Source organism: Pholis gunnellus (assembly GCF_910591455.1).
Source record: "Pholis gunnellus genome assembly, chromosome: 7".
Taxonomy (NCBI): domain Eukaryota; kingdom Metazoa; phylum Chordata; class Actinopteri; order Perciformes; family Pholidae; genus Pholis; species Pholis gunnellus.
Genome location: NC_136533.1, coordinates 27,332,565 through 27,476,743, shown reverse-complemented (window position 1 = coordinate 27,476,743; position 144,179 = coordinate 27,332,565). Strand labels below are relative to the sequence as shown.

Below are 144,179 nucleotides of genomic sequence, written 5' to 3'. Positions count from 1 at the left end.
TGACTCACTGGACTTCATTGTCGGTCTCTTTGGTGGTTGCCAGCGCTGCAGTGGCTTGTGTGTTACACCAATCATCGTACACTTACGTCACTCATGGTTCCTCTTGTGATGGGAGAGTACCTACTCTGAAATAAGGGCGAAAAAAGTCCCTCAAAACTGTGTTCTAAGAACTACAGTTTTCTTTGTTTGCGGTGCGGCCACAATAAAAATGCCTATTGTCATATTTGAAACAATAGTGGAATATTACGTATAAATTATACAAAGTAAATCAGCGTATTTCACCAACAAATGACCGTTTTGTTGCCTTGATTCTTAAAAAAATCTTTGTTTATTAATTAAAAACACTTTCGCCACTACTGTACCAAAATGAGAAGGATGTGGCGTAAGTGTTTCAAATAGTAAAATTATGGCAAAGTAGTGAGTATACGACTGGATCATTTCAAGGTAACACGCGGTGAGTTAAGAGTATTCCTTTAAGCAGAATGAAACGTGAAGGTTTCTGAAAATGGCTTGTGATCATTGCGAAGGATGCGAGGGTGTCAGTAAGGGGTTGCACAACAAAATCACAGTTTGTCTTTTAGCAGTAGATAAAGGAAGATCCCTCTGTGTGTGAGACACAGACCTGTTCTGAAGTCCTCCTCCTGGCCCATGTCCCTCTTGCCAGCCAGACCCGCCTTGTCTCCTAGTGTCCTGTGTCCATCTATTCCATCTGGACAATGAGGAGTGATCACAATCGATACAGACAAACAAACAGTTGCACTGAGCTCAATTCACTTGAAATGAGGTAAAGTTAAACTGCAGTTCAACTTGATTAAAGTAGTACAGCTATTCAGTTGAAGCTTTCATTTCCAGCTGCTCTTGAAAGAAGATCTAAAGACAATTGTTGTACACTTGGTTATTTCAGCATGGTATTTGGTTTGTAATTGTTTGGTTCAATTTCCAAACCGGCAGGGCTTGGCTCATGGAATTGCGGTAAAAAAAAAGAAATAAAAAGAAGCACACGTCTGAAATGGGATGGATGCAAAGAAATGCATTTGAATAATGATGATGATGAAAATAAACAATGGAGATGCCATGGTGATGTGTCGTTAGCTCTCAGTGTATTCCTACAGATCTCAGAGAGGTGTCTTCAAAGTCCTCATCCCAACATTTACAAATTTAGCAAACACCACATTTTTAAAAGAAGCGCATTAGTTTAGAAGGCTTGCTTCCAGTCATCTCTGTATGTCCAGTAGAGGTCATACAGAGATACCAGCGCCTTCTTGTTCTCTCGTGGCTGGGTTGTTCTGGATCGCCGGTCACGTAGCATAAAATGAATCGGAGAACTGTCAGTTTAGCCGAAGCAACACCGGATTTGTTGTGAACGCAGCCTCAGTTCTCTCGTAAAAGCGAATCTTCACAGCGGATGAGACAGTCCCAATTGGGCTACCTGTAGCCTAGCTTAGTACTAGCTTTTCCCTGTGAAAAGGGGAAAACATGCTAGAAAGAAACTTCAATGTCCACAAGTTGTATCGTCTTAGTTAGCATGCTACACACCAAATACAAGAGTTCCGAGTTGTGCTGGAGCCTGGCACCCCCTCCATGAGCACAGAAGCACTGCACCCGGAGGAGCTGCTCAAGGCTAACGGCTTCTACGACCACAGCCTATCATTTGTGCCTTCATGTTTTACCATCATGTTCGGATCACAGAGCTAAGCTATCTAGAGGTCAACACTTACTGCTGTTCTGAAGGTCTGTTTAGAATCCTTAAAGACTCTTCTTACCATGTGGGTGGAAAAAAAGCTCTGTTTAATAATAGTACAAACTGGACCTCATATAGAACCTTGAGGTGTGTCTGTTTGCTGATGATTAAGTTAATGAAAATGTATATTCACTAAACTAGAGAAAATATCTACCTTTATCTATTCTCTTTGACTTTGCGGCATTACTCACCAGTCTTTTTCAACTATGTGTCTTTATCACATTTTAAGTTTACATTAAGAGTGTGGGGTTGAAGAGGAGGGACGTTAAGTGGCTGGAGGTGTTTGCCTCAACTTAGCTTCCTCATTAGCTCAAGTAGTGCTCGAGCTGCTACGCCCTGTGCTGTTTGTGTGCGCGTTAAACTACAGGTCCAATTAAAATACGTGACATCAGAGTGACCAGAACGAGGGGAAATTATGTACTTTAATGGTTTTGTGTTTCAAGTACAAACTGCTCCTCCTGTCTCTGTGGGTGTTTTGGTCATCATTACATTTAATATTATATATCCTGCAATGTTAGCCGTGTGTTTTTATATAGAAAATGTATTATGTAGTGCATTTACCTTAAAAATGTAAAGTTTCTTCTTATTTCAATTGTAGTAATTTAAAGGTTTTAAAAACAATACTCGTCAATGTCAATTATCAAATTACTGTAAAGATTCATAGTGAAAAACTGGACCGGCAAATGCTTTTGTGAGTTAATGTGATCGAATTGGACTTATATGATTGAAGCAGTGCACTATGTACACATTGTGTAGAGAATTGAGGTGAGCCCTGTTAACTGTTACACCACCAAACTGCTGGGTACGACTCGCTTTCCATGTGTTAAGGCCTTTACACACTGATTGCGTGATGAATAATCAACACGAAAATGCGGAATACTCGCAAGCGAATAATTCGCATCAGAACTATTCATAACAGCAGCGATGTGAATTTAGAACAGGATCCTGTTGACCCAGAGCAGCATCTGTCAGTCTGTCTGATGTAAATTGTTGTACAGCCTAAGCTACTGTAAGCTGAGCTATTTGAGTTCCCTCTGGTAAACAGTTACTGGTAACAGTTATTGTTTATGTCTAGGGCTTTTATTGTGAAAGGAAAGAAAGGATCTGGTCCATGCTAACTTTATCAAGGTCTAGAGAAGCAATGCAATATTCTTGTTCAGGACTAGGGAGCCTCCCTGTTGTTGCACACTACTGTCATATTGAATATCACTAGTCCGCCTGTGATTGGTTGATGCCTTTATTCGCGGTACGAAAGCTCAGAAAATTTTTTGTTGCTTTTTCACCCACGTCATATTAGCGTTCTGTGTGAAAGTAGTTCTAAAGTATATAGACGTGCGAATTAGGACTGCAACTAACGATTATTTTAATAATCGATTAATCTGTCGATTATTTGTTCGATTAATCGATGAATCGGATACAAAAAAGCATTCATTTCTAACCCTTTTTTTCAAAAACAGAGCTGACAGTGTAAATTCACAGTGCAAAACATCTTCAGAAAGTGCACAAACAGGTTGCTTGAACATCCCTGAGCTGTTAAAGTAATAATTTAAAAAAAGAAATGGACTAATATCAGGAGTGGGGTTCAGTGGGTTACCCAAAATACTCTGTCTCTCATCACCTACAAGTATAACAGTACTTTAATGAGTTAACTGAATAAACTTTACCGTGTTCGCCTGGTAGACCAGCAGTAGAATAACAGAATGGGAAGAAAAAATTTGCTGTTTTCACCCGCCATTTCTCATCTTTCTGAGCTCCGCTTAACTTCCGGTTTAATGGTCATGTTACAAAAACAAAAGCTCGTCTATCATAAGTAAAACAACGGCGAAGCAGTTACGAGTTTAACACAAGGTACCCAAAATGGCAATAAATGTAATGTATTATAATTGCAGAAATAAACTAAAAATAATACAAATCGCGTAAATCAACTTCCGGTGTTGTCATGGCAACGTTTATACGCCGGTCAGCGTCAGCTACAGAACCGGAGTCCTGTTCCATTATTCCTAGCTGCGGTGTTCAGGCGACCGGCCTGCTGTGAACACTCAAACATCTCCACGACTTATTGAGTGGCGTAATAATCGTGCGACACAACGAATCGATAATGAAATTCGTTGACAACTCTTTTGATAATCGATTTTTATCGATTTTATCGATTCGTTGTTGCAACCCTAGTGCGAATAAAGGGCTTTGCACTGCCAAACGGCATGCTGGGAGCAGCTTGCTCTCCTTCGATGTTCATGTGAGCTTTTAAACCCAAAGGACACGTTTACTCTAGCATATAACTTTTGGGGTAGCCATTTTGAAATAGCTAAATCCAGCATTAAGTTGTCTTCCCTTCCAAGATGAGTGGTTCCTAACAACAAAATTAACCAACAGAAGTTGCCGTACACACTATGCTATGCTAGCATATACTACGCACTTGTGAGCGCAGGTAAAAAAGGTCCAAAGCAGTATTTAGCTCTGCACAAAGACAAACCGCTAGCCTAGATCCATCTAAAATAGAATTTTTTTTTTTTTTCATGTTAAACCTTATTTAACGCAGCTAAAATTAAAAAAAGTAAAATCATGATATTAAGATTTATGTTGCTCAAATACTAGCTGACATGACATAATATAACAGCTTTGGGGTTGGTGGAAGGCTTCTTTTTTTCAATGGAACTAAGCTAGTAGTTTGTGCTAAGCTACGCTATCCTGGACTGACAGTATCTCTGTGCTGGATACACACTATTGACAGTTATATTACTCATCTAATCTTACACTTGGTATAACAGTAGACAAGCATATTTACAAAAAATAACTTTGTACTTTTAATAGGAGTTCTTTGAAGTAACGTCCAGGTCAATTTCTGGCATCTTTTCCGAGACATTTTGAAAACACAGCAAGATCTGATGTATCTGTGTTGATGTCATATCTCACAGTACATAACATTACAAGCAACCCAATGGTCGTAAACCGCTCACGTTTGCCGGAGATATCAGAATTCTGTAGTTCTTTTGCGACTTGGCAGAAAGAACTACAGAAGTGTTGACAATCTGTGGAAAATGGCTGCAAAGTGACCTGCACTGGCAGTTTCATTAAAATGAAATCCATAACATATATGTACATAACATATGAGTAACATTGACACAATCGCCTCAGCTAACAACAGTTTGTTCATATTTAGTAACTAACCTCTACAACTAATAAAGGCCGTTTGATCTCGTCTTGGCTGGTAATGGGTGGGACCGCTTTAGAATAATGCTCACAAGAGGTTTTTCTGTTCCTCCCATTCTTACAGTACATAAACTCAACATGAATTCCTTTGCTTCTAGCACAGAGAGAAATGCGATGTTTGGATGCGTAAGCACAGACAACAGCGGGGGGACGGACGTCCTCCCCAGATGAGTGACAACGGCAGCTAGGGAGGCGGGATGTTTGGACGGAGCAATTCCCGGGCCGACACCAAAGCCCTGCAGCGGCCGTATGTTTCTATCTTACATTGAGTGACCACCTCGTCTCTGCCTCGGACACTGGGAGAATCCTTTATCTGAATTAGGTGATCAATACGACCTGAAACACAGGATAAGGCAGGAGCAACCTTTACCTGGGCTTCACACACTCACACACACACACACAAACAAAGGGACAACATTTTCCAGATTTCCTGTCATAGAGTTATTTGGACAAATTGGTAAGAACACACATACACACACACACACACACACACACACACATATCTGGATATAGCCAGTGTTCACAGTAATGAGGCCATCTTTGAATTATGCTAAATTAGCTGACACGGTGGAGACAATGGACAGGGACAAAGACACAGAACAGCATTGATTCACAGAAGATGGGCTCGACCTTTTTAGTGTTGCGAGTCGTGTTACATAGGCAACATTTTCAAACAATACCAGTGAGCTCAGGAGCTCATGTTGACTGTTTATGGATGGTTTATGTCATTTAAAGGTGCAATGTGTAAGATCTGCCAACATGCTCCCAACACGTAGGGGGCAGCATTTCACCACTACTACTGGGTTCATACAATCTCAATTTACAGTCATCAGTTATAAAACAATTTTAAAAAGACAATTCGACCAAACTCCTGAAACTCTGCGAGACATATATACCAGCTCTATTTCTACTTCCTCTCATGTTTGACTGAGGACAGACAGGACGCTATAGTGACTCACTATCGCCTCTCCAGGTACAAGTGGTATTACAAGACAGGACGGGCCGAGGCTAGCTGGTTGGCATGCTAATTTCGGTAGATATCTCTGCAACACAATAACATAGATGCTTTTGACGTAACGTCAACACTGTAAACTCTTCCTGTTCGTTTGATAAAGTTTGTTAATTTTTTTGAATACTTTAATCTAAAATTATGACCAGATTTTACACATTGCACCTTTAACAATGAACAGTTTCAGTCACGATCTGGAACCTAGCCTATATATAAAACATTTTGAGAAATAGGCTTATTCACTTTCTTGCCTAGAGATATGGCTAGATGAGAAGATTGATACCACCCCATTAGATATGAAGCTACAGCCAGTGGTCGGTTTGCTTAGCTTAGCATAAAGAGTGGAAACAGGGGAAACAGCTTGCAATGGGTTTGTCCAAAGGTAAGTAAATCCACCTACCGGCACCTCTGAAGCTTAACACGTTCACTTACATCTAAGTTGTTTAATCGTGTCGTTTTTTACACTTTACTTATATGTTAATATTGTGTTTTCATTTTATTCTGCTACCCCCCTAGTGATCAGAAAATATCAACTAATGCAGCGTGTCATTAATTAATGTTGTAAAAAGAGTGTTCTGTTGTCCACGTGTGTTGGCTTGCCTCAAAATGTTGCCAATGCATCACTTTTATAGAGTTTCTACATTTTTCAACCTAAAAACATTTTATTATATTTTACTTTATTATATTTGGCAGGTGCATCCCTCTTGGTTCAGCCTTTGGTAAGGATGTTCATTATTTCAACCCAGAAATCTGGTGAAATCGTTGGATCATTTGATTCATTGTAAAACCATTTTTCCATCCACTGATAAACTAAACAGGTTTAGATATTTAGCTGCCAAATGCTGTTAGCTTTTGACACTTAACCACGGCCTGGATTTTAATTCATGTGATTGATTTTGTGTTTGAAAAAAATCTAAAAGCCTCGACAAGACAAACCAGATGCCGTCTAAGCACACAGAGGCAGGATGAAGCAGAGATACAAAGATTACAGTCTGACAGCAGCATAGGCATGGAAGTGAGTGTTGAAAAACAGGTGATTTTTTTTTGCAAGGACACGTAGTTAAAATGTTCACATTTCAGCAGTTCTGGAAGTGTAATTTAGTACAAAACACTGTTCAAGCAACACGTTCTCACTCCTAACTCATCAAGTCTGACGCTTGGTCAGTGGCCCCACGCGTCAAACTATTACGCTCTAGGTAACCCTCTCATGTCAGTTTTAGATGACATGTTAAGTTTTCCGCTCGATAAATGCATTGCGACTTTTCAAAATAAACTTCTGTGTTCACAGGAAACTCACAGATTCCACGCGTTACATGCACACAGTCTCTTCTCCAAATCAATTTCCATCGTATAACTCGTTTTTTAGATGTACTTACACAACAAGTGTACTTGGTAAGGATTAAAAGATCTTAATTGTGGTTAAAATAATTCAACTTGTTATGCAACTGCGTTAATAAAGTAGCGAAGTTAGCAAACAGTAAAATAATTCAACGTTTTAGGCGACAAAAGTACTTTGTTAGGTTTAGGAAAAAGTTGTGGTTTGGATTAAAATTAGTATGTTATGTAAAATAATTCCGCTTGTTAAGTACGGAAGTTACGCAGCAAAACTACAGTAAAATTATTTAATGCAACAAAAGTACTTGGTTAGCTTTAGGAAAACATTGTGGTTTGGGTTTAAATAAGTACGTTTGTTACGTAAAATAACTGCATTTGTTACATAACTGGCGTTAGCAAAGTACGAAAGTTGTTAACTAAACTACGGTTAAATAAGTCAACGTTGATTTCCCACAGGACAGAAACAGCGGTCTCCTGGGTGAAAGTCCACATTTGTTTGACCCATCCAACCTCAAAGATTTCCTCACTCTTTTGACTATGTCACTTTCTCTGCCCATCAAATAATGATGTGGATGGATTTACATTGGCGTTAGTTGAAAGACTGGTGAGTCTCATACAGACTCTTAGGATATGACAGAGAAATGTTTCCCACAATGTTAGAAGCACATGGTGGTTGCTGTGAGAACGCATTCTCCCAAACTATGTCTCCAGACGTGTTGAAAGTGAGTTTTTGGATAACAGCCTGTTACTGATGCAGTGTAACAGCAGGCTGTGTGTGTGTGTGTGTGTGTGTGTGTGTGTGTGTGTGTGTGTGTGTGTGTGTGTGTGTGTGCAGTTGGTACTTACGGGGACCTAACAGGTAGCCAGCACTGTTCAGTGTCCAGCCCCGTTTCTCCTTCGCCTGCAGGGTCACCAGAATCACAATAATCAGATCCTCAAATATGTCTTAAAATATAAAATATGTTCATATTCATGTAATGCATTTGAAGATGAATTATTAAATTAACCCCATACCTCTTTCCCATGTTTTGTTTATTATCATATCAATTCAAACTCCCATATTAACTATACTCACTGACAAATACATTTACATTGGAGCTGCTGATATTGTCTTAGGCTTCGGTGTATTCTTTTGTCTATTTCTGACACATCTCTGCACCAGTGAACCTAAATAAAAGAAATACTCAAAAAGCTCTGGTGTCATGGTGAATACACAATTATGTCGCATAAATTGATAATAACAAGCACACGCTAACTCAAATTTCTCCAAAACATCTGATCAAAACTTAATTATCTATTACAAAAAATATGTATTTAATGTTTGATGTGATTGCTCTGTATTTATGTGCATGTAAACATAGTAAGTGTATAGCTGTAAATATATATATATATATATATATATATATATATATATATATATATACTTTTTTTATGTTCATTTTGCATTAAAGTTCTTGTTTGAATGAGAAAACGTTTCATTTATCAAGTATTTAATTCAAACAGGAGTATAAACAAAAATAGGCTTCATGTGGTTATTTTAAATAGCCTTGTCATTTATTGTACCACTAGAAAACGTGCTATATATCGTTATATATTGTTATTATACATTAAAGGGCCCAAAGGTGGTGTAACAAACTGACTGACACTTCCGTATATATTGAGACACCCCAACAGTTTACTGTACAACCCCCTATATAACCAACCCATACAGCATTTTCATATGGATATATATCTCATGGTATTTCTCTCTGTCTCCCTTGTCAAATTCCTTATTATAAACTGCCAAACTTTTACATTATTTCATATTATATATTTATGTGTTACATTGTTATACTATAGCGAGCATTTGTTTCCTTTATGCTGATATTTTGAATTATACTTTTGCATCTCCGAATAATTAGGCATCTGACTGGAAATGCAACACACACACACCACACGCACACACACACACGCACACACACACACACACACACACACACACACACACACACACACACACACACACACACACACACACGATAACAACAAAGCCGTGCTAAAATTTGGAATCTGAGCTCACTTACCGCAATGACCAACCCAATGGACTCAGAGAGAGTTGCGCAAAAGATGAGCGACACGCACAAAATCCCAAAGCACCTCTGCATCTGAGAAAGAGACAGAAATATATATGTCATCATCAACAGAACAGTATTTATAAAGGTTTACTGCCGAGGAGGAACGTCACCGCGGAACATTCAGGGCAACTTTCTCCCTCTCGAGCGCACGTTTGTGGTCGACGCTAGCAAACTTTTCGGGAGATCAGAAAGAAGAAAGTAAAGGAGCCGCTTACCTTTGATGTCACTTTCCCGCCTGTTCCGCTTAGAAGTCTGCGGCAGAAGTTGCTCGGCGCGTGCTGACACTCTGTGGTTCGGATGAGACTGGGGACTCCGTCCACCTTTTATGTCCGCTGCTTGTCAGCTCGCGTCAGCAGCCCCCCCCCCCCCCCCCCCCCCCCCCCCCCCCCCCCCCCCGCAGACCGGATGGGCAGGTCACGAACACAACGCATAATACAATTCAATAATATTATATAATGCCATCATCAGATTTCTTTCGATGTCACCCTCGGAGACATGGGATCGGATTTTTTTTAAAAGCGGGGGAAATACGTGTGCACCATTCTTCTGTCCTAATCTGATGTGACTTCTTTTAACAGTCCTCTGAAACTAGCAGATGGTAAATGAAAAATGTTCTTCAATGTTTTATGAATGTCAATGATCATCGCAGATTTTAATACTTGTCATTTTTCTTAATGATAGCCTTCATTTCTTGCATATATTTCTGTGTTGGTTTTCATTGTCTTTGGTGCAGAATTTATTGAACATTCTATATCAAATTTGGTAAATTCTAATTTTTGTGGCAGAACAGTACTACTGATTTGCAATAATGGTGGAAAATAAAACCTATACATACAAATATAGATTAAACACCATTTTAAATTGATATACACTCAGTTGCCAGTTTATAAAGTCCATCTAGCTAAACACTAATGCATTGCAATACAAAAGCACTGCGATAAATCTATAATGTTTCCATTTGTGTGAGAACTGTTTTAGATGTTGATTCAAGTGTTTGGTTATCTTGGAGGCTGCAGTTTGTGGTGCTGTTGATTTGTATTGCGTTGTACTGACAGGTGTGTCTATTATTTTGTCCACCCCAATGAGTGTGGGTTCAAATAACGGAATGTGAATGTGTCTGCAAGCATTGCAGTAGAAGCTGTGAAGATGGTGAACCCCGGGAATTGCAATAAAACTAAGGAAAAGGAACACCAAACAAAAGAAAGCTGCCGACTCCTCTTTCTTCTCTTACTCAGGTGAAAGGGATTTGACCTTCTCACACTCACCTAACCTGAATGTACCACCTGCCCATGAGAGTACAGAGCAGGCATCCAAATCATACAAAATTATTAGATTACCAGTAATACATGTCTACTTAGATGAGCAGCAACTTGCATTCTCTTTAATGGCCATCAGGGGGCAACTCCTCCGTTTGCAAAAAGAAGTCTGATTGTATAGAAGTCTATGAAAAAATAACCCTCCTTCTCACTTGATTTATTCCCTCAGTAAACATTGTAAATATGAGTTTATGGTCTCAATCTCTGTAACAAATTGCTGTAAAAATACAAGAAAATCTGAACAGCAATGTACTGTTCTTTGTAAATACAGTTGAATACAGTTAAATCCAGCAAAAGTTGAGGCCTTGGAAGAAAAAAAAAATTAACAGCAGCTACTGTCCAATCTTGCAGTATACTACAGTATTTTTCCTTTTTCAGTTGACTAAGCCCGCCCATTACTCTTCAAAAGCACATGGCATCAAGTATCTACTGCTTAGTTAGCACATAGTCAACCTAAAGAAAATGAACAGAAAGCTTTAGATATCATAGATCGGTGATTTTATTCAGGATGGAAGAATTATAGTAAGAGGGAATTTGAGAAGACGATTTTCAATGGACTCTGACCGAAGCACCGAAGCAGACCGAGCACCACCTGCTGCTTCAGCTCGCCTACAAACACCGCAGCGGACACTGTCCATCCTGCCCCTGTGGCTCACTGAACAAGGTAATTTAGATGTTATCAAAGTTAGCATGACCGTGTTCAGTCAGTTTGTGTTGAATCTACATTGTATTGTACTGATTTTTTGCCGATAACGTGACTTGTTAACTGCATGCTAACGTGTCGAGCTGCCTTTAGTTAGCATACCTTAATGTTACTCTCTTGATTGACAACATATCGTTATTTTTTTGTCGTACCACGTTACCAGCGAGAGTTATTTCATTTTCATAGATACCTGATTGAATTTCTCAGCAATTGAATCAACAAGCTGAGTTAATATATATTTGATATGGTTTCAGAACATTAACTATAATTGTTGTCTGCATTAGTTGCTGGTGACGCTGGATGTTAAGCATTGAAGCCACGTCGTCTGTGAAGGCATCCAGCCAAGCTTCATCACAGGGCTTGCTGTGGTTTTCTCCAGCTACGATGTGTTCAACTTGCAATACCAAGAGGAAGCTGCAAGGACACTGGAGTTTGTTCAAAGGTAAATCTTCTGCAGTCTTAAATATTGTTTGGATATTTTTCTGAAGGTTAATATGTTGCAACATGATTGAGCTTGTAGCCTTGATGTGAGAACGTGTAGAACAAAAATCAGACCTTGTATGTTCACATTTTTTACTTGTATGAAATATTCACACATATGTTAGATGAAAATAAGATTATTCTCTCATTATTAGTAGACACAGAGGTCAGAATACTTGTAATTTGTATTTGTTTATTCCAATGGGGTTCAGTATTAAGTGTGAATACTCTTTACATACCACACCTAATATATATATATATGCTTTCTCTGTTATTTAGGCGCTTCATTGGTCTCAACCTGGAAAGGGGGACAAAGGCCAACCAGGGGAAGGTGGTGTCCAGAAAGACAGGGAAGCTGGTCCAGAAGAAGGCAGGAGCTGTCAATCCCCATGTGGCCACCCTCATAAAAAACCTCCTGGACTTTGAGTGTGGCTTTATGTAGTCCACAGCACATCTCCCCATAGGAGGAAGGAGAGGTAGCCTACACTGCTGGTGTTCTTTTTTCCTTTTAAGGTAACAAGTTTCAAAATTGCGTTCTGTTCAGTTCTATCGAGTTGTCTCAAACTTGCAGTTCCATATTTGTTCTTTTACTCGCTTTCTATTACACTAATGACCATAACTAAATAAAAAAGTGATACTGAAGGCGGGGTACATTTAGTAAACTATAAGAGTTGTATATAGATTGTTGAGAATCTGTTTAACATGATGCAGTGTTCTGGTCTGATTGTATTGTACAATAACGTAATTACTGACAATGTTTTTTGTTCTAATTTACTTTAATGAATACAATTTTATATGGTGCTTTTAATATTTGTATTTTGCAAAAATGTGATCACTGTAAAATTGTCAGTTATTGAATGTGTTTGACACTGCATTGGCTTTAATAAAAGCTTTTTAATGTAAGGCCATCTCTTGTTTGAGTCGTTTCTATGCTAGCAATTTTCAGGGGTTTTATTTTGAAATGTAACATTTTAAATCATTAGCTTCTAGCAGTGTCATACTGTAAATATATATTCTACAGTACTGTAATACATTTTACGGTAATTAACTGTTCATGCACATTGCAGTAGAACACTAAAATAACAGTATAATGCATTTTATATACAGCACTGTACTGTAATAATATTTACAGTATGAATCCGTTGTTGTAAACTACAGTAGGTACACTGTAGAATTACAGTAAAGAGCTGGAAGCTGTAGCTGCCAGTGTAGTTTCAAGTCTTCTTCAATACAGCATGATGTTCATTTAGTAAATTACGCTCTAGTTTAGAGTAAAAAGCAGGGTATGCTTTTGGCCGTGGCTACCTTGTGATTGTCAAGACGCTACCACGGCGTTGCTACCACAGAATTGTTCAGCGTTTGATGAAACTAAAAGACACTTTAAGGAGTTGGCTGTTCATTTTGGTCATCTGGTCACCTCAATGTACATAAAATTAATAATTATGCAATGAAACCATCAAGAATAATAGTGTTATTTGAAATAAATGTACATGGGTTCACAGCCCTTGTGACTGCTATTTGATTAGTTTGTCCGTACCTGTAAGACGATTTCTGTCAGGATTTTAATTTGGCACGATTTAATACAGCCTTATATCTGCTGTGTGAGTGAACAACAGCTTACTCTTCCTTTTAACGGGACTGCAGAACATCATCATGATTACAGTGTGGCACATGTTACAGACTAAAATTAAACAATGTTTCATCTCAGAGAGGCTCCAGTGGAACTTAATGGTTAGTGTGGCTTTAAGATTCCCTGGACACAAAGCTGGGAGCTAATGATGCTAATAATCAATTCTAATAACATTCTGCTATTTTGGTCTTCTGGCACATCTCTACAAAGCGAACACATGAAACATCTTCACACGCAAATACCAAGCTCCTGAAATGAGGCAAAATCACATGATGCTTCATTGGATCCTAGCAGAGGGCCAAACAGCACAATCAACAGGATAAACAGGAAGACGATCCAGGGACTCCAAAATCTCGCTAACAACATGGAAATAAATATTAAAAAGCCTTTATTATAGTGGTTAAATCCTAAAAAATATTTATGATAATATTATGGCTCTGGAGCCGCGGGTTGCCGACCCCTGCCCTACACGCTTGTAAAGGGAGGGGTGATTTGAGAGGTGTTCAGTTGGTTGCAATCTCACCACTAGACGCCACTAAATCTTACACACTGCTCCGTTAAGTACACAAAGCAACCAGTCATCCCTCTCTTCTGAGCACAATCAACTGTTTGACGCTGTTCTCATACACTGTTCGTAGCTATATGCTATTATAGTGCATTACGTTTGGTAGTTATAGATAATAACTATAGTTCGTATATAACCCAGCGTATATAACCCAGACAGCCCTCCTTGCGGTGACGCAGTCGCTTCACGCCGCGAGAGCTAACTCTCTCCTCTGTCCTGATTCTCCTGGACCTGTCTGCAGCGTTCGACACTGTGAACCACCAGATCCTCCTCTCCACCCTCCAGGGGATGGGCGTCTCAGGCTCTGCACTCTCCCTGTTTGAAACCTACCTGACAGGTCGATCCTACCAGGTGACATGGAGGGGGGCCGTGTCGGAACCACGCATGCTGACTACGGGGGTTCCACAAGGTTCAGTCCTGGGCCCCCTTCTCTTCTCGCTCTACACAACATCTCTGGGTTCTGTTATTCGCTCGCATTACTTCTCTTACCATTGTTATGCCAATGACACCCAGCTGGTTTTGTCATTTCCCCCCGGTGACACTCAAGTGGAGCCACGCATCGCTGCGTGCTTGGCTGACATCTCGAAGTGGATGACGACACACCACCTCAAGCTCAACCTGGACAAAACCGAGCTACTGTTCTTCCCGGGAAAGGGCTGCCCGCACCGAGACCTGTCCATCACCATGGACGATACCGTGGTGAGGCCAACTCAGACTGCGAGGAACCTGGGTGTGACCCTGGATGACCAACTGTCGTTCTCAGCAAACATTGCATCGGTTGCACGCTCCTGCAGATTCCTGCTCTACAACATCAGGAGGATTCGCCCCTTCCTCACTGAGGAGACGGCGCAGGTGCTAATACAGGCTCTTGTCATCTCCCGCCTGGACTACTGCAATTCTCTACTTGCCGGAGCCCCGGCGTCGGCCATCAGACCTCTGGAGCTTGTCCAGAAAGCTGCAGCTCGCCTGGTGTTCGATCGCCCCAAGTTCTCCCACACAACTTCCCTTCTCTGTTCTCTACACTGGCTCCCTGTAAGAGCTCGCATCCAGTTTAAGACTCTGGTGCTAGCCTACAGGGCAGTGAAAGGAACAGCTCCTTCCTATCTCCAGGCCATGGTCAAGCCCTACACCCCCGCCCGACCACTTCGCTCTGCTGCCTCGGGGCGATTGGTTGCCCCGTTGCTCAGAGGTCCCTGCGGCCGATCGACCCGGTTACGGCTTTTCTCTGTCCTGGCCCCACAGTGGTGGAATGAACTCCTCACTGACGTTAGGACAGCGGAGTCGCTGCCCATCTTTCGGTGCAGGCTGAAAACCCACCTCTTTAAGAAGTGCTACCCTGAGCCTTCCTCTCAGCACTTATTGTATTCATACTAGTTTGTTGCACTTATTGTATTTGTATTAGTTTGTTGCACTTATTGTATTCCTTTGTTTCTGCACTGTACGGTTGCTCTGGTTTATACTCTTAGATGCTTGTTTAACAAAGGAGATGCACTTATGACTTCTGGTGACTAGTAGTTCTCTTGAATGTTGAATACACTTATTGTAAGTCGCTTTGGTTAAAAGCGTCTGCTAAATGACTGTAATGTAATGTAATGTAACCCACATAATTAATTTGTATGTAATCCACTTTGAGTCAGAGTAGATGATGTAGTGTAAAGAGTGACAATGTCTGCACGGTAGGACGGATGCGTCTCAAAACAAAGGACTTTCACCCAGGAGATTACTATTTGTGTCCTGTGTGAAACCAGAAATGAACTTTGACCTATTTGACACGTAACTGCCGTACTTCAATGATGCCGCTCCCATAGTTATTTCAACCCAAACCACGTTTTTTTCCTAAACCGCTAGACCAGTGGTTCTCAAACTGTGGGGCACGCCCCTCTAGTGGGGCGCGGTGGTATTGCAGGTGGGGCGTGAGGGGAAATGCTGAATTTTATTCATACCTGCAAACTTGTCGCTTTTCGGGTAAATTCGCCGTTTTTAATCAAAATATATCATCCACGTGAATCGTGTAGATCCGTAGTTTTTTTATTTTTTAGGGGGGGGGGTCAACTGGCCAGCCAGCGTTTCTCAGATTGGAGTGAGACGAGGAGAAAAGGTGACATTGTGATCTTCACAATAAAACATCTTTGATGTGACGTGTTGAGTCTTGGCCAATCAGCGTTAAGATGTCTACTACAGCGTCTTTCCCTCCGTTAAAGTTTTAAGTTACGTTAAGTACCGTTACAGTTCAGACTTGCTGGGTTAAGTTAACGTCCACTGCATGCGGAACTCTGTGGACTGTTAACGTTCGTCATTATCGTGATATAGGAGGAAAAAACGTAGCCTGATGAAACATGCCCCCATCCCCGTGTTCCGGTTCAGTTCACGCGGTCACTCGTTAACGTTAAACCCGAACACCGGCGGATCTGTTTGCAGGTTGTTTGTTTTAACTCAAAGTAGAATGAAAGGCCCAGATACTGATGAGATGATGAGGTCAAAGAGCTTCAGGAAGAGGACGCTGTTTGTGTAGCGCAGCTTTACACAGGGCTGAGATGTGAAGGAGCTGGGCCTGGATAAAGGTGGAGGTGGGCCTGGATAAAGGTGGAGCTGGGTCTGGATAAAGGTGGAGCTGGGCCTGGATAAAGGTGGAGCTGGGCCTGGATAAAGGTGGAGCTGGGTCTGGATAAAGGTGGAGCTGGGTCTGGATAAAGGTGGAGCTGGGTCTGGATAAAGGTGGAGGTGGGTCTGGATAAAGGTGGAGCTGGGTCTGGATAAAGGTGGAGCTGGGTCTGGATAAAGGTGGAGCTGGGTCTGGATAAAGGTGGAGGTGGGTCTGGATAAAGGTGGAGCTGGGTCTGGATAAAGGTGGAGCTGGGCCTGGATAAAGGTGGAGCTGGGTCTGGATAAAGGTGGAGGTCTAAACAGACGTGAGTACAGCTTCCTGCTGTCACAGTGTTTGAAACACATTGATGAGACAGGGTATGCTGAATGCAGCCTCTGCTCCAAGGAGATGAAGTACAGCAACAAGGGCTCACGTGTCCTCATCACACTGCAGACACTGTTCACTGTGATGACCACAGACAGAGGACCAACAGTCCCACGTGCAGTTAAATCACAGCTATTATTTTACTCTTGATAAGCTACTTTAGCCAGAGTAGATTATCATTTTCATTTCAATAATTGAACTGGATTGAATGCATATTAATTGCAAATAGAAGATAGGCCACAATCCTAACAGCTGTACAGTAACTGTAGAAGTTAATATGAAGCCATACAGTAATGAAAACTAATCACTTTATTTGTACAGGCGATGGTTCTCGCTACTCTTGCTATCTTTGTTTTTATATGACAAACTTTTAAAGGTTAATAATAATAGAGCTGAAATACTGATTAATAACTGAATAATAAATTAGTTTTTTTCTTAAAGTAAATGTTTTATCACTTAATTTTCTTCTCAGAGTACAGCAGAATGCTACATTTTAAAGCTCATATTTAACATAAAATTCTCCTGGTATGTGTGAGCATATGGCGTCACAAAATGTTATTTCAATAATAGTTCAACATGGACCATTTTGTTACAATTTTGTTGGGGCGGTCGTGCATGAACATTTTTCTTCCACCGTGACAGAAAAAGTTTGAGAACCACTGTGCTAGACAGTCGTAGGAAAACGTCGGCCTGGGAGTTGACCGTGTTTTCGTCTTACAACTTTAACCCTTTCACAGTGTGCTTTGAGTTAATTGTAGCATTTTGGTTGCCTAAATATGTGTTATTCAGCGTTTGGTCAAGCAAACACAGGACTTTTACCCAGGAGACTGCTGTTCGTGTCCCATGTTAAACGGAGTCCATATTAACATATTTTACCTTAGTTTTACTACGTAACTTGTGTAGCCTTAACTAATGTCGCAGAAGTAAACCTAAAAATTAAGTAAACCTATTGTTTATTTTGAAAAGAGACTGTTTGCATATAACTGGCCAGCCAACGTTTCTCAGATTGGAGTGAGACGAGGAGAAAAGGTGACATTGTGATCTTCACAATAAAACATCTTTGATGTGACGTGTCGAGTCTTGGCCAATCAGCGTTAAGATGTCTACACCGTCTTTCCCTCCGTTACAGTTTAAGTTCCGTTATGTTCCGTTACAGTTCAGACTTGCTGGGTGAAGTTAACGTCCACTGCATGCGGAACTCTGTGGACTGTTTGTTTTGCACAGGTTGCACGCTATTGTTGTTTTGAAAAGATATGCAGTGTAAAACTCAGTAAAACTCTTTATTGCCAAATATTTGAACTTGTTTAGTTTTTCACAGGTTGCACTTTATTGTTGATATCTTATATCTATCTAAAGGTCTTCAGTGCAAAACAGGTTAATTGCAGCCTCAATAAGCTATTTTCTGCCAAATATTAGTTATTTCTTTGCACAGATAGAACTTTATTTGCATTGTTCTAACAAAGGGAGTGCACATTGTATTTGTATTTGTCTGATGGAGCAATCTGGTTTACTTGAAAGTGATTGCAATTTTCTTTATTCTATTATTTGAAAAAGCACAGATGGAGGAATCACAAAATGTTGTTATTTCAATAATAGTTCAACATGAACCATTTTGTTACCATTTTATTGGGGCGGTGGGGCATGAACATTTTTCTTCCTCCAAAGTGGGGCGTGACAGAAAAAGTTTGAGAACCACTGCCTTAACCTAACCAGGTAAAGCTAAAAAATAAGTAAAACTTTGTTGGAAGATTATTTTGAAAAGACACTGTAGCATGTAATGAGCGGGAACTGACACGCCTTCCCTGATGTGTTGCGACATATATCACTGCGTCAAATGATGCTGCTCTAACTGTCCAGGCTTTTCCTTGTCTTGTGCAGAGGGATGTTATGCAGGGTGGGTGGATTAAAGCCTCTGAGACATAACAGCCTTCAGTAACGGTAATATTGATTTGTTTTAATATTATCAGACTTATAGTTGAAGGTCATTAGACTCCATTCAGAAGCCCAGAGCAAGAAAAACATGCCAATGAAATTCATCTAAAATGTTTGTGAGGTGAAGACCTACAAATTATATCGGATGTATTTTACATCTTCCCTGCGGTTGTCCAAATAAACGTGGTGATAGTTTAACAGCCGGGTGCAAAGAACAGCAGAGAGGTGGGAAGCCATTTCATGCTCTCTCTCTTCAACTCTCCACCTTCCCTCCGTGATAACACACATCACACACTGACCTGTGGAGGGAACCTAACCCGCATGAGAATTTACTGTTACTCACTGTAATGATGGTCACTGGCATCAGACATGATGGTGGGCATTACCACGGAGTCAGGGCACCTGACGATGATGATGATGATGATGGAGGAGCAGAGACACAGTGAGACATGATACAAGGTGAAATAGGAGGAAATGTAACATGACAAATACAAAAAGGAGAATGAAATGAGAACAAAGAGAGGGCTGTGTAGGTGAAAGACAGGGGAGAGGCAAAAAGAGACAAAAGAAAGAGGATAAGAGGAAACAGGACAATGAGCTTGCCAAGCACTCAATAAGGAATGAATGTTTCCCTATTTGTCTAGCCTACCTGTGGCCTTCCCCCGTCCTTAACCATGCTCATGTCCAGACTCCCAAGGACGGGAGGACACAAGTACAGTCATTCTGCAATAGGAACAGCAGCGTACTTGATGACCTCACCACCTCAGCTGGTCTTCCTAATGAGTGTATTCCGGTTTTTCACTGTAAAGTATTTTTACAATCAAACTAAATATGACAACCCTGCTTTTTTCGTTTTCATTTAGAATAAAAAAATTATATATATATATGAGTGCTGAGCCCCCGGTGCTGGTTTACTGCCGGTCCCGCTAGCAACACCTCACATCTCCGAAATCGTCGGCGCTGATTTTTAAGTAGGCTGAATATTGACAAACCGACCACAGATTTGATGCTTAAACAACTAACTTCTCGCCTAAACTAAACTGAAAACTATGTTTATTTTTAAAAGACACTATATGTATGTAAAGCGGAAACTGACACGCCACACTTAGTCATTTGATCCATTTGTGTAGCTTTAGAAATTGAAGCAATGCTGGTGCACTTTATATTTCTTCTTCTTATGCTTTGGTGGTGACTGCAAGAGACCATGATGTTCTATAGGGCGGGGCAGGCCTCCAGATCTGTTTCCGTTGGTTATCTCGGCCTAACCAGTCAGTGGTGAGTGAACCAACTTCTCCGTTGATGTCATGTGCAGTTGACACAAAAACTCTGGTAGCTAAAGCTGCCAAGGGCAGGAAATATTTTTCACATCAATTAAAGGAATATGACGATTTCTAACTTTTTAATTGGCTTACAACAACCAGTCCTGCATTTATCCAATTCATGCCTGCTATGGTAATTTTTCTGTATCTACCCTTCTGGCTCTGGCGCAGGAAGATAACATCCCTATTCTTAATCAAGATTGAAAATTAAAACTCTCGGAGGAAGAGGTAATTGGTTGTTGTTGCAATATGTTCAATATGCATCAATAGAAAAAAAGCATTAGCTGTATTTGATTACGAACATGCTTTACATCTATTGTGGCGGGGAAAAAACAAGGCATTAGGCTCTCTATTGCTTCTGGTCCAGTTTATTTCCATGAGACTGTCTGTCATTAAATAGCAAGCAACCAAAAAATAACAGAAATGGGATGAATTGTAATAATTATGAAATGACCAAACTCTGCTTTTGGTTTTTAATTTAAGATATTCTTAGTTTTTGGTTTAAAAAATATTTCCTGTCTAATAATTAGAGGTACTTTTACATTTTCCCCCACATCTGGCACCGACCATCCCAGCAAACCTCACATCACTCACACCATGTGTCGTGCCAGCTCTAATGTTAAGTCAAACACTTAAGTGAACCTCTTGGCTCTGTCTGCATGATTGATAATGTTGAGCCTGGCCCCGCATGATTCACAGTTTGGAGGAGCTGCCTGTTAAGTGGCTAATGAGTGCACATTGTAGCTGCGTTAGGAAATGTCAAAATACAAGGTCCGTAGTCTTGCTTTAAAGTTGTGCTATGTAGTATTGTGCGCTGTCATTGGCTGCCGGTTACACACTAGTGTGGGGCCCAAAGGCTCTTTGCTGACATCCAGAAGAGTCCCGAACACAGCAAAATAAGAAGAAAAGAGAAAATACAGGCACCGGCACACACTTCTAGTGGGTCGTAAGTGATGATTGAGAGGGACTATTTTTCATCAGTCCATCTTTTGTTTTTTAAGGAAAATCCTGCATCTAATATTAACTAACTTATAATGTAGCGCCTCATTTTGCAGCGGATGTGAGGTTGGTAGATTCGACAGAGGGGATGCTGTTGGTCTGTCCGCCTGGATGCCACATCATTGCGGAGCTGGATGGATTGAGTTACAATCGGTCGGAGTGTTGCGTCCGCGCTCTGAACCCGATCATCCTGCTCTGCTTTGCCTCAATATCCTTCTACTGCGGTCAGTGCAGACCACCGTGGAAGTCTGAATTGGATTACAGTGACAGTTATGAATAGATCTTCTGTACTGCAAACTATTGACCTGTATGGATCCATGTCTTCAAATAAGGTTTGGTGTTACTTAGTGTGTGAGGAATGAATCTTCCACATGAGGAAGAGTTTCCTCCAATGGATCATGACATCCAGGTCCTGGTAACATCTGTTCAAGCTTTCTGAAAACCAGTAGTAGTTGTCCTGTAGGCTCTTTAACTTCTTTTTTTTGTTTAAATATATGTTTAATGATTTTGTACATCTAACACGCCATGCATACATAGAAGAACTCTCCCCGATTAGGACATATTGCAATATATAAAATACAAAAATCAATCCTCAAAATAACATAAACATCCACATAAAGGAAAAGTAGATAAATATTGGATCAAAAAAAGGTGCGCTCAGTAGAGTGCAGATCACCGGTAGTTGTGTTTGCAACGACCGCTGCTGAATTGTGTCACAGGACATACAATCTTGCCAAAAATCTAATTAAACTCACCAAGCTGTCTGGTCATTAGCAGCCGCGAGATACAACAATTATACACAAAAACAAATAAGAAACATGAAAATAAAATACAATAAAAAATACAGTCACACCCACAAAGTACATGTGTACTATATGTATTGAACAAATTGCTCACATAGTAGTTAGTATGTCCTTTACCGGAGTGTCACACTTCCAAAGACTCACCAAAGGTGCAAAGTTGGTTATTCAGAGCAAGCATCCACATGGCAACGGCTGAGCCGGCAGCTTGCAGTTTACAGTGCACACAACGGCAACAGTGCTGACAGACCTAACAGTGTTTAACCTGAGGGTGAACTGAAGGGTGGGCACTACACTTCAGAGACAACGCAGTGGGTCAGGATGGCGCTATCAGCGGAAACGATTACCGGTAGCACTATAAGCCTGCTGCCTTTGTCAAGGGTGAGCTGAGTAATAAAGTTTGCCGTCTTGGGTCAGAATATCAAACCTCTGTGATGTTGTTTCATAAATATAGGTGCAACTCAACGGGTTCGGCACAACGTGATGGTTGATGCTTTTATTTGTTGTACAAAAGCTCAGATGAATCAACTTCGTTCCCAAAAAAACTCCACAAAACGTTACTTTTTTGCCACGTAATATTTGCGTTCTGTGTGCAAGCATTCATGACAAAAACAACAGTTCTAAAAAATATATCGATGGGCATATAAATCCCCCAAAATCCTGGCCCCATATATAAATGACAGAGCGAGACAAATCACCCGACAAGTTTGGGGAGAAGGAAACAGAGGAAAAGCCTATATTTTTTATTTTTCTTCCCCAAATTCCAAATTACCAAGTTGTGAGTGCTTGGGGGTGGGGGGACACCAGGGCCTCAGTTTCATCTGCTTTCATATCTGTTTGTGCTGTCCTCAGCATCAAAGGAGACCCAGCAGTAGCGAAGCACAACAGACCTCTGTTCTTTCAGAAGGAACAGGGGTCTTGCTGAGCAGAAAGAGAAAAGGATGCGACCAGTGAGCTATCTCAGCATAATTGACAGATCCAGGAAAAGGTAGCTGGAGAGACGGCCACAATAGGACAGCCTCAGCAGGACACAAAGACATACAGCCCAGTGTCCTTCTTGAAATGGGCTCTCATCCTGCATTCGAATTTCTCAAGTTATTCAAAGGGAAATGACACTACAGCACTGACAGCGAGGTATACGCTAGAATGAGAAAAATCTCTTTTACAAGGATTCCAAATGTTGTTAATGTCTTAAAGCAGTTTAAAGGTGCATCGTGTCAGATCTGGCCAGAATTTTAGTTTAAACACTACATTCAAAAAATGTGAATTAACATTATCTAGACAGGCCAGGAAGAGAGCTTTTGTTCCAGTAGTCCAAAGGTAGGCTACGGTGAGTTCTTATACAACGCCATTTCATCATTAAATTCACTTTTGAGAATTCATGAATTACTTTTTGGCATGAAAATTTCAACAACAACGTTGCCAAAGAATCAAAATACCATTTGTCCAAATATCTGGAAAGTACACAGTAACAAAACAGTGATAAGAACATTAACACAACTATGATTAATATATATATATTAATTGTATACATGAAGTAAATCCAATGCATGTATTTGTTTAGGGAAGGAGAGAGAGGAAATGATTTTCTCTCTTTAAACTCCGGCTTCTCTGAGCTGGGTGTGTCTATAAAATGTATCTTGAGTGAAATAAATGACACATAAGGCTCACAGGGAAGGTCTCCTTAGGTAATACACCTAAAATACAACCCCTTGCTCGGTCATTGTGATTATTTTTTGCAGTAAATAAGGCAGCCTGAGGAGCCGTGGGTTGATTATATTCCCCGTGCTCCCCTGCTGGTCCGAAGCAGGGCTCTCTCGATCGCTCACCTGCAAACATCATTAGCATTTAGAGAGGCTGGGATCATCCTGGGATCCGAACCAACACACACACACACTTGAAATCTATCAGAGGTCTTTAGACTCTCACAGTCACACACAAAAGTAGAAAAAGGAAACAGCAGAAATTTCGGATTACAATTCTATTTCTGTTGGGTGACGAGCATCCGTCACTGTGCGGCTTCGTCCTCAGTGTGAGGCGAGGCCAGATCAGGACGGGGTGATCGTATAAGTTCTTTATTCACCTTCAACTCTAAACTAAACTTCTCTTCCTTCCATCGCACTTGATGTGGAAATGCAGAGTCGCAACAACAGCAAAAAGGTGTCCTGCTACAGTAATAAAGTCATAAAAATATATGTTGTCTCTACAAAAACAATTCTATTTCCTCTTTGCTTATGGAAGGTCTGGATTGGAGGAAATCCAGCTTGCGCGATCTACGGTGTACGTTTTGATCTGTACTGGAACGTTGTGATTTCACCTGTTGATATCACCATTGTAACGATTGACAAATTGTACAAGATCAGGCCACATCATATTTGAATTACATTTCCAACAGTGGGGGCTGTTGTTTCATGATGAGTCCTATTTTGTTAAACCAGGCTCTATTTTCACTTCTCTACCGTGATAGCAAGCCATACAGCTTTTTCCAAGTTACGCATGACGATATTCGTCATTGTCCTAATAATGGAAATTCACCACGTTCCGACTTATTTTGAGTGTTTTTTAATCAAAATGATAAAATCCTATACCGTACCATCCCTAGTGCAGATTTACAACAGCTATATACATTTGAGACAATAGAATGCCTAAAAATCTGTTACAGACATGATAGTTTCAAAGGAAAGAAATCATGCAGAGCCTCCACCCTATGGTGACAGAAGTCACTTTACAAGGACAAACATGAACATCTCTCAAGTGGCGTAAACAGCATTACTAATCTTGAAACCTATTGTTGTTCCACTGTTCTGGACCAGAGTTCACATAATGAATGTTTAGCTGACAAATCTGCTACATTTGAATCCATACCATAATAATCTAGCCTGCCCCCAATGCAGGATCCTCAACAATCCGAGTAAATGTGGTTTTCAATAGTCTGAATTGAATTTTAAGCCAACAGAAGACCATTTACTTAATTACATTTCTTAGAGGAATAGCATAGTAGTAGCAGTAGTAATATTAGTAGTAGTAGTAGTAGTAGGAGTGGTGGTAGGAATGGTAATGTTAGGGCAGACCTATAGATATTGTAATAAAACCTTTGCGCCATTGATTTGTTGGTCCAGTCAGAGAGACATTTAAAAACCTAAAAGATTCTGGGATTTTGAGAAAAAGTTCGGAGCCCCAGAAGCGTTTACCTTGTGTGAAGGATTACAAATCACACGAAAAAATCTGTCTTGTTAGGCCTCAAGTAATGCGTTTGTGTCAGGTAGGCCGGTAGTGAGGAGCTACTGGCTGCTGTGGGCGTGGCCTAGGTCTGTGTGACGCAACTCGGTAGAGACTGTTTGGTTCCAAACAACAATGGCGGCTCCTGAAGAGGTTAGCTTAGCTGCTGCACTTGCATTCAATCTATCAGAACTGGAGTGTTTCTTCAATGAAACAAGAAAGAAAGAACGACACTGAAGGCTTTTCTCCATGGAAAAGACGTTTTTGCTTTTCTCCTGGCCGACTTCGGCAAGAATTTGATTGACAGATAGTTCAAGTCTTTTTTTAAAGAGTCCGCCTTTTTCCAAACAGTTGCTGGAAAAATGGCAGCTTCTCAGATGGCGGTTGCTAGGACGAACAAATATGGTGAATCAGTGTAAAATTATCCTGGTTATAACTAGTTCTTAAATGAATTAAAAGTTGTAACTGAACATTCACATTGACACACACTGTGTAGCTGACTGAACTCAAATTCTCAAAATTCACAAAGTGTAACTTCTTGAAAGAACGGGACGCCAAAAAGATTTCAATCCTAACATTGAATACTGTTTTCTCTATTTATTTTTGAACACATACATTTCAAATATGTACAAAAACCTTTCCATGCTATTATTCTAGTATTGTTTTTACTCCCCTCCTGTAAAAACACCTCTTTAAAGTTTTAGAATTTGCTCAACTCTTTTGTCATTACTCTGAATGCAAAGCCCCTTGAGCTGCATTCGTTTTTATGAAAGGTGCTAAATAAATCAAGTGTATTCATATTTTTGTTTCAATTGTAAAAAGAAAATCTCAGCATCTGTAATAGTAACATTGTTGTATCAGATTATTGGGAGAGGAGGAAAACACTCCGGGGTTTTGATCATGGAGCTCCCTTTCAGCTAATGGTCGCCGCAATCAAAAACTAAACTAAGCATGCTTTCAGTTTACTTGCTTTGTACACTATTTGATCACGGAGCTAATCGGCCGTCCTTGTTACTCAAACCCGGCAGGATGACGAGCACCACTTTGTCACCCCCTCCCCCCTCCCCCCGCTAATAATAATATGTGCAAATTACACTTAATCACTCGTCATTCAGGTCATCTTCAAATGGAGCCGCACGCCAGCCACCTAAACACATTATATTGTGACACGGTAATTATGGGTTATTTAGGAATAATGGCCGTCTCTCTTTGTGCGTCTCTCTGCGCTTCTTTATGGTCTTTACTGTCTAATCATACTCCGTCTCTGTTCTTCCTTCAAAAACCAAAATGGGCGACTTTGATTTCCAAAGATTTTTGTTTGGGAGATAAATTCAAACTTAGTTACTAACCCATGTGATATTTAATTTTGCGACAGTATGTAATCTCACTGGTGTGGGATATTTTGGAGGTTTGAAGAATTCTTTAGCGGTATTCCCTTTTTAACCTCCTCTATCTTTTTTTCCCCATAATTCTTTTTTCCCTGGACTGATCAGCATGAGTCACGACCAGTAATTTAGTCCTGTATAACAACGAACAACATTCATTAGATGACTCATATGCATACATACACACAAGCGCACACACACACACACTGAAAAGAAGGTGCTGTTCTGTATCAGTCACCTTGTCTCATTCAAGGTGTCCTTGATTTATTCTAGTTTAACAGACACATTATCCCATCATTTATCTAATCCTCATCCCTTTTCCTTTTGTAAAAGTTACGTGTCCGCTGCTTGCACGTATCCTTACATCAACATCTTACAGTTTTTCTGCCGGTCTGGAGCTTTAATAAAAAAGGCTGGCTTTCGTCTTTCATGGTAAAGGTTACAACGGCATTCATTCCCAAGACAAATGACTCTGTAGTAGTCATGGGTGTTTATCCAGCGTGACGCTGTTTGACACCAGTTGATGTTAAATCAGTATAAATCAAATCAGGGATTTATTAAAGTACAAAACATTCAATTTAAATGCAACTTCACCCACCAGGTCTGAGCCCAAATCCACTGCATAGTTTTGAAAAATGCAAAAAGAAAAAAAAAAGTTTAGAGAGATTCATAACAGGGAATTGACCGGGAAGTATGTAAAAGTGACAGCCATGATAAGAGCTCCTCTAAATGTTACCCTCTAGCACACACTACACTGGACCGAATACATAATCTCATGGCGTAGAAACCAGGCGGAAGTGACTTACAACTTGCATTCTCTCTACTGACCAGCAGGGGCCGACTCAAAAAGAAGTCAGATTGTATGGATGTCTATGAGAAAATTCTTCTCACTTGATTTATTACCTCAGTAAACATTGTAAACATGAGTTTATGGTCTCAATCTCTAGTTTCAAGTCTTCTTCAATACAACATGATGTTCATTTAGTAAATGATGGTCCATTTAGAGTCAAATAGACCATAAAGGACCATTAGGCCGAGCCTAATCCCGTCTCTTACGCTCTTTGCTACTCCTCCGCATTCCAAATATGGTGACTTCCGTTCACATCGGTTGCAAAAAAGCCAATATGGCGACGGTCGTATTCCACGATGCCGACGGCAAAATCGCTTCAAAACGGCAGTCCACAAACCAATGTGTGATGTCACGATGACTACATCCACTTTGTATATATAGTCTATGGTAGATACTAATAGTAAATGTGAGCTTGACTTTGTGGACCCACAGATTGTTTGTTTTCTTTTTTTATAAAAGTAATAATTTACTTATTCTATTGAAAATGTTTCCAGATATTCAGAGCATTCCCCTGAATGCTCTCAGTGTCATCTCCCAATTCATTGTCGATGGAGCAGATCTGTTATACTCGATGACATCACAAATTAAGAGAGATGCTCATGTTCATCAACATTTTTTGGAATGTCTTAGACAATAGGATTAAAATGTATGAATTTTGTAAACAGGCGTAGTTCCCCTTTAAGTGTGCGTCTGTCTGTGTGTGTGTGTGTGTGTGTGTGTGTGCGCAACTTTTGATGATCAGTAACTAACTTAACTCCTTCTTTAAATTTTTTCGTTTTGAACATTCTCTTGTTTAAGTTTCTCGATTGTGAAAAAGTCTGTTACGTTTACTTGTCTTAAGTTTAGAGTAAATTAAAGATACCTGGTACAATGTGATGGTCATCTTTTAAACTGAGTTTTGATGTCATATAGGTAAAAATTGAATAATATAGAAAAGAGTCAGCCAAACTATTGATTATGAAAGTAATGGTTAGTTGCAGGCTTGCAGCTCTAGCATAGACATGTGTGTGAGAGACAGTGGCGGGCCGTGCATTTCATACCTGGGCCTTCACTGCTGTCCTGCAGCTGAATCACCTCATTATGACGCCACAGCTATGGTTATTATTTGTTTTGTGTAAAAATGAAGCTCAACACTTATAAATACTAACTGCAGAGTGCAGATACATGAATACACCGAGAGTGTGTCTCCTCTCTTCTGTGACTGCAGCTGGGACTGCTGCGCCAGGCTGATGTGAGAGTAACCGCCTGTGAGTGCTTTGGGGAGGCTCACGGCAGCACCCGCTGCTCGTTCACGACAGTACAGAACGGTACGTGCTAGTGATGTGACGAAATGGCTCTGAGAGCCGGCTCGTTGACGTGAACGACGGGAGCCGGCTCCTGATTGGGAGCCGCTTTGTTTTTCTGTTTTTTTTGTTTCTCTCTCTCTCTCAAGCCGCATTTGATAGTCAATATGTGTGGCGTCGTCTCTGTGCCTGCGCTGAGCAGAGGGGGGAGGGGCGGGAGTTACACACACAGCACACAGCAAGCACACGAACAGGAGGGAGGGAGACGAGTCACGAGAGAGAAAGAGAGCAACGGACTGGACTTTTTGTTTTACACATTTTAATTTATATTTTGTTGTGTGATCTGTAAGCTTCTGTATGTTGTTTCACTTTAAATTTGTTAAGTATTAAAAAGCTAAAAGTTTAAAATAGTTAAACGTTAGTTAAGTTCATTTGTAAATAGTTAAACGTTTGTTTTTGCACTTTCTAATTTATTTTTTTTATCACTCTGTAGAGTGTATAAATAAAAGTGTATTTATATAATAAACATTTGATATAGTGCATGTTTTTTTTACATTAGTAATTCATATTGCGCATAATTCTATTGTTGGTAATAAATTAATTTAAGCACCAAAAAATCTGAAGAGCCATTTGGGAGCCGAAAGAGCCGGCTCTTTTTAGTGAGCCGAGCCAAAAGAGCCGGCTCTCTAAAAAGAGCCGGAATTCCCATCACTAGTACGTGCTTTCACGTCAGAGTCAAAACACCAGAAAAGTCTCCAATAACACCAGAAAAAGTCGCTAGATTTGTAGCTAGTAGCTTTTGACAAAAAAAGTCGCCAAGAGGGTTTGGAAAGTAGCCAGATTTAGCGAGAAAGTCGCCAAGTATAAAAGGTATAAAACCAAACAAAAATCCATGTTCATAAAAACAAGTTGTACAAATTAAAGCTACTGCAGATGTAAAAACAAAAGCAGTTGACTTACCAAAGCTGCTGTTCACTATTTAAAGACAAAGTCCATCCTCCTTTCTTTGTCAATAAAGAGTCTAATCCCACGGTTGTTCAGTACATCCGCGTTTTAGTTCCAGTAAGAAGTCCTTCTCGATTCATGGACGCCAGTGAAGACAGTCGAGCCTCCCCGGTTGTATTTCTTGTATACGTTTTAATGCGTTTGAGGCTGAACATGTCCGCTCCACAGAGGCAGCAGATATTGGGATTGTCACCGCCCAACATGTCACGCTAGCCCACTGACCAATCACGTATGGCTAGGCCAGCTAGCAGGCTCTGGCATGTCAAAGAATACGCCCAACATGTCAAACTAAAGATCTGATTGGTTGAAGACTATGACAATCAACAATATCGTCCCCATTCACTTCAACTGCAAAGGGATTCACTTGTGAGTCTGCAGGCCTGGGGCCTCTCTTCTTACCTAGAGACACAGAGGTGAAATCTGATTGGATAAAAGCTCTACTTAAAACAAGCTGCACTGGAAGCAGAGCAACTGAGGAGCACAGTAGCTGTGCAATGAGAAAATAAGATAATGGGAAAAATATTTTTATAAATTATAATACATGTATTTAAGATAAATTATAAAATAGCTCTAACTTTGTGATTCTGTTTAGGCCAGCAGAGAAGGCTTTGCAGGCCCTGACGGCCCACCACTGATATATATATATACACACATATACACACATATACATGATCAAAGTGCTGTACAAAATGGTGAGCAGTCAATATCCCTGTGAAGCAAGCAAACTAATGAACACACATTACAGTAACTCATTAAAACCCGAGAAATGAAGCCACAAACCTTTTATAAAATTTATATATAAATTTATAAATTATGATACATGTAGTGTATTTAAGAAAAATTATTAAATTATAAAATATCTATAACTTTGTGATTCTGTCTCGGCCAGCAGAGAAGGCTTTGCTGGCCCTGACGGACCACCACTGGTGAGAGATAAAATCAATGGAAGCAGATATGTAGACGAAAGTGTCTGTCTGTTGGTCTCCAGATGCTCCTCCAAGGTCTCAGAGCCTATTTTAACCAAACAGCATCCCCTGCTGGTCGTAGACCATTTCTAAAGTCCTCTAATGCAGAATAGTTCTCTCTCTCTCTCTCTCTCTCTGTCTCTCTCTCTCTCATATATATATATATATATATATATATATATATATATATATATATATAATGCACTTAGTATTGTATTTGAAATAACTTTGTTCCATCAGGAGCTGCGACAAATTTGTGCACAATACAAACAACTTCTTTGTGGAAGCACTATTTCCGCCACTATATTACCCTTCAGCTTTTTTTGTTCACAATATTACCGGGTCATGCATTAAACACATACTCAGGTAAAAGTATTATCAGTTAAATGTAGTTAAAGTATGAAAAGTAAAAGCACTGGAGCCGATCCCAGCTGACATTGGGCGACAGCAGGGTACACCCTGGACAGGTCGCCAGTTTATTGCAGGGCACATATAGACAGACAAACATTCACACTCACATCCACACCTACGGGCAATTTTGAGTCTCCAAATAACCTAAGCTGCATGTCTTTGGACTGTGGAAGGAAGCCGGAGAACCCGGGGGGAACCCACGCTGCTACGGGGAGAACGTGCAAACTCCACACAGAAGGACCACCTGGGATCGGTGCTCGAACTTGGGTCCTTCCCTATATATTTATATATATATTACTGCTACATTATGTTTATGTTGCATTCTACAGATACTCCAAAAGGTGTCCTGTGTGAACCACGTATCGCTTTTTAAAAATAGTTTATTTAGCTTAAGAAGTAGGAGGGTTTTCTCGACACATAAAGGAACGCTTCACCCCACAGGTTTATCACAAGCAGTCAGCATCAACCGTATCAGCATCAATCTGCAGATACGGAGTCTTCACTGGACGGGAAGGTGATCAATGAATCTGAAAAGTAAGTAAAGCTGCCAGACATGGAAGAAAGGAAAAAAGAAGAATCATATTCAGATACTGGCATACGTTTTGCTTTTGCCAGATATCCTGAGACAGTTATTTATTTGGTACTGCCCTTTCGTCATCATAAAAAATACACAACATATAACAAGTAACTGGATTGTTTATCAGGACTTGTATTTTTATATACAATCTTATATGAAATGGGTTTCCTTCTATCCCATATATCCTATAAAGAAAAGTTTTGGACAAGTTTAAACATATATGTATATATATATATATACACACACACACACACACACACACACACACACACACACACACACACACACACACACACACATTACATTACACTACTTTAGAGTCAGTTAGCAGACGCTTTTATCAACAAGTGTATTCAACATAGGTATTCAAGGGAACTACTAGTCACCAGAAGTCATAAGTGCATCTCCTTTGTTAAACAAGTATCTAAGAGCATAAACCAGAGCAAACGTACAGTGCAGAAACAAACAAATACAAATACAGTAAGTGCAACAAACTAATACAATACAATAAGTGCTAAGTGGAAGGCTCTGGGTAGTACTTCTTGAAGGACTACCCCCATACACAGATACACACATATATATATATATATATATATATATATATATATATATATATATATATATATATATATATATAATTTTATATTACATACGAGTATTATATTAACTTAAATGAGTACACTTGCTGGCTCAGTTCTTAGAATCATTGCTTTAAATTATATTTAATTCACGATGCGGAATGCAGGTTGTAAATACCCAGACTTACCCTCCAGTCATATAGGTGGCGCTAATGCGTCTTAACATTGCCTGGTCGTCGCCACAAAGTGAGTCATGCGCAATAGTCGATCTGTTTGAACCTTGGAGCTTGCTGTCGTTTCCACAGGACGTCACATTGTATTCCTCGTTTCCAGAAACGCTGCTAAGGAAGCGTCCCTGTTTCATACAGTTTGCCCATTGAAGTCATTTGTGTCCTGTACAGAATTGAAAGAGCAACAATTTAACGGTATTCTTGTTTTATAAGGAGGAATTTGAAGCCAGTTAGGTTTACGTTTGCAATGTTGTGAAAGCAGCAAATAAGCTAATAGAAAACGCACTGACTCCTTGTAACGTACGCCTTTTTTCATTTAACGCTAACGTTACTGCACTTGTAGTCCGAAGCCTTTCCTCCAAAATGATGAACTATTCTGACTACGACTCTGACGGATATTCGTCTGATGAAGATGCAGACTACGTCCCATCAGGTGAGAGCGGTAAACACCTTGCGTTGTCCAAATGCAGTGCTTAAGTAGGCTACTGAAGGAAAACACCTTATGGAAGGTTCTAGTGGGTTTAAATGCTCAAAGTTGAGCTAATTAATGTAACACATAAGATGACTAACGTTAACATAAAGTTATGCATTAAGCACGATAAACTAGCTACAGTGTCAAATATCCAGCAGCTGTGGTAGCCTACTAACCCCTTAACGTGACGCTCTTCCGTTAGAGATTGTCTATCATTTGTTCGTGCACACACCTTTATGGTGAAGCTGCTGGAAGTCAAGGTTGCTCGCGTCATATCGTGTCGTTTGTTATCAGGCCGTCTATGACCGTTATTGGACTCTTTTGACACATTGTTTAATATGTATACAAACAGATGTGCCAGCTGGTGTACCAAGGCGGAGTTGTAATGCATTGAGAGGTGTTTCTATTTTTGTGTCCTCCTTATTTACGAACGTCATGGGGCTGAATATTAGAAACACCTCTGAATAGAATGCTGTCCAGTACATCACATCACCAACTATGGCCTCCATGCTTACAATATAGAATTGAATTCAGCACTGTTGATAGTATGTTAAACACATGCACAATCTCAAGAGATCCATCTGAAAGGAAATGAGCTGCTTTACATGAGATCCAACTCTTGAAATGTCTCAAACTAAAAAAATCTAATTGTATATTTGTTAGCTTTTGATCACAGGTTGCTCAGAAGACAACAGACATTTGTAGAACAATAACATGTTAAATTAATACAGTCACAACACGACTTTGCTGAAGTTCAGTAAATTGTTATATATCTGTTTATCTATATATCTGTTAATCAGTTGGTCTGTGCGTGTTCACATCCTCTTTCTACTCATTCCCTCCTCAGACGACAACCTCAGCGAGGACGACATTAATGAGTGTGTAAGAGAAGAGCCTCTGCACGAGGGCGACAGTGTGCCGCATCCGCACGATGTCAGCAAGAAGAAGAGGAAGAAAACAGACATCGGTGTGAGGTGAGAGGCTTGAGAGAATACTATTTAAATATGATTACATCTATACGAGCACTTTGAAGCTCTCTGCATACTCCTTGAAAGTCGTCTACAAAGCGATGTCATAGTCAAATTCCCATGACAACCCAACGACTCTGCTGGGGGTCACAGCAACTTTGCGGACTACAAATGAGCTGAAACCCCGATGTTGATGCACGAAACATCAAACCTTTCCTCTGGAACGCCGTGTAATTACAAGCATAAAACATGTAAATGCAAAGTTGTCTGCGATACAGCCAGAAGAGCACATTGAAGTTGAGCCTAAATACATGTTAGGCTCCACTTTTCCTATTTTGTTCTGATGTAGACCTGAAACAAAACTTTACTCCAACATCTTGGATGAAATAGCATTTTATCAGCAGGCATGTTTAGTGGCTTTTCCTGAATTGTTGAGCAGAGACGTCCACCATTTTTAACCAGTTAACACAATTCCGTTGCGTTTAGTACAGTGTGTTTTATTTTAAACCCTTTGATCCCCAAAACCCACTAGCAGGTTTGAAAAGCAACTTTTCTTTTGTTGTTGTTTTTTTTATTGCCAAAAAACACACCGTTTATCATATTCAGAAGCGACATTATTGCCGGATTTTTTTACTTTCCTCAAACACATCGTGTGTGATGAACGCTTCTGTCGGAAAAAAGCAACAGAATCAAAGCTTAACATTGTTCTATTTGATCTGAAACACTTTCTACATTGTCTCATTTTAAATTCCAGCCCAAATAAACTGTATGGCAGACCCTGTAAACAAAACTATTGAATTCTGCACTCTCATTCAGCCATGATCGGCCTGCTGAGACGAGCAATGACGTGACAAACACTCTGAAACTCCGACTGAGCTGCAGGCTGCTGAACACAAGTGAGGAGAGGACCAGAGAGGTTGTACACATTTAAATCGTACAATACGGATAGCACTTGGAATTACAAATTCCGAATTCAAAGGCTATCCTGGATCAAGGGATTAGCTTCACGTTGCTCTCAACGTGGTGGCGACTAAGCCGGCGGCTAGCAGCTAACAGTGCTAAAATTGCAAACAACGACAACAGTGCCGACAGAGCTAGCTTTGTAACAGCACCGACAGAGCTCGCTTCTGCAACGACACCGTGGGTCGGGATGGGGGATATCAGCGGTAAACTGCCGTATGAGCGCAGTGCAGAGCGTCAGCGATTAGCTTGACAGTTGGGGAACGCTGTGATAACAACACACATTCAGAAGGGGGAGCGACTTAATCCTCTGCTTGGGTACACATCTCTCCACTATGTCTTTATGTAAATAGTTGTTTTGATGCTCTGAATTTAGCAGCTTTTAATTAATGAAGATGATTACCTTTTATTCACTGGTATCCTCGGACAAATCTACAGAAAGAGGAAGAAAGGAGTGCTGAAAGTAGACGAGGAAGAGATAGACGGAGGCGGAGCAGAAGAGTCGCGGCCACCGCAGGAAGAGGTGGGAAGAGTCACGATGGTACGGGACGACGACGAGCGACAGAAGAAAAAGTCTGACGACCTCTGGGCCAGTTTCCTGTCCGATGTCGGATCCAGACCCAAAGACCCCACACCCGCCTCACAGTCTAGTATGTCACAGAAGGTGAATGTGTTCTCAACCTAAATGTACAGCTATGGTGGGGCCATGTTTTAAAACACTTGGAGGGAACCAAATTCTTAACCAAACTTTGAAATGAATCATTCACAGGGCACTAGGTTCCACACCCAGATAGATAGAGAGGCTTGTTTGTTTTGTTGGACTTAAATTCTTCCACTTCCAATATATCAGGTGGATTTAACAATATGAAGCATTCATTATCAAACCTACCATATTTTCTCTGTGTGTCTGATGTCCTTGTCTCTCCCTTAAACTGAATCTTTTGTTTTTGTCCTCAGGAGGATTCCGCAGTATTGACGGTTGCTCCATTGAGCACAGAAACAAAAGCATCAGAACCTGCTACGGTCACCATCACTAAAGTCTTTGACTTTGCTGGAGAAGAAGTTAGGTGAGTCCTCTGAACATCAACACACAAAACAGTTTTTGGAAGATGGGAAACACAAGTAGATGTTATCAATTAATTTGATTTGGTAAAGATGAAATGAGTACAGAAGCCCTGAGATACAAGTGAGAAAAATAAATTCTGGTGATCCATTTTCTAAGTCTGATCTAAATAGTTTCTCTCCTGACTTAAGAACAGGTGTAAAAACGCTTTTGCCAGGATAGTCTTTCCAAGTTCCGGAGATATGTGAAACAGGTGGGGGAAAACGTTTTGCCAGATAAACAAACACATATTTTATCAGAATCATTTTTCTGAGTAACCTTTTTTTGTATTCATCTGTGAATACAGGTGAGAAAAAAGTGACTGTTTATTGTTGTGATACTCATTTTGGCCACAAGAGACTGAAGTGCGCCCCTAGCCCTTTGTTCTTAATGGGACTAAAAGCATCATGTTTTATTTTACTCTTAATAAAAAAAAAGAGAAAACTATTTCAAAAATTGAAAACTTTTTTTTCACACCTGCATCACAGGACTTCCTTAAATCAAAACTTTTGAAACTCAGTTAAGTTGAAAGTTTCCTGAACTAAATAATAATAATACCTTTCAGTGAATAAGAGCTCCTGGCATCCTCTTTATGTTATGTTCCTACATTCAGTGTAATCAACATACCCCCAAACAATGTTTTCACTTTGGCCAGTAGGTGGTGCCAATAACTCACGCATACGCAGGCTGGATGAGTAAACATCATAAAGTACGTACTTTAGATAGTAGTAATTAGAATAGTAACTTTATTCATACAGCACCTTTTAAAGACAGTTAACAAAGTGCTTTGACAGACAAAAGCAAGGCAAACAAAGGTTCAGTTTAAACTGATAAAACTGTACTATAGATGAAACAAACAATACAATAAATACAAATGGAGAAAATTAAAAAATAGATTAATAAATATAATGAAAAAACCCAAATAAAAGCAGCTCTAGTCATGCTCTGTCGCTTTGCTTTAGTCAGATATGAGTTCAGTTTTATGTGGCTCTTTTACCTCTAGTTCAACTTTCTTGTCATGTATTTGAAATAGAAGGAAATACTGATTCTCGGTAGCATTCTCTGCCTTGCATAATTTGGCACACATCCACAGACTACACCTACAAAAGTCACACAATAAACAGTGATGCATCAGAGCAACAATGTGTGGCACGTATAGACGTGTCAACTGTTGCAGCAACCCAACAATCATCAGCAAGTTCCGTCTGTTTATATAGGGTGTAATGAACATTTTCAGATTTACGCCAGGCGAGAAAACATGTTTGAGCCAGACACTTAACAGCTGACCCTTCAGTGTAAGCAGTAATAACTTTAGAACCGTTAAATTAGCCCCCTGAAACATACACTCAGTTTCAGCCATGACAGTTGATCAATGGCAGCCACACGAGAGTTTCCCATACAACCAGTATAATTATCACTGTGTCATATACTGTATATCACACAGCCTGGATGGATGCTAGTTATGTGGAGCAAGTAATGTTATTGTCTGAGTGGTCTTTATTCAGAAACCAGAAATGATCTCGGTTATAATTCATCTGATTGATTATGCATGAAGCTGTGCACTCTGTAATTACACAAGCATAAGATTAGCACACGGATGACGGTTGTAACTTATCCAACAGAGCCACGATAAACGCTGCTGGCTCTAATGTGTGCTGTGCACGTTGTAGACCAACAGTGGTGTTTAGGTGAACTCTGCTATTGGCTCCAAATATTTTAAAGAGTGCCGAGGTGCCCTCGTGTCTTTTTGCTTTATTCTCCATGGGACTCCGATGCCTTCCCCTCGCCCCACCGAGTGCTCCGTGTATTTATGCCTGCATATAATCAGCATACATAACAGGGAAAAGCATTTTCAGTGTCGCCATGATGGATGCAAGTGGTCGGGGAGTCTGTGCAGTGCTGGCATTCCCAGAGGACACAGCGGTTGTTCCTCATATAGCCTCCCTGTCTCATCCCCCATGGTGGGACACGGACAGATGTGTCTCTCTTACCGTGTGTGTGTGTGTGTGTGTGTGTGTGTGTGTGTGTGTGTGTGTGTGTGTGTGTGTGTGTGTGTGTGTGTGTGTGTGTGTGTGTGTGTGTGTGTGTGTGTGTGTGTGTGTGTGTGTGTGTGTGTAATTTATACAGTGTAGCGTGTGTGTAGCGGGAGAGGCTGGCCTGCATCCTGTTTTATTCTTTACTTTTCAACACAGAGGTTGACATGCAGCTCAGCAGCTGTGTAGATGAGATATGTGTTGATGGATCTTGGTTTTTTGTCACAGCTTACAAAGTATGTTATTCCTGTTAATTTGTTAAGGAAAGTGCGCATTAATCAACATTTGTTTTGATATGCTTTGTGTGTGTGTGTGTGTGTGTGTGTGTGTGTGTGTGTGTGTACATATACATCAGTGCCGTGCATTTTATACCTGGGCCTTCTGTGCTGTCCTACTACAGTTGAATTACCTCCTAATAACCTCATTATGATTCATCAATCCAGCAAACCTGCAGCGGATCCACGCATTCCACCACATAAGAGCACGAGCCATTCAAATACTATTCATAAAAACAACACGATAGACAAATGAACAGTAGTAACCTTACTATATAAAAAAACAAACGCAGTTTGTGACTTACCGAGACTTAAAGAGTTTTATCCCAGTACATCGTTTCAGTTCCAGTAAGAAGTCCTTCTCGATTCATGGACGCCAGTGATGACAGTCGAGCCTCCCCAGTTGTATTTCGCCGGTTTGCTGCGGCAGGTTCGCAGCGGGGCCGGGATCCCACCTCCGCCGGGGCGCCCACCGGCCAGCGCAAACCGCAGGTCAGGGTGCGGTTGTGGAGCTGTTTCCCTGCGAAAATGTTCGTTGAGTTGTAGATCCACTCGAGTCTCTCCAAAAGTTTTCAAATGCTATGGTGTCCTCAGGTTAGCGTAGCATAGCTCCAAACCCAGCCCTAAAATGTGCAACGCTTCTCCGACGCTGTTAGCAAGAAATACCGTTCATACAAATCCTTTTCCTGCTGAGTCAGGGCTGCCAGCTGTTGACTGACCATTTCTTACGATGTCCAGCTTTTCCTGAAATGTCCTTCTTTCTTGAGAAAGGCGTTGTCAGTAACTCCGCCACTAAATCAGTTTCTCCTCCTTATTCAGCCATTGAGTGTTGAAAAAACAAAGCTAGGTAAAAAAATAAATAAACTACACCAAGCAAAACCCTAAAATTTGTATAATTTCTTCCATATCTTTCAATTTGAACTCTTACTCACCCAACTAAGCTCTGCTGGCAAGTTAAGTTTTGTTTCACAATAGTCACGTGCTCGCCCACTGACCAATCACAGCACACACTGCACCTCACTGCAGAGCTGCTCCTGCAAACTGAGCTGTGTGTTAATCCTGACGTAGTTGTAGGCCAGCTAGAAGGCTCTGACACGTCAAAGAATACGCCCAACATGTCAAACTAAAGATCTGATTGGTTGAAGACTATGTCAATCAACAATATCGTCCCCATTCACTTAAACTGCAAAGGGATTCACTTGTGAGTCTGCAGGCCTGGGGCCTCTCTTCTACCTAGAGACACAGAGGTGAAATCTGATTGGATAAAAGCTCTACTTAAAACAAGCTGCACTGGAAGCAGAGCAACTGAGGAGCACAGTAGCTGTGCAATGAGAAAATAAGATAATGGGAAAAATATTTTTATAAATTATAATACATGTATTTAAGATAAATTATAAAATAGCTCTAACTTTGTGATTCTGTTTAGGCCAGCAGAGAAGGCTTTGCAGGCCCTGACGGCCCACCACTGATATATATATATACACACATATACACACATATACATGATCAAAGTGCTGCACAAAATGGTGAGCAGTCAATATCCCTGTGAAGCAAGCAAACTAATGAACACACATTACAGTAACTCATTAAAACCCGAGAAATGAAGCCACAAACCTGTTTTTATTTCAAGAGGTTTTCAGTGATTCCTGGTGGTGAAGGGCCAGTATCATCACCACCATGTACTAACTGTAGCAACTCTTGTCCTTCTGCTGTCATTTTAAATCCAGAGTTTAACACGTTACGTGTCTGTCTCACACTGTCAGGGTGAATAAAGTGGTATCGGCAGACTCCAAGGAAGCTAAGAGTTATCTGATGAGCCAGAACACCGAACAGGAGGAGAGTGGAGACGAGGAGGAGGACCCATCACTCGGCCAGCCGGCTCTTCCTGGCACCAGGTATGCACACACCTGTACACATAACGACCCCCCCCCCCCCCCCACAGTACGGCTGTGCAATATTGGTATTGTGATATGAGATTCGATATTGTCTTAGATTTTGTGTGTAGGCATGTGGATTTAGTATTGTATTGTATTATTGTATCTGTGCACGCCTTCCCTCCAAAACCCTCAGACAGGAAACGGGAAATCATCTTCTAACAGACAGGAAGTACAGTGTGTCCACAAGCAATTTCCTATTTATGTCTCAGCACTGTGTGTGTGTGTGTGTGTGTGTGTGTGTGTGTGTGTGTGTGTGTGTGTGTGTGTGTGTGTGTGTGTGTGTGTGTGTGTGTGTGTGTGTGTGTGTGTGTGTGTGTGTGTGTGTGTGTGTGTGTGTGTGTGTGTGTGTGTGTGTGTGTGGCAACAGGAAATAGACATGCATGTACTCTCTCACACACACACACACACGGTCAGTTATTGTTTGTTTGTTGCAGATTGAAATGATGCTGTTATGTAACGTCACAGTAATAAAATAACATAAGAAAATATGCAAAGTTTTAAAGTGAAAGTCAGCCTCTACCTTATTAATAAGACTTAAATGCAATTTAATTAAAGTGATTAGGAAATAAATTATTGTATTTTTACTTAAATATTTGCTTTGTGTTAGTAGCTTTGTCATACGGTGTGTAAATGTGACCGGCAAAAAAAACAAATATGAAAATGTCCGGTTTATCTCATGTATTTAATTCATTTTCAAATTGACCAGATTTCTTTCACACCACAATCAGACATTTTGATATCTTGTGGATCCCAAACTTAAAGGAATACTACAATATTCCTGAAAACACTTTCATTCTGATGGACTTGAGAGCTTGAGTGAGGATGTTGTTAGCCTAGCTCAGCATAAAGACTGGAAATAGGTGAAACAGCTTATCAACATCCATCAACTTTTCATCTTACTCTCAGAAAGAAAGTGAATAGGCATATTTCCCAAAATGCGGAACGACTCCTTAAACTCAATGTTTAGCTGTATGTTGAACCTAATGTGTTGACCTTCATACATCCCGCTGCTTTGTCCTAACTGTATGAGACGAGGCGCTTGCAAAGTACAAATGCAATTTACTAGAAGTCCAGGCTTTACGCTTATATTCTCTGATTGGACAGTGTTCAAAAAGTAACAAGCCAGAATGTGCATACAATAGTATCACTAACTTGGTTGTTAATAAACATTGAAGGTGCTTAAATTGAAATTCAATACATATATGTGATTGAATGTTTGCCTCCATAAGGCTCTCAAAATGGCGATGCCTCAGTCGGCAACAGTGCCGGTAGAGTTCACAGTGTTTACCTGAGGGGGGACCGCAAAGATACGCAAAATTCTAATGTATGAATATATTAAGAGTACAGATAATAAGATTAAGCTGTGGTTAGAGTGGAAGTTTGCACGGAAGCCCTCACAAGTATAGAGGAACTGTTTGTGTTTGTGTTGGTGTAACATTACATTAGCCGCTTGTCATACCAGCCTCTCTATAGAGTGGGACACCGTCTAAACAGAACCATTAATCACATGCTTCAGTAGTCTGCTTCGTATCTCTGTACGTCTTTAATGCTTCCATTGGTCGGACGTGTTACATTCGTGAGGAGAAAAGTCTATTTAGCCCCGATCTTTCAGCAGTCCTCAGTCCTGCCTGTTGACCACGACTATAGTGCATAAAGTGTGAGTTTTGTTTTTAACAATAGGCGCTTCCCCTTATGACAGCTAGTTTTATCTTCATATGTCAAGGAAAATGGGTTTGTGCACACTGGTGGGCTTTGTGCCTGTTTTTGTCATTTATAAGTATAAATTAAGTATAAACTAATTATGTTAAAAAATAATTAGCTGCAAATAGCTTTTTAGGCTACCAGGTAGAGTACACTCTGGCCTATATAGTTAATCCAGAGACAACGTGCAGATTTCTTTTCTACCCATTGACCAATCGATTGTTTGAATAGTTAATAGAATTACTAGAGGTACAAACCGGCTTCCTTCAACACATGAGGAGAACCACACGACATCTTGTTGATAAAGGCTTTCTTCTTATTAGCATAGCTTCATGGTATCTCACTTGGAACTGGACCTGGAAGTTCCCATTTCACCTGGGCTCTCTTGGCCAAAGGGTCACTCACACATACATACAGTCATGGCGTTGATTACAGCTCTGATATGGGCATCACGGCTCATCTGTGTTGGACGATTGTGAGTCAGAGACCATTGCTTTTCCTTCTGATGAAGTCTCTGTCCGTCGATCTCACTCATTAGTGAGGCTAGAACTGTGGCCATCAACATCATGTAGCTCTAGAGATGGTGCTTTAAACGGCCAGCAAAACAGTCTTACTTCATAGTTTCGTTCTGCAGGCTTCCGCACAACTTCAACACGCTCCTATGAAGCGAAAGCATTCTCGAGAAGAATATTGTGGAGTCTCAGTGGAGGGGCTTTGAGTCGAGCTCCTACATTTTCATCAGCTCCTCTCTCTTTTAACCGCCTGCTGCATTCAAACTAACAAGGATACGTGACAAAGACGTTTGTTCCAGAAATAGCTGATGCTAAAATGCATCTCTGTCGTACTTAAAAGTGTAACTCCATGTTGTTCACTGTAATGAATACATTTATCAAAGCTTCAGTGATGTGCTGCCGTTGGTACCGTGTGCTTTGGTATAGTTCCTGCTTTGTTCATGTGATACTTAGAGAAGCTACAAATGTAACTCTTTAAAGAGGCTGGGCCTGGATTGCCTCCACACAGCTCTCACCTCTAACATCACAAGCAAGCAGGGAGGTGGCTGAGCCGAAAATGGTGGCAGGTAGCAGTGCCAGCTAAAGCTTTGTTTACACTCCACGGAGGAGTTCATGCTCAACGCGCTATTCGTTGCATTATTCTCCCAAACGCCGGAGGGCGAACAAACTAAATGAACTGTGAAGAATCAAAAAGACAACGAGTGTAAAAGCCATGAAACTAACCTCCACAATGACATGAGGGATCGTAATGATCTGTAAACTCATATCTCATATTCATAGCCTACTGTATTGCTTTTATACAAGCCCTGTAAAGAAACAAGTCAAGTATTACATGCATTATAAAGGAACAAAGGTTGAATATCTTGCAAACAATTTGATTTGGTTGCAAACTCAAATGAAGATGTTAAAGATCTCTTTTTTCTGAGGCATCTGAAAATGAATCGGCCTTCTTTGTATAATCCCTAGACATGTAAATAGTACTACTATCAGTGAACTATTTTTGTGCGTCTTTAGTGTGCATCCCCTAACGTTGCCCTGCTTGTGTTTGTAGTGCCAAGCGGCCGGCAGGCGTGTCCAGCATCTTGGGTCGCATGGGGTCAAAGAAACAGAAGATGAGTACGCTGGAAAAGTCTAAGATGGACTGGGACGCTTTCAAGTCGGAGGAGGGCATCACCGAGGAGCTGGCCATCCACAACCGGGGCAGAGACGGGTAAGAGACGAGAACTGACTCAGCTATATTGTTGAGCTGAACACGAAAACACTTGTTGTATCTTAACTCAGTAATACTGAAACTGGACATCAGTCTAGCACTTATTGTCGGATTAAGATGTCAAGTTCTCACAAAGTTTGACAGAAAACGTGTAGTTTTTAAAAATAGTTTAAAATAACGAGTTACCCACTAACAATGAATGAGTGAATGTGTTGGGATTAATAAAGATTGTTTATACTGATTTTCTGTCTATCAATGTCATCTCTAGTGATCTGACCAATCCTAAACTCATCATAGTTATTTGGAAATACGTTTGCTGATTCATCTCCATCAAACGAGACGGATGTCACACATGGCTGATATGGGACAATTTTATCTTATCGCAGATAAATCAATATCCATGTCGATGCCGGTTGCTAATTAAGAAGAAACTGAGGTACGAACAAATGCCAAAGATATTTTTTTTAAAAAGCCATTTTGTAGATTTGACCAGCTCAGAATGGACAGAATCTGATATTGAGTTATTGTAGTGTTTTTATAAATAAATATTATAGAGAACCAGCGGCTGTTTTCTCATATGAGCTACTTATTTGCACTGCAAATTGGTGACGAATCCATCCTACATTCCAGCTCTTTAAAGTGCAATCCTTCAGGATTTCAGTCCTGGTTGGTATGGAAGTTCTATTTAAGTAAAAACAAAGGAATTGTACTCAGAGTTTAGCAATCTGGAGTCTTAAGGAGGAAGTTCCATACTATCATGCTATTTTTAATCATTGTGTGCATTTTCTGTGTGTATACAATGAAGAAAAACAAACGCCCAGCTGTAATTCTGCAAATACATAAATATTGCAATACTGCAGATCAGTGGGCCGAAGGCTCAGTAACCATTGTGACTTAACGGGCATTTATTTAAATGAAAATCTTCAAGATTGCCACTTTAAATTCAATAATCCCATAACGCTGACACGGCTCAACCACAGTGAGGAGGCCCAATGGGGAAAACGCTGAGTTCTTAATTATGAAAGAGCAGCGAAGGGTAAATGGGGAGGGAGACATTGATTTCATATGAGCAGGAATCATGCTTCAGTCTGGATCGAGGGGTGGAGAGATGGTGGGGTGGAGGGAGGGAGGGAGGGAGGGAGGGAGGGAGGGAGCCAACGAGAAGACTGGCTACCCTCGGGAAATAACATGAGTCTGCCTCACACACGCACACACATACACACACACACACACACTCCGACAACATACTTAACATGTACTAACTTCCAACCAAGCAGAAGGATGGGGGCTAATTTAGAAACACTTAGACACAACAGGCACTGAAATCATTCTACACACACACACACACACACACACACACACACACACACACACACACACACACACACACACACACACACACACACGACAGGAAAAATTGCATAACTGCTTCCTGTGCTGAAGTGGAAAGAAAAGGTGTGTGTGTGTGTGTGTGTGTGTGAGAGAAAGAAAGAAAGAAAGAAAGAAAGAAAGAAAGAAAGAAAGAAAGAAAGAGAGAGAGTGATGAGCACATGGCTCCTTTAATCGTATTTTTCAGTGAGTTTGTTACGGATAAAAGCCGCTCTAACGTTCTCCGTCTGTGTGTGTTTTCAGGTACGTGGAGCGGAAAAACTTCTTGGAGCGCGTTGACCACCGCCAGTTTGAGAGAGAAAAGGCCGTGCGACAGAGCAACACGAAAGACTGACGGCACGCACGTCCGCACACACACACACACACACACACACACACAGTGGAACAGATGTTAAAGCTCCCTGTATCTCGATTTCTCTGTCTCTAATGGCAGAGTTTCTACTCCCCCGGTAAACTTAGCTCAAAGCGGCTGGTGTCTATTTCAGGACGGGGGTAATAATTGGCTGAGTTTGAGTGTTTCCTGTGCTTCCATCCACGTGAGAACCAATGAGAGTGTCGAATCTTCACACTGAAGACAATCCTTTGAGGAAGTGAGGTCACTCTTGCCGGTTCTTCTTCCTGACGGGGCTGATGTAGGAGTCAGTTTTAGGGTTAAAGAATAAATTCCAGTTTTGTTTTATTTTTGTGGTTTTGTCCATTGTGTCTATATTTTTTTTATTTACATATAACATTGTACTCAAGTTAAGTCTGACTGGTTATGAACTACTCCTAAAACAAAATCCAGGATGAAGTAAACCGGTACAAATCGAGGAAAAGAAACCGGCCCCACACGTGTACATTTTGAACATTTCTGACATTGGCAATTCTCAGTTGAACTATCCAAAAAGACAACAAAGCTCCATTGCCATTTTTCAAAGTATACTCCTACAACGGTTCGTATGATGTCCTACGAAAAGTTACTCCTCATTTTTCCTGCGTTTTTTCCTGCGAAAGCTGGCAATAAAACCTTTGCTCGTTACATCATACAGTGTTTTTTACATAAACTTCCGTCTTCACAGGAAACTCAGTTAGGTTTAGGAAAAGATTGTTGTTTGGGTTAAAATAACCACTGAAGTAACGTTACTGAAGTCCGCCAGTTATGTGACAAAAACATCAACGTTGACTTCTCCTTTTCGTGTCATATCCGTGAATTAGGGCGCATTACTTTTCATAGGTATTTGCTCGGAATGCTTGATGAGACCAGCCTGACTTTTTCTATGGGGAAAAAAAGCTTATGTCATCAGAAAAAGTTGAAATATTGAAGTTGCATTCAAGTTCTACACACATGCTTTAAAGGCAGGGTTGGTAATCTTCTTCAAAAACATTTTGGGTATTTTTTGTTAAAATTCTTATTACATCTCGACAGCAATCAATAAATCAAATGCTCTGACAAAAAAAAGAGAAGAAAAGGAAACAGTATCTGTGGCTGTCACCAGACTGTTTATAAGCCAGTCCAATCATTTAATTCAGCCCGAATGATTTGATTGGACTGGCTACCCACCTACGCTTTTTTTTGCTGCCTGTCCATTTATTGCTCGTCAGCGGAGTCTTCCACAAGCTATGTAGCGACTTTGGTAGGTAGCGATTCTAGCTACTTTCTTTGGAAAAGAGTTTGCAACACTGGGCTGTGTTTTTCGGTTGGATAATTTTTTTAAATCTGGTGTACTCTAGCTAGTTTCTCAAGATTACCAACCTTGCCTTTAATCCGCTGACGGAGAATAGATGTTGGGGCTCCTCATAAAGACAGTAACGGTTAAATCTGTCCTTTGTGTTAAAGGTTTTGTTACATTCATGCCATTTCGGGGTTTTATTGTTCCAATGTTCAACCAAATTTGTGTTTTTGAAGTCTTTAATGATGTTTTTGGGGGTTGATGTAATACCTTTGAATTTACACTTTCATAATTTGTAAACCATCATGGGACACTAAGACTCACCACTGAATTGATGATGACATGTATTCATACGTTCAGGTGACAGGCTGTGCTGGGACACTGTACAGAGCACCGTAACGCTGATCGATACCACAACAGACGTAGAATCAATCAAACTGCGCCTTATCCATCATATCAGAGGAGGACCACACCGGCCGCCCGTCCCTCAGGTGCTGTTTGCTTTGTCCTGCTTATGAACAAACATGGGGACGAAGACCGGGTGTGAGTGTTAGTTTGACTGTGGAGTGTTGGTGCAGCTCTCTGTTTATTGTAAATATTAGATATTCAATAAACACAAACGGATCATTTTGAATATGCTGGTTGATTTATTTTTGTTTGCTGAGATGTTAGACTGTTTGTTCTCGGAAGTAGGCGGTGAAAAGCCTCCATCATTGTTCTTCTTCACTGGTGTAATTTTCACCTGGAACCCCAAAACGGTCAATATTCAAAGGATGAGACATGAAATAAGTAATCATGTGAATAAATTGTGTAGAATACGTTGCGTAACCAAAAATCTTCATTATTTAGATGAGAACGGATGAAATTTAAGTGGTCTCTTAACATTTATGTTCCCATTAAACAAAAGCATTGTGAATTGTGTTTAGATGGAAAAATATTTTGTTGTGGGTTTTTTTAATGTATCTAAAATACTTTTCTTATGATAATCCACGGAAATCCACATTTAGAAGACTTCAAGGAGGTGGATGTATAAAAAACAAAAACCACAGGACTTTCACCCAGGAGACCGCTGTTTGTGTCCTGTAACCAAACTAGTTGTGTTGCGAGTGGGCGTGGTTCGTTGGGCCAGTACATTTGGTTTTCAACAAAAAGTAATAATATTTATAGTAGTATTCTTCCTGCACACTTCGCAATGATCCCTCCCGGCAGCCTGCCGGCTGTAATGTTTTTTTTTTGGCTGGACCAGTTGACCAGGTCCCAAACACCCCGCCTTCATGTCAGCGAGGGATGCCTTCATTTCCTCTATGAATGTAGTATGTATCTATTTGGTGGCTGCTCTCCCAGGTGAGCTACCTGAGTGCCCCTGTCATGACGATTCTAATAAATACAACTACAACTGCCTTAATTAATTTGAGCTACGGACATAACATTGCTTGTCTTTGCAAGTAATTTTTCACAACAATCAGCATTTAATGTTTTATTAGGCCATCGAAACTCGGGTTAAGTCTAATTAATCCGATGTGAGGGTCCCAGGACAGAAGATGTTGCATGTGTACAGGTTGTAAAGCCCTCTGTGGCAAATTTGTGATTTTGGGCTGTACAAAATATATAGAATTTAATTTTTAGGACAAACGGAACAGGATTCGGGGTTCAGGCCAACTGTTTTGGACTGTCCCGAAATTTGGGGATGTCTGGTCACCAGTGTTGTATTAATCTGGATCGGTCTTGGTTTCTATTTGAATGTCTCAGAATCAACCGTTTTTTACTCGGTCTTGTCTTCAGACAAAGAGGACTTTGAATTTCATTTCAGTCAAGAACACAACTTTGGATATATCACTAAACTGCGTTATTTCTGGTTTATTGGTTAATAGCATTACTGTGATTGCTGCAAAGGAAAATTCCCTCACACAACTCTGCAATGCCTTTTAATTATTCTATCAAGACAATTCTCATGGTACACTTATACGCTTGACGTGTTTCTGATTAGCATGTTCCACATTTTATCGTAAGTGCATAATGTCATCGCTCAGCCTCGATACACTCTGGTCTTGGTCTTGACCCGTTCTCGAAACACTCTGGTCTTGGTCCTGACTTGGTCTTGGTTGAGGTAGTCTTGACTACAACACTGCTGGTCACCCTATAGGTGTATTTGCCGTTACTTCTATTTCTAAAGCAGTTTCCTCTGGTGGCTGAGGAGGATGGTAAACTGTATGTTTGAATAAAGCTGCTTTATGACAGTTGCCTATAAACAGCTTGCGATTCACTACTAAACCTTCCCTTCCACTCACTCACACACACAGATAGTGGGATTTTTGTGGCTAGGGCTGACAGGAGATTATACTCAAACATGTTCACACGCACCTTATCGGGGTGGAAGGCCTCTATGGGAATGTGTCACTAATATTTTATTCTCATCAGGACAGAGGAGTCTCAACAGCATTTACATCATCACACTACACTAAACCTCCACTCTAATCAATGTAATTTAAAGGTCTCCCATAGACAGATAATGATGATGGAATCAATCAATCAGATGGATGCAATATGCTAGAGGTGGACCACAGCGACAGGACCAGATTATGGTTCACTAAAAGGATATCAGCACTGCACATCGACACAGTGATGTTTGTTTCTCCTCTCGTGTTTTATTTTATTTACATGATAGCCAGAGGGCTGCTCATTTTAACATGAAGCTGCTGTAATTATTTATGGACACGTGATGTCTTCCCTAAATCTCTTGTCATGTTGCAGTGCAGTGGAACTGCATTCGGGTCTCATTTAAAACCATCAGTTTATGAGGGATTGATTTGAATCACACACACGCAAAAAAGAGTCAGAAAGGAAGACAGAGTGCTCAGCTATTTATACCGCACATCATCCTGACAATCCTTCCATTGCAATCACCATAATGACTCACTGATTTTCAAACAACTGTCTGTAATCAGAGGTGTGTTCATGAATAACAACCCTTTATTACTTTTTTTTTGTCAGTGTCACTATTGTACAAAATGATCAAGTCTTGTCCACATGATTAACATGAGCAGCAACATGCAACTGATTCCAACCTAATGACACTTGATTGACAGCTAAATCACGTTGTTGTGTTCTATACATAATAAAATTATAACTTTGATTTAAGAAAAACAAAAGTAGTGAGAATTTATATTCACTGTAGTGAAATACAATTCAAGAAAGTTTCCAGAGTATATTGTCATATTCAAGTTTTAAACCCGAACTGTTCTTAATTTTTGTATTTGTAGGCTTACAGTATATTACAGTATAATAATGTAGTTGTATAATGAAGGATATTCTGTGTTGTGTAATGTGTAAACCAGTCCAAAATACAGTCAGCGTGATTTGCATAATAGTTGTCCGCGAGCTATAATGTTACGGCTAAATCATTTTTAGCAAGCGGCCATGCAAACCCATTGGTACGGTCCTGTTAAAGGCTTGTTCCAAAAGCACTGCCCGGGGGGTAGCTACCCTGCTGTGGATGTTTAAAGTGCGTTGTAAATTGTAGGAATTATCGCCCTCATAGCGAGGCGGTCTCTTTAAGGCTGGACCGGATCATCCCAGTGGAAAGGGACGGCAGCAGACGGCGGCAGAGGCGGTTCTCTCCTGTCGTTCATCTGACGGTACAGACCTGTCAACGCAACGGTGGAAGTCGACTGACCTGCCGAATCGTCGCCTCGTCCTTAGTTATTGACGCATTTGCAAAGGGGTCCGTGAAGGAAACCGTGACCGAAGCGAAGCAGCAGCGGAGCGAGAGGGAAGGAAGGCGGGGGTACGGAGGAGAGATAGCCGGCTCTGCCGGACGTTAAGGCGGCTGCTTACTGCCGCAAAACCCCGCTTTATTTCGCCGCATACACATTTTCTAACCCTCTAAATTCAACGAAACCCCGACCACCCTCTTCCAGCTGGATATTTGACCTTCTTGTAGAGTGCACAACGGAATGGAAGAAGGAGGACTGACACTCGGGGAGCCGTGAAGAACCCTACTTCTGTTGGAAAAGTAACGTTAGCATCTGGTAGGAAAAAAAGAAGAAGACCACCGGACGTTTTTAAAAGCCAGGAGTTATTAAGGAGTGACACACCAGCAAAATGTCTGTCCCTGTAAGTATGTCAAGAAATACTTAAACACCTTGTCTCCTTTTTTATTTATTTTTTATTTGTCCTTGTATGTGTCTCATACAACGTGTCCACACGGCAGAGCGAGACTTGACACGTCCAACCAATTGACTGCTCTTCTTCACACACACACACACACACACACACACACACACACACACACACACGCACACGCACACGCACACACACACACACATACAGTCGATCCTCAAGCAGCACTTCACTTATTAAAACGACAACTTTCAGAAATGCTATTAGGCTGCTGTCAACTAAAATAGCTAGCTACTGTCATGACTAGTGTACACCAATTCCCCCCCAAAATGTGCATTATATTGGAATAAAACGCCACTCTCGGTTTGTCATAAGTGAGTCGAATTAGCTGGAAGAACCATGTGACCGACATAGTAAAGTGTACGACTAGCATGCTACTGTGTAGCTCTGCTTATTAGGTAAAGGGGAATACATGTGCCAGTTTTGTCAGCGCTCTTTGGTTTGAGGCCACATACTGGCTCTGCTAAAGCTATTCTCGACAGGCCCCGGCCTGTCAACACGTTTAGACAGCTGATGTTACTGCTCGTGTGTGTTCTTGGGTGGGGCGTAGGGGTTCTATAATGTTGCTTTTACAAACAATCTCAGATGTTTTTAGCACAGGCTGCCGTCGTTGGAAGCTGGTTGTGTTGTGCGGTATCGCATTCCTGAGAATCTGTCTCACGGAACTCTGGCGAGCTGAGTGCGCGCTTGCCCGTGCGCGTGTAGGTGTCAGCCCTGCCAGTCTGTGTGCATTTATTGTATTACACCCATTTTTAGAAATGCAGTATATTTCCATTTTAGTCAAATCCGATAACTGATGATTTCCACAATCCTTGTTTGATATTAATAATAATAATAACTCTAGATTCAGAGTTGACCTGTTCTTTATTTATTATAACCTGATTCATTGCTGATAGTATTTACAGTACTTTTTCAATGGGAGTTCACGGTGAATTCACAAGTACTTTTTTCATGTGCTGCAGGCTTTTAAAGCTTTCTTGGAATATGCTGTCAGTGTTTGTAAAATATATCCTTTCAATCATTTATAAAAAAGTTTGGATATCACCTTTTAACCATTGGTAATTGGTAACATTAGAACAGAAATAACCTTATTACAGTGGAAAACCTCCTTTTACAAATCTAAAAGCTTGGCACAGAGTCATTCCTATACAAATGATTTGCTTACAATAATAAAGTAGTCCGCTTGCAGCGTACATTGTGGGTCTTTTTCGTACATGATAACATACGGAAAGAACAATTCAAACTACCATGATTGTTTTTTCATTTCACACCCATGCTACTGTGTTTTATGAATATGTTTGTTTTCAAACCCAGGTTGTCATCGAAAGCCTGTACAGTTAATTTCCGGTTTGAAGCCTATTTGCACTACTGACTTTGTTGTATTTGTAAACTGTACAAATACTGTTTGAGTCTATAGCCTTATTATAATTTTAGCCTTGGTAAGTTGTAATTCATATACAGTACTGTACTGTATTTCCGTGTCGCACTACTCGCGGGCCCATTTGTGGTTATTCACTTCATTCGCAATAGACGGGCTGAGAGTGGCTTATCTCTATGGAAGCCGTTATCAACTAAGCCATTTATTCCCGCCATCAACCGTGGAAGAAATAACCTCTACTTCTGCTTAGTACTTGTTGTGGAAGTCCCACATATCCCGGGAAACTAAACGCCGTCTTGTCTGGGTTTATAACATTGTCCAGAGGAGCTCCGTGGATTTTATCGAGGTGTATTCACTGTGTCTAGCAAGCCACATGTCGGTTGGTTTACTACAGCTGTATGAACCCCAAATAAACTGATTTTACTGTGATTTAATTGCAATAAACTGACAAAAGGGGATGCCGAAATAACTATGACGCAGATTTGTGAAAAGTTTGAAGTCATGTTTTGTTAGTTTTCTCAATGGAGCTCGGATCGATCGGTGCTATTCTGTGCTAACATTGTAGCAGCTCCATCAACACTCAACATAACGTCAAATATGCTTAAATACAGCAGTGTCTTTTTCATTGTTTGTACCATATGGTTTATACACATACATTTATACACATAGTTTGGTCCGGTCTCTACTAATATGAGGTATCGTAGAGCTCAGAACACAGACGGCTACAGTATTTATTTCCTGATTCAACAACGGCAGGACTTCAGTGATGACAGGGGGAGCATCTCAATACTGATAGGCTATCGTGCCTCAGCGTCATGTGAATTTCTTGCCCGGGTTGAAAAATGAGGGCGAATTTCGTGTTATCCGCATCGCGCCATTCACGCTGCCTGGTGCAAACTCGCGTCCATTTGTTTCTTTGCGTTGACTTTGTATGTGATCTACTCACGCAAAAGAATTGTGCCGCATTTGGTGTGAACACGACATAAGAAAGAATAAAAGAAAGAATAATAAAGAAAAAAAATAATTTGACCCGTAGAGACGTGATTACTACAAGAGGTTTCCACTGTATCGCTATCATGGCTCATGCACCTCCACACATGGGCATCATTTTCATATCAGTCACCATTCTGATTGAACAACTTTATTTCCCCATATTGATAAGATGAGCAAAACATTGTGCACCCTCAACGATTATACCTATAAATTGTATGTTTTGAGGTGTTTTGTTTAATTAACAGCTGTCTCAGCCTATCACATCCAGCTGTGGAGAGTTGCTACTCTCTCAGAGAGGCAAAGTCCCGCCCCTTCCAATGAACCAGTGTTCGTGTTACAGTGTAACACAAAGGCAGAAACTGTGATGACGAAAGCGTGGCACTCAAAGCATATTGGATGCATCTAGTGTGTGTGTGTGTGGATGTTTTCACAAAAAAAAAGAGACAGCTCCTGTCTTCTCTGACAGCAGAGTGAGACAGACGGGCAGCAGGTGGGACCGTCTCCTCGGCGGGGAGGACGTTAAGTATGTCTGCATTCTTGTCCAAAGTTTGTCTGCTACAGTTCGAAAGAACATAATGTTCCAACTGGGTGCTTCTGTCCACGATTTTTTGTGAGATCTCATTAGTTTTCAGGACGAGAACATCAGCCTCCTGATAACTGAATCGTACCGGACGGTGACGTTAAGGCCAGCGGTTAGAAACAGTTCAATGAAGGCAAGTTTGAGGATTTATTTCTGTACCTGCTGCCATGCCTAAAAACGCATATCACATGACCAGAGCTTACAACACTGCTGGACATGGGAGTTGTTGCAAAATGCTCAAAGAGCAGCTTCCCTCCTGCGCATGTAGGCGGTAGTAGACTTTAACGGCGCAACAGATGCAAGCATAAACTGCAAGGTCAGCAACGCCTGTAATTTTGTGTTGAATGAACCAATGAATCGAGGCTGATGTCATTTGTTTTCTTCTGGAAGAAAGGGTCACGTGATAGGGGCGTGACCAATCAGGGGAAAGACACGTCGTGACTGATGAGACCCAATCATGTAGCAAACGTTGGCGTCTGCGCCATCGGTTTGTCATTTCCCCCCGGTGACTCTCAAGTGGAGCCACGCATCGCTGCATGCTTGGCTGACATCTCGAAGTGGATGATGACACACCACCTCAAGCTCAACCTGGATAAAACCGAGCTACTGTTCTTCCTGGGAAAGGGTTGCCCGCACCGAGACCTGTCCATCACCATTGACGATACCGTGGTGACGCCAACTCGGACTGCGAGGAATCTGGGTGTGACCCTGGATGACCAACTGTCATTCTCAGCAAACATCTCATCGGTTACACGCTCCTGCAGATTCCTGCTCTACAACATCAGGAGGATTCGCCCCTTCCTCACTGACGAGACGGCGCAGGTGTTCATCCAGGCTCTTGTCATCTCCCACCTGGACTACTGCAACTCACTACTTGCCGGAGCACCGGCGTCGGCCATCAGACCTCTGTTTTCTGTCCTGGCCCCACAATGGTGGAATGAACTCCCCACTGACGTTTGGACAGCGGAGTCGCTGACCATCTTTCAGCGCAGGCTGAAAACTCACCTCTTCAAGAAGTGCTACCCTGAGCCTTCCACTCAGCACTTATTGTTTTAGTTTTTTTCTGCACTGTACGTTTGCTCTGGTTTATGCTCTTAGATGCTTGTTTAACAAAGGAGATGCACTTATGACTTCTGGTGACTAGTAGTTCTCTTGAATACCTATGTTGAATACACTTATTGTAAGTCACTTTGGATAAAAGCGTCTGCTAAATGACTGTAATGTAATGTAAGAGGTCTCCGTTTCTGTCATAGACTGTAGGAAGTGGACGTAGTCATCGTGACGTCACCCATTGCTGATGACTTATTTGGTTTGTTGTTATGAAGCTTTGAGTTCAATGATTTTGCCGTCGCCATCTTGAATAACGGCCGTTGCCATGTTGTTTTCTTTGCAACCAATGAACGGAAGTGACCATATTTGAAATGCGGAGGAGGGACGTAGAGACGCCGTATAAGTCTCTGGTAGAGACCTGTCAATCACAGTAAGCCCGCCCTAAAGCATAGTCTGCTTTATGGTCTATTGGTCTAAATGGACCATCATTTACTAAATGAACATCATGCTGTATTGAAGAAGACTTGAAACTCGAGATTGAGACCATAAACTCATGTTTACAATGTTTACTGAGGTAATAAATCAAGAGAGAAGTAGAGTCATTTTCTCATAGACTTCTATACAATCTGACTTATTTTTGCATGCGGAGGAGTCGCCCCCTGATGGCCATTAGAGAGAATGCAAGGTGGTTTCACTCGGCAGAACGGAGGTTGCCGCCTGGTTTCTGCCTGTCCAGACTAAAACACAACCCCAAAGTTTTCAAACTAAAAGTTGTCTGCAGCATTTTCAAACGTGTCAGTTTTAGCAGTCTTAAAACGCAGGACTACTGTGGACTGTAAGCGTGGACCTGGCAAATGTAATGCGCTTTAGAGTGAAAACGCAGTAGTGGGCATGTAGCCGGAGAAAGCTTTAAACCATTTGCCATTGTCCAAAACCGTTCCATGTCTGTTTTCATTGAGTTCTCCACCATTGTTTGTTTGGCAATAGCATACGAAGTGTGTTGATGGGTCATTGAATTGGTCACGATACCAGATATTTAGTAGTCACTACTGCAGTGAAATTCAACGATTTTTAATACCCAATTTGTTTTGCAAATTTGTTTTTAATCTCTAACAATCCACATCAAGATTCTCTGCAATTTTTACATTTTTAACACAACACGATACGTTTTTTACCGAATAAGCTTGAACGCATCGCAATGTAAGTCAAAGCAACCTCCATTAACATTAGCCGTTAGCAGATGGAACATCTTTAAATTAAAACTCCGGTAACCCTTGAATGAGCCCAAATAATCCATTCTAAAAATATTTGCTGGTTAATAAATTAATACATTTATCAGCTAATCAAATATTCTGATAATACATTTGAACACATCAGTATTTAATTCAAGATGTTTCCTTTCTTGTGTTGGCTATGACCGGTCAAACACACAGACAGGATTTCACCGCGGTGATAGTGTCGGTTCAGCTGCATGTGGCCATGGTTACGGAGAAAATAATTGTTGTAATTGTAAAAATAATGTACCTGAGTGATAGTGGGGTCACTGCTGGTGTGTGTGTGTGTGTGTGTGTGTGCACACATGTACGCTGTGTATTTTCTCAATAAGTTGGAGAGGAAGTGCAAATCTCCGTGTGGTGCGTCTACTCCAGATGTTCTCGTGCACTGCTCCTGTCAACTTGCTCCAATCGCTGTCATCGATGCCAGTGAAATCATGACACCTGCAGTACCAGCCAGTGAAATCCTAGTTGCCACAGCAACGTTCCCATGATTCCACTCACCTGGTCGCATCTCTCTGTACTGTTTCTTACACACACACACACACACACACACACACACACACACACACACACACACACACACACACACACACAGCCACGCTTTCCATGACGTACATGGGAGGTTTGTTCGTAGAGACAGTGTGTGTGTGTGTGTGTGTGTGTGTGTGTTTGGAGCGTGTTCACCTGAGTGAGGCTTGTTTGCTGATCGCACAGGGGAAAAAAGATACAGGATGTGTTTGAATTTCAGACTGGGATGTTTCTCTGGTTGATTGCTCTGTTTCTACGTAGAGCAAAAGCTACCAGACTGTAGCTGGAGGACTTTCTAGTGTGTGTTATTCTTCACACACACACACACACACACACTCATACGTCTGCTGTAGCAGCAGAGTGCAGGGATGGGACTGATATTTATAGAATTAGAAGAGAGCAGCCTGATTTTTTTTTTTCACAAGCTCAGAGAGATTACTCTATATATAAACATGCTCATTAATAAGTGTGTTGCCATGGACACCATTGAACTTTTGGAAGATTTGACACCTTAGGCTTGCTATTATCTTATCCTGTCCTATCCATTTTACATTAAATCACTGTAACATTAAAAGAGTAACCGAAATATTCTTATTCCAGTTGTCTACTTAGTATGTATTTACTGTAGAATGGCAGAAAATGGTTTAAAAAAGGAATACACAACCCCAAAAATGATCATTTGCATTTCAATTACTCAGCCCGCGTTACCTTGAATTATTGTATGCATCCACGGCAAGCTAAGGATATAAAAACCTGAGAAAAGTCAGAACTGTATCAAAACATATAGCAGGCTTTCACCTCCAATGTAAACCCATCAATCATTTCTATTATCCGTCATTTATTTGACACTCCGGGCAACTGACGTGGTTAAAAAGAGCAAGAAAGTCAGCTCACGGTGGGCGGGTCAAACAAACGCAGGACTTATACGCAGTGACCATATTTGGAATGTGGAGGAGTGACATAGAGACGCCGTATACGTCTCTGGTAGAGACCTGTCAATCACTGTATAGCCCCGCCCTAAAGCATACTCTGCTTTATGGCCTGTTTGACTCTAAATGGACCATAATTTACTAAATGAACATCATGCTGTATTGAAGAAGACTTGAAACTAGAGATTGAGACCATAAACTCATGTTTACAATGTTTACTGAGGTAATAAATCAAGAGAGAAGTAGAGTCATTTTCTCATAGACTTCTATACAATCAGAGGAGTCGCCCCCTGCTGGACAATAGAGAGAATGCCGCTTTTAAGACACTTCAGCATTGGCTTCACTTGGCAGAAACGGAGGTTGCCGCCTGCTTTCAATAGAGAAGTTTTAACAAAGATGCACCTGTTTGGAGACTTGGATACTGCACCAGTTGCGTGAGAGTTTGTGAACAGTTGTTTTGAAATAGTTTCGCTGTTAAAACGCATCCCCGGTTTACTGCGATTCATCGAGACTTCGATGAAACACAAAGACATTCATGAAGGTAATATAATATGACAATGGAAGAGCATCAATGTTTGGCTTTTCCAGCAGTTTGGCTTTAAAAAACACTTCTTAATTTACAAAAATAATTGAAATTCATTTTCAAAATAGTTGCCTATTGAGTTTTGTGTGCACGGCATCAAGTACATTATCTAAATTTTGTAATGTTATAATATTAATATATTTGAAATTGTGGGTCTGTATTTTCTCATAGTCGGTAAAAAAAAAAATCCATTTTATTTCAAACGTGCTAACGAGAAACACAGAGCCAACTAGTATTGTGCTGATACTGTTTGAACTGAGTGGTGTGTGTATTGTGTGTTTGATGACAGCGAGGAGACGGGTTGAGGTTAAGTGCTTGCCGTGCTGAGTGCATGTTTCTGCTGTTTGCCCGCTCCACGTATGTGTGTACTCTCTAAATAATGCAGATATGCATGCGTGGCATATACATATATACATAAATGTGTGTGTGTTCATCTTTGCTGGCCAATCCTGGTTATTTAAATGCCTCCACTACCCTGCAGTGGGATAGGTGGGGTTTCCTGAGGCAATGCACAGGGACCGCCTGGCCGGCGTGCATGTGTGTACGTTCTCAATTTAAGTTCAATGTTTATCATTGCTTCTTTGCGAGGTGGAAGCCCTTCCTCCCATCCTAATGCACACACACACACACACACACACCTTGCATTTCAATTTCCCGCAGCTCTCCACGACGGCCGAGAGTTGCCAGGGGCAACAGGAGGGTGCGCTTGGCGCATCACTCACATATAGGGTGCAGTGTGTGTATTGAGTGTGTGTTGTGATGTAAGGACAGGTGGGAATCCTGAAGCTAGCGGGAGAGTTACTGGAGAAGGCAGTTAAATGCTGTCATTAGGATTCCATCACTGTCTCAGCTGTGACATTGACTTCCATTCTATCCACACCAGACTCTGATGGAATGGTTGTATACTGTTCAACTGTAGAGAAAAAAAAATGTTTAGTTCAATTTCACATCACATTTTAGCGCATTTATTGCTTATAGGACAATTCTGATATTTTCTTAGATTATGTTTAATCTCTATCCCTATCAGTAACAATGCTATTGCACCCACCCAAATGAACAGCTGGAAACATGGTGACATCACTAAAAGTAGGTCCAATGGGTCCTAAACACTCGAATCCTGCATGTTGGGAATAAACCTGTCTGTTATAAACATCATCACAGTTTACAGATGGACTTCCTGATTCAACTTTGACCTACCGCACTTACTGTAGCTGTGCTCACACTGGTTTTTCCTGTGCAGTGAGGGATTATTAGCGACATTTCAACTGCGTTCAATTTCAGTCTGACCTCCAAATAAAGTGGTTTGGAGGGTCAGAAGTTCCAGCGTGTGTTATCAGAAATGAATGAAATTATAATCAAAACTACAAACATAAGACCCAAGCTGGAATAAATCTGAGTTATCCCTTCAGAATCCAAACTCAGTGTTGGACCGGTCTCAGTCTAAAGGCTACAGCGGCCTTTTAGAACTTGCTCAGTTTGCATGATCACTCAGCTAACGCCGCAAAAGGTCATTCCCGCTGATTCATATTGTGTCTTCACGCTGTGCTCAGATTTAAACAGCACGAAGACATCCATTGCAAATGTGATGCACAAAATTCAGCAAGCCTCTTCCTTCCTTTTCCACCCTGATCCCCTGAGTGAACTGAGTCCTGGCAAAGACGGCGATGTGGCTCTAAACGCCACGTGATTGGTTGACACCATGAAAGCTTCTTATTTTGACAGCTGTCACCGGCAGATTGGATCAGCTGGAAATAATTATTATGAATTCCGGGAGTTGGCAAACTACAAAATGGTGTGTGTGTGTGTGTGTGTGTGTGTGTGTGTGTGTGTGTGTGTGTGTGTGTGTGTGTGTGTGTGAGAGAGAGGGAGAGGGGGAGAGAGAGACACATCTACGCAGAGAGGTTTCTTGTAAGAAAATGTAAGCATTTAAACATTTGGTCACTTTCTTTCTAGTGATGAACTTTGATGAACACACACACACACACACACTGACTGACTGCGGGTCAGTACAGCGTGAGACACACATCGCAGCAGAGAGATCAAAACAAATCCAGAGTGTGGCTACATTTTACTCCAGTAGATGCTGAGAACTCTCGTCTCAAACACAATAAAACCCTCAAAAGGTAAGAAAAGTAACAGCAGCAGTTTATCACAACATGTGACTAACACACAGAACATAAATATGCAGAAATGTTCAGTTTTCTACTGTGTGTGGAGCAGCCGTCCGTCCTCCACTGCAGGTAACGTTAGCGACGCCATACAGAGTTTGATCATAAGAACAGGCTAATGACTTAAAGCTAATCGCTTAGCTAATTGTTTAGCTGCGACTGTATTTTAAGAATCGTGGAACTTTTTGTAGATTGTCGGGCTGAGGCTGCAGCCGTGGCCCAGCGTGAAACAGGACGCTCTCAAAACCAAAGCTGTGTACCGGGCTGCAAACAGGAGATGCAGAGGAGATCATGTTTACATATGAAGAACAAAGCAGTGTTGACTCCTGTTTAACAATTGTCTTTTAACTAATTGTCTTACTTGTCAAAATAATCAAAAAGAACATATAAGAGAATCGATAAAGAACCGAACTGATAAGCAGTATCAATAATAGTACTAGTATACGGTACCCATCACGATACAATCTTTCTGCCCTTTTGTAACTTTGCATTTTGCGATACGCTGAGTATCTATTGCAAATATTGCGATTTATGTCGTTTTTTCAACTGTTCAAATTATTATCTGTTTTATCTAATAAGATATCGTTTTCACTCGGTTCATCTGTCAGTAAAGCAGACGGACTGACCCAACACTCTTTGTTCTGACCGACTTCCTGGTTCGTGTATCGGTACAATATTGCCACGCAAAATATCGAGATACTTCCCCCCCCACCCCTATCACATTAACATGTCAGCTCATTTTAATAATTTAATTTTGATACTTTTGCAGCACAATGGATAATGTGTGAAAGGCTTGGTGGTATGTAACTTTATTTGACAGTGTTTGATATGTAAAATAATATTCATGAATGAGACCTGCTCTGCTTTAACAGCTGGAATATGGAAATATAAAATGCAACTGTTGGGGCCCCACTAGTTCAGTGCCTTAATGTGTAAAAACATTGGATATTCCACTGAGCATCTGTGCTGCTGCGCTCCACCACCCCTGGTAGTTGTGTTAAACAGAAGTATATGCAGGGAAAGAGTGTATGAACACAGCTATAGAGGTGCAGGTGCAGAGCTGTCAGTGCTATCAGCACATTTCACACACTGTTGAGTCTGTGTAAACTGTGTCTGTTAAAACAGCGTCGGCCAGCTGACTGTTGCAGTTAGCCGATCGAGCCTCGGTGTTTGGCTGCAGTCAGCATGAACACGCGCTGCACACACTTACAATGTCCTTTTAGGATGTTCAAGTTGAAGGTATTAACAGATGCCACTGTGTTTGTGTTTACGTGAGGCTGATATGGGAAGTTGTCCACACACATCTTCAATACATTATCACTGGCAACTGGTGATGTCAGGATACCAGAAGTTGAGTAGTCGATACCCACACCAATCAAATTCCACGGTTCCTCCAAACCAATATGATACAACGGTAGAAAACAAAAACGAAACAATAGACACAAAAACGTTTGAATGAAATGAAACTGAGGTGCTTTGTCAAGTTGGAAGTATGTCCTCCTTTTATCTGAAAAGTTTCATGGCACCGCTTTCATACTGGCTTTTGCGTATGTATTATTATTATTATTGATTCCATTTGATTTAAATATTTGCTTAAATTATAACAAAAAAGTATCTTACAGCTAACGTTAGTGTTAGGAAGATAAACAGCTCATAATTCTTTCTCTAATATCTATTTTATATTGCTGTGAAAACATCTCCTTCAAACAACTGTATCTATTCAAGCTACATTTTACAAGATTACATTTGAACACATCATTACAACGTTATTAGTTAGCTTTGCCCAATCCATATTTTTACTGAATAGAGCTTGAACGTACCATAATGTAATTGAATGCAACCTTCGTTAACATTAGCTGTCATACATGCATACTAAAATCCCTTTCGTCCTCGTAGAGATACGGATGATACAGGTACCATCACGTTTTAAGAAATTTGGCATGTCATGGTCACGAGGAAGTACAGGTTCTCCCTATTGGCACCAGGGGTTCCTCAAGGCTCACTCATGGGCCCCATGCTGTCCTCCCTCTACACATGGAAGCTTGGGGGCCACTGCTATGCTGATGACACAGTTTTTCTTGTCATCCCCCACCTTCATACACACGGGGAGGCACGCATTACTGCTTGCCTGGCTGATATTATTAAATGACCATATTCTAACCTGTTCGTCTGTTGACTTTTACACAGTAAAATCTCCCTTTCACAGCGTCGATATCAAGTCACAATTCTTTTAAAAAACACATCTTTTTCAAAATATTTCTTTAGGTTATGCAGTTATGTTAAAAAATGACTAACGGCTTATATGTGTTTTATTTTGAAAATGTCCAATGTCCTCATCAGTAATTGTCTCCATTCGGCTTTAATTTGTATTATGGAATGAGCCCTGAAACACACAGAATAAACCTTGTTTGTACTGCAGTGTTTCCCCTACCATGTTATTGGGGGGGCCCCCCCCAGTGTGCTCGGCCATTGGGATGTTGTGTCATTATCCGTGCCTCCATTAGCCATAAATGGTTTAGTATTGATTAGCCAGTATGCTGGTACAGCGCTTTATTGATTGATAGACATGCGGGCTATATCTACAGTTCAGTAATCAAATGCACTGGACCAAAGAGCGCTCTACAGTCCTCTGACAGACATAGTCCTCAACGGGAGACACTACCTTCCATCAGTCTCTTTCACTGCAGTCAGTGTGTGTTATTAGTGTAACACAATATGGATAGTGTTGCCCTTAGTAGTACAGCTATCCATCTGAATATTACTCTCATTGCCACACAGTGGTACTACTGCAGTTTTGCAGTAAGTTGTTGCATAGCCTGAGTGTCTGTAAGCTATTTTAATGAGTTTCCTTTCCTGTAATACAACAGTTGGAAAAAATGTAATGACGTGCAAATTAATGGAGCAAAAAAAACAAAACATCCCCAGTGCCTTAAATGCAGCCAGTGGCCACGTGATACTTGAGTATGCTAGTACATACTGAGCTTGTTCTGTTGAAGGGAACATCTTTGGCCACATGAGAAGTTTGATATCGGCTACATCTCTGTGTGCACTACAGCAACAGCTTTAGCCTAGCTTAGCACAAAGACTAGAAGTGGGGGGAAACTGCTAGCTCGGCTCAAACACTGAACTGGCATTGATCAACAACCCTGTCAAAAACCCTGCTGGCAAATAATGATAGTTTTGTGCAATGAGGCAGTTTATAACATTGACTGTTCCATTAAATGCAGCTTTAGTGTGTGTGTGTGTTTTCTTGTTGATTAACATTTTCAATAGCATCTCCTCTGATTGTTGGAGGGAATTCTATAATGTTTTTATGTAAATTGAAAAAGCTTCTTGAATCATCTATTTTACAATATCATTATTTATGAAAGCAAATACTGCATGCCTTAATGTAAAAGACTTGTGTAAATTGGAAACGCACTAATGAATCCTTTCATAAATGAGGAACATTAAACTTATTTGTTACTTTTCTGTACAAATCACCTGAAGCCTATCCAGATATGTATTCATAAGAACATCTGCCATGTGATTATGAAAAAACAAAGAGGTCGCAGTGTGCTGTGTGGCTCAGAGATGGTCCCTCTGCCTGACCTTCTTTCTGCCCTTCACCTCCTCATCACCCTCTTCCTCCTCCTCTCCATCCGCCTTATTGACCACTGACCACTTTGAACTGACATGTAGAAGCCATGAACATCATGTCAAATAAAGTGGGTCCTTCCCCATTTATGTCCCATTCCTCTGCTGCATTTTTCTCTCTAGGATGGTTAGATGGCCAAACCGACTTATTTTGTCTCCAGTTCACAACCTCTTCTTCTTCTACTCTGTTTACAGGTAGATTACAGCCATGTCTAAAGCGCCAGTTTCTGATCAAACTACGCTGTAGCAGAGTTTACCCGTACCAAAGCAGTCAATAGAAACAAGCCTAATTCACATTTCTTTGTTTAGAGACGTTTCAAAAGTTCAATTTCAAATTTTCATGGGAACAAGGTAGCGTGTCCATTAATGTCCTTTATCTACTCCATAAATCTTGCAAACCGGCTTATAGAAAGGGAGTTTTTTTGTTTATTGGATGACTCAGTTGAAACAATATGAGTTGGATTGGTTCTCTTTATTTAGGGCCAACATCATTAAATATTCTTTGTGGAGTAGTTCTAATAAGACTGGTGAGTGGTCATCTGACGCCACATAAAGAAGCCAGACCTGACAGTGGCTCTCCTTGGGTTCGGGGAACCGGTGACGTCTATTTTTGACCATTTTCTGACATTTTGATCGGCTGAACAATTGTTCAAGTTAATCAGTAAAATAAATTGACGGACTAATTGATCGTGAAAATAAAATTTTTTCATGAATCTCATCTTGGAAGTGCAGAGCCCTCGTCTCACCCCACCCTGTCTCATTTTCTCATGGAATCACTGAATGCCTCCATTTATTCAGCCGTCTCCCCCTCCCTCCCTCCCTCCCTCCCTTCCTCCCAGTCGGACACGCCTCATCCCAGTTTGTCTGTGCTTGACCCCTGGCCTCTGCCATGATGGGGTCTACGTCAGGCCTGATTGGATGATTTACACACTGTGCAGAGGCAGAAGGAGGAGAGAGGGGAGGGGCGGGAGGAAGGATTGGAAGGCGGCAATGAGAGGGGGATAATGAAATGGTAAATGGGTGGAGGAGAAAGGGGAAGACGGAGAGAGATTAATGATGTGAAGCAGTAGATATTACTGTGCTCGGACTGGAAGATGGAGGGCTTGATGCCATTTCCCCCCCAGATACTTCCTCACTCACCGTTCACTACCTCCCTTTCACCTCGCTCCCTTGCTTTGCATCCCCGTCTTTCCGTTCAATCAGCTCTCCCTCTTCCTTCTTCTTTATACCGCACACAGCGATCAACATCACGTTTAAAATCAAATGATGCTCTAGCGGTGGCCGAAACCAAGCCGAAGTGCAAAATCAGGAAATGGCGGAAGGGTTGCAAGATCCTCCGTGATGCGACCTGCACCCTCACATTTAAAATCCAAAGTGTTGTGAATCTTACTCGTACATATAAGGTATGGGAACACTTTATGATAGGGTATGATTTAGGGCGGGGCTTACTGTGATTGACAGGTCGCAGCCACTACCAGAGTGACGTACTGTGTCTCTACGTCACTCCTCCACATTTAAAATATGGTAACTTCAACGTTGAAATCGCCAAACTCAAGGCTTCACAACGGCTGTCTACAAACCAATGGGTGACGCCACAATGACTACGTCCACTTCTTTCACTTCTCTCACGATAAATGAGAAATAACTTTTGGTAATATATCATAAGAACCATGGCATGAGGACACGTTGCACTGCTGCATTCGGAGGCCTCGGCCAGCTTCTGTGCTTCAGACAGCGAGTCAGCTGGCAAACAGAAGCTACTCCCGTGGGACGAACCGCCTCACAGCTCTGAGCTCCCGGCTCGCTGTGTGTGTGTGTGTGTGTGTGTGTGTGTGTGTGTGTGTGTGTGTGTGTGTGTGTGTGTGTGTGTGTGTGTGTGTGTGTGTGTGTGTGTGTGTGTGTGTGTGTGTGTGTGTGTGTGTGTCAGAAAGGCAGAGAGCGGAATCTGAGTCCCTGCTTTCTGGGCGGCACAGACAGCAGATCACTGAGTACTTTTGTCTTTTTTGCTGCAGGCACACAGTGATGCTGCTTACTATCTTGTGTCCAGCCCTCTGTCTGTCTGTCTGTCCATGTCGTGTCTCTTCATTACAAGAAGGCCTGCAGGAATCAGTGAGGATTAGGTGTCCGATGATAGACTCAGTTTAATTGTACTTATACTGTAGGAATCATCAGGACTACACTTGACTTACGATTGTATAGAAGTCTATGAGAAAATGACTCTGTTTCTCACTTGATTTATTACCTCAGTAAACTGCCAGAGCTGTATACCACATCTCTGCTTCACTCCTCCTCATTCCAAATATGGTCACTTCCTGTTCATCGGTTGCAAAAAACAACAACATGGTGACGGTCGTAATTCCAGATAGCGGCGAAATCGATTCTTCAAAACTGCAGTCCACAAACCAATGGGTGACATCACGATGACCCTGTCCACCTCTTATACAGTCTGTGGTTAAAACGTATCATGTCACTTCACTGACATTCAGTTCAAACGAACATTACTCGAACCAAAGTTGAGTAAATCGAGACAGCTGCTCGATGCTGAATGACTCTCATGAGATCTAACGATGACGTCATCGCAGCGAGTCAGTCACAGAGCGCAATGTATCCAACGGTGTGTGTTAGAAGTGACATCAGACCGGGGGTAAACCCCTCCCATCCATCTTTATCTCCCTGCCCATCTCTTCTCACCTCCGTAAACGCTGCCTTCACTTCCTTCCTCTCATTTCCCCTCCCTCACTTCCCAGCATCCCTCTCTCTCTCTCTCTCTCTCATCCCTCCAGCCCTCTCTCCCTCTGTATCCCCATCATCCATCCAGTACTCCAAATCCATTCTGCTGCAGCACTCTTTATCCTACACATATTTCCATCATCCCTCCCCTCCCACCCGTCTCAATTCCATCACATACACACACACACACACACCGCTCGGTGGTGTGGAATGGCCTTTGTGAGGACTAAATTGCTTGCCCTCTCAGTTCACAACCAATTCACAGGATGGCAGCTGGGCAGATTAAACTCCCAGCTCCCATAGTGTGTATGTGTACGTGTACATGTGTGTGCATGGCTGACCACCCAAGCTGCAGTCACCTTAATGTCTGTGCAGTTGTCTCAGCTCATCGCATACTCCCATTAACACAAAGTGAGCAGAAAGAAGAGAAAAAGGAAACAAGCTGCTGATCATTGTGCTGATCAGCTGTAGTCCCAACAAACAAACAGCAGACTGTCATTTGTGTAGCTGGTGGTTGCATTATTGATGTTTCTATCCTAAAGGATGATTCTGGCTTTATTTTTGTAGTTTTGGCCATCATAGTACTCCGTTATTGCAGCGCAAACTTTACATACATTCTGTTGGTAACAAAATGTCTAGTAAACACATGGGCAGCAGCGTAGTGTACTTGCGACACACACACACGCACACACACGGACACACACACCCACCCACTCCAGACTATTGCAGTGCAGACAATAGCCGCAATTCACCGGCGCCGATTCAACAACACTGCCCTGGACTCTGCGGCCAAATGTTGTCACAGATCACAGCAGGTGCTCTTATTCCAACACAGATTTAAATCCCACAACCGTAACGGCAAAGAGAAACCTGTGCTCACCTGAAGCTGATCCCACGGGCTGCTCAAGAACCGCCTCCTTTCTCTATTGGATTTAGCTGAACGTTTGTCTCTTCTGATCGGTACGTCGCAATGAGGGGTTATCTGTAGGCAGGTGGCGTCTCATCCAGCATTCAGAGCAATACCTACAAAAAAACCTCTCATTGCCGTCCTGAGAGACATTGTCCTGCTTTAATCCGGGTTCTCGCGAGAGGCAGTGGATCAAATGTGTCCCAATAGGTCCACAAAGAGACGTGAGGACAGGCTCGCTTCGCCCCAACCCAGGGGTCGGCAACCTTTAATATCCAAAGAGACATTTTGATCTATTTTCCACCAAATAAAATGTGTCTGGAGCCGCAAAAGCTATTTGATGTCACAGTTTATAAAGTTTTATATATAGTTATAATATATATACAAAAACTATAGTTTGTTGTATTTCTGAAATTATAGAACAAGAATAAAGACACTTGTTGACATTTTATTGCTATTTTACGTGTTGTAACAATATCAAACTCTGATGAAGAGGAGAGTTTGCTGCAGCAGTTGAGGAATCGCTCTTTTTCTCTCATCTCCATCGTGATACTTTCAGCTAATGCTGTGTGTTTGTTCTGGAAGCATCTTTCAACATTACATTTGTTGTTGTTTGCAAATTTCTCGCCACATATCAATCATACAGGTAAGCCAGCATCGTTGGCAGTGAAAGCAAATGAATACGTCCACGCAGAATTAAACTCTATTTTCCTCCGTGACTTTTCTTCTTTTGGATTTATCCTTTGATAGTTTACAGAGGGCGGGGCTCTGCAGATCATGATCAGCCACCTGCAGGGAAAGGCTCTAGACAGCGACGTAAGATGCAAGTGGCGGATCGCGTAGCGTGGCCGTTTTTGAATATATTACTATTTTGCTCGACAGGGTTCTAATCCAGGTTGATGCGATCTTGCCATAAATATATTTTCTTCAATGTATTTCTTCATACGTGGCTGTGATGTAGTGCTCAATTATACAATCGTAATCCCCGCAGTATATATGAGATGTGGCTTTTAGATCTCCAGCAATATGTTTGTGAATGTGTGATGAATCTGGCAACAGAGACAGAAAACAGCTGCTGCTGTTACACGAACACAAGACACGCACGGAAGGAAACCAGTAGGACCGGCACCCACTGCATGCCCAGTGTACGTGAATAGTCACGTGATATTCGTTTTCAGGCATTTAAGTCTGGACGGAGATCATCTCAAACGATGCTTAAACGCCGTGTGGACGGAGGACTTAGGGAGCCACAACAGAAAGGCCGAAGAGCCGCATGCTGCCATCCCCTGTCCCAACCTGTCTGACTGTGACATTTACGGTGGGAAAGTCCTCTCTCGCACTCACTATTACTATTGGTGAATACATGTTCTGCAGTTTGAATAGTGAAAACTCTTGGGTGTTAGTACGTTTTTAAAAGACATTCTAGTGGCGTATGCAAGTGACAAGTGGTTTTAGAGGCCCCATGAAATGTTGCTATTGAGGCTTTCAGGGCGTCGGAAGTGTCAATCAATCCGTATTTTGCACACTGCTCCCAACAACACGATGGATAAGGGCTATAAACGGTGGACTATTCCTTTGGAGTATCTCATTGTGCTGTGAAAAAGAGTCGAGTGATTTGATGATAAATACAGTGCGATACGGAGAGGATATTTATTTGCAATACTGTTCAAGGTGATTCTCCCTTTAATTTCTGTAGTTGCGTTTGGTCAATGTGGGCGGTGTTATAATCTAATAGCAGGCCTGTTTTATTGTCAGCATTGGATTTTCATTTTTCGATTTTGTGCGTGTGATGAGGTTCCATCAAGTTTTTAAGTGCCGCATTAGCCAAAACTGGCATTCCCGTTTGTTTATTTCATCAATAAACAGTTGTATTTATACATTACATTGACTATACCGTCACATGCAATGACATAAACATGATGGATGATTTTCTCCACATGGCCCGCTCTGTGTGTTGGACACACTTTTGTTTTTGAGCCTCTGTGGTTTGAAGACGAGGAGAGCAGAAGAGACAGTCTGTAGAGTTTCTGCTGAGTGAAGCTTTTAACACCCAGATTTTTCTGCTGACTGCTCCGGTAATGGCGCCGCACATCAGCCTCAGATGTTACATTCATTAGGACCGCGCGCGCGCGCGTGCGTGTGTGTGTGTGTGCGTGTGTGTGTGTCCTGTGTGCTGGCGCTCTGCTAATGGGCGTAACAATGGACAGTGAGAAAGAGAGAGAGGAAGACATAAAGAGAGGGCGTTGGTGTCTGCGCTGAAAGAACGATGACTTGGAGAAAATACAGTCAGCATACGCACGCACACACACACACAGTCAGGACCATCATGCCCAGTTGATATTTATTTTTCATCCACAGTATCCTATATTGTGCTAGAAATGTTCAGCTTGTAGCAGCGTCTTTCGTCTTCCACACTCAGTCGGCGATAATAAAATCTGACCCCCGCTGTTTTCCACAGAGATGTAACTGTTCTATTTTTAACTACAGCTCCCACGAGACACATTTCAGTTGCTGGAGACGTGAAAGAGCCTTCGGTCGGTGCTGAAATAAAAAAAGAAAGAAATGGGTCTTATTATAAGGGAAATGGCAGTCAGAATGACTTCCTCATCAAATATCTCCCAAATTCACCTCAATTACTTCACTATCATGGGGATTTTATCGCTACTAGTACTCTCATCGATATTCTTTATCTTTTTCATTACTAAATAATTGCTTTTTAATATGTTCTCAAAAAGAATAAACTGAGAACAGGATTAGAATTTATTTGTATTTTAAATATAACTAAATGTTTCTAGAGCAGCAACAGCAAAGCCATTAATTAATGTAAAGTCTTCAACCCTCTGAACCACAGAATCATTAGTCAGATTTTCATCTTTCCGACTGTCCTTGAACACATCCTGTGCGATGAACGCTTCTGTCAGAAAAAGCAGTCAAAACTAAGCTTAAAATTGTGATATTTCATCAAAAACATTTTATTTTACATGTTTCATTTAAAATCTCGCCTCAGATAAACCTTTTGCTTTACGGTTATAAGTAGAGGTTGTAAAATTGTAAATAGTTCAACATATATAGCACGTAGAGCCTCAATCTTCTTTACCAACATTGGACACACTTGTGGACATTACAGTGATTTCCAAATTTTGTAAAAGAAATTATTTAAAAAAATGATTTAGTTCCCTCTACTTCTAGTCATGATTGTGCCGTTTCCATAGAGGTGCATGACTTCTATACTGCAGTAAGAAACGAGGCCGCAGAGAGGAACATGAGACGGGAGCAAAAATGTATGGGGGTTAATATCTCACTGGAAACAAATCCAAAATGTCAATAAAATGAATCATATTCCTGAGTGGAGTCCATAGAGAATGAAGAGCACAGCCCCGTCAAACAGCAGGGGCAGCCTGATGATAAACACACCAAAGAGTTTGGTAATTTAAAGCTAATTTAGCATCGGGCCAAGTAGCTAGGGCTGTTCCACTTTTATTTAGCTGTGCAAACTTCTACATTTCAATGAAATCCTTTACCAGAGCTCTGGGAAAGCAGCAATGTTTCCAGAACGTTCACAGATTGTGTGAATATGGCTCAAAGTTGGAGCGCAGTGGTTTCAGTACTCGTAGTAATCGTATCTCCTACCAGAGAGGGCTGTTTCCTTATGGAGCCACTGGGACGCAGTCCGCGTGCACCCATCGCAACGCACAGGAAACAGGAAACACAGCATTCCTTTGGCCAGACAGAGGAGGAAGTGGGACATGAGTCAGGCTGCACCACGTGTGTGTGTGTGTGTGTGTGTGTGTGTGTGTGTGTGTGTGTGTGTGACTGTGTTTTCCGTGTATTTTGTACATCTCTCTCGAACACATTCTTGACCTCGCTGCGAGGAGCACAGCAGTGAAATTAGGTCAGGATTATTCCAGCTCACGGTACAGTAGTCTCCCACAAACTGTTGTCATTTAAAATAGTTCCTTTGTTTCTCATTCACACAATCATTTCAGATGGGGATGCGCAATATGCACATCTATCACACAACTACCTTGTGTATATATCATCACTGCGACGATATTGTAGAGTAGACCGTTGGTGCTTTCACAAAATAGTTACACAATGCGATTTTGCTTCCCTTTACACAATCACTATGTTTCCATGCGCGCTCATTTCCTGCTATTATTCTGTATGTGATTTTCTGAATTTGATATGGCGAATGTAAACATATATATATATATATATATATATATATATATATATATATATATGAATAAGGCCTGATTCCAAATAGAGCATTTTCGGATTGAGACGTGTGATTCTGCTTTTAGAAGCTGTCTATGGACATGTGTACAGAGCGTTTGGAATATGCGTCTCAATAGAGGGTTTTACTGCCTCTCTCCTGTTTACGACCAGCTCTGTGTGTCGTACACAAACCAACTAGCCAATAGTTTGCAAAGCTGGAGTAGAGATGCATGCCGGGAATTGGTATATGCACGGCTGCATGTAAACAGCTTATTAGGAATATTGTCTCTTTTTGGAATAAGACATGTAAACGTAGTCCCTGTGGGTGTAAGAACATTCCGAAAATACTGAGTATCGCGGTATTATGTTTTGTGAAACTGTATTGCCTCTGAAAAACACTGTACCGTTTTTTTATTAATAATTTACATGCGAAGATGTACTCAGTCAACACTTTATTTCATTTGCAAAGAGATGGCACCCTCTCAAAGTAGGGCTATGTTGTTGGAGGTTACCGGGACTGTGATAAATGCAACTGCAGATCTCACTGTTCTGATTGCATCAAAAACAGTTTTTTACTCTTTATGCATATGTGTGTTCATTATACTATGAAAGCTAGTTTTAGAAAGTCGCTTACAGTATCGCAATAAATCTCACACACTGATCTCAAAGCATCTCATCAACTACTGGCCAGATGTCATGACATTTCGTGCAGATGTTCATGTTCCCCAGAGGATGAAAAGCCGAATGCTTTTCACGACCCTGACCTTTCTCATCTGACTCCACTGGGGTCAGAATGTCAAATGTGCACACAGGCTGCATTCCCATCATAATTGCGTTGGAGGTTCATGGTCCCCAGAGAATGAACACTATTGATTTTAATGATCGCGCTGCCTTGGATACAGAATGTCTTTTGATTTGATATCGCATTCATGTTTCCAAAGGGGATGAGCAGGAACAGTGGTGGGCTGTGTGGTGCTGATTTTGACATCAGGGATGTACCCGTACCAAGGTTTTTCAGAGCGAATACAAGTACCAGTACTTACATTTGGGTAATTGCCAATACAAAGTACCGATATGAGTCGTTATACCACTTCCCATTTCTTTGACTTTGAAGACTGGTCTGACTGTAACAAATGAAATATACAACATGATGCTGTTGCTGACATTTTAACATTATGTTTTCCTGATACAAATAACAAGTATATGACTTTTAAAGGAACTTCTTCTTAGCTTTCTCTTTTTCCTCTTGGTGCAAGTTCACTTCCAGACTACACTGAAAAAAATGTGGTGTTGGATTTACTTAATTATTTTTAGGTAAGTGGTTGCACGAAATAAATGTATCTAAATCCAGATATATATTTTAAATTGACTTTACTTAATTTATATTCATAATTTTACCTCAACTATTTTGAGTAAAGTTTACTCACTATGTTCATGTTCAGTATACTCAAATGTATTATGTAACCTCAATTACTATTTACCTTTTTTGTTTTAGTAGATTGAGATCAATTTAATGGTTTAATTTCTACAAACTAAAATGAAGTTTGATTTAGTTAAACATTTTTAGCTATTACTAGTATCTTAACTTTCAATTAGTGCTGTGCGATATGACCCAAAATGTATATCACGGTATTTTGCATAACTTTGACGGTACCACGGTATATCACGGTATTGTTTTCAAACTCTTACACCTCACCATAAGGCCAAGCGTGCAGAAAACAAACACTCTTATTTCAATGTTTTCGCAGCACTGGTTTAGGAATGCGGTCTTTTCAGCAATTTCAATTGTTAAAATCGACCGGAGATTTTCACACATAGATTCTAATGAGATCTGCTCTATGATGTCTTTCCTTGTCTCTCCTCCCTGTGTCACGGTGTGGGTACATCTCACTGGAGTAAGGAAACGTTTCAGAATACCCTTATTTGATTGGCTAAACTGCATCACGTGACGTGATTTACAACGCATTGGTCGGCGTTTTTCCTGCACCGCTTAACAAGCGCCTTAACAAGTGCCGTAAATGCTGGAAAGGAGCGTGAATGAGTGCGTTGCATAAGGCAAAGGCCCGCAACCCACTGAAAACGGGTCCGCGGCGACCCACCAGTTGAGAATCTCTGGTCTGCAGGATCGTGACGAGCGGTGAACAGCTGTTCGTGTGGTGTGTCTTCCGTCTCTTCCGCTTTCCTTCACCTACATTCCCCTGGGTCCTAAGTCCCTCCCTTTACAGCGTCTTATCACCCTCTATATACCAACGTACATCTATTACAAATGCCACACATATTAAACGTAATCAGCGTTGCATATGTGTCAAACTCTGTCGGTGCATCTCCGGTCTGTCTATGTTCATCCTGCATCAATTTGTTCTGTTCTTTAATGTAACGTTGTGCACGTGATGAGCCTCTCCCAGCTGTTAGCAGACTGTTGTGCTAGCAGGCGAGTGAGCTGTACCCAGCATGCAGTTCGGCGGTGAAATTTTATAAATGTACAATTATTAGTGTTACAAATTGTTTCTATGTCACAAACTGTTGTGTCGTGGTGTTTTGCCCTGTTAAATAGCGTTAGTTGTGGGTTATTCATTGTTGTGTTATAAAGTTAGAACCATGATCAAGGGTCCCTCTCAATACAGTTCATAGAACTAGAGTGAAAACAATCCCGCCTTCAGAATTTGAATTTCTAGCAGTCTGCCCATGCGCAGACAGGAAAACGTGTGGAAATTAAATTGTACAAATTTTTTTCTCATTACTTTTACCTGAATGGAATTAACTCATTTTAAACGAGCGCAGAACATTTTGAGATTAATAAAAAAAGATACGTAGGATTCAATTACACATTAAAATCGATTAAATAAACTAAATTAAGACATGTAACATTTACAAGGGGGCCGAATCATTTTTGTGTACTGAAATGGCATGAGAGGACAGAAACGTGCCAAACCCATCTAGTGCCGAATGAGGTGATATGATGTGATTACTAGTTGTGGAAAAATGTAATCAAGCAGAAACAAATACGTGTTAAATGTCATCAGCAGGAACATTTAGCTATGAGCAGTTTAAATGAACTAAACTGCTCAATGGATCCTAAGTCTATAAATGAATATGTGGCGATTTATTTCAGCTAGTCAGTGTGGGAAAGAACTGCACTAATCTATCTATATTTATTTTTTAAATATGACTTCTTTGCAATATAAAGTGCTTGTTGGACTGCATACAGTAGTTTATCATGTAGAAAACTCTAAAATGTAAATGAAAGGTTCTTTAATCATATCTGGACGGATAGAGGGCAGGAAATCCAGCTTGTCCTGAGGCTGACGCATCATAAATCAAAAGTGAGTTACGTCGCTTAAGAAGAGTAAGAACCCACAGACATCATACACATATCGCTTGAATCAGCATGATTTCCTCTTTCCAGTGATGAACGTGGATAAATGTGCTCAGAATTCATATTAAAAACGATACTTCAGGTCCTCCTAATCTTTCTGTTCAGCTGTTGTCTTTTCCTATCAAAGCCGTCCAGTTACACTGTAAAACCGGCAGTTATGCAGCATCCCTTTCCCTGGTGCACATTTACAAAAATGTAAAGAAATATAGGCTTAAAAAAAATATCACGCCGACGCTAACTGCGCATTATGAGTTTATTTCACCCCACAAGTCAAATAGATAACGCAACAGTCAACTCTTTGTCCACAATGCGGGACAGGAGGACAGGTTACTTTGAGTTACTTATCAATTTCGCGTTCTTCCGTCCAAATAATCCAGCCAGCGAACTATCCATTAATGAAATGAAATCGCACACTTCAGGGGCCTTCCTACCCCGGGAATATGCATCGACATTAATGGTACGTGAGAGTGGCTTTAACAATGAAACGGGACGCGCAACAGAAGTAGACCTGGCCATTCATAAGCCACAGAACGGCGCAGCGCATATTGTTAATAAATAGAACATATTCCAGCGACGTATTCCATCAAATCACACTTCAGGATATTCTCTTACTAATGATTAAATACAAAAGTAGCCGACAGAAATAAAGCACGTCATAAACTTTAGCTGATGTCGTCAAAAATAAACCTTTTCACTCTTTTAAAACATAAAAATCAATCCCACCTGGATTTTTTATGGCTAGTTTGATCTTCAGTTCAAGATTTATATTGGCTATTTATTTAGGTTTTTATTACGTAGAGTTTTTTTTCCTGCTCCAAAGTATCGGTGTTATATCGGCTTTTAAAAATCCACTGTCGGTCGACCTCTACCTGGAAGAATGGCACTGGACAGATATTTTTGATGTGTTGAAATCCAAATAGTTTCATCGCAATCTTTTCTTTAGTTGCCAAAATATCTTGTTCTGGACCAAAGTGTCAGTCAGCTGTTGGTAATCGATAAAGAGAAGATTATTATGAGTAGTTGTAGTAGTATGTAACAGCCTAAACACCGCAGGCAGGTTGTGGAGGAGCCCTGATGGTAGAAAGAATCCATCTAATCCACATAAATCTCTCCTAATCTACATATTACCTGGATTAAAGAGCAGACCGTTGGAGCTGCTGATCAGGCTCCCGTGGGGACTAAAGGTCACCGGTGCAACTTGATGCTTTAAAACTCATAAGTCAATTGTTTATATCCGCTCTAATGCTAACAGGCACCCAGAGTACAAACCCTGAACTCAGCCTGCAGATGATCTTTTCTGTTATGTTGTCTGAAAGATTCATGATATTCTAGCAGCGTGCAACAGACCGTGGCCGAGTGCTGTTGCTGCTCTATATTGGGGCTTGCATGCTAATTAGCCTACTTCACTTCTCAAGGCCTATAAAAAGACGGCGCGGCCTCTGGAGAACTTTGAGCGACTGATCTGTCCTCCTGCTTTTTCTCTCCTCTGCAATGTGATGATGTAAATGGATCTTTGTATTTACAGGAGTTAGACTTTTAGTACAGCATATAGGCCTGATTTAGACATGGAAAGATCCCCGAAAAAAGTAGTTGAAAGATACATCATGTTGTAATCAATGCAGAGAATTGTGGTTTAGAGATCCAAATGCTGCCACCATAAAGCTTTACATTCTTTGAAGAAAACATGGAATAATTTAAGTTCTTTCAGAAACTTTGAACATATGGGTTTTGAACATCCACATAATATTGTCTGTCATTGTAAAAATGTCATTATGGTACCCTCAAACTCTCTGTTCCCCTTCTAAATAGCTGTGACAACAGCCAGCTCGGACTAGCAATAGTAGGCTTTTTGTATGGGAGGAAAGTTGTATTCAACTGTAGTCCATATGGCTTGGAATTTTGTCAAGATGTGGCGACAGAGGAAAGGTCAGGTTGCAGCCCCCCATAGTACTTTGTTACAGCCATCAGATGGCAACAGACAGCAACAAGTGTAATATCGATGTAAATCCCAGAGCCGGAGGAATCTAATGAAACTTGTTTGAGGCCTGTGGGCCTTTGCATTTACCATATATCTTATAGCATGGTACTCTTCGATTATACATTCAAATTAACCAATATTCATTGTGTTTATTACTATTGTAATGTTTTGGGGAGATTTATAATTTATAATAATGAATGTGTTACGGTCAGTTATTCTGGACCCATACGCAGACACCAGGACGACAGGGAAGGTGAAATAAAAGGTTTTATTTAGTTGTTCGTGGAGCCGGTGGAGCATGCAGGTAGGAAGGTGAGGCGGCTGGGCGGCGACGTGGCACAGGAATCTTGAGGCAGAGGGAAAACACAAGTTAGTTGCAAATCGAGAAAACGAAGTGAATTAACTCTAAGAAGAGGTAAAAGCTCAGAGGGACCGAGGCTGTAGCTACCACTGAGCTGACGAAACAATCTGGCGATGAGACTGAAGGAAGCCGGGGTACTTGAGCTGTCGGTGATGATGGTCTGATTGTTGGCAGGTGTGGAGATGAGCCCAGGTGCCGGATGATTGAAGCCGCGCCCATGCTACACACACAGAGAACAGAGGGGAGACGGCGAGACGAGCTGAGGTCACAGCAGAGCCGTGACAGAATGGATAATATTAGTTTATAACATAGCTATATGGATACTATTAGTTTATAACATGGCTACATGGATACTATATATGGATTCTATTAGTTTATAACATGGCTATATGGATACTATTAGTTTATAACATGGCTACATGGATACTATATATGGATTCTATTAGTTTATAACATGGCTATATGGATAGTATTAGTTTATAACATAGCTATATGGATTCTATTAGTTTATAACATAGCTATATGGATATTAATAGTGTGTTGAATTAAAACTAAACTAAAGAGTCAACATGTAAACAGTAGACATGGTCAAAACATGGAAACCGCCTGAAAATATCTTTATTAGTATCATAAATGTTGTATTTTAGTGTATTCTCATCACATGTACATACCCAGTTGTAGTAAAAGAGGAGTAGATTCAGTTGCAGCATTATCCATAGATCTTGGTTTTAATGGTGATGTTGCCTTTGAAATGTAGATAAAAGGATAAAAGTGGTATTTTTTCGTTCATTGCATATTACTATTGCATGATAGTGGAGATATGCTTACTTAACAATGGGTTGATATTCCTTAGCTTCTTACCTTTCAAAGGAGACCAGAAATATAAGCCTTCTGTTGAGGATATATTTCTTATTCATTTTGCGTATATGCTATTTTAGCGTATTTTCCCGCAGGGATCGGGCTAGGGGATACTAATAAAAGGCCTCTATATATTTTTGATATATATATATACTGTATATTGTTAACACACTGGTATCTGTACTCGGTATTAGCCAATTTGCAGGTGAAGGTAAAGGAATCGGTACCAGCAAGGAAGAAAATGGTATCGGAACCGCTCTAGTAATTATGCATTCTTTTGTTGAATCTAATTAATTAGATTAGATTAGTGTGTGTGTGTGTGTGTGTGTGTGTGTGTGTGTGTGTGTGTGTGTGTGTGTGTGTGTGCTTTGTGAGAAGATGTGTGTCCTGTATATGTGATATCAGCAAATCTAGATCAGTCCAGACTGATTCACTGGCCCTTCAGGCTCGGTTGCCATAGTAACCTCCCTACGTGTGCGAGTGTGTGTGTGTGATGAGAGTATGGGGCCAGACTTCAAATGATATATGATCTTAAGGTAAAGCTCACTTGAACCCTATTGTCAAACAGCTGTTGTACTGTTATGAAGACCTCACCATCAAATGGTGAGCTTTCCAACACATAGACACAGTTCTGCTGGTATGTTCCCATGCTCATGTCTGTGCTGTGTATTCTGTCGTCCCTTCCTGTCCTCCAGGTGTTCTGTAGAATCTTTGACTGCCTGCAAGGGCCACCACAGGTAGAGGTAGGTCTGACAGCATGGAGTGGAGTGGTGACACCTGAACTCTGCACCAAACGTCTGCTCTAGTAATAAATCATCTGATGTGTTTGAGATGGAACATAATCCCACAGAGAGGACACAATGCAGCAGCGTTCAGAGACTCACAGGATTTATAGCACACAAGTGTGCCATATTTTAATACAGTGTCATTTGATATTGATTGAAGTAGTCTGGACAGATTTTATCTAAATAAAATAAAGTATGCGTTCATATCCCAAAGACATTAGAACTGAAAGTATGATCAAAAAGCTTTAGACTCATTTGAATCCATGATTGATATATTGTAGTAGAGATGCCAAAATTCTGAAAATGTGATGTGATCTGTTAGTCCGGGGGGAGCAGGGCTGGAGACTCGCATCATCTCGGTGACCATAAAACATTTCCCTTATAATTCTGTGTTGAAATCTGGAGATAATTAACTAGCTAGTTAACATAAGCTGTTAGCAGCCAGTGGGCAATGCAGTCCAGTTTGGCTAAATAACGGAGCTAACAGCTAACATACTGAGGTTGTATTAAGTTACATTATGATGCGTTCAAGCTCTCGTCAACAAAGATTTGTGTTGGGTGAAGGTAAATTATAACATTGATTGTTTTTGGCAAAAAAACAAAAACTGGAGCCGGATCATCAGGGATTAATAATAGATTCTCAAAACACCGTAGGCAAACGATAATAAAGAAGTGTTTGTCAGTGTTCAGGACTGTTTTCTTTTAGGTTTTTTTTACCATGGTAGCGAATTGAGTATCGAGAAACATGCAATTTCATTGTTATTGACATTGATTACTACATTTCTGGTGTTCCTATCAGGTAGGCCCCATCTGCTTTATGCCAATGAACGCAAAGTTAACTGTAGTTTCACTCACAAGTTGACATAAGAGAACAGTGCAACATTTTTAAAAGTGCATTTGTTCACTCTTTTAGCTACAGTCAGATTATAGATCTCAGTTTCAGTGTTAGGCTGCGTACAGGGGAACGGAAAGAAAAGTCACGCTTTGGAAATAGACTCAATAACTATAAAACATATCAGTGTGATGTAACCACTGACTAAGTTGCATACTTTGTGGATTGTTGCTGCATGAATCTGTCAAAATCTTTTGACAACTAATATGCAGGCAAGACTAACTAATCAAGCGTGTGTCTCTCACTTCATAATGGCCTGAGCACGTTTGCCCCATTGTGGGTCGCTAGTGATGTGAAGTAGCTAATGTTCTTTTTTGTTATTTTCAAATGGCAATATTCTTTTTTTATTTCAGGCTGTTGGCAGTTAAGAACATCATACTAATCAAAAAAGTTTAGGCTCATTTCAAATGCAATAAAGAATGTTTTTGGAGTCCACCGTTGGCCCAGTTTTTGAGATTCCCATGTGTGGGATGAAGCGCTTAATGTTTAGTTGCTTTAGATCAGTGCTTCTCAACTGGTCTGGCTGTGGGACCCACCATCACCCCTTAATGACAAGCTGCAACCCAAATTTTCAACTTCTCAAATGTATTAAATGAAAAGATGTTGCAGTTTGAACCTGAGCTGAAATTGTCCTCTGCAGTCGTCGTATAGGGAGCTCTCTTGTGCAGAGAAATTGTTCCTGTAAGTCCCCGTCCCTCACATGTTTCACGTAAACAAGTAAAACTGCTTTGTTTGTTATGTCTGTAGATTTGCCCATTTGTAATGCAAAATGACCACTTGCCTAAATTCGAGCTGTGGTCTGTTGTTTGATGTCATCCGACATGTCTTCACTTTGTCTACTTCTAGTGTTAGAGACAGAGGTATAGTTTTCAGTTTATCCGCTGCGGATTGATCCAACAAATGCTGCTTCAGTTTTGACGTCTTCATGCTTTCTTGTGCCAGAACCTCGCTGCACAAAACACACTGAGGTTTTTGCCCTCTTTTGTCCTCAATGTAAGAAAATCCATATCTCATGTAGTCGGTGTGTAAAATAGGATGGATTATAAATAATACATAGAAATACATAAATAAATGTTCTTCTCATTTCAAGTAAAATAATGTCTGGATTAAAGAATAAATTACATAACAGAAAGCTTTTGGAAAACGTGCATCTTAAAATAAAGTAATTCGTTTTAGGATTAATTTCACTGAATTGTCCTGCAGCTTTAAATTCAGTTCATTTAGGTGTGAAGTGATGTCAAAAAAAAAAGCCACAATATTATATTTGTCTCATCTTCTAACAAGAGAAATTAGTGTGTACATGGACTTTATCTGTGGTTATTAAACCACTTGTTTCAGCTCTATTCCTCTCTGTTAACATGATCTTTGGACAGCGAATTAACATGTTAGGATTCTGATCATATTGGGCTCTTGGGTTTATCTTCTGTGTCTTCATTTCAGATGTTTCACCAATCTTGCCACCAAGATGTATGAAATATCGCAGTCTGTTACGTGTGGGTGTAATTGTAGATATTTAAGTAGCAGTAGTTGCGTTAATTGTAGTAAAAGTAAAAGTTGTATACAATGTATTTACTGGTAAATGAGACAGATGTTATGGTCAACTGCTAGGGTTGGGCTTGTGTAAAAATGTTCAAACCGGTTAACTGGACCAATATACCGAATTTTACCACGAGGTGTGTAGAGACCGTAGACTGTATAAAAAAAATTGGTTTTAAAGTTCGGTATTTTGGCCGTCGCCATCTTGTTGTTTTTTTTGGAACTAGAAGTGGCACGAATGGGTGGAGCAAAGAACAGCTGGATGCTGAACAAGACATTTTTAGGCGACCAAAATTTTACAATTACTTTCCTGAACGGAAAACTGTGAAAGGGTTAAAGTTGTAATGCCAAAACACGGACAGGTAGAGACCTGTCAATCACAGTAAGCCCGCCCTAAAGCATACTCTGCTTTATGGTCTGTTTGACTCTAAATGGACCATCATTTACTAAATGAACATCATGCTGTATTGAAGAAGACTTGAAACTAGAGATTGAGACCATAAACTCATGTTTACAATGTTTACTGAGGTAATAAATCAAGAGAGAAGTAGAGTCATTTTCTCTTAGACTTCTATACAACGAGACTTCTTTTTGATAGTTTAAGGCACTTACGCATTGGCTTCAATGCCTGGTAGTCACTCCAGTCCACTTGGGGGCAGTAATGCACCTCTAAGCTGGTTTCCCAACCACTAATAAACACTAAATAAGAGAGAGAAGCGCCACAATCAGCAGGACACGTTGATGGTGTTTGTCGGCTAACCTATTTGCCGTTTTCGTTTCCTCTTCAAATCCAAAATGTTGCCATATTGGTGAAGTTTTTGTTTTCTTTGAGACTAACTATGTCATGTCTCGTCTCCCAGAAAAACGTGAGTTTTCTAGAAAAGAAACACAATGTACTCGGCAGTAAATTGTGCGCTAACTGTCAGACACTAATGACTCCGTTAGTCTGTTTAGTGTCGTGTTAATCACATTGTCATTTTGCTTATTTCTAAGGCAATGCAAGCTGGATGTAGCTCCGTGACGGCGTCGGCACAGGTTTCTGATGTAGGCTACTTTTTCATTTGCCAGAACATGTCATAATGAAAAACACTTCAAGCTCATCCACCGGACCGGACCGGCGACAACTCTAGTAACTACATGTTACTGTGGCTAACAAATCCTTACAATGCATTGTGTGCCTTTGCATTTCAAACGAGCTGATTGGTTGATCCATCTTCCTGTGGGACAGTGTGCTCAAATCAGAATGCTGGACATGGTAACGTTACACTCTAAATCCGTATATGACATGAGCTAGTTCTAAAAGTACTTTAAGTGGTGCAGAAGCAGTATTTTAGTGTGTATTTATTTAACCGTACCGGCTGCAGGAAGAGACACGGCTCACTCACTGTACAGAGAGAGAATGGTGCGTGACACAGAAAGGTGAACCGGTCCATGCTCGACACATCCCCATAGGCCATGTGTGTGTGTGCGTGTGTGTGTGATGTTCCCTACAGTGGCTGTCACTTCGCTTCGCCGTCAAAGAGCTGATTGTCTGACACAGTAGAACAAAGTGTTGCCTCTGGCGCGACTGATTCTCCACCGTGTCAGTCTGTGAGAATGTTTTCAGTAGGATCACTACGCTGGACGTTTTAATAAATAAATACGTTTTCGGGAACTTTTCGTTACTTGAGCTGATTCCTGTATCAAGGTTTGGTACCCAGCCTTCGGTGTTTAGCTCCGGGTTACATGCCTGAATCACAAATACATAGTGTATCTCTCTTCAATGCGTGTCCAGTATGTTTTGTCTTCACTAAGTCGCAACTAACAGTGTGGCATTCATGCCACAGTTTCATGATAATGGCCCAGACAGCTCTGAATAGCCGTTACTGTGCAGTGAATGGGATGCATTCACACTCTGCAGTCCCATATTGAAAGAGATCACGGCCGATAAAGAGGCCGTTGACCTCCAGGACGGAGACCAACTGCAGAAACCTTTTTCTACTAAACGCTTCTTTTATGATTTCACTTGCATGTTCTGTTTTTTATAATATGTATTTCAGTTCTGCTGTGGGTCTTCTTATTGTTTGTGTGAAAATGTTAACTTCTGCATGTGTGTGTGTGTGTGTGTGTGTGTGTGAGCATTCTGTCTAATCCACCAGTTGCATTTTTTGTGCTTGTCCCCTGACCTCACCAAACTCTGACATCACACTCACAGAGGGAGTCTCTCTTTCTCTGTCTTACTCTGGACTTTTCTAACCCCCCCCCCCCCCCTTCACTTTCAGCAGGAGGACTGTCTGAACACATTCTCTCATCTTCACCAAAAAGCCTCCAGCTCGAATCCCCCCCTCCCTCTCTTTTTAAGCTTTTGGAATGGATGAGTTATGAAGTCAGGGGTGGTTTGTTAGTCGCACAGTAACTACAAGTAGGTGCTGTTTTTAGTCGTGTGCTGCTGAGACGAGAGAACAAGAAAAGCATTTTAGAAGCAGTAAAACAGAAAGGTAAACAAATTTAAAATTATACACAATGTGTCTAATATACAATATCTAAACTTCTCATGCATATTAGGGCTGCTTGATTATGGCAAAAATCATAATCACACAGGTCAATATTTAGATCATGATTATTTAACAAATTGCTCATTGAAACCATTGGTTTTATAGCTATAAATGTTGACGACACAGCAAAAAAGTCAAACCCACAAAGCATGAATAGGATGAGGTCCGTGTTTCAATACGGGTTGGATGGGTTGCCGACATCGCAGCACTGAGGACCGTCCGCCCCAGTTATGAGTCGCGCCAATTCCTTTTGACGGGTTAATCGTTTACCATCCACTGCTCATGTTACATGACTATGACTATGCATTAGGGCTGTGCAATTAATCCAATTTTAAATTACGACCTTGACTAAACAAGATAATTGTCATGAAGCAATTGTAACGCCGCATTCCATTTTGCAATGAAGCTGTCATTTTGTCTTGTGTTATAAATCCAGCGCACCCCTTTCCTTTACGTGGGCGCATGCGCCCCTCTCAACAGTCACGCCGGGACCAGGGAGCTCCGTCCCTCGCCGAAGAAAAGAAAGAAAGAGGAACCGGCACTTAGTGCCAAGGTTTGGGAGAGGGGTGCTGTAAAGCGCCATCTTCACCCTGGGCCTTTCCAAGCCAAGCTAGAGCTGATCACGTTTTGCACCACCACAGCCGGCGCCGTGGAGAGCTCCCCCGATGGGATCCTCCCACACCGAGCGGTCGTCCCTGACCTGTGGAGCTGGGCGAAAGCGCACTGCAGTTAAAGAAAGGGGTGCGCTCAAATGTTTGCAGATTTTTCCGTAAAATGAACAGCTTGACATTTAGTTCTCTTTGGTGGCACCTATGTAGAAAACTGCACTTGTGTTTTTGTCAGTGTGTTGAATGGCACCGCATCGTCATATGGCTGAATAGTGTTTTATTGCATTGGAAGCTGCCTCATATTATAGACTGTATATGAAGTGGATGTAGTCGTTGTGAAGTCATCCATTGGTTTGTGGACTGCTTTTTTGAAGCGTTGAGTTTGGCATTTAGGCCGTCGCCATCTTGGCTTTTTGCAACCAATGAACGGAAGTGACCATATTTGGACTGCATCATGAACATCATGCTGTTTTGAGGTAGACTTGAAACTAGCGATTGAGACCATAAACTCATGTTTCATATGCACCTTTAATGTATCGTATCGTTGCCAATGCATGGAGATGCGTATCGGCCTCAGTGATGGAGATGCACATCCCTAGTGATCACACTTATTATTTGTGAGGAGGTAAACACTATTTAGGGTTTTCAGTATATACTTAATTTTAATACATTAATGTTTGGGGTGTAACGGTTCACAATATTCTCGTGTCGGTTCAATACGATACAATGGTAACACGGTTCAGTAAGATTTTCAATACAGCAAAAAAACAAATGCCAAATTCTCGCTGGTGAGACTCAAGGGGGTGTGTCTGAAGAACATGTCTCTTCATCTCCATTCAGTCGTGAGTGTGTCTCCTCTCTTCTCTGACTACAGCTGGGACTGCTGCGCGAGGCTACTATGAGAGTTACCGCCTGTGAGTGCTTTGGGGCGGCTCACGGCAGCACCAGTGCAGAACGGTACGTGCTTTCACGTCAGAGTCAAAACACCAGAAAAGTCTCCAACAACACCAGAAAAAGTGGCTAGATTTGTCGCTAGTAGCTTTTGAGAAAAAAAGTTGCCAAGAGGGTTTGGAAAGTCGCCAGATTTAGCGAGAAAGTCGCCAAGTTGGCAACACTGGCACCGACTAAATATGTCCCCAGCGCAACATTGGACGTAACAATGGTTCCTATCACACATTAAACCAAACAAAAATCCATCTTCATAAAAACAAGTTGTACAAATAATAATATATAAACAAGCATATTAAAGCTACCGCAGATGTAAAAACAAAAGCAGTTGACTTACCAGAGCTGCTGTTCACTATTTAAAGACAAAGTCCATCCTCCTTTCTTTGTTAATAAAGAGTTTAATCTCACGGTTGTTCAGTACATCCGTGTGTTTTAGTTCCAGTAAGAAGTCCTTCTCGATTCATGGACGCCAGTGAAGACAGTCGAGCCTCCCCAGTTGTATTTCTTGAATACGTTTGAATGCGTTTGAGGCTGAAAATGTCCGCTCCACAGAGGCAGCAGATGTTGGGATTGTCACCGCCCAACATGTCACGCTAGCCCACTGACCAATCACGTATGGCTTACCTAGAGACTAGAGGTGAAATCTGATTGGATAAAAGCTCTACTTAAAACAAGCTGCACTGGAAGCAGAGCAACTGAGGAAGACAGTAGCTGTGCAATGAGAAAATAAGATAATGGGGAAAAAAATGATAATAGATGTAGTGTATTTATGAAAAATTATAAAATAGCTATAACTTTGTGATTCTGTCTAGACCAGCAGAGAAGGCTTTGCTGGCCCTGATGGCCCACTACTGCCTAAACGCTGCGGGGAGAGTTTGTAGCATGTGTGCTGCGGTTGTTTTTCCTGCTAAGCTAGTTTAGCGTAGCGTGCCTCCTAGAACACCAGTACAATGTTGTTCTTCCGTGGTGGGCGTGTCCGAAGGGTTGCCATGTTAAGCGCAGTAGCTCCACCGAGAGAACAAAAACAATAGTATTATTCAAACGTATTATTCGGTTCATAATGCGTACCGAACCGAAAGCCTCGTACTGAACGGGTCAATACGAATCCGTTTATTGTTACACCCCTAGTTTATAGGGATGTTGTGATTACTTTTATCTGCTGATCAGTTTCGAAAAGCGCATTTACGCTCACCTAAAAAAAACATTGAGAAAGTCAAGTGAGGACATTTTATAGACACTCTCGAAGAGGTTAGAGCCAGATTCAGAGCATGACAATGATGAATCCTCATTTAGCCCTTTGGGTAATTTGGTGTGTGTGTGTGTGGCTTCCTTGTCCCACAGTGATGTATTACAGTAGGATATGGAAGGATATTATTTCCACACACGTTTACAAACCTGTTGTTTCCTCCCACTGCAGGAGGAAGTAATCCTTGCGGTTTACAGTAGTCGGGGTCTTTAACATCCGCACCGCTCTGAAAACACTCATCAGGTTTTTAAGACGGCGGAGAGAAGAACGGAGAGGAAATTCAAATGATCACAAGGTGTAGCAGCAGCAGCCGCCCTCCCAGCCCCGACGACACACCGCTCACACACTGTCTGTCCGCTCTCCTGGGTGCTTTAGCTGGATCCACAAACGCAACCCGACAATGGAATTCTAGTATTAACAACGTCTCAGGAAATTAATCTCATATCGGGACAAACACCAATCCTATTATGCTTCTTCGTGTGTGTGTATTATATCTTCTCTAATGTTTGGTACCAAATGTCACAGTCATTACAAAGTGGAAATGGTCATCAGCTTATGGAGATATTATACGGTTCATGAACATTTAAAATATCCGACATACGAGGTTTTTCACCCTAGAGCAGCCATTTGTATTTTGTGCTCGGAGGGCTGAGAGAGATCACTCGCTGTTATAATAATCAGCCTATATGATGAACACACAGTCCTACGCATACACACTCACACACTCTCGCCAAGCTCATCAATTAGTGTGTGTGTGTGTGTGGGTGCGTCAGCCGCTGGACCAGAGCAGAGAGCTGACAGGGGTCAATGAAGTTATTAACCATTTGAATGGCGTGAGAATGCAGAGATGCTCATCCACACACAGTCATTCATCTGATTCCACTCTATTTAAGATGGGGTTTTAATCTACACGATAATATCGGCACGTCATCCGCATCGGCAGATAAAGGCTTTAGATTAAAAAATGTTTAAAAACATTTTCTCTTGGCTCCTAAGTATGACATGACATTGTGTTTGTTGCAGCAAGAGTTGAACCGGGTTTCACTTTTTTTTGGGGCCAGATGCCTTTTGTTTTGCTGGAGAACTCTGTGCCAGTACTTACACTGCATCAATGCAGTGGTCTCATTGAAATGAATGAGGGGGCTGCATTTTTTTAATGCAGTGCTGATGTAGTAGTCTTGGTCGGCATTTTTTTTTTAAACATTTGAGGTTCTTCCAGAGATACAATACAACAGCTAACAGGAAGGAAAGTAAAACTACAGTACAAGGAAAATCTGACAATGGAAACATACTTGTCGTCAAGAACCCACTTCAAAAACTGACAATTTCATGCTCACATGTAAATAACAAATTAGAAACCTAGTTACACTTACAAATTGGCTTTCTCCTGGAAAAATCCATTTGGATAAACCAGAAACCAGGTTTCATATTTACATGATGGTTTATAAATTAGAACACTGCCAACAGGAAAGTGGTTTGCATTGATATTTTTGCATTGGTTTTGACAAAGGAGTCATAAAATTAATATAAAATAAGACTCTTCTATTCCACCCACGATGCAACCTCCGGTTCTGAAGAGTGAAGCCAATGCGGAAGTGCCTTGATTTTTTTCTAATGACCACCATTGGGCGACTCCTCTGATTGTATAGAAGTCTATGAGAAAATGACTCTACTTCTCTCTTGATTTATTACCTCAGTAAACATTGTAAACATGAGTTTATGGTCTCAATCTCTAGTTTCAAGTCTTCTTCAATACAGCATGATGTTCATTTAGTAAATTATGGTCCATTTAGAGTCAAACAGACCATAAAGCAGAGTATGCTTTAGGGCGTGGCTACCTTGTGATTGACTGATCGCCACCACGACGTTGCCCGGTCCAGGAGTTGTCCGTGTTTTTGTCTTACTTACCTTTTTCAATTCAGTTTTCAGTTCATTAAAGTTAATTGTAAAACTTCAGGTGCTTAAAAATATCTTGAACAGCGTTCGGTCGTACCTAGCTCCACCCTCTCGTGTCGCATCTGGTTTTAAAAAAATAAGACGGCGGACAAAATTGATGGCTTCAAAACCGTGGTCCCTAAACCAATGGCTGACAAGATGGTGACAGCCAAAAACCAAGATGGCGACGACCAAAAAACAAGATGGTCAAAATACTTAACTAGAGGCTTCAAAACCGTGATCTACAAACCAGTGGGTGACATCACAGTAACTATGTCCATTTCTTATGATCCCCCCCTCTACAAAGATACTTTTTCATCATTGCTTAACCCAAACAAAGATGGTGGCCAGACATCATGGCTATTTGGTTGTCCGTTTTCCATCTTCGTTTTGGTCCAGAAGTTAAGACACACATCGTGCTTAACCTGAACTGTGAGTGAAGACACAGAAACTAAGTGTTCCCGAAGCAACTTCCCCAGCAGGGCCCATTACCATATTCAGATTGACATTGACCCACATCGCTAAATCTTCAATGACTGCTTTCTGTTCTTGTGTGTGTGTGTGTGGCACGCACTTGTCACTTGTAGGTCAGCTTGACAGAGGCTGTTGTTGTCGAGTGTGGTGGTCAGAGAGGGCAGTGCCCAGGTCACGGAGGGTAAAGTGTGTGTGTAGGTGTGTGGAATGTTCTGCTGGATAGTTGGCACCAGGCTGGTCAGCATCCAACACAATGTAACTACTGTTCCTCTAATATTAAAGGAGAGGCTTCAAGGACCAGAGGGTATGCATGGCCATATTTGGACATCCTACACTTGATACAGGCAAAACTACCAAAAGATAGAAACCATGCTTCATTTCCTAAACCTCTCACGGACCTCTTCACCTTTCAATCATCTTACTGATAAATGTATTCCAAATGACCAACAAAAGTGGTGTAATTCATACTGAGCAGAAATACAGTAAACAGTGAAGGTATAGGAAGGTCCGGAATATCTGGACAACAAGTCAGTTCTGGTCAGGTGGCAACTTCCAGTTCTGAAACGTGAAGCCAATGCAGAAGAGCCTTAAACTTGCATTCTAATGGCCATCAGGGGGCGACAGTCTTTTTAATTCAATGAAGTTAATTGTAACCTTTTAGTTGCCTAAAAATGTCTTATTCGGCATGCAGTTGTACTTAATGTGACTCTCTCGTGTCACTTCTGGTTACAGAAAGCCAAAATGGCGAAGACCAAAATGTCGAACTCAATGCTTCAAAATCGTAATAGTACACATGCCAATGGTCATAGTGACGATGTCCACTTCTTAGGTCACTGTTGACAGTTGGGAGCTACAGTATAAGCATCGTTAGAAATGCCCCCAGAAACTCTGTGCTAAACGGGAACCGATAAGACAGTAGTAAATACCCGGAGTATTGATCAATTCTGGAGTTAACGGTTCTGCTATCGGCACTTTAGAAGTTAAGGAGTGAGATCTCCGCGAACAAAATAAGTGTTGCAAACCTCCTCTCTTTGTTTCTGTGTCTTTGAACGAGAGGTGGAGTCGTGCTTTACTCTGACACACACACACACACTCACACACACACACACACTGACTCCAGATCAGTACAGCGTGAGACACACATCATGCCAGAGAGAAGAAAAAGATCCAGAGTGTGGCTACATTTTACTCCAGTAGATGCTGAGAACTCTCGTCTCAAACACAATAAAACCCTCAAAAGGTAAGAAAAGTAACAGCAGCAGTTTATCACAACATGTGACTAACACACAGAACATAAATATGCAGAAATGTTCAGTTTTCTACTGTGTGTGGAGCAGCCGTCCGTCCTCCACTGCAGGTAACGTTAGCGACGCCATACAGAGTTTGATCATAAGAACAGGCTAATGACTTAAAGCTAATCGCTTAGCTAATTGTTTAGCTGCGACTGTATTTTAAGAATCGTGGAACTTTTTGTAGATTGTCGGGCTGAGGCTGCAGCCATGCAGGGATTTGTGAGTTTGAGATTTGTGTTATTGGGCTTTACAAATGAAATTGAATTAAATTCAGAAATGTTCTTCTTGTCAACAAATCTCATGTGCACAGCCAAACCACCAATGAATCCTATTCTTCTTACAAGTATTGTGTGTTTATCCAAAGCCTGATCCATCTTATTTCTCTGTGCCATAGAGCTCCATTTTTGTCCCAAAACTATTAAAAGCAGCTTGGCAGCTACTGCGGATCTAGATTTCCTATTACACCAAGGAGGCCGTTCATCATATCACTACACATACCTGTAAGAAGTCTTATCGAATTTAAAAACGTTCTGCAAAAACTTGACACGTATCAGAAGATCTTGGGCCGAGATTCACTGTGTGCTCTTTCACACTATTGCTGCTACTCATTGGACTGTGCATGTCTGCTCGTCCAGAGCAGTCAGTGCTGATCATTTCATCGCATTATCAGCAGGATCAGCATTCACCACACAGTTCGGCCGAGAAGAAAATGTCCAGCAAATACTGAAGGCCAAAAGTTTCATAAGATATTCACACCACCATATTGTTTGTCTAGTTTGCTTAGTGGTGTTCTGTCATTCTGCCCCATGTTTTAGTTGTGACCTGCCAAGGGACTACAACGCATCAAATCATTCTTTCTCTTAGTTTACAGTCCGATTAGCAACTTAAGACTCGAGACTGGAGTTCGGAGTTGAGAGAACCAATCAAAAGCTAAACAGTCGTCAGACGATAGCCGGTGGGTTCCGAGATTGCATTTCGGACAAATGCGTCCCGCCTCTTTTTGTTCTCCAAACGGACTGTCAATCAAACCCTGCTCAAACCTGATTGGTCAATACTACACAAACTACAGCTGGAAACCAGAACCTATGATTCTGTATTCATGCAGATTTCTGTTTACAGAGATTAGTTGACTCGTGACCCAACCCTAATCAACGTCTACCAGTGTGTTTTATTTGTATCTCACTATTACTATTTCTGACTATCAGTGTAGTTTGCCTAGATGTTGTAGGTTTGAGCAATCTTTCCTGTCTGTTCCCAGATCTTTGTTACTCAAACTACACCCTTCACTCTGAAACACTACCCCAGAAAAAACGGACAAATCTCTCCTACATCATCTTTTTTTTTCTTCAGTGGTGCTGGAAAACGCTGACTCGGCATGGTGTCGAAGGCCATAGAGAACAATATGTTTTTAAGTGAATCTATTTTAGTGCTGACATGCCTCAGGAACCAGTTGACTGGTTGTAAAAGTCAGAAATTTCCCTCAACAAGATCAACAAGAAAATAATACAAGCTCCTCCACTGTCTTGTGAACGACCCCTCAGAAGGTGGGGTCGTGACCCGAGTGTGTGTGTGTGTGTGTGTGTGTGTGTGTGTGTGTGAGGGGGGTTGTGGTTAGTACTGATATTGACTTGTTAGGAAAGTCATCAACTCCTGTCTCATGATAGTCCAACAACAATTTGTTGACATGTAGATACTAACGCAGGTATAAAGTAGTAAGCCTCAAACCTTTGTGTGAACAGCTCATAACATAGTTCATGTTTTAAACTCTGCAAGGCTTAAGCCTGTGGGGAGATCCTGTGTTCAATCTTGTTTGTGAGTGCGTGTGTATATGTCCGTCTGTCCAAGGCTAATCTCACATATTACTGGACCAATCAGCCGAATCATTTTTTGGATTGAATGTTGTATACCGTCACCAACTGCCGACTCCTCACTCCTCCTGGCAAAGATCTCTTGAATTTGTGAATTTGGGTACATTTATGAACCTAAAAGTATAAGACTATTGTCTATTTATATGTGTATATACATGTATATATTTATATATATGTATATATTTACGTATATATGTATGTAGGTATATTTGTATTTATATGTATGTATATATGTGTATGTGTGTGTGTATATATATATATATATATACTGTGTGTTTAACTTAGTCGTGCCATCACTATACCCAGCTCAATACTGAATTTGTGCGACGTTATAAAGTGTTCAAATCTAATCTTGTAAAATGGCGTTTTTGGCAAGGAACTTGAATAAATCCAGTTGTGTGGAGGAGATATTTTCACAGCAAAATGAAATAGATGTTCGAGAGGGATTTATGAGCTGTTAAACTTCCTTACACTAGCTCTAAGTGTTCATAGTTGTTTTTTTTACCGTGGTCTCGAATTGTGTATCAGGAATTGTGGTATTAGTATTGGCTATTAAATTTCTCATGTTATTATAATTTCTGTAAATATAGTGTCGCTGAACTTTTCTGACATTGGCTTGATTGTCTTTTATACGGTCTGTTGTCACGGCTCACAGTGATTGTGCCGAGTACGGCGCTGGAGCAGCTTCAGGTTAGCTAGCAGCTATTTAACCCTCTGAACCTAAAAACCCGCCAGCGGGATTGAAAACCATATTTTCTCCAAACAATTACCAAAACTACACCATTTATCACAGCCAGAAGCTGTAAAATTGTCATTATTATCAGATTTTTATCTTTCTGACTGTCCTTAAACACATCATGTGTGACAAACACTTCTGTCAGAAAAAGCAAAACAAAGCTTAACATTTTGATATTCCTTCAAAAACATTTTATTCTAAACCGTTTGCTTAAACCAAATCCTGTAAAAAACATTACATTTTCGTTTTTCACTGAAAGAAATTCAGTGAAACACAGAGCATTGAGGAGAGAACAGGAGTGGCTGTAAGTAGAGGTTGTAAACATGTAAATAGCTCAATATATAAAGCATGTGGAGCCTCCATTTTTTTACCGAACATTAATAATACTTGTGGACACTTGGAAAATTGTTGGATATATAGATTCCATGGTTTTCCAATTATTTAAGATAAATTATCAAAGAAATTCAACTTGCACTTTTTTCTAGTTAATAATTGATGGCATGATAACTGTTATTTTGCACAAAAGACATACTTGAGTTCTCGCTACTTTTACCCACGATTGTGCTGTTTCCATAGAGAAGGCCACAGAGATCAGAGGGTTAAGGCGGGCAAGGACCACCAACCTGAGGTTGAAGACACTTGAGGTCATGTTGTCTTATGCTCTCCTGCAATACACTGTGAGTGAGTGTGTGTGTCTCAGCAGCATTCCAATGCACTGACAGTCTCTCACAGCCAGGGGGAGAGAGAGGAAGAGAGGGGGAGAGAGAGGGAGAGAGGGGGAAGCAGGGACAGTGGGAGGGCAAAGCTTTATTTGCATGAGAAGGGGCTCCTCGGGCCAATGGCCAGTCTGGATAGAGGGAATATGAGGATCCAACAGGAAGTGACGTGTCGGGTTACACGCGCCTCCCTCTTTTCCTCAGGCAGGAGAGAGAGAGAGGGAGAGGGAGATCAAGGGAGAAAGAAGGGGCGACCGGGGTGGAGGTAGAGGGAGCCAAGCAGCAGTCTCATTCTTGCCGTGTGAGATCACGGAGCGGGCAGAATGTGTCGGGATCCGCTCGACTACTGAAAACAAGACCGAACAAGACCGAAGGGAGAGACACAGAGGGAGGGGAGAAAAGCAGGGAGGACAGAAGGACATAGGAGGAAAGGAAGGAAGGAAGGAAGGAGGGCGGAGGAAGAGACCTGGAGGAGTTTTTGGGGGGATCTTTTTGGGATCTATACTCTTCACACAAAAAACAAAAAAGGATCGAGTTGGGAAAGTGTCTGGCAGGGGCTGAGCTACAGCCGGAGTTACCACAGCCGCCCCACTGCAGCAGGGACAAAATGAACTATCTGGTGAGTGTGTGTGTGTGTGTGTGTGCGTGCGTGCGTGTGTGCGTGCGTGTGTGTGTGTGTGTGTGTGTGTGTGTGTGTGTGTGTGTGTGTGCGAGTGAGTGAGTGAGTGAGAGTGTTTTAGCAGGACCTGCTATGCCCCAGCTGTGCACATGGGGGGGGGGGACTTGAGTATGAAGAAAAGGGAAATGTGAAGGGGGGGAGAGTTAACATTTTCTCTGTGGATTCCTACCTTTTGTTGGCTCTCAGCGGGGTGTGTGTGCGCGTGTGTGTGCGCGTGCGTGTGGTAACGGGTTCAAGTCAGCATACACATGTCGAGGACGCTTGGCTGTCCTGTGAAGGAATGCACAGAGACCAAAAGGGGAAAACAAGTTTATAACACTCCCTCCTGGTTTTCCTCAAGTTATCTCTCGGTGTCTTGTTTTGTATGAAAAGAGTTTTTAAGTTAAACACTTTGAATATAATAGGAACGAAATGGAAGCGGCAGTTCAAAATCAATTCAAAGTGCAAATTAGTTCAAAATCCAAAATAAGTTGTGAGAAAAGAACGTGAAATAATTGGCATTTGGAGGCAGGGCATCTGCATACTAGAAGGTGGAATTCAGTAAAGGTGTGTGACCTTTGAGTCCTGCATGTTTTCTTTTAAACTTTCTTCCCTGAACGCATCGCTGCAGACTGGGAACACAGCGTAGGCCCCGTCGTCCGGTTTATGGCAAAAAGAAAGAAAGAAAGAAAAAAGAGAGATGGAGAGCAGAGGTCTGTCTTTCTGCTGACTCAGAGGAAGGTGCAGAGAAATGAAGGTTTTATGGCCACAGAGACGGAGGCAGGCTGAAAGAGAAGAAGAAAATATGCTCCAGGAAAAACAAGAGCAGCAGAGAGAGAGAGAGAGAGAGCGAGAGAGAGAGGATATGTGCGAGGATTGAATATGACATTGATTTAGTCTAACGGAGAGGGGGCACATCTTGACTGGAGGGAGAGAATAATGGTTCGGCGAGGAGGGAGAGAAAAGAAAAGGCAGCAACAGTCCTGAAGCCCTTTCTGCTATTGTTTGAAGGGCTTCTGCGTCAGCGTTGGCCTCACTGCTCATGTCATAGCACTGTGTGTGTGTGTGTGTGTGTGTGTGCGTGTGTTTGGGCTAACTACACAGTGAGGAATGTGGCCGACGGTGAAATACTGTGGAGCAGATCGCTGTGTGTGTGTGTGTTTGTGTGTAACGAGTAATTACACACCAGTAATTAGCGTGTAATTAATATAAAATAGGACTCCACTGTGGTGGAGCTCAGAGGCAGCCATGTCAAAGCCGTCCCATTGACTGCACAACGCTGCCATGTTGCGTCAGCTCATTCTCACTATAATATCAATTTTTCACTTCTAATTGGCTTAACTGTATTCAGCTCTGAATTGAGTTAAAATAAAATAAGATCTGTGATTTGTATAACTCTTTTAAAGAAAAGGCATGTTGCATGGCAACAAGGACACTTGAGGATCAGGATTGTATCACCAGTTCAGGTTAGACTGAATCTCTCCATTGGGCCCGTAACTTCTTTCCATCTTTATCTATTGCATCAAATATCTCCTGCTACAACTATTACAATACAGATTTCAAGACAGCACTTACACTACCATCTGTAACTTTAATACAAATAACTTCCAGTCATTTGTTTTGCCCTCAAACTGCAGTAAGTGAGATAATGTGTGAAAAGAATCCGGTCCATCTGCCTCTCTTTACTGCTCCTGATGGCATTTGCAAGATTCTACCGAGCCCAAAGTAAAATCAGAGCCCAAGCAGCGCCTCGATCAACTGCATTGTCTGATTTCTCGCCTCAAATGTTTTCAGAAACATATTTTAGTTACTTTTTAGCTGTAAATTCTGAAAGTTTGCTCCAGTCGGTGGGCGGTTTGTGTTTTCAACATGGCCGCCGGGTCACAAACTCATTTTACAGCTGAACAGTACACCAGCATATGTTTCAGAAGAACATATTTTGTCATTTGTTATTATTTAACATATAAATGTTACATACAGGTATTGATCTAATATGATAAAGACCATCTGGCATGGATATTGTTATGTTGTTTAGTTTGATCACTGAGGCCCAAAACTGTCTCTGGCATCTCCAAAGCCTTTTCAGGTGCTCTGTGCCGCGTCCCAGAACCCCTTGGTATGTGGGTCAGAGGTGACTCCGTCCACTGGGTGACGTTTTCTGGCACCTATGAGTCGCATTACGACTGCACATGTGTCTGTCCCGGGTCAAACTGTGCGGTAAAGTCAGGATCTGGGGTTTTCAGGTGTGTAAATATAGAGCAGAACTTTACTGCCTGACTTGTGTCCTGATTGGCCGATCCAGTGACTGACTGACTTTATGGGCGACACCTGTGTGTGCGCGCTTTAAGTAAAGATGGCCGTGTTCGGTGGCTCTGTATGTGTGTGGTTTGGTAGCGGGGGGGCAGCTAATCACCGGAGCCAGAACAACTTGGTGTGTGTGTGTCTCATGCAGGAGACAGAATGGAATTCCTGCTGTAAGCCAGGTCTCCATGACTCAGTGAGTGAGTCAGGAGAAATGCACGGACAAAGAAATGTGTACTGACACAACGAGGACCACTCCAATAGCTTTCTACTCATATTGCTGTCCATGACAAGTACTTGTATGCATCATCTGTCTGAATATAAAACAGACTTGTAACATAGACTACCCACTGATTAAAACTCTGTGCCATAGAGCTCCATTGTTGTCCAGAAACAATGAAAACACATCAATGAGTTTTGTTTGTGCACTGGGTGACACAAAACTTCACTAGTTACACCGTCATGCTGCCAGAAATACTCAATGTAGATTAATCCACCGCTGAAAATAGTCCCCACTATTTCCTCCTGATTGAAAAATGTCTGAAAATATATTATGTATACAATTTAATTTCAATATTGTATGTTTTACAAGTAACCAACTAACAGTACCAACCTGACCCAGACTCAACTGCAATTCACAACAGAAATGTATATAAAAAGTCAATTTCACAGAAAGCCGGCTTTGTTTTTGTTGCTGGTACGTGGAACACCATGTTATGGGTTAACAGTCAGATGTACACACTTCTTAAAGCTCTGTTTTTCCTGGCCAGACTAAATTGTGAGCTAATTTGATCCATTACGCTGTTTTAAAAGCTCAGATCTATAAGTAGAGGGGAGAAATAAATGCATTTTTGAAAAACCAAAACAAAGAAATAATTTATTTATATTGATTGATTAATGGATTGATTCTAAGTGTTCTGCACCACATGGTGCTCTGCCTGTTTGGCTTACAAGAGACTTGGCAACAACAACTAACATGGTCATGAATCAGTTCACAATATATATATATACAGTATATATATATATATATATATATATATATATATATACTGTATATATATATATATATACTGTATATATATATATACTGTATATATATATACAGTATATATATGTGTACTATAGGCGAGAGAAAGATTGGTGAAATACGCTACACGATCTGCACCGTAAGCCACTAGGACACCAGGACACCCAACATCCCATATTTTCAATGACTAATCCAAACCAACGATGTGTAAAAAATTTCAAAAAGACAATTGTACTGTCACGTCAAGTCTCTAGAGTCTATGAAATCTGCCAGATAAGTGACCCCAGTCCCTTTGGACAATGAATGCTGCAGTGTCTTTGAGACACATTGAGATTTGGGACCAATGCTGAAAGACGAGGCTTTGTCCTGTTCTGGACTGACTCATACCGCGCTGGTCATGGACTGCCCATTAGAGAGAAGGTTCCCATGCACATCAACATTCTTAGTAGTCAGAAGTCACATCCCACAACGAGAACAGAGTGAATCAAATTTACTTTCCTCAGTCATTAATAGGTCAGCTTGTTTTCTCAGTGTTGAATTGTGTTGGCTTTACAATTAGCAGGAAAATTGCGAGTTCACATTTTTCAGCAATTGTTTAAGTATCAGGATTTTTCTTTCATTTGTGATTTTTTGCAGAAATTGCAAAGTGGAAACAAACGGTGGCTTCAGCAGGGTAGATTTGCTACTGTGTGGGACTGGGATAAAAAACTGGAAAAGATGTGCATTTTAGGTGACAAATAATCCCTACAAATTCCACAAAACTGGGTTTGTCTATAACTCTATAAAGGCGCAAATAAATAGAGTCAAGGTAGCTGGAATTGTTACTTTTTTGGGCTCAATTTTCTTTTCTTTTTCTAGCTTTGGAAACCGGCTAAGCATAAGTATACCTTAAATCAAGTTATTTAACCTGTTAAGGATTAATATAAGGGCAGACTGAGGAGTATCAAACTCAAGCTCTTTTCTCATATAAAGGGCCATTCTAGACAATCTCTGAAGAAACGCGTCTGGACATTGTTGGAGTATCTATTTCACACATGTAGCACACAACAGATGCGTTCTCATTTACTGTAAATACTCTATTTGGTTTAAGCGAAGGGGTTGCATCGGGTTACAGCGCGCAAGAGATGAGGCATGACGCAAAAACCCTGCGGTCACGTAGTCGGTTCGGGATTTGGTCATAAACAACCGAGTCTCTTGCCGTTCCTTGAATTTGTCTGACGATTTCGATGTCGGCCCTTACCGACAGAAGTCCTAGAATCTGTCGTTGGCGTTTTTGTGTAAATTACATCTTTTCTTCACCCCTCAGAATTCAGTTTTGTTTCAGTTTTGCATGATAAAAACGCCATCAACACGCCCACTTGCTCTGCTTTAAATCTCAGGACAATGAGCAGTTATTTTCACACGTGCGCTCAATCGGACATTGCACAGACTTGGTACTGGAGAACTAGCCGGGTAAGTCTTTTCAATGTCCGTTCCAACTGATTCCAGTAATGTCTCGATCAGTTCAGGGTTGCAGTGCTTGTGTGAAAGAGGCTTTAGTGTTTGCACCTTGTAAATTGCACATTACACGAAACCTTGAAAAATGAAGGGCGTGTCTTTCACAGTGAGCTTTCTCGCTGATGTCTCAGAACTAGAATATGTGAAGTCTTCTTCAGTGTACTGTTATTTCTTTTGCCCTTGGTTTCACGGTACAGTTGAGTAGAGTTAGCAGACAAACAACAAGCTATGAATCACTGCATGTTTTTCCCCACTGCTCAGTGCTGAATCATAGAGTCAACACTGCAGTCTCAGCTGCAGCTTTCTCAACAGATTTATGTGAGTGATCAAAGTGTCACAGTTCACCAGTGCGGAGATTTACACCCCTGTGGTTGTGAAACCATTTTTAAACCGCACACCTTTGGTCGGTTGTTTTGCCCCAGCATTTCTGCGGAGAGATATGGCAATACTAAATATTGATGCATTTATGCTATTTGTCTAGCTTCATGTCACAGTGAGTTTGAGCTTCTGCGTTTTGTACGTTTTTATTCCAGCGTGAAGATGAAGGCTTCAGCACTTCATCATAAGTGTGTTTTGAGCAGAGAAATAAAGACTGTAATCTCTCTGCCACCGACATACACAGTCAGTGATCAGAGGGTGTGTCAGCTGGGTTTAGCTTCAGGTCGTTGCTACCTGTGTAAGTGCAGGTTAGTGAAGCCCTTAAACACAGGTGTGAACAGCTCCGTGGACGCACATTCAGATCTTCTGTTGTGTATCGCACATAGTCATTTTTACAAGGTGATTTTTACAATCGTGGTCCTCGATACTCCAAATAAGATGCCATTCGGTCTGATAGAAATCCCAGTTTTAAGGTGACACATTTTAGATGAATTGCTTTGTATTTCAGTCAAATCCCAGCCAAAGCAAAAGCAGTTCTACTTGTGTAACATGTTTTGATTCTTCTGCCCTGATTTTCTGGCTGTGGCTTGCGCAAGGAGGAGGTGCTTTGAACTGTCCAACCATCTTTGTGTGTGTGTTTGTGTGTGCCTGGCAGCTATTCATAAGTTCCTACCAGCGTTGCCTCTCAACAGGTTAAGCAACACTCAAGGCCACGCCTACGTGAGCCTATCCTGTGCTCCAGGCGACACAATCCCTGCTGTTGTTTCTGCTGTTAGTCATAGCCCGAAGGCAGGAATTCTTCAGCAGGGATCATCACTCGTTAAAGCTACAGCCTTAACTAGCAGTTAGCGGGGCACATAAAGCTGCGGGGCTGTTTGGAAAAGATGGATTTTGTTGTACGTTTTTTTTAGCACCAACGGGTGCTAAAGAGGTGTATAGATAGATTTATTACATGCATGTCTATTTATAATTTGACGTATTGATCGTGTGAACCTTCAAAATGAAAGGTTTCCAGGGAACCTTTTAGATGGCCTTCAGGGATCATTTGGAGAGGGTCGCCTCCCAGAAAATCTCAAGAGGACTAAAGAACTCCCAAGTACAGAACCAACTTAAGACGTTTTCTCGTATGAAATGTCTGGACCTGATTCTCCAGACATTGACCGGAGTTGCCCGGTGAGAGATTGGAGATTGTCCCTGTCAGACGCATTCTCACCTACTGGGAATATGAAGGGGTGGGGCCTGGGTAGAGCTTGCAGGAGGCTGGCCATGACTCCAAAAACATCGCAGCCATTTAGCCGGTCTCTTGCCGTACCTTAATTTTGTTTGACGACTTCGGCGTTGGCACTGATAAAAGTCCCTGAATCTTTTCATCTCTCCGGTTCGCCATTTTTGTTGGCTTCTTCCTCGTGCATTGAAACGGCATCAACACGCCCACTTGCTCGCCGTGAATTCTTCGGACAATGAGCGGCTCTATTCACATATGGGCTCAATCGGACATTGCATGAACTTGGTTCTAGGGAGCTGGCAGGGTAAAGTCCATTTAATGCCTGCTTCAACTGATTCGGTCATTTGCGTTCTCACACACAGCTCCCTCAGGTAATGTCTGGATCATTTCAGAGCTGCAGTGCATGTGTGAAAGAGGCTTTAGGTCTCTCTTAGAACCCTTTTCTTCAGTAAAACCCAACAGAGAGGCACTGAAGGACATCTACCAGAGGAGGTTGGCCTGTAAAGGGCAGTCTTAGCATTGCATTTCCACAAAGTTGAAGGACTTGCGAGAGAGAATATTCTTGTCAATGTCCTTACTTTTAGTCCCTTGCATTGGTCTCACTGGATCTTACATTTCCCATAATGCAACTCAGTAGTTTGGGTAGTTGGGTAATGCTGAACAAACAGGAATAGCACGTAAGACTGAACCCGTCGAAAGTCAAAAAGTGTTTATGGCTGTTCCGAATGGTCCCAATGGAAGGGGGAGTAAAAAGCTGAGCGCCACAGAGACACAATGTCCTTATGATACGGATGTAATGGTGCTACCGGAAGACATTTATAGTGTTGCACACATGAAAGGATCAAACCCAGCCCACTTTCTCACCTCCACACACCAAAGTGTGCGCTGGATTGTCTGTTTCGGAAAGTTACAGAAACGTTTGGAGACGTCGTCCGGGTTGTCAAACTCAACAGCTTTTTTCCAGAGCCACAGAAGACATGATACGGCTGATAAACTCATCTTCACGGGTAACATCGGTGGAGTGCGCCTTTAAAGGTACATGGGGAATCCTTCAGGTTCTTTACTCTTTAGGTTTTATAAGCACAACTCTTTTAATTATTGAAAACACGGTTTGCCTCAGAACTGTGTTCAGCTCGAGCATTTGGATCAAGAGCTCTCCGCTGAAAACAAAATAAAACACACAGTCTTGCACATTACTGCTGCCACACAGCAGTGTTCCTGAATGATGGACGACTCATATAGAGAGCCTTACACAACAGGCCCAGCTCCAACTAGATGCTCCACTGGGTGGAGGATTCTATCTGCTGTTGTACAAAATCGGCCGTGCACTCACAAGAATTTCTCAAGAACGGTCTGACATGCCAGGTCAGGAATAGAGGGAGGGGGGGGGGCTGAAGAAGAAAAAGGCGGAGGTTGGAAGAGAGAGGAGGGCAGATTGGAGGAAGAGGAAGAAACAAAGAAAGGAATTTTTTAAAAAGAGGATTGCTGCGCATTATTTGTTTGTTTCTTGTCTTTATGATGAAATTCAAAAATCTGTGTGTGTGTGTGTGTGTGTGTGTGTGTGTGTGTGTGTGTGTATGTGTGTGTGTGTGTGTGTGTGTGTGTGTGTGTGTGTGTGTGTGTGTGTGTGTGTGTGTGTGTGTGTGTGTGTGTGTGTGTGTGTGTGTGTGTGTGTGTGTGTGTGTGGTGACACCCCTGGAATGTGAGGTAATAGGAGAGTTGTGTGTTTGTATGCGGAGGCTGTGGAATGCTGTAGTGGGACTGTGTGTGTTTGAGACAGACGGAGAGAGAGAGAGAGAGAGAGAGAGAGAGACAGGCCCAGACTAGCTTCAGCAATAGCAGTGACACAGAAACACACACACACTATGCAACGACATTCTGGTCCACAAAGACACAGGGCCACCATACAACAATAAAACCAGTTTTAGTACACCAATAAACACCTTTGGTGTCGGTTCCTCATGTTCTCCATAATCGTTATGATCTCTGCTATATCAGTGGCATTAAGAGAGTTTTATTTCCAGGTAACATATTACCTGGTGCTGATACCCTGTGACGGAACATCTTACAGAAGAGAATAAAGGGCCATGTTGAAAGTTATTTGAGTTGTGAGATTTATGAGGAAAACTAAAATGTCATTTATGTCAGATTTCAGAAGTCAAAATGCATAGAATGATCTCTTATTAAAATTCAGTCATCATAGTCAACCAACAGATAATGGATCAAAAAACATCGTTGACCTCCTGATGGGTCAGTCGATACAAAGTCATGCTGTGCAGCTTGAACACTGTTCAATCCCACAGAAGTTCTTTTACAATTCTAGTGGATAGTGTCAAAATGATGCTCAAAAGGGTTATAAATGTCCCAAAATAAAGCGCTTCAGCCTTAAAAGGAACAAAAATGAATATTTCACTCTGTAATAATACATATCCTGGGTGTAAGAAAACATTGAGTATCGCGATATTACGTTTTGTGATGCTGTATCGATTCCCAGAAACAGAATAGATTTTGATTTAATAGTTAAACATGCAAAAATCCCCCAAAATGCTTTGCATTTGATTGGGCCGCTAATAAGTGGGCGGGCTCCCAGGTCGCTAAAAGTTGCAGATTGATTGATGGCTGGATGTCGTGATATTGGTTTGCTTATATTCTTAAATGGGTGCAAAATGTGACCAGGGATGTGATCTAAAAGGGTTTAAAAAACTTGACTTTTAAGTTGAGCAGAAATGCCAACATGGTCTGCTTTTCTGTTTTAAATTGTTGTGAACTGAATATCTTTTTAGATCTAAGGTAAAAATGTGATTTGATTTTGGCAACAATTCTGTTTCCCTCCTTTTTAAATTCATATGGAGGACTTTTTTCACTTACACATCAGGTCAGGCTTCTCAAACGGTATCGTTCAACAGAACCTGAGAACAGAACAGAATTTGCATTTGGGAAGAAACAAAAGCAAAACACACACACACCAGAGACACTACGAATGTTTTACCATAACCTTTAGACACACACACACACACACACACACACACAATGTAATGAGTTGCAAGGACAAGGCAATAACACAAGACTTTCTGTCTCCCCACACAAGATAGAAAACAGTCATAAAAAAACAAGCAGAGTACAAAACTGGGACACAGTCCGTGTGTGTGTGTGTGTGTGTGTGTGTGTGTGTGTGTGTGTGTGTGTGTGTGTGTGTGTGTGTGTGTGTGTACTTGGAAATCTATCTTTGTGAAAACCAATTTGAGTTTTAGACCTTGAGAGTGAGAACATTTTTTGAAAAGTGTGGACATTTGTGCCGGTCCCCCACCTTCGGACAGACCTTCATTGAGGGTTCAGACTTGGGTAAAGGCGATGCGCGTCAGTTGAAGCTCCTGTAGAGCACTGCAGGAATCAGATTTGAAATACAAACGCCACAGAACCAGCAGTATTTTAGGAAAAGGTCTGTATGAGCAACATTTAGTATTTTAGAGGTTTAGAGACTTAGTCTTTTAACTTGGTCTAAATAATAAAAGGTCCTGGTTCAAAACTATAAAGTGGATGAGAGTAAATTATCGATGTGATATAGATGAAAGTTTAACTAGATGATGTGACATTGACGACAAAAGATCTGCTATTTGGGAGACGTATCGCTCTGTTGGAGTTGTTGGGACTACAGAAACACTACAGAGTGACGCTTCTCTTGCCTCATAAACTATCTTTGGCTGACACTGTCCTGCAGAGAGCACACAAACTCAACAGTGACAGCTGAAGTAGTAGCATTTATTGATTATTTATTTCTTCAATAAAATGGGGGAAATTCTTAGCTTATAATTCCCTTTAGCTCCCTCCAAACAGATATTGCGGCTGCAGGGAGAAAAACAACACAGCTTTGGTTGCTGGGTCGTCATTTGACGCTCCGGACTTTGAAACAAGGTTGGCCGAGAGTCAAAGCATTTTGACCCGCCTCTTACCGCTTTTGGAACGTGTTCGGCCATTTCAAACACAGCTGTAACACACGCTGGTCGGGCGCCTTCAGTGCGTTGGGCCTTAAGCGTGAGGGTTGGGGGTTTGCTTAAAACAGAACACCAGACTTCTTTGCTGCATGTTTCTCTGGGAATATTTTGTTGATTTCCTAGCGGAGAGGAGCTGCTCTCTCTTGACTGTACAAGTGGTGCAATCTGGTGAAGCGACTGGAGCTCACGGAGTAAAGGCGAAGCAGAGTGTGTGTGTGTGTGTGTGTGTGTGTGTGTGTGTGGCTGTGAAGTTAAGACAGCTTTCTGTCACCTTTAACTTCCTCTGTGAAATGTCCATGCAGCCGAACGGACAGTGGTTTGGTTTGGTGGCTCCAGATGTTCCTCAGCTTGTGATGCGGTTTTGTTGTTTGCCGAGCTGAAAACACGACGGAAGAAGAAGAGACTTTAGTTGCCCCGGCTGGTGCGGACACCAACACGTTTTCAGACATGGTCTCACGCTTCTTCACCTCGGCCGGTGCCCTCTTTGCTTTGCCCAGCTCCGCTCACCTCAGATGGCCCGGACTCGCACATTCACTCCAGGCTGCAGAGTCAGAAGTGAGTTGTTTGACTCACTGCCAGGACAGCTGGGAGACGGACAGAGCGGGCTAAAGAACAAGAGAAGAAGAAAGAGCAGACATGCATTGTGACCGCTGCAGAAAATGGCAGCGTGGACAGAATAGATGAACAAGGAGAAACACGGGGGGAGTGCCATAAAGTGCTTTTTGTTTCCCTGTTTTGCTCTCTGCATTGTGGGGAATAGACACACACACACAACACATGAAACCTCTTGTGGCAGGCTAGTATTTGTCCCCAGGGGTCAAATGGGAGGCAAGAGACAAAAGGACATTAAGCCACACACACACACACACACTCACACAGATGAGCGACCTGTCTATACTGAGCTCGCTCCACCAGCTGTTCACATTACTTTCACCTCAGTGGACATCTCTCTGCTTCTGCCTCGCTCTCCTCTTTCCTTTTTGACAGTTGGAGCTGCTGGATATTCTAAAAAAAAGTTATTTTTAGTCTCCATCTGATAATTGAATGCATTATCACATTACATTGTAAACGCTGCCACAGTATCAGTCTAAAGTTGTTAATAGCTACTCACAAACAGTGTAGACCATGCCAGTGTTTTTGCATGTTTCATGTTCATTCATTCGGTGTTTAGTTGAGCTGATGCTTCATAATAAATGGAAATCAATGGCTGGTCAGCAGTAATGTTCGAAAACATAAAAAAATGCTGATATTGTCATTTTAAAGGGAACTAAAAACTGTTGCCGTCATTATGTCCTGAGCTAACAATAACGTGTACGCGAGGACGAGGCGAAGATTCGCTTCCTGTTTGGTGTGACCGCTTGTTTGTAATAGCAGAAAACTAAAGTGGATGTACCTCACCGAGGTTTGACTTGAGGTTGGAAATAAGTTGTCAGAATTGTACGTGCGTGGTAGATCCAGGAATTGGAAGAATTCGCAAGATTTCTCCAAGAGGCTTAGTTCATGTTCGAGCATAACTGGTGCATGAAGTGGTTTAGCCTCAAGTCTCTATATGGGGTCAGATCAGTCTCAATAATTGCAAATGCACACAGAAAGATTCACAAATACATTCCAATGCACAAATAAATAAATTACGATTTATATAAATGTAAAAATAAATCACAAATATATTTCTGCATTTGTATGTATTTGTTTGTGGATTTGTATGTATTTATTTGTGGATCGCACTGCATTTATTTGTAAATCGCTTCACATTTATTTGTGGATTTATGAGACTGTCCTGCCGTCGCTGGATTCACAAATGCGTTTTTTCAACATAGACCTATCTGTAGCCAATCAGATGTCAGCCTCATTTTCAACCAATCACATGAGCGCAGCTCCCCCCTCCCCTCCCCACGAGACTGTCAGCTTTGTTGAATCAGGAAATAAATATTGTAGCCATCTGTGTTCACCCAGAGCTCTACGATACCTCATATCAGTAGAGACCGGACCAAACTATGTGTATAGATGTTATTTCGGAGTCCCTTTTTATTGGTTTATTGCCGTTAAATCACAGCCAAATCACTTTATGTTGTGTTCATACAGCTGTGGTAAACAGCCGACGTGTGGCTCGCTAGACACAGTGAATACAGCTCGATGAAATCCACGGAGCTCCTCCGGACTATGTTATGAACCAGACATGACGGCGTTTCGTTCCCTGTGATATCTGGGACTTCCACAACACATACTAAGCAGAAATAGAGGTTATTTTTTCCACAGTTGACAGCGGCTTTCAGGGCGATTCACCGATTCACGCGAATGAACACAAATAGTCCCCCGGCGAGACCGGCGGCGCGAATAACGCGATTAACGCGGCGCGAATCGCGTTTGGTGTGAATGCAGCATTACGCTGGCAGCCTCGTGGCCTCATTGTTTGTACCATATGGTTTACACACACATAGTTTGGTCCGGTCTCTACTGATATGAGGTATGTAGAGCTCTGGGTGAACACAGACGGCTACAATATTTATTTCCTGATTCAACAAAGCTGACAGTCTCGTGGGGAGGGGAGGGGGGAGCTGCGCTCATGTGATTGGTTGAAAATGAGGCTGACATCTGATTGGCTACAGACAGGTCTATGTTGAAAAAAACGCATTTGTGAATCCAGCGACGGCAGGACAGTCTCATAAATCCACAAATAAATGTGAAGCGATTTACAAATAAATGCAGTGCGATCCACAAATAAATACATACAAATCCACAAACAAATGCATACAAATGCAGAAATATATTTGTGATTTATTTTTACATTTATATAAATCGTAATTTATTTATTTGTGCATTGGAATGTATTTGTGAATTGTTCTGTGCGCATTTGTGAATCTTTCTGTTTGCATTTGCAATTATTGAGACTGATCTGACCCCATATCTCTATAGGTGAGGAGTTGGTCAGTGTGTTCTCTCTGTTTAAGTTGACGGTTTCTTTGATAATTAGAGTATGCATCAACATGTGCTGAAGAGAAATCAAGGAAAACTACCACACAATGAGCAAACCTCTCTAAGGCGACAAAGCAGAAAAGTCCTACTATGGAATTCATGTTAATCTGTGCTTAAAAGAATTAGCACAGTGAAGTAAAGGTCAAATCGCCTGAACGCACCAATATTACTGTGATATATGTTTGGAAGTCGTTTGATTTTTAGTTCTCTAATCGTCATCAGTGTCAGCGTTTCACTTAACCTTCATCCCTTCAAAGTCCTCTGTTCCTCCTCACCCTGTCTTTGTCGGTCCTCTACTCTTTCTTCCCCCGTCATTTCCCCCGTCGACACAACGTCGTTCCTGGCGACAGTCGCCGTGGTGACATAGCATCCCCGACTCTGCTGGGATTAGTCCCGAGAGGTCCGGGTAACGTGATTATCTCCACTGTGTTCTTGTTCCTCCACACTCCCAGACAGCCCCCGTGGAGCGGACGACAAGTGTCTGCTCCACGGCCTTCTCACGCTGATTGGCACACAACGATGTTTTTGTGGTTCTCCGGCCGTGTCTACGCACGGCTGACTGGGCTCTTTAAAGCATGAAACTGTGTTACTAGCACTCAAAGTGCTTAATTAATGTTTACTGCCAGGATTCATTCACTCCTAAATGTTAAGTGGAAGCCCAAATGTTAGGTACTACATATACACCTTTAACAGGTTTTACTGTGTCCTAAGGGTCTTTTTGAACTGATCCAATATGGATCCTTGGAAAACCTACTCCAACGCAACTTGCATAAATAGAGTAAAAAATGAAACAAAAGCCAGTCTGGATCTTTGGGACAGTTCAAACTCAGGTCCCGGGTCAGGTGTTGGATACAAGAGCCGAGTGGGCTCTTCTGTGTCTTGATTTTTTCTTCTGTGTCGTAGCAAACCAATCGCAGCCCAACCCGGAAACGGAAAGTCTACAGCCCTATGAAATATTTTTTTCCAAATTCCGTTCAAATTTACATTTTGTCATCAGAAAAAGTTTCTAATGATGTGGTGGATGGACAAAATTTCACAAGAAAATATTGAAAATGAAATGAATGTTGCAGAAAATGGCAGTGTTGTGTAATTTGACACAACACTGCCGTCCTCCCCCAGATTTCCCCACTCAACATGTGTCTTGCGTTGTCATTGGCTGCGGCTCGGATATTTTGCCTGCTGGGTGATGCGGCGGTGAGCCTCTCGGATGGCGTCTTTGAACAGCGAGCGCCGAGCTAATTTGTCTCTGATCTGGGGCTTTTTGTTTGCGAAGCTCCAACAATCACTGGCGAGTAGAAACTAAAAGCTAAAGTCGTGTGGTAAATATTTATAAATAAAACCAAAACACATAGCGGCATGGTTCTTTTCCATTTATTCGGCTTAGGTGATGTGAAAACAACAATTGTAATGGTAGAGAAAACCCAGATTTTCATGAATAGCATCCACATTTTGGCAAATTTCACGGTATTCCATGTTCCGCAAGTCCTTCGATGACGGTTGAAGATCTAGATGCCTAATGGGGAACACTCCAGCCTTCTCAAGTTGTCCTCTTTTGCTGTAAACTACACTAAGGTTGGTGCTGATTGTCACATAGAAAGAAGTCCAAGAAGAAGAGTCCAACATCGTATTCTAATCACGGCGATTCAGCCTCTGGAACCGTATTCAAGACCACCACTGAATCATACTTGGATCATGAATCCGTTTCAAAAATTCCAATACCGGTCCCCTTAAAGTGATAGACCAGGGGTGGCCAACCCGCGGCTCGCGAGCCGCATGCGGCTCTTTGCCCGGTTTCATGCGGCTCTTACGTTCATATCGAAGTTTGTATTTGTGTTTTTTTAATGTTCGTGTTCGCTTCGCTTGAGTTAAATACGGTATTTTCGTCAAACGCGCATGTGCGGCCACAGATTACGTTCCTCGTCGACCCATTTAACGCCGAGACGGACTGTTTGAAAGCCCCGCTTTAAGTAAAAATGTAAAAGTCGGACAATTTACAAATATCCGTTGTATCGCGCAAGGCGGAGCTCCTCCCCGATCCGCACGCGCCACGCACACCTCCACCAGCGTATGTGACAGCAGCAGCAGCAGCCACCCTCCCCGCCGACGAAGAAGGAGCAGCACCCCCCCCCCCCCCCCCCCCCCGCCGACAACCGGCCCTTTGGGGGCAGCCATGATGCTGATGTGGCCCCAGAGCGACAATGAGTTTGACACCCCTGGTGTACACAATGTTCATTGTTGAAAATGACTGGCCTGTGGTCTTAGGAGTCAATTTCTGTCATTATCATGTTGGTGTGTGACATTTACAATAAATCTGGCTGAGCAAAGGTATGTGTGTGTGTGAGGAAGGGATAGGGTGATGTTCATGTGTGCCCATGTGTATGATGTGGCTCTTTGCGGTAACACAGTAAAAAATGTGGCTCTTGGTCTCTGACTGGTTGGCCACCCCTGTGATAGACCAATGGACTTTCATTTGATACCTTATTTCCTATTCGACATCCATTGTGTTGTGCCGGTCGCTCGTACGAGACAGAAATAGAGAGAGCGGGAGAACGTACTCGAGGTGATTCTCAGACCCCGGGGTCGTCGTCCAATCAGCAGGGTGTGTGATTCATCCTCACTGCTGCACTTCCTGTTTCTCTGGACGATGGAAAAAGTTGAGGGACTTCTGTGTTCGGCGCGCAAGTGTTCAGATGTCCGCCTCGTAAACATCTATTTTATGTGAACATAACTGTATTTCCTCCAGAGTGTGTGTGTGTGTGTGTGTGTGTGTGTGTGTGTGTGTGTGTGTGTGTGTACGCATGTGAGAGAGAGACTGACCCCCCAGTCTGACGTCAGTAGCCGTGTTCATTTCTCTTGAATGACTTAGCGAGAGATAGAGCAGCACTCAGCACACGAGGAACGAGAGTTTCAGTGGCTCTGGGGCGTGTGCACGTCACAGTGCACGTTCACACTGATACCGAAGGCGTATGCAGTATATGAGGAGTGTGTGTGTCACCGGCTTCTAATGTCAGAGTAACCCAGTGGTCTGTTTGATAGAGGAAACGAATGACGGTCTGAATAGTGTCCTCAGTCCTGACAGTTACCTGAACGAATGGTAAGAAAAAGTCCCAAAAACAAGATGTCAAAGAACAGCGTGGAGTGATATTAATGTTTCAAAGGCGAGAGATGGTGGTGAATAGCGAACAGCAGGAAATTACGTGTATGCGTACGTCAAATTGAATGTTTCTTGAAATATATCAAACCAAGACTAATGGAGAATACGTTTTAAAATGAAATTTAATTAGCAAGAAACAGGGTTCCCACGGTCATGACATTGCCTGAAAGGTTATATATTAGGGGGGGGGTCCAGGCCTGGAACAGTTTTTGGCTATTGCTTAAAATATGTTCATTGAAAATGATCTAAAACAAGTTCCCTGCATTACTCATTTAAAATATGTTATGACATGAAAAATACTACTGCTTTTAATAATAATTGTTTTTTTATCTGTTGTGGTTTCAATTTTTTTTTTTTTAATTACCCCATAAGAAATTCTTCAAATAACATCCACTTTCTATCCAGAATCTGTGAAAATGCTACATGTGTTCATTTGGAAAGTGAAACAGATACAGTCTCATACGTCACTGAAAAGACCATTCTCAGTACGTCTGCACATTCTGGACCTCAGTTGGACACAAAGTCCTTCGGTCAGACTTCAGTGGAACTCTGCCCTTGCATCATTCTGCAGGGTGAAGCTCAAACATGTGACGAAACAAGAGGCAATGCACTTTGACTGGAGTGAAGTAGGCCTATGAGACGACAAGCGCTGGGCTAAAGCGGGTACCTAGAAAAGAAAAGTGTCTGGCACCTATTTATTTTCCTTTTAAAAGGGAATTCTCTCCGTGCGTGTGAACACAACCAGTGAATGAATTTGATAAAGCGAGTACATTAGGGTCGAGTGTCCTTCTCTGTCTCGTTCCCGGCCAACAGGCCTCCAGCGCAGCGAAAGAAAAGACGGGCTGTAAATCTTGAAGCCAATTAAATGGCCTCATTTAGATGTGGCCAGTTCTTTGTGCTTAGGTTGGTGTGTGAGTGTGTGTGTGTGTGTGTGTGTGTGTGTGTGTGTGGAGCTGGCATAGGGCCAGTACAGGCTGTACTGGTCTGTGAAAGTTGGTGTGGAACTCAGACACAGAGAGGGAGGAGAGCGAGCCGAGAGTTCAGACGTGGACGACAAATATTGGTTTAGTTTCAAAGAGTTCTAGGGAGACTGAGGGGAGGTGTGTGTGTGTGTGTGTGTGTGTGTGTGTGTGTGTGTGTGTGTGTGTGTGTGTGTGTGGGTGTGTGGTGATATTTTTTCCTCTATTTTGTACTCCTATCGTTCGTTTTTACCACCCCAATCATGTGAAAGTTTAAACTTTCACATGATGTACGATACCCCACTCTGCTCACTAAATGTTGGAGAACTACACATCCGATGGCTTTTCAATATGAAACACACTCATATTTATCAGAACTATTAACTACATCCGATCGCAGTCCAGCGTCCATGTACTTTGCCCCTCTCTTTGTGCTGCATGCGATCACATGTAACAGCATGTCATTTGTGGCTCAGCACAAGAGCATTTATCATCTGCTGGGTTTACGAGTCCAAACTCATTCTAAATATCTCAAAACAGAATTGTTGATGGCGGTGAGGTAGCTCCAGGAAGATGCTTGGAAAACAAGTGTTAAATCTTTCCTCTGAGACAACAAAGCATGTGACTATGACATGAAAACAAACATGGTTTACATCCTATTCCCTACCAACAGTCAGCGTCGGTTTCCTTTAACCATGACCACAATGTTTCTCAAACCCTGAGCGAGTTGTTTTTGTGCCTTTTTAATGGTTGGCGGATCAGAAAATGTTCGCACGAGTCATTTTAGAAGGTAATTGCAAACAAGCTATTTTGGTGAGTGATGTGGACTTTTTGCAACAAGTAGTATGAACAAAACTGTTTTTAAAGACTAGTTACCAACATATGTATTGTACTTAGCTCCACCCTCTCAAGTCACTTCTTGGTTGAAAAAAAAAAAATTGTCAATGAAAACCAAGATGGCGACGGCTAAAAACAAAGGTGGAGATGGCCATGAAGCCAAAGTTGAGGCTTCAAAATCGTAGTCCACAAACCAATTGGTGATGTCACGGTGATTACGTCCACTTCTTATATAGTCTATGGTTCACCGCCATATTTTCAAATTATAGGGGTCAAATTCTAATGTGGTCTGGAGGAAGCCTCGGTGGAGCTATCACTTCACTGGGTGTTTTTATTTTTTTATTTTTTACAAATTACAGGTTTTTTAAAAACCATCAGATATATGTATGGCTCCCATTCACTTGTCATTTAATACAATGGTCAGGTCTAACAGTACAGACTGGAAACTAATGGGTCTTGAGGAAGACTTGTTTTCTTGTTGCCTTGCTTTACCAAGGCTACATTTATCAGTACATAGGATTGTGTATGTATATTATATTTCTTATATATTTCTGTCCCTCTACAGAACGTGCTGGCCAAGGCGCTGTACGACAATGTGGCGGAGTCACCGGACGAGCTGTCCTTCCGTAAAGGCGACATCATGACGGTGTTGGAGCGTGACACGCAGGGCTTGGACGGCTGGTGGCTCTGCTCCCTCCACGGTCGCCAAGGCATCGTCCCCGGCAACCGCCTCAAGCTCCTGGTCGGCATGTACGACAGCAAGCAGCAACAGGCCGCGCCTTCCACGCCGGAGCCACTCGCTCCCTGTCCCTCCTCCCAGGCGCAGCGGCCCCTCCCCCCTCTGAGCGCCTACGCCAAACCAACACCGCCTTCGGCATCTGCCACCATCAATACTTCCTCCGCCGGGTTTCCCATCAAGCCCCTCCACTCGACACATTACACATCTATGCATCCGGCCTACTCCAGCCCCGCGCAGCCCAACCCTGACTCCATCTACATGATGCCCCCGTCCCACGGCCCCAAACCAAGTCCACAAAGTCTGTACCAGATCCCTTCCGGCCCAAGCGGACTCCCTCCAGGACCCCCCAGCAAGGCCCCGCTTCTAGCCCAGAGACAGTACCGGCCGCAGGACATCTACCAGGTGCCCCCTTCTGTTGGCCCAGCACCAGGTCTGGGAGCGGCCCCAGCCGGAGGGAACGGAGGTGGGCAGGATGTGTACCAGGTGCCCCCCTCCCTGGATAAGAGAAACTGGGAGAGCGGCAACAAGCCACTGGGCAAGGTAAGGAAGGACAGAATTGATTCTGTAGAGAAACATTATGGGGTGGATAAATGTTCTTAGTTTAGAGAAACTGAAGAAGTAAAGGAACGAAGGATAGAAAATATATTACTGATGTCAGTTTAAAAATGAAAAATCTTGAAGCAACAGATGTGAATAGAACATTTAGTTTAATTGTTCCTGGCCTGAGCTGTGGATGTTTTTGTATCATGCACACACACACACACACACACACACACACACACACACACACACACACACACACACACACACACACACACACACACACACACACACACACACACACACACACACACACAACACACACACTTCCTGCTATTGTCAATGTTTTCTGGTGTATGCGTGTCTATTTTTTTGTCAAATCCAAAACTCAAGGTTGTTCTTTGTGTGATAAGGTTATAATTTATTCATCAATTACATCACCAGATAATTCCGCAGTTTCAGTCGCTAACTTTGATAAAAATAACTTTTTGTCGTATTTTCTCAAGCTGTCGCTATATCCTGACAGAAGTACAGATAATCTGTCAAATAAAAATCCTCTCAGTTTCCTCTGCCTGCCTGTTTTTAGTGCTCCTAATAGCATTTAAGCCGAAAGAAAAACTAACCAATCAGAGACGAGGAGTCTCTAACGCAGCTGTCAATCGAGCAAACTGTCACACTAGGCGCCGCTGATAAAATATGAATCCAGATTCTGTTACTGCATTGCTTATTTCTTGCCTGGACAGTTTTCCAAGAACATACTTCAGTGTACTTTTCAGCTGAAAAATAAGCTCCGGTCGGTGGGCGGGGCTTGGTTTTTTGGCTCGACCGTTTTCAATATGGCCACCGAGTTTCTCATTTAACAGCGAAGCAATAACTAAAATATGTTTCTAAAAACATTTGAGGTGAGAAATAGGCAATGCAGTAAACATAATCTTGATTCATATTGGATCAGCGCTGCCTAGTTTGACAGTTTGAGACTCCTCAACCCCAATTGGGTTTTTTCTTCTGGGCGTGGTGGAGTCTTGTAAGTACCGTTAGCAGCACTAAAAGAAGGACGAGGAACCTGCATTTTTCATTTCTCACGTACTTCTGTCAGGATATAGTGACAGATTGAGCAAATAAATCAAAAAGTTATTTTATTGAAGTTACCGACTTTAATGTCTAAAATTAGAAAGAGTTCCAAGACCTTAAGTGCTCTTGTTTAATTCCTATTTGCCCACGTGCTGTTGCCCATCTTGAAGGTTATTCACTTGCAGTTGGCGTGACTGAAACTGGATGATATAAGGACATCTGGTGAGATTATTACATCATCCTCAGTGGTGGTGAGAAAGAAAAAGAAACGGGCATTTGAATAAATCCCCAAAACTACAAAATGAAATGCTAGAATCCCATGGCTGCGTTTACCTAATGGATTTAAGTCTTCACGCTCCGCATCACACAACGCCCTGCCGGGCCTGAAACAACCTGCTGAACAGTTCCACCTGATGGGAAGGAAAAGACGGAGAGGAATACTAAGAGAGCTGACCGACAGAAGAGGGAGAGAAAGACAGCGCGGATGACAAACGGAGGGAAAAAAGAGTAGGCTGTGTGTGTGTGTGTGTGTGTGTGTGTGTGTGTGTGTGTGTGTGTGTGTGTGTGTGTGTGTGTGTGTGTGTGTGTGTGTGTGTGTGTGTGTGTGTGTGTGTGTGTGTGTGTGTGTGTGTGTGCAGAGGAGGAGGACCAGTCAGTGAAATAATAAGATTGTTAATAATTCAGCTCTGATCTTGTGGTTGGGTGAGTACGCACTTTACTGCACCAGCAGGTGACAGGCTGTGTGTGTGTGTGTGTGTGTGTGTGTGTGTACTCAGGGGGAAGCCCCTCCAGGCTTGCTGTGGTGCAGTGAGCCATAATGCGTAAGCACTGCTGTGAGCCGGAGTGTTTTGTGTGTGTGTGTGATGTTGGGCCCGGCTGCTCCCCTGTTCCTTAACACGTGAACTTGTCCGTGCCCCTCTGTCCGTCTCTAAACTGCGTCATAATAAATGAATATGCAGCCAGTGAAACGCTTTATCATGAATTCAGTAGGAGGAGGTTATGGTGTCCACGGTGCTCACTAAAAGATGTTTCTCTCCAAACTGTATTTTCTCTCCGGCAGCATCGTGGACTGCTGAAGGTGGACACGCGGTCTCTCAGAAAGAGTACTCTGATGATGCATAGGAGGCGGAGCTTGTTGTCTGCAGCTCTTCATTTAACAGCTGTCTGGTTACTGTACGTCCATATTGTCTTGTGTAGAACAATCAAATACCAGAGGCGGTTCAAGGGCTAGTAGGGAACTGGGGCCCTTAAATCTCTAAATGTATCTAGAATCTGTCTTTGAGTTTGACACAAACTGCAGTACAACAAGTGCTATATTAATAAACCATTCATTATTATTATTATTATTATTCAAGGATGATTGATGGTCATAGTGCAACAAAAACAGGGGGTCATTCCTGTAGTGCTTTGTTTAAATTAGCATCAGGAGGAATTTAAACAGCAGCAACAAAAACAATTCTCCGGGCAGATACAATATGGCCGACATCTTAACATTAAAAACCAACATCAGTAACAAACATTGGCCGTCAACTTTGACTGCCTTTAAGCACCCGGAATCATTGATTTTAAATGCAGACTCCACCTCCTCTGGTCCCACCGGAGTCCCGCACTCTGTCCTGAGATCACGCTCCCCGGAGGATAAACCCTTTTAGAATTTTTAAAAAAGCTTTGCGTCCATCTCTACAAATGCCCACGCAAGTTGGTTCACTTTTTGTACCGTCCAAACGAACCGAGTTTGATTAAAGCGCACTAAATGTTACCTTTTGAAAGTCCCGTTAGCTTCAGCCCAAATTTCCCATTGACTACTAAATCGTTAGCACACTGTTAAGTATGCGGTCAGATTAGTCTCAACATTAATGAATACACACAGAAGGCTTCACACATTTATTTTGGAACTGCAGTGCTCAGGTGAAGTGTGAGGTGTTTCTAAAGATGTCTGAGAGGCCACAGGGTTGAGAAGTCAAAACTCTTTTTAACCCTCAAATAGCCATTTTGGAATAGGCCTAAAAAAGGCCTCCATTCATGTATATGTGGATATATTTGACAGGTTTTACTTGAAGTTTTCCATCAAGGTCGAGGACACGTAGTAAGGAATGGAGAGAGTTTAGTGGACCTTCTATTGTCAGTGCCAGAGCAAACTGTGTGTGTGCGTCACATGCTTTATGTATTTACCTTGCCGATGCCCTTCATTGTAATAAGCTGCTCTTATGCTCACTTATCCCCCCCCCCCCGCCTCCCTCTTCGTACAAACACACACAGCTAAAACAGCACACACTCCACTCCCACCGGTTAGTCATTAAGAGATAAGGGCCACCTGCTGAGGGACGGCTCCGCTCTCGCTCTCTCTCCCTCTCTTTCGCCCACTTGCGCACTCATCCGCCCAGATGACGCAGTAATTGAAGAGTGATGAAGAGAGAACCGAGCAGAGAGGCGGGGGGGAGCTCCGGCAAGTGGATTTGTTTTTGATTCATGGCTTAGCAATTTTGCACGCTACAGTTAAAGCTAGGGTCGGTCATTTATTATATTTGTTTAAATCAATCAATCAATCGAATGCTCTGTCAAAAAGAAAAAGAAAACTCTGATATCTGTGGCTGTAGCAGGACTGTGATAAGCCCGTCCAATCGTTTCAGGCCTGAGCTACCTTCTTACCCGTCTACCGGATCCTACTGTGCCCGTGCACTCGTACCACAAGCTGCTAGCTTAACAGCTGCGAGATGCTAACAACAGCCACGTTCGGTGTTTACGTTCATTGTGATAATTTCACGGGGAGTGGCTTTGGAGGGAGGCCCTGAAGGGGCGGGCTGTCCGTGTTACCGACTCGGCAAGTTCCTCGCTAAATATAGCGACTTTTGGAGCTAGCGCTGCTAGCTGCTTTAATTGGAAAAGAGTTAGCAACACTGGGCTGGGTTTTTAGTTTGGATAGTTTTTCCAATGTTGTCGACCCCACCTTTAATCATTTGTGTGCCTTAATTGACAGAATATTCTGTTGACATTGGGAGACGTCGTTTGAGCAGTGGCGGGCCGTGCATTTTATACCTGGGCCTTCACTGCTGAAATACCACCTTATAACCACATGATGGCGCCACAGCTAGGGTTATTATTCGTTTCTTGGGCTGTAACTATATAACGTTATGTATTCGTATTAAACCGTTTGGTACGAGGCTTACAAACCGAACAATGCGTTTGAATAATACTAGTGCATTTGTAAAATACAGAAGCTTAAATTGTAGTAAATATAATGTTTCCTGCGCTCACTAGGAGACAGCGGTCTGTGTGACCTCTGAACCGGAACAAAAAGAACCACAACAAAAAACAGCTGATGCTCCGCAAGTGTTCCGGGAGCCTAGGCTAACTAGCTTAACGGGAAAACAGCAGCAGTAACACGCATTCTGCTACATACTCAAGGGCCATTCAGATATTAGATGTAAAAAAATGAACCAGTTGACTTACCAAATGCTGATCACATCCTCTTTTCTTTGTTGACAAAGATTAATCCCACAAAATCCCAACTCACAAATCCGTTTCTCCTCCTTCAGCCATTGAGTGTTAAAAAACAAAGCTAGGTAAAAGAAATTACAAATCTACACCAAGCAAAATGCAAAAAATATCATAATTTCATTCATATCTTTCAATATGAACTCTTACTACTCGACTAAGCCTCTGCAGTTAAGTTTTGTTTCACGACAGTCCCGTGCTCGCCCACTGACCAATCACAGCACAGAATCTCACTGCAGCGCTGCTGCTAATGCTGAAGATCTGATTGGTTGAACACTATGCCAATCAACAATATCGTCCCCATTCACTTAAACTGCACATGGATAGTGGTGAGTCTGCAGGCCTGGGGCCTCTCTTCTACCTAGAGACACAGAGGTGAAATGTGATTGGATAAAAGCTCTACTTAAAACAAGCTGCACTGGAAGCAGAGCAACTGAAGAACACAGTAGCTGTGCAATGAGAAAATAAGATAATGGGAAAAATATTTTTATAAATTATGATACATGTAGTGTATTTATGAAAAATTATTAAATTATAAAATAGCTCTAACTTTGTGATTCTGTTTAGGCCCGCAGAGAAGGCTTTGCAGGCCCTGACGGCCCGCCACTGCGTTTGAGTCCACCTATTATTATTTTTTAACTCTGCCTCTTTATCAAGGTATTAAGTATGTCTCTGATACATGTGGCCTCCTCCACCTTCCTACAGCCGTCCAAGTATTCTTGGTCAATGGGAGTGTGTGTGTGTGTGTGTGTGTGTGTGTGTGTGTGTGTGTGTGTGTGTGTGTGTGTGTGTGTGTGTGTGTGTGTGTGTGTGTGTGTGTGTGTGTGTGTGTGTGTGTGTGTGTGTGTGTGTGTGTGTGTGTGTGTGTGTGTGCGTGCGTGCGTGCGTGCGTGCGTGCGTGCGTGCGTGCGTGCGTGCGTGCGTGCGTGCGTGCGTGCGTGCGTGCGTGCGTGCGTGCGTGCGTGCGTGCGTGCGTGCGTGCGTGTTAGGAGGTCAAGCAGTAGTGTCAGCTGTCGTCGAAGGCATTGATGTGCTAGTAGGGGTGTGTCAGCAGCCACGTGTCTCCCAGTTTAACACACACGAGCATCAGTGAGATTACTGAAACTTCAAATTATCACTTTCACATTGTTGAAAGTTATTAAACTGATAAGACATGATGATTAAGGTAACACATTTATTTCAGTGATCTTAGAAGGTTCTATTTATTTAAAATTAAAATAGGTTAGTTATCTTAAACTCTGGGTATAAAATGATAAAGTAAATGTTATAATTAATATACACTAAAATAATTCTAACCTCTAACACACAAACTGAAGCTATTTATTAAAGTGTAGAACATTGACAGATCTCTTCCAAAGCAGCTGCTGTTTATTCCACAAAAGAAAAAAAAATTACATTTTCAATGCGCCGCATTATGGAACACATTTCATGAAGCCTACTGAGACATAAATATGAATAATCTAAACAAGGCGATGAATATTTTAATGCAAGTCAAAGTGGAATTTGTTAGATAAATAATGTGCGTGTGCGTGCTTTCAGTTTGTGAGGCTGCGTTCTGCACCACATGCTGAGAGATTAACTGGAGACTAATGAAGTCAACGCGGCTGTCTGGCACACTCCCACACATATCTGTAGACATGTAGACACACACACACACACACACACACACAACTGTTTGGCTCATCCCGTCTCATTGCTTTGTCCATTTGTTTGTTATTTCTGTGCGAATTAGAAGCGACACCTACACCACGATGTGTCTATGTAAAACCTGTTAAGATTAAAGAAAGACCTGTGCTTTGTGCTAACCAAACAAAAATAGTCCACTTTCAAAACCTGGTGTCACACATGCTGTTTAAAGGCTTCATTTGCATGTAATGTTTCTGAATAGCTTTGGTTAGTCCCATACAGAACTGCCTAAAAGAACGTGTCCGTCAATTAGAGTTGGAATGCCTCAATAAATATACATTTTTTACTCTATTCTATTAAACGTACGCCACCAAACAGGATTTCATGATTCTTAAAAGGAAATGAATAAAAACCACCAAAATGACAATGCAGTCTGGTGCAGGGAGGTGAATGTGGCTTTTTAACTGCCTCCTTTTTAGGGGTTTCACGATACTCACAAAATGTAGTAGTGGATACCAATGCCAGTGAAATTACCCAATTCTCGATACCCAATTCGATGCCTCTGTAAAGAAACATACAAAACATTAACTTGACCTAAAACTCACTCACCTTGAATCCTTTGAATGAATCTGGATGTTTGTCTTTGAGGTGCTTTGCCAAGCTGAACGTGTGTCTGCATCAGTGGGAAGTCTGATGGCACGGTTTGCGTACTGGTTTTTGCTCATTTATTATGTGCTTTGATAAAAAAGAAAACAACTTGTAGTTTTAATGATGTATTATGAGTTGCTTAGAGCTAGTGTTGGAAAGTTAAACAGGTCTCCTTCAAACAACTGGATTTATTCTAGTTTCTCGCCAAATGAAGTTTGTTTGTCCCCAAACTCGTCTTCTATGGTTTGCCTTGACGACGGGGGCCATTAGTCTCCACCCTGCCCCGGTACGGACATGGAACCTGCAGTACTGCAGAAGAACGCTGGTTTCCCACCATCACAACAAACTGCTGGAAATGACCAACACGCAGACGTTTCCAACGAGGTGACGAGCTACACAGTCACACAAATGCAGTTTACTGTCAACTCGACGCTCCCTTAAAGAAGATATAATGAGGTCTAAAAAAAAATTCAACTTTCTTTTTTCCATCACCATAGACCTATAACCTTGAGGTGAGTCAGTGAGGGAGTTTGCCTGATTTGCCAGACAGCCAGTCTGAGCATGCACGCATGGACAGAACACACACCGGTTACGCCATGTGGTGTTGGAATCTTGGGGGGGGATGTAGAGTGTGTTGGTCCTCTCTTGGAGACATGCCCCCCTCTGCTGTACTAATCTGTTAAGACCCATGCACTGACTTTTGGTGCCTTGTGTGTGTGTTTGATGCCACATGCTCCACATAGCTGTCATGGTATTCACAGGCTGTGGCTCCAACCCTCTCATTCACGCTTCACTTTTTATTTTACTCCTTTGTCTTGGTGGTTTGTGATCAGGACCAACATTGTTACACTTAAACAGGAGTTACAGTGAGAAGGAATGATGCAGTAACCACAGTAGGAGTGGCTCAGTGGTGGAGCGGTTCGTCCTTCAATCAGGAGATCGGCGGTTCGATCCCCGACATCAGTGTATGAATGGGTGTCAATGGGTGAATGACATGTAGTGTAAAAAGCACTTTGAGTGGTCGAGAGACTAGAAAAGCGCTATACAAGCATTACCATATATGGCAACAAGTCACCTGTAAAGTGTTTTCTCACCTTCCTGCAGTAGTATGTTTCCATGTTGGTAGTTTGATTTGAAATGATGAGAAAAAGTTCAAAGAAAGGGGTGCGCTGGATTCCTAACGGAAGACATCATTGCAAAACGGAACGCGGGACGATAATCGTTTTACTTTCATTATCTTGTTTTATAACCGTTGGAAACCAAAATGTGAAAACAGATAAAAGGGAGTATTTGTTTAGCTTTAGCAAGACACATCAGATATAAATCTTAATAATTGCAATTTAAACTTGCACTACGATTGCATTACATTACATTAAGTGCATGATACAGTAGTGTATATATGTGCATATAACCACTTCCTACCTGCATATGGTAGTATATGTATGCTTAATGTACACAAACATTGTCTTCTACTGCCTACTGTGGATATTTGTACATACAGGCGGCTGTAATGTATACATTTGTATGCATAGATTTGATCTATGTGTGTATTTTTGAAATGAGATAGGTATACAGGATGTGTGTGTGTGTGTGTGTGTCTTCTTTTGTTTGTATTATGAGTTTTCTGAAATGGTATGTTTGAAATATGCAAATGAAGCATTATCTAGTGGTAACTTTTGGTAGGTTTAGCAGAAATGTACAGACGCATGTAGACACAGTAGGAAAACAAACATGTAAATGTGTATTTTAGATGTTTCCTTTCCACTAGTCTGAAAGAGAACGTGCTATGGAAGCAAAATAATCTCAAATTGCCCAGTAAATTCAAATATGTGTTTTTGCCAGAGTGAGAGCACAGTGTAGATTAGGATCTGAAGCAGCCATGTCCACCCAACCCTCCTACTGTAATTAGGCCTCTCTCTATTTTTACCCCATTTTCTCTTTCAACTTCACATCTGCGCTGTAAAGATTTATTTTCTCCGCTGCAGCTGCATGTATAGAACGTTCTCTGTGTGGTTACAGCGGTCATTGAAGCCGGAAGATGGAGCTTCACTTTGAGAATGTGCTGTATTTACCAGCAGATAGCGCGGAGGATATTTCATCCTGCGTTTTGTTTGTGGAAGGACGCCCACGCCCTGGTTTATCGTCATCTGTCCTTTTTCTTCTCTCTTGGGCATGAAGCTAGAGAAAGAGAAGGAGAGGAAGAGAGGTCTGTTGCTGGGAAGGAGGTGAGGGACATCGCTCGGAGCGAAGGTCATCTGTTGAACAATGACTTCTGCTTGACGTGATCGCACAAGCGGAACAAAAGCGTGAGCGTCCCAGCTCGCGCCACACATGGTGGAGGAATTCTCCCATTTTTATTGTTGGTAGGTCAGACGAGCTGCAGCTTTTTATGAGGCCACTGATGTATTCTGAGAACACGACACAGAGAATTTTCTTCGCTGGGTATGTAGGTCAGTAAATCTGAAAGTATACAGCCATCCTCGGGGGCCAGAGCTCTGTGTTGACACACGGGATGTACGGGGGACTTGATGCAGCTGTGTGCTGGCTGTCATCCCTTCCTGCGGGGGGGGGGGGGGGGGCTGCTCTGTGTATCGAGCCTGTCGGAGCTTAAGCATCAGCATCAAGACAGTCGATTCCAATGCTACAAGTGCATGTGGGTTCACAAGGAATGACACAAAGAGGAGGTTAAGGAAACTGTGAAAGGATGGCAAGGATCAGCGCGGAGTAGTGTTCACATTGATGAGGGAAGAGAGTCCTGGGAGAGTTCATGGCTTTCTGTCATGAATGTTCCTCCATCAAATCACTTTTAGACGCTATTAACTGACCCGCTCTTCCTGCTTTGCTATTGGTCAAATTATTTTTTCTGTGTTTTTCATTTCTCCGTTTACTGATGATGGAGATGAGATTTTGAATCTAGTTAAAGCAGAGAAACCGTCATGGTGCAGACGGGACGCACTGACGCTGCTATTAAATGATGTCATTAGTTAATGGTGGTGACCGTCACCGTAGCAACACGCGCACTTACTAAAATGGTGACCATTGATCCATCGCTCCGTTACTAGATTTAACACACACACACATACACACGCACACACACACACACACACACACACACAGATCACTTAGTGTCAGTGTGGAAGTGTGTGTTCATCCCCTAGGGTGCACACAGACAGGTGATCAATAACACAGGTTATCAATCTGACACAGGGTTGGGGATGACGTGTGTGTATGTGTGTGTGTGTGTGCATGCATGCAGGTCACATCTGACATTTAGCCAAGTGTCGTCAATACTGTTGAAAGCTTTCTGACGATGAGGGAAGGGGTGTTTACATCAGCGTGATACATGTGACGCACCGACAGAATGCGAGAAAAAGCTAAATGAAGTTTCTTAATTTTTAATACAACAAAAAAACTGTTCTAATTTCCGCTCCCTGTAAGAGAGACTAGAGAGGATGTGTTATGAGGTGGTGGCAGAGAGAGGAGGCAGAGGACAGATTAGTGCAGACAGGTTTGTCAAATGGATGCTTTTATCGTCTGTCTCCGCCTGTCTCTCTCACAGCGTACCTCCGACAGCTGGGGAGCTGAGCAAATATTATCAGAGAGCTTCCATTAATCAAGGCTGGAGCTGAGAGTGATTAAACACTGATTACAGTCACAAACAGACAGAACGATACGGGATGTTCGGTCTGATACCGACGATGAGCATGTGGAATAAAACATTTAGATGATAATGGAACACTGTATTGTGATGTACATTTGGTAATATATTAGGATTTATGTAGCGTCTTATGATGAAATTGACTTTTTGGGGGGAGTGTAGTATGTAGTATGAACCAGAGCCACATGCCTCCGAATTTATACCACGCTGCAAGTTTTTGTTTAGTTTTTCTGACGAGACATGCATCCAATAAGAAGATGAGTCAGTTTCATCTCTCTGTGCCCGGTTCAGATATGGACACATTTAGCGAACAGTAGCTAACAATAAAGAAGAGCATGAAGAGCTAAATACACATTTCGGGGTTTGTTTTACTACTTTGTCTATTTGTGTCTGTAGATTTCCCCATATTCACCAAAGGTTACCACTAGATAATGCCTCATTTGCATATTTAAACAAAACTTTTCAGAAAACTTGTGATAAAAAAAACTATTTGTGTTAATGTCAGTAATCAACTGGTGAAGTTTCATGGTGATATCTATTAGTTATGTGTTTTGACCCTATTCCCCTGTAGTGTCTTCAAAGTGTTTGAACTAAACGTCTCTTTAAAGGACGTTTTCTCTCAATGAGTTTGTTCTCAGACTCTGATCCAGAAATCTCCACTTCAGCTCTTACACACACCAAACTTTACACTTTCATTCTTCTCTAGATTCTATCTATATAAAAGAATGCCTCATTTGCATAATTGAAAGATTTCTTAATGTAAGTAATGAACGATTGACATTTCATGGTGATATACATATTGGTTAAATATTTTACCCTATTCAGCTGTAGTGTAGGAGCAGTTAGCATTAGCATTTTGTATTGAATTGTGTCTGCAGTTACTCCTGTTTTGCTACGAGTACATGGTATTTACTTCTCAGTGTAAAATGTGTTTCACTTCCACATTCACTGTTGAGTTGTGTTTATAATACAGGGACTAGTGATGGACTGAGTCATTTTGTATTTGCAACGCCTGCGATTAGCATGCTAACTAATAAGATACAGTGTTGAGTCTGGTTACACTAAGCTTTTTGTCTTGCAGTTGGTGCTGGTTATAGTTGAACCAGAACGTGTAAATAACGAGAAGAGAGGATGATGATGATGATGGGATACTAGTTGTGACAGCTACTTTTGTGTGAGAGTGTGTGTGTGTGTGTGTGTTGTAAACCATAGATGCTTTGGTTTCCCAGGCTGGCTGGTTGACTTAACACTCAAACCATATAATACACAGTTTAAACAGGCACACAATAGGGCAGCCCGGTTCCCACGACGACTGTTTTTATTGGCCGTGAGACTGAACAACCTTCAGTCTTTGCTCATTTAAGTGTGATGAAGCACTACATTCTTATTCAGAGGTGAAGAAGTCTTTCTGTTTAGTAAATTCAAAGTCTGACGAGAGAGACTGTCTTGACCTGGATGTGCACTGTGACCCGTTCAGGCTGCCATAGTCACAAAAAGGGAGTTCAATCTTTGTTCTTGTTTTTGTGGCAATAGATATCTCTCGTAGGGTTGATATCCATCCTCCGACCTTCTGACAGACTGATGTTTGTAGTGTGACTGTACAGTACGTCTTTGTGTTGTTGACGCTCACCTGCCTCTCCGCTCTCTGTGTCCAGGTGGTGGTCCCCACTCGGGTCGGACAGGTGTATGTGTACGACACAGTCAAACCGGATCAGGACGAGTACGACGTCCCGCCCAGACACCAGCCTCCGACCCAGCACGACATTTACGACGTGCCACCCGCCCGCCAGCAGTACAATACACAGGTGGGACCGCTGTGTGTGTGTGTGTGTGTGTGTGTGTATGTGTGTGTGTGTGTGTGTGTGTGTGTGTGTGTGTGTGTGTGTATGTGTGGGTGGGTGGACTGGATGTGTTCCAGTCAGTGCATCTATCTGACATGATGGATATGATTCAGTATCTATTGATTGATCTATAAGTGCCATATAAAGACCTCACATGACACTAATGAGAGTTTCATGTTGCTTTCACACTATTTTACTTTGTTTTGTTTCCACAGCAGTTTTTCAATATGCAACTATTTTCATACTTCATACTTGTTTCTCTGAATTTGTAACTTTTAAACCCTAAATGTTAATAAATACAGAGTGCAAAGTTGCATTCTCAGTCCTTACATACTATTGTAATGTAATACACTGTAAAGCTTAAATTAAAAGCAGAGCACAAATTCCCTTTTACTCGCCGGGTGTGGTTACACGTCTTGACAAAATCAACATGAATTTAATACTGTTCCTGTGAAGCCGAGGTAGGTCTTTATTCAAAGCAAAAGCAGTATGTGTATACCTTCAGAATACCTTCAGCCAATACGGAAGGGCCTTAAACTTGCATTCTCTCTAGTGTCCATCAGGGGGCGACTCCTCTGGTTGTATAGAAGTCTATGAGAAAATGACTCCACTTCTCTCTTGATTTATTACCTCAGTAAACATTGTAAACATGAGTTTATGGTCTCAATCTCTAGTTTCAAGTCTTCTTCAATACAGCATGATGTTCATTTAGTAAATGATGGTCCATTTAGAGTCAAACAGACCATAAAGCAGAGTATGCTTTAGGGCGGGGCTACCTTGTGATTGACAGGTCGCTACCAATGCAATGTCCGGTCTGAGAGTTGTTTGTGGTTTTGTCTTAGAACTTTAACCCTTTCACAGTGTGATTTCACTTCATGAAAGTTGACTTCAGCCAAATTGCCAAAACAGAGGCTTCAAAACGGCAGTCCACCAACCAGTGTGTGATGTCACGGTGACTGTGTCCTCGTCTGTGACCTAGCATTGAGGTGCTAACGCTAGTTACTGCTGTGCTAATGTACCAAGCTAACCTTTTTAGAAACGTATATATCCTTCCAACCTCTCCGTGTGAGAAGTATCACTGTTACAGAACGTTTAACCACGAACCAGCCTGAAAATGGAGAAACTCTGATCAGATTGCATGGCAGTCCAAAGAGCAGAACCCGCTAGCTGTCGGAGTTGGACGACGCTATGCTGTGATTGGCCAGTCTGCATTTGAGGGCGGGACTTAGCGAAGGGTCAATTAGACACTGTAGGGTAACTTTTGTCAATATAGAGTACTTTGTTAGTTTTGAAAGTGTCATATCATAAAAAACAATACATATAAATTGGTTTCTTTTTTAGTAGTATTGTACAAGCTGCAGCAGGCTGTAGATGTTGCACGTTGCGACTGTATTCCTGTGTTGTAAAGGTGTACAATGTACTCCTACACATGCCAGTGTGTCACATCACAGCATCGCATTGTCATCCATCAAAGTGACTTGTTCAACACAGACACACACAGGTAGTAGTCTCTCTGTCTGCTGAATATTCATATTTTATTTATGTGATGTATTATTTAAGCACTCCCTCTTCAGATACTAAATCTGTATTTAGTGAAGGTCATTCATAACTAACAGGCGGGCTAGATATGCCACTGTGTGTGTGTGTGTGTGTGTGTGTGTGTGTGTGTGTGTGTGTGTGTGTGTGTGTGTGTGTGTGTGATATTCAAGATACTTGAACTGTCCAGAGGCGACAAGAAGAAGCTGTATTTTTCCACTGTAGAGAAGGTTATTGATGTGTGTGTGTGTGTGTTGTGTATACATTTACACACACATTGGTCAGTTTAATCCTGCGTAGTTGTAGTTCCACACATACTGTTCACAATGTTTTGTGCCTAATAGGCAGGAACTTGCGCAGTCACATACACACTCACATACACACTCACACATTCACAGAAAATGTACGTAGTCTTGATGCTGACGAGCCAAAAGAGAAAGGTCACTCACATACAACCACAGCAAAAAAAATGGAGTCACAGGAGGAGAAATGAGCTGTAGGAGAAAGGAGGCGAAGAGGAGGAGCGCAGGAAAACAAGATGACAATGAACGATGAGTAGACATGAAGGATGGGAAGGCGAGGAGAAAGAGCGGGAGGAAGATGTGTAGCTGTAATAACAGATGTAGCTGCCGGCGCTTTTTATTTTGAAGTGGGCAATCTGAAAGGTGAAGAATGAACGCACCGCAACACCAGGACCTTCATCAAAAATGTGTGCTGTGTGGGAGATGGCTCTCACCGTAACAAGTAATCACACACACACACACACACACACACGTATACGTACGTACGGCTGCAGCGAGCTGTCTGAGCGTCACACTTCTGCTCAGTCGGGAAGAAAGAGCGTCTCTCTCTCATCTCAAATTAGCGGTGCTGCAACGATGAGTCGACTAACGAAAACAAATTGAAAACTGATAATCGATGAAGTAATTTTTCATGCAAAAATGATCGGGACGTCGTGATACCAGAAATGTAGTCGTCGATACCAATGCCAGTGAAGTTCCACGATTCTCAATATAAACATTATTTATTAAATGTTCTTTAGATAGAGTGATAATAACGTGTGTGTGGGTCAGAGGTCAGTGGCCAGAGGCAGGAAGTCCTCCCAGTATGTGTGAGAGACACAGAGTAGCGGCTGAAGAGTGCAGGACAGGAAGGATTGAGGGAGCGAGTGTTAATAGATAGACGTTTCCTCTACAAGCTCCCTGTGTCATAGAGAGCTGGTCATGTGACCAAAACCACACCGGTTCACATTCCTGGGCCTGCTCTACGCCCCCTTACTCACCTCCTTTTTCCTCCTCTCATCTCCTCCCTGCCTTCGTTCTTTCCATAAACGTTTCTTCTCTGCTCCTGCTTCTATCTTCCCTTCCCTCCTCTTCTCTTCTTTTTCCCCATCTTTCCCCCTTCCTGTTTCCCTTTTCTTCCTCCTCTCCTCCCCTCCTCCCTCTGTCCCCTTTTCCTCCCGTCTTGCTTTTTCCTCTCCTTTATTTAATCTTTCTCTTACCATCCTCTTCCCGCACCTTTTGTTCCCTTCTTTTCCTCCTTTCTCGTCCGTCTTGCGTCCCTCTCTTCTTTACCTCTTCATCCCCACTGTGCTGCTTCTCCTCTCCCGAGACAAAGGCAGTAGATATAATGCATTCAACCATTTCAAACCTTGTTTTGTGTGTGTGTGTGTGTGTGTGTGTGTGTGTGTGTGTGTGTGTGCGCGCCTGCGTATATCTTTTCAGATTGGTTTCTAATAGAATAATGTACTCTTGGTGACACTTTAAAGAACCTAAAGGACCTTTTAAAGCATCTTTAGATGTGCTTGTTCTCACTTTGGGAGCGATTGTCCTCGTGCTTCCATCAGCTTTTTAAATTGCCAAACACACGTGATGTTGCATTTGTGTACACGTCCCCTTAAAAACTTCCAGTGGACGAGGGGGTTTGCCTGTTTTTTATGTCGCCATTCCCCACAGACAATGACATTATCACCACATCTGGTACCAACAGTCATTTCACATCTCCCATCTCGCCTATTGTACAGTAGTGTGATGTTAGCAGTTACTGCAGGATTTTATTCCATTTCCTCAAATAGGAAAGGCCTTAGAAGATTTTAAAAAGTCTTCAATTTTATTCACACAAATTTTTAATATTTTCCCATGCCTTGAATTTAAAATAATTAAATGGAATTCAATTCTTTAATCTATTTCATGGCGGACCAGGTCACATTAGTTTGATGAATTGTATCATCAGGAATTATTGTTATAAACTGCTGGCCGTATCATACTCATACTTCATACATAATCAGGCCGGTATGATCGTGAAGCAGCTGTGAGATGTGTGTGTGTGTAACTGCATGTTATTTCTGTCTGTCTGGATGTCTTGTGTTCAGGTGTATGACACTCCTCCCATGGTGGTGAAGGGGCCCTCTAGTGGTCAGGATATATATGACATCCCAGCCAGCACAGACAAAAGCACACAGCAGACGGTAAGGCTGTCTGAATATACTGTATAAAATATATATATATACTCTATTCTTACTGTTCAAAAATGTGATATAAATCAGTGGTCATAGTTGCTTTAGTATTTATTATAATATTTGAATGTTTCTCCCTCTCTCTCTCCTCAGGTGTATGACTTCCCCCCGTCCGTCAGCAAAGACGTCCCCGACTCTCAGCCAATCAGAGAGGAGACCTACGACGTGCCGCCCCACTTTGCCAAACTCAAGCCGGTCCCCCCACCCCCAGGCCAGTACCCGCACAGCAACCTCAACAGCAACGGCAACGACGACGTCGACGACGAGCCGCCGATCCCGGAGGACGTGTACGACGTCCCGCCCCCGATCCTGACCGACAAGCGTTACCGCGGCGACAGGGGCAGAGTCGGCCAGCCCCCTCAGGACATCTATGACATCCCCGCCAGCCTGCGGACGGGGGGTCACCACCATCAGGACGTCTACGACTTCCCTCGGGAGCGAGAGGAGAAAGGAGGCGACCACAATGTCTACGACATCCCCCCGCAGGTATCTAAAGACGCGCTCCCACATTTTGGGAAACCATCGTTGTTGTGTTCAGTTAGTTTCTATTTGATGACAAATACTGTAATCGAGTAACACTTTCTATATCACGCATGTCTATAAGGCATTACAAACATAGTAATATTGTGTAATAATCTGTTAATAGCACTGTATAATTAGAGTTATAAGCACTCTTAAACAATCATAATGCTATAAGGTCAGGTGTCATAATACTTCATAATTGCTGGTTGTTCACAGTGACATTATAATCTTATCATTTACTCTAAGTCGTCATTGTTGCTTTAAGTAAAGTGAAAACTATTATGATACTTGACCGTATAAGTAATTATAAAATGCATTATAATAATAATAATAATAATATTGTTAATATTTATGAGCGCTTATAATTATACAGTATAAGCAGATTATTTCTTTTGTTTCTGTTTTCGTTGTGAACATTTCAACCAATGGTTCACATCATAATTCATTTTGATGAAATTAGCACTGCTAGCTTGTACACAGACAGGAAACAGGGCTAAACTGCTAGCTTAGCTTATTTTGCGTCCGTGTTTTCCAGGTGGTGCGTGACGCTCAGTCCACCAGTGAGGAGCTCACCTTGTCCTTCAAGCGGCTGTCCGCCTCCAGCACGGGAAGCACACGGAGCAACCACTCCGCTTCTTCCTTGGACATGGTCCCCGTCCGCGACACCTCCTCTTCCTCCTCCCTTCCCGCCCCTGGCTCCGTACCGGGGAAGCCCCTCATGCTGGACCTGGAGCAGGCCATGGAGCGTCTGTCCCGCCTCCAGCAGGCCGTCGAGTCCAGCGTTTCACTCATGATGTCGTTCATCACGGGTAACTGGAGAAGCCCAGCTCATCTGGAAGGAAACCTCCCCGCCATTCATCAAGCTGCTGACCGGGTGCGCTCCACCGTGCGGGACTTCTTAGAATTTGCCCGGGGCGCCGTGGCAAACTCCGCCCAGGCCACGGACCGCTCCCTGCAGACCAAGCTGGGCCGTCAGGTGGGGAAGATGGAGGAGGTCTTCCAGAGTTTGATCCGACACAGTCAGAGCTTGGACGGCGTCTCCTGGTCGCACGCCGCGCTCGCGGCGCCCCCCCCGGGAGGGGACGACCTGGATCGGCTGATCATGACGGCGCGAGGCATCCCCGACGACGCCAAGCAGCTCGCCTCTTTTCTCCACGGTAACGCCTCGCTGCTCTTCAAACGGACCAACCGACAGCAGCAGCTGCCGCTTCCCCCGATCCCGGGGGAGATCAGCGGTCACATGACGGGATCGGGAAGTGGGAGCTATCAGGGAGGGGAGAGGGTACACATTCAGTCGCGGCCCCTCCCCTCGCCGCCAAAGTTTACAGCTGCAGAGGAAGAGGAAGGTGTGGACCGGCCATATGAGACCACAGAGGAAGGCTGGATGGAGGACTACGACTATGTACATTTACAGGTACACACACATGGACATACACCTTTTTACATGGCTGTTTCTTTCTCTGGTGGAGATCATGCATCCGTGTGTGTGTGTGTGTGCGTGTGCGTGTGCGTGTGCGTGTGCGTGTGTGCGCGTGTGTGTGCGTGTGTGTGTGTGTGTGAGGGCGTCTGTCTGTCTGTCCACGGCTAATCTCACATACTACCAGACCCATCAGCCTAATATGTTCGGTGTTCATTTAGGACTGTATGCTCAAGGACCTCTCAAAGTTGCAGTGATCCAACACTTTTTAAAAAAACTTTTTTATGGACTGTTTTATACCATCACTGACTGCCGAATCCTCAGTTCTCTTAACCGGCCCGTACGAACTGCTAGTGATCAGCAACTGCTTCAGACCTTCACCAGTACTGAGTGCACATTTCTAGTTTCAACACGAAAGCTATTTTAGCTCGGCCGTGTGACTGTGGTCATGTGACGCTCTGGAACAAACCTGAGCGAGCTTCACACAGAGTCCCTGAGCTGCCCTCCATACTCACATAGTTCCACACATTCTGTCGTTAGCTTTTTGTTTTCAAAAGTGCCTTTTGTTTATTACAACATATATGCTATAGTATATTGCCTCGGTTTGTCCTCTGCTGTTGGTGTTGCTGGATATAAACGACAGAGCATCTGAAGTCCCACAGCAGCTGCCTGGAAAACAAGCTTTGTGTCTTCACACATTGTTGCATTTATCGATGAGAACTGAAGTCATAATCAATTTCATTTTTTTTCAATTTGCTTTATTGGCAAACAGACAAATCAATACATCCATGTTGCCAAAGCCTAGGGAAAAAAGGCAAGAAGTAAATAAGAAAGAATAAATACATCTAATAATAATAATAACAATGAAAGTAAACATTAAATTACCTATACAAATACTGCACATATCCCTCAATGTAATACTGTATTACATCTTGAACATATACTTTGCTTGTATAGATATATTGACGAGATCAACTGTACATATTATATATTATATCATATATGATATTCTTTTTCTCTTATTTATTTTGCCAGGAGAAGACATATCTAGCTGTGTAGTACTTTTATCTCCCCCCAGCGCGTGTGTGTGTGTGTGTGTGTGTGTGTGTGTGTGTGTGTGTGTGTGTGTGTGTGTGTGTGTGTGTGTGTGTGTGTGTGTGTGTGTGTGTGTGTGTGTGTGTGGGTGTGCGTGTGTGCGTGTGTGCGTGTGTGCGTGTGTGCGTGTGTGTGTCAGCAAGGCTGTTCAAGGAATGTGCATGAGAGGAGATGTTAGGTCCCATCAAAGTTCTTGCGGTCACCACTAGAGGGAGGCAGAGGCTGTATATTTCTCATGATCCTCAATAAGCTCCTGAAGAACAGAGATGTTTTGTACACATCATGTCGGTGTGTACAATAGTTGTGTTACAGCTGTGTTTGATCCGTCAGGGAAAGGAGGAGTTTGAGAAGAACCAAAGACAGCTGCTGGAGAAAGGCAATATCATCAGACACAAGACACAACTGGAGCAGCAACAGGTACCCGTCTGTCTGTGTCTCTCTCAGTCCATTACTCTCACTTTCTTTGTTCTGTGATGTGATTGTTTGTGTGAGAGAGAGAACAAATGAGTGGCCGTTTAGGCCATAATTAGAAGTGAAGCTGCTGTAAACAATGCTGGGCCACTAGGGGGCCGACCAAAAACAAGCTGACAGACACATATTAAGCTTGGGGGGTCCTCGCACAGGAAATAAAAACAATGTTAAGCACTTAATTTCTTGCTTTCTGGCAAATTTTCCTGCACTAATATATGATGGAAATGTCTTTATTCATTGTAAAGAAAAACACTAAATAAAAAATATGAAAATTAGTGCTGGGAAAGTATTTTATCGGCGTTAACACAGTTTTATTATTAAGCGGGCATTTTTAACACAAGAACAGGGCAGTGAGTGGTGAACAGCTGTTTGTGTGGCGTCTCTTCCTGTTTCCTTCACCTACATTCCCCTGGGTCCTAAGTCCCTCCATGTACAGCTTCCTATCACCCTCTATGTACCAATGTACATTTATAACAAATACCACACATATTACGTAATCAGCGTTGCATATGTGTCTGACCAAAATACCAAAAAAAGGAAAAAATAAATGATTCATTTCAATTATTTTTTTAGAGTTTTTGTTTGGAATATGTATAATAAGCATATCATTTAGTTATCGCTACTGAGAATTTAACAAACATAAAAACATGGAGAAGATAAAGTTGTGTGAAGATAAAGTTGTGAACACCGGCTGAATATCTATTATCAGAATCATTATAACCGTATTTTAACTGCTACTGTGTAAAGGGAATACTGCTGTTAAAAAGCACCTTATTTATTTAAAGCAGGGGTCCCCAAACTGGGGGGTGCTACGTGCGTGCTACTCGCAGGTGAGCGACTGTTGCATCGTGCGCGCGGATCGGGGCGGAACACCGCCGTGCGCGATACAGAGAGCAGGGGAATTGAAAACGCGCGACCATGTAGTGACAGACATGCCGGCGTGTAAATAAATTAAGCACAAGTACTCGTCCTTCAAGCTCCCGTCTCTCGGCTCTTCTACTTCTTCTACTCTTCTACTTCTACAGGGTGCGCGCATGACAGCTCTCATCTCGTTCGCCCCCTGGTGGTTGGCTGATTCAGGAAGCGTTTGATTTGATATGTAGCAGAGCACGTATTTTAAACGTCAATATCGCAGACGATCATGCTCATTTAATCGTGGCAGCCAAAATCGTGATCGCAATTAAAATTCGATTAATTGTGCAGCCTGAAAAAAAATCATAATGCGTCTCTGGTATTGTTCAGGGGGCCGGACCAAATGTGGAGGCGGGCCGCAGTTTGGGGACCACTGATCTAAAGTGTTTGCAAACCAAATGTTATTGCACTTTTGTTCATATAGTAGTACTTTTAAAATAAAAGTGTGCAATACACTACTTTTGAATTCATTATTGAATTTTGCACATAACAATGCGATTAATCATTGTAATTGTTGCCCAGCACTAATAACAATAGAATGGAACATAATGCAGTTAGTCTCTCAGTCCTTCTCTATTTTTTCTATAAACTTCTCTCATTTCATGTCATCTCTGCAGAGTCAGCACACATGTAGACATGATAGACTCTCCCTCTTTTGTCTTTATACTTTTTTTAAAAATGTAAACGTCGCACCAATTCACCTCAATGACACATGAATTCATTTAAATTCATGTGTACATTTATGGACTTTAATGGCTCACAGAGGGTCAGCAAGATGATCCACGTTTCTTTGCACATTCAAAACAGCTCTCCCAATATCTCCCCGTTTTCTGAGGAGTCGTAATATTGAAAGAATAAAGTCGTAATTAGAGCTGTTAGTATAAGGATGGTGTCTTCCTCACTCAGACAAGTGTTTATTTCATTTTGTTTAATAAGAAATGTTGCCAGACACATGTAGTTGCTGGATATTTGCAGGGATATGACATGTTACGTCCCTAGACTCTTTGTCTACATTTAGTAGTTGTGTATTGGTGGGCCTTCAGCTTTCAACAAAAAATAAAATAAAAAGATCAATAATTAATATACATAACCATGAACTAAAATGCGGCTCCTACAAGTTGCTTTCAAGGGTTGCCAGATTTGGCAAATCATGTTTTCATCTAAATGTTCATTGATTGGAGCGGTACCTCTGACTGGGCTGAATGAGTTATGGATCAATCCAGCGATTATGTCATCTATAAAATGACTTGTTTCGGGTAACCAACAGTTAAGATATTACAGTTGGAATCATAGCATTATGATAAAGCATTGACGGTCTCCTTCCTCTTCCTCCAGATCAAACAGTTTGAGCGACTCGAGCAGGAAGTCAGCCGGCCGATCAACAACGACATGACAGGCTGGGTCCCGTCCCCGCACCCCCCTCCGGCCAACCAGCAGGCCCAGAACGGCTCCGGGGGCCCTCCTTGCTCCAAGCTGTGCCACGGCGACCGTCAGCTCCTCCTCTTCTACCAGGAGCAGTGCGAGCAGAACGTCACCGCGGTGACCAATGCCATTGACGCCTTCTTCACCGCCGTCAGCTCCAACCAGCCGCCCAAGATCTTTGTCGCGCACAGCAAGTTCGTCATCCTCAGCGCGCACAAGCTGGTGTTCATCGGCGACACGCTGTCGCGCCAAGCCAAGTCACCCGACGTGAGAGCGCACGTGGCCCAGAGCAGCAACGCCCTCTGCGAAAAACTCAAGGACATCGTGGTCAGCACGAAGACGGCGGCGCTCCAGTATCCTTCCCCCGGAGCGGCCAGGGAGATGACTGAGAGGGTGAGGGAGCTGGCAGGGTGCACGCAGCAGTTCAGGATGGTGCTGGGACAGCTGCTGGTCATGTAGGGGAGAGAAGGGGGGCACGGGGGAGGAAAATAAACCAAACAGTGACACAACTGAGATGACCCAGGAGCACGGGGGGCAGTAAATCCTCCCCGCGACAAGGGCTGGACGCCCCTGCAGCACGGGGGGAGGGAGGACCTGGAGCCCCCTGCGGGAAACCCTGTACACCCCTCCAGTTTGAGGCTGGAGACCCCACATCCACCCCACCTTTCACTGGGACCATCCCTCCCTCGTCCCTCCTTCCTTCCGCACGCTTTTTATTCTAGACAAACTAAAAGGAACGTTTTATCTTCAGCGGGCTGGGCCAATGGTTGTAAAATAATCACTGTAAATATTTAAGTTACTTATTTAGTCAGAAAACCAGAAATAAAAAAAGACTCAAGAACTTCCAGTATATATATGTATATATATATATGCATATATATACATATATATACATAAATATATGGTTCTTTTTTGAAGAACAAAGAAAAGTAAATAAATGTAGTTTTTAGACAATATCAATAATTGTTATTATTATTGCTATACTGTATAATTCTGGTTCTGATTGTTGATCCTTGTATCATTATTGTTATGGATGTGTAAATTCCAGATGATATGTATGACTGTATGTTGTAGTACATCTATGCTCTTCTCCATCCCTGACAAAGGCACACTTTCCGAAAAAGCACTGGAGCGCGCACACACACACACACACACACATCCTAAACGTCACCCGATGGCGAGCCGACCGTTTCGACGGTCCCCGTGCGTCGGAGGAGGCCGTCACCGCCCGCGGCTCGATTGCTTGTACACACTGATTTCAATTCTCCGGTGCAGGCAGCACTGCTGCCAAGAGATGTCCACACAGCTGTACGTTTGGAGTACTGCAGTTATTAAAGATGATTTCAGTGCCCTCTCAGTTGCTTTTTTTTTCTGGGAAAACTTTATGCAGGATTTTTTGTAAGAGCCATGTATTTGAGAAAAGGAGTGTAAAAGGCTAAAATCTGACATGGAATTAAACATGCTTTTCTTCTTCTCTCTGAGACTGACGGGTGGAATTATGATTTCAGAGGTTGTTAGGGAACACAGTTATTAGTACTTACACAATTTGTTTTTCAGATGTCCCTAACCCGAGGTAAAAAACAACACAACCATGGTTTGTTAATGATTTTGATGACCATAGTCGCAACAAAAATATTTTATACAGCAAAATACAGCAACAAATGATGAACTTGATCAATATATTGACTCACCCATAGGGGGAAAGGTGCAGAAGAAAACCACTGTGGAGAGGGTGTTGGGTGTTGGTTGTTGGCCTACACATCAAACATCCATCCAACCGTTATCCAGCTGACTTTGGGCGAATAGAGACAACCATTCACACTCACATCCAGACCTACGGGCAATTTAGAACCATCGATTAACCTGAGTCTTTGGACCGTGGGAGGAAGTTGAAGAACCCACAGAGAACCCACGCTGACACAGGGAGAACATGTCATGGGAGAGGTTGTCACAAAAAAAAGAATTACCAGAAAAACAGGAGAAAACAATGTGAACAAGAAGGGCGTCTCACCCCTGTAACTACCAGGACTGCCTTTAGGCTATATTTAACCCTTGGCCAATCCGACCGGTACCCTCCCCCAAAGATCAGCGACCCCCTCAGCAGTGCAGCACCGCCTGATTGGGAGCTGGAGAGAAAAGAGAGAGCGTGAGCCGGCCTCCACAGGTTCCTTCTTAATAACTCGGGCCTAATCAGTCCTCATCCAATCACCTGCAACTCAACAGATACAAAAACACAGACACAATGTACAGCACCACCCTCAGGCAGGGAGGTAAACAGCATTTATATTCATTATCAAATCTTATGACACTCTATGTCAGGGGTCTCAAACTCAAGGCCTGTGGGCCGAATCCGTCCCGCCACGTCATTTTATGTGGCGAATCCGCCAGCAAAAAAAAAAAAAAGTTAAACAAATTAAATTAAATTAAAAGTTAGACTTGATAATAAAAATATCCCCATAGTCGAAATTATGAGATAGAAAGTCGAAGTTATAAGATAGAAAGTCAAAATGATGAGATACTTAAACAGTCATAGAAGCAGCTCTTTGGCTGGTTACTCCACATTTGAAATGGAAATGTGTTGTGAGTACATTGAAGACTACTTTAAACGTGGCTTTACAACACATGAAATACTTCACGTGGGATTGTGCAAATGCACCCTTGAAAGGATTTTAAGCTTTGAACAAAGTTATTGTAATAACTTGTTTGATATTTGTCTTTGCTATTTTCTGTAAAAGTTTGATCAAGTGATGTGGGTTTCTTAACCCTAAATTAAAAAGATCAGAAATGTGCTTAAATATATTTTTACATTTATATAACTGCATGTACAATATTTTTACACTTGAATAAACAATAATCAAATGCAGAGACAGTTATTTACCAATATGTTAGGAGTAGTTACATTTACACAGTCTTACATTTACAACCGGCCCTTTGAGGGCGACCGTGATGCTGATGTGGCTCAGAGTGAAAATGAGTTTGAGACCCCTGATCTATGTCATAACAATAGTCTCATAATAAGTCATGGTATTGTACGTCAAAAAAGCCACAGAAAAGCCATATAATAGCATGTTTTTAAAAGCTCATAAAAAAGTTGCAGAATAGTATCCCAAAAGAAAAAAACATATCAAAAGCATCATAAACAAGTCATCATATAGTATCTCAAAAAAGCCCTCCTATAGTATGCCTAAAAAAACATAGCATAGTATGTCAATAAGTCATAGTATTGTATGTCAAAAAAGTCATAAAAAACTAACTGTATAGTTTGTCAAAAAAAGTCAAAATAAGCCATAGTATAGTAAAGTATAGTATAGTGTCAAAAAAGTCATAGTAAAGTATGTCTAGAAAACATATGTATAGCAAAACAAAAGCCATAGAAAAAGGTAGAAAGAATCATCAAAAAGCTACGAAAAAATCATAAAAATTATGAAATAGTATGTCAAAAAAGTAATAGCATAATGTTTAAAAAAAAATCATTAACACAATCGAAAAGCCATAGAAAAAGACCTAGTATATTAAGTTGAAAAAAGTCTAGTATATTCTGTCGTAAAGAATCTTGGTATAGTATGTTGTAAAATGTTATAGTATAGTATAGTGTTATGGTCGGTTATCCTGGACCCATAAGCAGACACGGAGACGGCAGTGTAGGTGAAGGAAATGGATTTTAATGAGTAGCTCGAAGAGCAGGCGGAGAATGCAGCTAGGCTGATGTGGCGGCGGCTGGGCTGCGACATGGGCACAGGGATCTTGAGGCACAAGGAAAAACAAGTTAGTCGTAAGCCGTGACAGTATAGTATGTCGAACAATCATTAAAAAGTTGTAATATAGTGTGTCAAAATAAGTCATTAAAAAGTGATAGTATAGGTTGTCGACAAAAAAACATAAAAAGTGATAGTATAGTTTGTCCAAAAAAGTCAAAGCATAGCATATCGAAACAAAATATGAAAATGTATAGTGTGTTGAAATAAATCATTAAGGAGTCATAGCATAGTATGTCGAAAGTGTAAAAAAAGTCATAGTATATTATGTCGAAAAAAGTCATTAGTATAGCATTGCGAATTAAGTAAAATTGGGAATTTTGTCGAAAAACTTTTCAAAAACCTTTCTATGACTTTTTCGACATCCAATGACTTTTTTTGGATAACCTGTTTGACATACTATGATTTTTTTGACATGCTTTTCAATGTATTTTCGCGATACCATACTATGTTTAGTTAGGCTTTTTTTAATATAGTATGCTATTCTATCACTCTTTGACACAATATAATAGGACTGTTTAGAAATAAAATTATATTACTTTTTAATGACTTGTTTGACATGCTTTTGTGAACATACTCCGACTTTCTATGAAGTTTTTGAAAACTATACTATGACTTTTATGACATAATGTGGCATGCATGACTTATTTATGACATATGGACGTGTGACTTTTTTACTTTCAGAACTATCCTAACATACTATCCAAAGACTTTTTTCGAAATACTATACTATGACGTAATATGATTATTTATTTTTACATACTATACTTTCTGTACAAAAGCCTCTATTTTTCTATTGTGCTTTCACTTTATCAAAGTAAAAACAGTATGTAGAGACTACTGACATGTTTTACTATGATTGTGGAGTTTTTTAGACTTACTGCTGCATTATTTCAAATACAAATCAACAATAAAAGTGCTTTTTTTCCAGGCGAACCTGAACATTTTCAATTTTTGCTGTGTGTTATCTTCATTCAGCATTAACCAGTAACATATACACTGATATGTACACATCTTAATAAAGCTCACATTGTTTGTGTTATTATGCCATTTAAATTATTCAAATAGACCTTGTAGTTAGAGAGAAAGGCTCTTTTTAGTATGGGTATGACATTTTCGAGCAGAGGCTTCAAAATAGGCTGAGGGGTTAAATAGTGCAATTGCAATCCGCTAAAAATGAAGAAGAAGATGACGACAATGGAAAGTGGAGAACAGCATAATGAAATGCCATTTCATTTGGCGTTACATTAATTTGTTGATAATTAGCTAACCTTAATTAATAACATTTAATACAATTAAATGAAATCGGTTAACAACCAGACGGGGTTAACACGTCCCTGTAGAAACTATCAATATCCAGAAATATCTAAATCACAGAGTAAACTAATACAGTATTACACAATATTACAGTTTTGTTAGCTTTCCAGGTTCGCAGCGCCGAACTGTAGTACGCAGTGGCGGGCCGTGCATTTTATATCTGAGCCTTCAGTGCTTTCCTGCAGCTGAAACACCTCCTAATAATCTCATTATGATGCGCAAGCTACGGTTATTAGCTACGGTCCTCCGCGAATCGCCACCTTACCGTGGTGGAGGAGTTTGCGTGGCTCAGTGATCCTGGGAGCTATGTTGTCCGGGGCAGTAGCCCCTGGTAGGGTCTCCCAAGGCAAACAGGTCTCAGGGGAGAGCCCAGACTAAGAGCAGTTCAAAAGAACCCCAATGATAAGCAGCCCACAGACTTCAGCCACCTCGCCCGGACCAGGGAAACCGGGGCACCCTCCCGGAGCCAGACCCAGGAGGGGAGCTCGTCGGCGAGCGTCTGGTGGCCGGGCCTTCGCCCATGGGGCCCGGTCGGGCTCAGCCCGAAGAAACAACATGGAGCAGCCACCCTGTGGACCCACCACCCGCAGGGACAAGCATCGGGGTCGGGTGCAATGCAGACCGGGCGGCAGGTCAGGCCGGAGGCCTGGGCGAGCCGATTGCCGGCAGCATAGACTAGCTCTAGGGATGTGGAACGTCACCTCACTAGCGGGGAAAGAGCCGGAGCTGGTGCAGGAGGTGGAGCGATACCAGCTAGATATAGTTGGACTCACCTCCACACACAGTACTGGCTCTGGAACCAAGCTCCTGGAGAAGGGTTGGACTTTGTCCTTTTCCGGAGTTGCCCAAGGTGAGAGGCGCCGGGCGGGAGTGGGGATACTCACGAGCCCCCGGCTGAGCGCCGCTGTGTTGGAGTTCTCCCCAGAGAACGAGAGGGTCGCCTCCATGCGCCTACGGGTTGCGGGAAGCAAGGCTCTGACTGTGGTTTGTGCTTATGCACCAAACAGCAGTTCAGAGTATCCGGCCTTCTTGGAGTCGGTGGGAGGGGTCCTGGAAAGGGCGCCGCCTGCCGACTCCATAGTTCTCCTGGGGGACTTCAACGCGCACGTGGGCAATGACGGAGAAACCTGGTGGGGGGTGATTGGGAGGAACGGCTTGCCCGATCTGAACCCGAGTGGTGTTTCGTTATTGGACTTCTGTGCTAGCCATGGTTTGGCCATAACGAACACCATGTTCGAACATAAGGTGGTTCATAAGTGTACCTGGTCCCAGAACACCTTAGGCCGGAGATCAATGATCGACTTTGTAATCGTATCATCTGATCTGCGGCCGTATGTCTTGGACACTCGGGTGAAGAGAGGAGCAGAGCTGTCAACTGATCACCATCTGGTGGTGAGTTGGATCAGATGGCAGGGGAACTGGTTGGAAAGACCCGGCAAGCCCAAACGTATAGTGAGGGTGAACTGGGAACATCTGTCGGAGGACCCTGTCCGGGAGGTCTTTAACTCCCACCTCCGGAAGAACTTCTCACACATCCCGAGGGAGGTTGGGAACATAGAATCCGAATAGACCATGTTCAAAGCCTCTATTGTGGACGCGGCCGCTAGGAGCTGTGGCCGGAAGGTCATCGGTGCCTGTCGTGGCGGCAACCTGAGAACCCGGTGGTGGACACCGGAGGTGAGGGAAGCCGTCAAGCTGAAGAAGGAGGCCTTCAGGGCCTGTTTGGCCCAGGGGTCTCCTGAAGCAGCTGAGAGGTACCGGCAGGCCAGAAGGACTGCAGCTGGTGGTCGCGGGTGCTAAAACTTGGGCATGGGAGGAGTTCGGGGAGGCCATGGAGAAGGACTTTCGGTTGGCCTCAAGGAGGTTCTGGCAAACCATCCGACGGCTCAGGAAGGGAAAGCAGGGGGGGGGAACTGTTGACCCGGACGGGGGACATCGTCGGGCGGTGGAAAGAACACTTTGAGGAACTCCTAAACCCGACCAACATGTCCTCTGCAGAGGAGGCAGCGCCTGAAGACCTGGGGGGCTCACCCATATCCCTGGCAGAGGTCGCTAAGGTAGTCAAAAAGCTCCTTGGTGGCAAGGCGCCGGGGGTGGATGAGATCCGCCCTGAGATGCTGAAGGCGCTGGACACTGTTGGGCTGTCTTGGCTGACACGCCTCTTCAGTGTCACGTGGGGGTCGGGATCAGTGCCCATGGACTGGCAGACCGGGGTGGTGGTTCCCATTTTCAAAAAGGGGGACCGGAGAGTGTGCTTGAACAATCGGGGTATCACACTACTCAGCCTCCTGGGGAAGGCTTATGCCAGGGTGCTGGAAAGGAGGCTCCGACCGTTTGTCGAACCTCGGATTCAAGAGGAGCAGTGCGGATTCCGTCCCGGCCGTGGAACAGTGGACCAGCTCTTTACCCTCGCAAGACTACTGGAGGGGTTCTGGGAGTTTGCCCAACCAGTCTACATGTGCTTTGT

At 42.1% G+C, this 144,179-nt stretch overlaps 3 protein-coding genes across 5 annotated transcripts in view; 2 read left to right on the top strand and 1 right to left on the bottom strand.

Moving 5' to 3' along the window:
* gal (galanin/GMAP prepropeptide) overlaps window positions 1-9,674 on the bottom strand; it is an 11,612-nt gene extending 1,938 nt beyond the window's left edge. Inside the window, exons 1-5 of one of the 2 annotated variants that reach the window (XM_079163819.1) lie at window positions 9,625-9,674; window positions 9,359-9,439; window positions 8,142-8,196; window positions 5,216-5,287; window positions 623-709 (exon numbers count right to left, since the gene is read on the bottom strand). In XM_079163819.1, the coding sequence (XP_079019945.1) occupies window positions 623-709; window positions 5,216-5,287; window positions 8,142-8,196; window positions 9,359-9,439 (295 nt within the window). In that variant the 5' untranslated portion in view covers window positions 9,625-9,674. The remainder of the gene's footprint in view (window positions 1-622; window positions 710-5,215; window positions 5,288-8,141; window positions 8,197-9,358; window positions 9,440-9,624) is intronic. The other variant, XM_079163820.1, reaches the window with a different exon arrangement.
* Window positions 9,675-32,772: 23,098 nt separating this feature from the next.
* Window positions 32,773-47,403, top strand: cfdp1 (craniofacial development protein 1). The gene is made up of 7 exons (XM_079163698.1): window positions 32,773-33,057; window positions 33,944-34,070; window positions 35,463-35,688; window positions 35,982-36,091; window positions 40,198-40,329; window positions 43,636-43,794; window positions 45,427-47,403. Exons 1-7 carry the CDS (start codon window positions 32,988-32,990, stop codon window positions 45,515-45,517), a joined length of 915 nt encoding a protein of 304 aa, XP_079019824.1. The 5' UTR covers window positions 32,773-32,987; the 3' UTR covers window positions 45,518-47,403.
* A 3,041-nt stretch (window positions 47,404-50,444) lies between these two features.
* On the top strand, window positions 50,445-138,115 carry bcar1 (BCAR1 scaffold protein, Cas family member). 2 transcript variants are annotated; one of them, XM_079162382.1, is made up of 9 exons: window positions 50,445-50,945; window positions 79,257-79,304; window positions 113,698-114,411; window positions 126,565-126,714; window positions 130,658-130,753; window positions 130,895-131,287; window positions 131,859-132,737; window positions 134,166-134,252; window positions 136,554-138,115. In XM_079162382.1, exons 1-9 carry the CDS (start codon window positions 50,934-50,936, stop codon window positions 137,097-137,099), a joined length of 2,925 nt encoding a protein of 974 aa, XP_079018508.1. In that variant the 5' UTR covers window positions 50,445-50,933; the 3' UTR covers window positions 137,100-138,115. The 2 variants fall into 2 exon arrangements, with proteins under 2 accessions (XP_079018508.1, XP_079018509.1); XM_079162383.1 differs by lacking the exons at window positions 50,445-50,945; window positions 79,257-79,304 and adding an exon at window positions 94,533-94,750.
* Window positions 138,116-144,179: the final 6,064 nt, after the last annotated feature.

Bases quoted from the DNA above. Each gene is read 5' to 3' on its own strand.
- cfdp1 (XM_079163698.1), top strand. From the start codon at position 32,988: ATGATGAACTATTCTGACTACGACTCTGACGGATATTCGTCTGATGAA. The intron at 33,058-33,943 runs GTGAGAGCGGTA...TTCCCTCCTCAG, and splicing joins TGCAGACTACGTCCCATCAG to ACGACAACCTCAGCGAGGAC. The intron at 34,071-35,462 runs GTGAGAGGCTTG...ACAAATCTACAG, and splicing joins AAAACAGACATCGGTGTGAG to AAAGAGGAAGAAAGGAGTGC.
- bcar1 (XM_079162382.1), top strand. The intron at 79,305-113,697 runs GTAGGTCTGACA...GTCCCTCTACAG, and splicing joins AAGGGCCACCACAGGTAGAG to AACGTGCTGGCCAAGGCGCT. The intron at 130,754-130,894 runs GTAAGGCTGTCT...CTCTCTCCTCAG, and splicing joins ACAAAAGCACACAGCAGACG to GTGTATGACTTCCCCCCGTC.